Source organism: Malus sylvestris, chromosome 16 (assembly GCF_916048215.2).
Source record: "Malus sylvestris chromosome 16, drMalSylv7.2, whole genome shotgun sequence".
Lineage (NCBI taxonomy): Eukaryota > Viridiplantae > Streptophyta > Magnoliopsida > Rosales > Rosaceae > Malus > Malus sylvestris.
This window is the reverse complement of record NC_062275.1, coordinates 7765057-7905673: the sequence shown is the minus strand read 5'-3', so window position 1 is coordinate 7905673 and position 140617 is coordinate 7765057. Positions and strand designations below refer to the sequence as shown.

Below are 140617 nucleotides of genomic sequence, written 5' to 3'. Positions count from 1 at the left end.
ATGAACAAGGTGTGCTCATAAGGACACTTCTCAAAGCCTTCCCGACCAAAGTAAGTTTCTATTCGACTGTACCAAGCTCGAAAGGCTTGTTTGAGCCCATACAGCGTCTTCTTGAGTCGATATACCTTAGCTTCCTGTCCCTGTTATTCATAGCCCGGTGGTTGATCCACGAATACTTCCTCATCTATCTTTCCATACAGAAATGCAGATTTAACGTCTAGTTGGTAGATGTTCCAGCTCTTGCATGCAGTAAGTGAGATAACTGCTCGAATGGTATCCAAACGAGCTACTGGTGCAAACACCTCGGCATAATCCACTCCATACTTTTGACTATTCCCTTTCGCAACAAGTCGAGCCTTATATTTGTCCACTTCACCTTTTTCATTGAGCTTCGTTTTAAAAACCCATTTGACTCCGATCATTTTTACTCCAGGTGGAAGTTCAACAAGTTCCCATGTGTTATTCTTTATGATAGCCTTGATCTCTACATCCATGGCATATCTCCATTTGTCACTTTTTACTGCTTCCTCGTACGTCAAGGGATCATTGTCAGAAAATAGGGCTAGATGAGTCATATCGCCGTGTTCTTCATCAGATAGGCCCTGACCACTTACATAATCTTGCATCCACGTTGGTGGTCTTCAACTTCGTGTAGCATGAAAAGTGTTCCCATCAATTGAAGACTCTCCTTCTTCGAATGAGTCACCTTGAACTGACCCCATGTTTTCTTGTTCATCACTTTCTTCACCAAGACTTTCATTTGTACCTTGTTCTTTTTCTTCATCCCACTCCAGATCCGCCAAGATAGTTTCCTTGTGACTGTCATCCCAATTCCACCTTTGGTCTTCTTCAAACACCACTTATCGACTTACAATTATTTTTTTGGCAACGGGATCAAATAATCTATAGGCTTTAGATTCTTCACTTACTCCAAGTAGTATACATTTCAGACTTTTGGCATCAAGCTTGACTCTCTTGCTATCACATATATGGACCTGAGAGATGCATCCAAAAACCCTAAAGTGACTTACTGAAGGCTTGTGACCACTCCAGGCTTCTTCGGGAGTCTTGCTTCTTACGGCAAGTGTTAAACTTCTATTCAAAACTTGCACTGTCCAGTTTACTGTCTCAGGCCAGAATTTCTTTGGAATTTGTTTCTCTTACAGCATGTTGCGCACCATATTCATGATAGTGCGATTCTTTCTCTCCGCGCCCCCGTTCTGTTGAGGTGTATATGCAGCTGTTAATTGCCTTTGAATACCATTCTCATCACATAAGTGAGTGAATTCTTGTGAAGTAAACTCCCATCCACGATCAGTTCGAAGATTCCTTACGAATGTACCAATTTCTTTCTCGACCCTAGCTTTGTAGGACTTAAAGCTTGCAAATGCTTCTGATTTTTCAACCAAGAAATAAACCCAAGTTTTTTCTGCTAAAGTCATCGATAAAGGTTATGAGATACTTTTTTTGCTGTTCGATATTGGATTTATCGGCCCGCATATGTCTGCATGCACAAGCTGAAGCACTCCGGATGCCCTCCATACGCTTTCCTTTGGAAAAGGATCGCGATGTTGTTTTCCAATCAAGCAATCTTCACAAACATTCAAGGGAGCCTTCAACTGAGGCAGTCCATGCACCATATTCTTCTATTGAATCACCTTGAGACCAGTCCAACTAAGATGACCATAATGACGATGCCAGAATTGAGTTTGATTTGCAGTTATAGTGGAGAAACAGCTTTCCTCCTTTGATGGACGTCGACCAATGACGGCGAACATTCTATTACATGTCATCTCGGTCTCCATTAGTAAACCTCTTTCAGGATGGTAGATCTTGCATTTTTTTGTGTTGCATGACGACCGCAAGACCCTTTTCTTGAAACTGTCCGATGCTTAGTAGGTTGTTCTTCAACTCGGGTACAAAGAACACTTTAGTAATCGCCTGCACGATCCCATTCATCTCCATGCGAATGTTGCCCTTTCCTAGCACAGTAGGACTCGTATCATTACCCAGCTTCACTGTTTCTCTTAAGTTATTGTCAAACATTGAAAACAACTCTCTTTTCCCACACATGTGATTGCTACATCCCGAGTTAAGAAACCACAGGTAATCTCTTCCAGCATCAGTGTCGTCTACATACGCCATTAAAAGCATCTCTTCACTAGTCTCGACAAAGTTGGCCTTTGTAGCTCTTGCTCTTTTGGGACATTCCCACTGAAAATTGCCTAACTCATGACAATTGTAACATTCTAGGGTAGATTTATCAAACTTACCCCTTCCTCTCCTTCTTCCTCGGTACGAACTTTTTCCACCACTTCTTCCTCCTTGCTGAGGGCTGTGAGTGATCTGAAAGGCTTGTTCTTCCATAGTGTGGCGGCTGATCCATTGTTCATGCACCAAAAGACTACTTTGAAGCTCATCTATGGATAGGATATCCAAATCATTCGATTCCTCGATCGAACATACCACATAGTCGTACTTAGAAGTCATGGATCATAGGATCTTCTCAATAATCACCACATTTTCCATCCTTTCGCCATGAATTCTCATCTTATTGGCTGTGGTGAGAGTTCTCCCAAAGTAGTCATTCACCGATTCCCCTTCTTTCATGTGTAGCATTTCAAACTCTTTGCGAAGAGCTTGAAGTTGAGCACACTTGACTCGTGTTGTCCCTTGATATTTCTGCTTCAAGGAATCCCAAATATCCTTCGCTATATCCTTTTTCTGTATGGTCTCCAAAATGGAGCTATCAATGGCTTGGAGCAGATAGTTCTTGGCCTTCATATCCTTCAACTTTTGGTCCTCAATCACATTATTCTGTCCCTCAGTGAGATCCGTCCCTTCTGCTACTGCAGAGATCCCAATTTCTATCAAATTCCAATATTCCTTTGAACGCAAAAAGTTCTCCATAAGCATACTCTAGTGATCGTAATGGCCATCAAACCGTGGGATAGCCGGCTGCACAAAGCTACTCTCGCTTGTCATGTTACTCCTTCTTGCTGATTGTTATGGTACAAACTGTTGGTCAGGCTCCGTGATGGGGCTCTGATACCAGATGTTAAAACCATGTGTAATGGCAAAGAGCTTGACAAGAACAAAAGCATGACAACTTCAATATGCAGGGAGAATCTTTCTTATTGAATTAGAAAACAATCATCGCTATTAAATAGCCTTGAAAACAAATTGAATGGGAAATAACAACCACGACTTTACAGCCCTAGAATCGTGGAGAAAGACTAAGTCCAAAACAGAAGATAACATGTCCCTTAAGACTAGGGATTATTATGCATGGCTTCAAACCACTACGACCTAGAAACAAGGAAAACCTAACCCTATCAGCTAGGAGATCTTAACAACTTTAACATACCTATCAACTCACCAAACACCAAGATATATATATTCATAGATTTTTGCAGAGTTACAATTCATCCAACAAAAGGAAAAAAAAAATACTACTACTCAAATAGTAAGTGGACATTCTTGAATCTTTGGAAGCAGAACTCATTGTCATCAGTACGACGATCAACGTCTCTTCCTCTCACTACAGCTTAGGCTCCGCACCAGTTTAGGCAGACAGCAATATTGTGCAAACAGTGTAGCTTTTCTTGTCCTGCTGGGATTCGAATTCGTTTTCGGAACTGTCACACTTCTGAAAACTATGTCCGCTACAGACTCATACGATAAACTTTTATTTGCTGAATTTTGTGGGAGGTCGAAAATGGAAGGTTCGTCTTCTGATCCATCACTGTCGCTCTCATGGAACAATTCAATCAGCTGCTTTTTCGCATCAGTTTTTATTTCATGGATCGGAGTGTTGCTTGCAGATGGGGTAAGATCTGCATAAATTAAAATAAAAAATAAAAAAAAAACAAAGGTCGAACTCGACATAACATTTTCTGGGGAGATCGTAAAAATATTGGTGAATTTTACTTGATCTTAGTTCTTACCACCATTGACACTGAAGAAATCTTCACGATCAGATTCAAACTCTTTCCCACCTACAAAGTAACAAGTATATACTCAAAACAGTAAAATGCGATAAAATCGAAGTTTTCCGGCTACAAGTACATGATAGCCATGAATTTAGCAGGTCGAGTTGGTGTAGAAATACTTGGTTCTTGAAAACTGCTCGCGCGGGGGATTGCGGTACCAATGGAGTTTTCTCGAACAGGGAGTTCAATCAGGATGCATTCTGTCAGGGAATTGCTTGAACATTTGAGATTTGAAGCAGAGTCTTGGGTCTTATGAACTGGAACACAATTTCCCATCTCTTCAAGAAGATGTGGAGGGTTTGTTACATGGTTGGTTTTGTACATTAAGGAAGTGATGCAAGGTTTGTTTGGCGCAACTAGAATCTGGTGAACAAGTTTATTGGTCTTGAAAGCTAAGCATTGGCTTTTGCAGTCCTTGGGTCCGACCATGTAAAATCGTTAGCATTTGAGCAACGGTCACTTTCCAATCAACGAAAGCTTTTGTTTACTTGTAGGGCATCGATTGTGGGAGGTGCTAGGTAGTGCTTTCCGAAGGTTGAGTTCTTGTGTAGGGGGAGCTTTCATGCCACGTTAATTGCACGTCCGAGACACACACAAACGGATTCCTTGCATTCGAATCCCACAAGGCCTTATTTTGGGTGGATCCCAGTGCCAGAGCGTCTCTCTTACTTTTCACTTTTTTCTCAAAGTCCAATTTGGACCAGTTTTTGTGAACGATAGCGAGAGAAATATGTTTTCTCACTGAAATTTTTTTCGCTTAAAGTCCACTTTGTCATTGCTGTGTATATGAACCTGATTATTTCAGTTTCCAGGATCTTGGAATAGGATATACAACTTAGAAATCAAAGTTTTAAAGTCGTATTATAAATCTCGAGTGGATCGGAGCGTAACACATTGTTCGCAGGTCTTATGGATTGTTCTGAATCCATGGCGAGTTACAGCACAAATCGATTTAGTGGTTTGTGTTAACATGTTAACGATCGACCACAAAACTAGGACTGAATCGAGTAAAAATACTATATACAATTGGCATTTACAAGCCAAGTTTCTTTGGCCTCAAATATGTAGAAGATCCCTTGTGCAAACCTGGCATCGAGACTTGCTGCTGCTGCTTCGATCTCTTTTCCCTCTCCTTCCGCTTGCTTTCTTTCTCTTCCTCCGCTTGAGTCTTCCTCAGGTTCTCCATTTCCTCCTCCATCGCTGTTTTCTCCTCCTTTTGTCTCTTCTTATGCTCCAGCATCGATGTATCTGAATCCTTCACAGAAAAGAACATGGGCCCCAACTCGGCCAACCACTGCGGCTCCACCGCTGTGGCGCACTGCATGTACTCCTTTGCCGTCAAAATCAGTTCATGATAAACCACATAATCTGGAGTGCACCCCATACCGTAAAGAGCACTGCTCGGATGTAAATGGCATGGCATCCCGGTCCTGCAGTTCACATACTCCCCAACTCCCTTCAATCTTGCAGAATTGTGGAAGTACGAGGAGCATATAGCTTTTCTCACAAGATCAGTATCGGGCCAACAGGATGTTAGAGGAATTTTTAGCGTCTTCAGGATCTCCAGCAGTTGGGACCTCACCTCTCTAGCCTTTCGTAAGCCTTTAACATGCAAAAAATGATCTCCACACCAGTCCCCCCGATACTGATGTTGTTTCCACTGCTGGTACACATTATACAGCGTCAAGTGGTCAGATTCTGGAACAGAGAACTTCTCCCTTGCAGCATCGCTCTCCTCTGCCCTATCTTTAGGCCTAAAGAACACTGATGGCACCGAAAGCATAGACACAATTGTCAGAACCTCATCCAGGCATCCAAGCTGATCGCCCATCAATAACATCTTAGCAAGCGGGGGGTCCAATGGGAACTCCACCATCTTCCAGCCTAGTTCAGTTAAGCCTCCAACATTGTTCAGAGCACCTAAGACCCACAATTGGTACATAGAGTTGAGAATATTGTCCTGTGGAGGTGGGTCCATGAAATCAAAGTCTAACAAGTTCTCGACCTTAAGACTCTTGAGCAACAACACCACATTACCAAGGTTAGTCCTCTGAATCTCTGGCACAGGACTAGGCAGCAATTCATTTAGATATGCATTCTCCGTGTACAGCCGATAACATGTCCCAGGCCCAGTTCTACCAGCACGCCCAGCACGCTGGTCAGCAGCTGCACGACTAACAGGAAACACTTGAAGAGCATCCATACCCATTCGAGGATTGTATACCTTCATCTTACCATAGCCCGTATCGATCACGTAATATATTCCATCCACAGTCAAAGAAGTCTCAGCAATGTTGGTTGCTACAATGCATTTACGAGCTCCATCCTCAGCTTTTTGAAATATCTTTGCTTGCAAATCAGCAGGCAACTGTGAATATATAGGGAGTATCAAGAGTTTTGGAACTGCTTTTTTGGAGGACGAGATAAGTTGTTCCATCCGCTCGGCAAGCGCATAACAAGCTGCCTCAATCTCATCTTGGCCTGTCATGAAGATGAGGATATCACCGGGAGGGCTCGTGATGTGAATTGTCATGGCCTGCTTCACTGCACCTTCAACATAATCTTCACAAGGGGTTTTGCTGAACAAGATATTTACAGGAAACGTTCTCCCAGGAATGTGAAAAATTGGTACACTGCAACAAAATAAATAGTCATATTAAGCAAGCAGAGCAAGTTGATGTGAAAACGATGACAACAGTACAAATGAACTAAATTACCTCCCAAAGAAATTTGAAAATTTCTGAGCATTTAGAGTTGCAGATGTCACAATGAGCTTAAAATCACGACGTTGGGCCACCACTTTTTTCAAAATTCCAAACAGCACATCTGTGTTTAGTGACCTTTCATGGGCTTCGTCCATGACAACTACACTGCAAAAGCAAAAACCTTGGCAGTAAATAATTTTGTGCTGAATGTAAATTACCAGTTAAATTCAGAGATAAAGAGCCTTTCCAAAATTTGGAAATTTTCATACCGGTATTTGTCAAGATCAGAATCTCTGAGCGTTTCGCGCAGAAGTACTCCATCAGTCATGTACTGCAAAAGATTAAAAAGGCAAGATTTAATATAATGATGTAAAGGTTATGACCGTAGGTAAGCTGTACTTCTCTATAAAATATGGGCAAATATTGGTTTAAAAAGCAGACAAAAGAATTACCTTTATTATGGTATTTGGCCCCGTCACATCCTCAAAACGAATAGCATAGCCAACTTTATCACCAAGCTCAGTCTCCATCTCTTCACTTACTCTTTTTGCAACACTCATGGCTGCTACACGCCTTGGTTGGGTGCAACCCACTATACCATTTACTGTGTATCCATCTTCATAAAGATACTGTCAACATAATCAACATAATGAATGCCAGTTAATGGAGTACACCGTTCATATGCATCCACTCTCATAAATCCAAAAAAATGAGAGAGAATTTGATGATACGATATTAATAAAAGCAAACTTACCTGTGTCAATTGAGTTGTCTTTCCAGAACCAGTTTCTCCAACAACAACAATAACCTGATTTTCTCGAATTACCTATCCAATGGACATTAAATCAGGGTTAGAATATAATGTTTAAATACACGGCCTAATCAAGTGGAAGGGAGAGATCAGTAAACAAAACATCAGCATCACAGGTCACTGAAACTAATTAATAATGACAGTTCGAATTCTCAATGGAAGGGAGAGATCTGCTAGATATTATTTCTTTCCAAACCAAACAAAGTATTAGGCACAAACAGATAAACATTATACCTGCAATAACTCATCCCGCACAGAAAATATGGGCAAATATTGTCGTTGCTGTGAGAGTGTTTTTGACAATGCAAAATCACTCACAGCCTCCCCGCTCTTCATATGTTGTGCAAACTTCGCATCTTCTTTGAAATCAATTTCACCATCTTCACCTACTGCAGCAGTATCCGCATCAATCTAGCATTAAATAAAAATGAAATGCTTAGTCCCAAACCTTAATAGTGCAAGGCAAAAATCAGAACTTCCTCTCATAAGTTCAATATACCTGCTCCGCCGTTTTTTCAACACCAAGGATATCACCCAGTTTGGAACCTGCAAGCTCCCAGAAACGTTGACGTGATTTGTTCTGACTTTGCTTCTCATGGATTTCCCTAACCAGAGTAGACCCTTTGCGTGAAATTATGGCCATATCCGATGTGGGATCCTTTATAGGCATTATGGGCTCTGCTTGTTTGGTAAAAACAACCCTGCCATCCAGGAAAGGAGGCTTTGTATCTGGGATAACATCATAACAGTAGTAGATATTATAGCAAACAGAGATTTCCATCTTCTATTCATAAACAGAAAAGCAAATAGTTCATCAATAAAGTGATATGGCTAGTTATGCACTTATGCTATTTTCTTACCATGGACAAGAAGAATGACTCTCCGTTCTTCTTCATCATCAAACTCAGTCTGCACCTCGGTACCTCTAACAGCACCAGATCTTAAAAGTTGACGATCCTCCCACTGAGCATTATCAGCAGTGAGTTGAGACAACTTTTTGCTCTGAGCAAGAGACATCTTAGTTCCATCTTTTCGGACCTGAAAAGAAAAACAAAATATATAGTGACCATGACAGAAATACAAGCATAGCCAGTACACTTTGGCCAATATACAATCTGACTTAACATAATAAATGAATAAATTTAGCCACTAAACAAGTTAGACTGAGATAACAAATCAGACAGGTAACAATCAGAGAGATGACTGAAAATTTATTTAAAAGTACAACTGATGTGAGTATTTATCATATTTACAAATGTTACTAAATAATGTTAGAGCATCAACGATTGGTTATTTTCTATGACTTTACATCACTCTCGAGTTCACATTCTCATCCAAGAGGATAATCACTTACTAGCCTCCTCCACCTTAGGAAGCCATCATCATTAGAAGAATAAAGAAGATACTTCCAGTCCTTTAGTCCACTCTCTTTTTAAATAAAAAGCACTCTGTAATACTCATTCATCAACAAAAATATAGTTCAGATAAAACTCTGCAAATTAAAGGAAAAAAAACAATCAACATACCAGCCTTTTCGCCAACTCTGCTTCCTTCTTTTGAAAAGAAGCATCGTTTGCATAAAACAAGGACGAGTCATCAGTCGTATCAAACATTGTGTTTCCTTCTTCTCTATCATACCTGTATAACAAGTTTATATGAGTCAAATGAAGTTCAAAACTAAGCTGCCCTACTAAATCATAACATGAGGTCCACAAGGGAAATACAGTGCAGCAACAAAACATTATGTGTGTAGCTACTACTTAAAAGCTGAGACGAAATAGTAGGGTTGTTCTAATGATAACACTATTAAGATGTTTTACTGTTAAACAAAACAATTGTGAAAATTTGTACAAATGATGTGCAAAATTTAGCACAGTCAAGGCAAAATAATATTGACAGAATGGTGCTCTACAGGGGATCTCTTTTCCCAGGAAACGACCATCACATTTGATCATCCCCTAAACTTGCTTTTGAGGACATGATTTAAGGTTCATTGAGGAAAAAAAAAAACTTATCTGAATTAACTTACCATGCACGATCAGAATTGTATTCCATCTCTTGACGCATGCTTTCAGTAATCTCGTATGTGTGTTCTTCGGCCAAATTATCTTCTTCCCCATCCTGCAAACAGGACTATCACTGATCATTGACACAGCCAAAACAGGCGAAAAAACTCATTCAACAATCTACAAAAATTAACCACAAATTCACAAAGAAAACATACCTTGAATGATTGTGAACTTTCTGAAGAAAAAGTAAGTTGATGGGACCTCGCACCATATTTCGAACTTGAAGATTTGACTGAGTATCCAGAAGCACGTATTGGAGCTGGAGAGGGAGAGACATGATCCCAAGGAGAAGCAGCAGAACCTGTTGTAATTCTAAACGGGTTAAATCTAAAAATGAAGATAAAATGAAAACCAACCATCTCTATCATAAAGGAAAAATAAATCCAAATTTGTTCTTTTCCAATAAGGTTGATGTTTAAAGATCATACCAGGTGTATGGCCACCTAACCATGGGGAAACTAGTCGTGCATCAGGTGAGGCACCAAGCAGCATAGGTGCCGGTGATGGTTGATGTCGCCTACTGGTATTAGGGTAGTTATCACGTCGTGGTGACTCCTCCCATTCCCATCTCCCATCATCCCAGTCAGATCTGCCTGCAACATTTGCAAATATGGCATTAGAGACAGCAATATCCATGTAGTTACATAACTTAAGCTACATCTTATTATATAAGCTGCCTCCCACATGTACCTGTGACAAATAATTTAAATAAAAGAAGCATATGAGAACTCATTATTCTACGGTTTCCAATAATAAGTATAAGGAACCCAATTGTAAGCTCAAAGTATAGGTTCCTTGAAAGGAAAACCTACATAAAAGTTTCCGTACATAAGAGGGATACACTATTTCGATGTTTGTCCTCCTTTATTAAAAGAATCAAATAATTTAACAGAAGAAAAGAAGAAGACAGTGCATACCAGGTGTCCTCTTTGAATCTTCATATCTACTCCGCTTTCTTCCATATTCTCCACTATATTCTTGTTCATATCGGCTACCTTCCCTTCGACGATTATAATCGTTACCATTACTACTGTATCTTTGTCTTTCACTCCTACTACCATCCTGATACTCTCTTCTCTCACTACCACGGTCATCCCTGTCATATCGACCCTTGTAATCTCTTCTCTCATTTCCACGATCATCCCTGTCATACTTAGGGGTCCGAGACCTGACACTGTGGGAACTTCCACTAGGAGACGAAACCTTCAATTAAGAGGCACAATAAGAAGCATGTCAGAATTTATTTAAGAAAAGCAAACACAACAAAGGAAATAGCATGTCACAAGAGCAAACTTCTAACATAAACCTCCCAAGAAAACATCAGAGTGGAGCAGAAGATAGATAACTTACATAGAGCTCGTTTGAATGTGCTTTTAAAATGACTGAAAGCGCTTTTGGTGAAAATGTTTTTAGAACCAATCTTTAGTAAAGATACAAGTAAATCCTGAAAAAGCACTTAAAGTGCTTCCTAGAAGAAGCACATAACTGGTGCTTCTTGCAGAAAGCACTTTAAGTGCTTTTGGAACTCAAAAACATTTTCTCCAAAAGCGCCTTCAGTTTAAAAGCACATCCAACGAGACCATAATCAAATTGACCAATCAAAAGCACTTTGAGTTCTCATTTACAAATCCATGAATTTCCTCCTTCATAACATTCATATGAGCATAGAGTTAAATATCAGATGCTCTTGCCTCCTACATATCTCTCCTTCACAACAAACAACAATAAAGTCTTTTCCCACTAAGTGGGGTCGGCTATATGAAGCGCTTAGTTCTGTGTCATGTCCTCCGTTAGATCCAAGTACTCTAAATCTTTTCTTAGAGTCACTTCCAAGTACTCTAAATATTTAGTACTCTAAGTACTAAATAAACAATTTGGTAATGCCTTTGGACCCTAAAGGACAAATTCCTGGATAAACAATTTCTAGAACAAATATAAATATCACTTATGATCTAATTTCTAAACAATGACATTAAAACAGAAGACAAATAGAGCGCTAGAAGTATGCTTACATCTCCACGCAGATGTTCCCTAGAGTAGCGATTCTCGTGCATATCATCAATTTTTCCTTCTTCTGTTACAGTACTTTCTGCAACACAAGGATTACAAAGGGCCTTTTAAGTAAAGAAACATATACTTAGAGAAAAGCAGATGGGAAGGAGTAAGATACTATAAGAAAAGTGTACCTGTGCGTGGTGTCTCACTCCCAGATATTTCCCGATATCGCCTCCGAGAGTGACTTCGTATAGCAGTGGGTTCATCAGTACCTTTTTCATCTGAAATTACAGACTCTGATTTTTCGTCTTCCTCCATTGATGAGACAACATTAGCACCTCTTTCTCTTGGGGTCTTGAATCCACCGTTAACCTTAGACCCTTCCCGTTTGGCAATAGCAAGGACATCTAACCCTGTTCCATCATAAATCAAAATCAGAAGGAAGCCCCCTAACGACACTACCACTTGCATTGGAGGGAGGCAGGGCACTGATTCCACAAAATTTCATAAACATAACAAAACACATGAACAAGGATATAAACTCGAAAGTACGGAACATGTTAAAGATGAAATCTTACCCAGGAGAGATTTCCTCTCTGGAGGTCTAAAAACAACTCTATCCTTCCCAGGTACAAATAATCCCCCATCGCTATGCGCCTCAGGTTCCAACGTCGCCGTTGTCTTGTCCAGGTCAATAGGTTCAGTGTGACCTCGTTTCTACACATTAACATCACAAAAATTAGGGAATATAATTTTAGTAAATACAAAAATGACTCTACTTTCTTGCTAAATCCCACGAATCGGATACTAACCTCCATGATAATCACCCGAACAAACTCTAAAATCGAACCCGCCAAGCAATGAGGGCACCTGCACATACAGCAACAGTGAAATCAGAAGCAAATTTCAAGTCCTAAGGCACATAAAAACAAGATTTTGCAATTTCAAATCTCCGGAAAATTGTAAAACCAATGGCGAATGGTTCCAGAATGCGAACTGAACTGAATTCGAACAAAACCCTAGAAATTTCTAGCTTCGAATTCGGACGCCGTGAATCGAATCGTTCCCCAATTGAAATTTTGGAGAGGGGGAGAGAGAGAGAGCGACGTACGTACCTGTGGAAGAAGAGGCCTGCGAGAGTAGTGTTTCGTCGGAGTTTTTTGGAGGGGTTTCAATCTGTAGTTTTAAAGAAGAAGACAAATGGCGGCGACTCCACCGACTTTCGTTTCAGGTTCTACTCGTCCCGAACCTCCCTACGGTTTTTTCTTTTTTCTGGATAAATTCCATAGGAACTTCTTAGGTTTAAGGTCTATTACAATCTCATATTACATTTTTAAAGCATTTTATTTTCATACTTCAACTATTATTTTATTTCAATATAATACATTCGTTAGATTTTACATCTATTAATCCATTAAATGCTGATGTAGCTGACACATTTATGCCACGTGGTTGCTAAATGTGTGCCACGTAACAAAAAAATAATTTTTTATTTTTTTTTAAACTGAATCTTCAACCCAAAAAAAATAAATAAATAAAAACCCAAATCCATATCCTATCACCCCACAAAACGATTATCCCTTCCCCAAATCCCCCTCCCACCCCCAGTGATTATCCCTCCCCCAACTCCCCCTCTGCGACCAACCTCACTGTAGCGCCCCCCAATCCTGCGACCCACCTCACTCAAGCCCCCCCCTTCTCCCTCTGCTCATCTCTTCTTCCCCTTGCAACTCAGAAAAGAAAGGGAAGAAAAAAAAAACCCATATCGCATCTACACATCCATCGCTGGGTTCGTGAGATGGAATCGGGTGCGAGGATGGGTGCGGGTGCGAGGGAAGACGAACTGGGTTGTTTTTTTTTTTTTCCAAGTTGCAGGAAGGGGTTTCAGGGGAAGAAGATGAACATGAAGGAAGGAGAAAGGGGAGGTAGGGTGAGTGCGGATGCGAGGAGAAGACGAACTGGTTGCAGGAATGGGGATCTTGGGAGGAAGGGTCGCGGGTGCAGAGGAAGACGAACTGGGTTTTTTTTTTTTTTTTTTTGGGGTTGCAGGAAAAGGTTTCAGGGGAAGGAGAAGAGGGGAGGGAGGGTGAGTGTGGGTGCGGGGAGAAGACGAACTGGTTGCAGGAATGGGGATCTGGGAGGGAGGGTCACGGGTTGGGGGTGTTCTGGGTTTCTTGTTTTGGGGTGGGGTGGGGTGGGGTGGGGTGGGGGGGGGAGGGTATAGGGGTGGGGTTATGATTTCAGTTTTTTTTTTTTTTTTTAGAAGATTTAGGTTTTTTTTTTTAATTTAAAAAAAAATTGCCATGTGGCAACCACGTCATCACTTAACGGATTAATGGATGAAAAAACCAACGGACATATTATTTTGAAATAAAATGGTACGTGAGGTATGAAAATAAAATGTTTAAAAGATGTTGTATGGATTTGTGCAAGATCTCAAACCTGAGTGGTTACTGTGTAATTTACCCTCTTTTTTTTTTAACATGCGAGACAAAACGGGTGTCTATTTTTCGTTTATTTTTTATTTTTAAATTTATTTTTCATATTTTGTGAGATGTGGGTTTACGAAGTTAGTTTGGTTTTTAGTTTGTGAAAGGGATCCAATCTCCAGCCCGAAGTTTAAATACATGGGCCTCCAAAATGATTTGAGACTTTTTGTGACTTTTTTATGGTCAAGGGATTTTTTGTGACGTACAATTGGACCTGACTTTCAAATACTTCTTTCCGTAATTTAAATGATTTGTCAAAAAGTAGGGTAAATTACATAATATCTCCTCATGTTTGAGGTCTGTTGATGCATAAAACCGGAGGTCTTGGAACAACGTAAATCCGACCGTGAATCTGCAAGAAATGTAAATAACACAAGATGTATCGTGGTTAACCTCAAGGTTTGGGCTACGTCCACATTAATATTGTATTTATCTGAGGGAGAGAGAGAGAGAGCTCTGAGAGTGAAAGTTTTGAGAGGGGGTGAAAGGGCCTAGGAATTGGCCTCCGAGGGTGAGAATGAGGTTTTCCCTAATTGTGAGGGTGAGAGGTCCTTTTATAGAATAATGGTTCCTCACTTATTACATATTTGCTCCTTCCTTTATTACATAATTACATTTGAGTCCCCCGAGTATTTATACGAGATCTAAATACGGAGGCCCTAAGTATGGTATAAACAGTAGTCCCCCAAGTCTTTAGTCAAGAGAGTCTTTTTGCTAGAGACTTGAAATTCAGTCCATGTATGGGCCGAAGTAACTAGATGTCGTCTAGGACTGATACTCGATATGAGGCGGTGCTCAATCTGAAATAATACTCATCTAGAAGTAGCACATATTGCGAGGCTGCTATGCTTATGGCTTATGTTGCCTTGGATACCTCGGCTTGTGGCGTTGAAGTTGAATGAGTCCCTTTTATAGAATAAAGGTTTACTCCTCAATACATAAATGATGGGCTAAAGTTGATGCTCGCGGTGAAAAGGCTGCTCGGTAGGCGGTGATGCTCTCTAATGATGGTGAGGGAGTCCATTTTATAGAATAAGGGCTCGCTCCTCAATACATAAGTGATGGGTTAGGAGTGATGCTCGCGGTGAGGCGGTTGCTCAGCTGGCGGCGATGCTCTCTAATGAAAGTGAAGAAGTCATTTTTATAAAATAAGGGATCGCTCATCAGTACATGAGTAATGGTGCTCTCTAATGAAAGTGAGGGTCTCTTGTATAGAATAAGGGCTCGCTCCTTAATACATAAATGATGGGCTAAAGTCCCCCAAGTATTTTTCATGAGGCTCAGTTGAAGCCTAATATATGGTACATAATGTAGTCCCCCAAGTCTTCGGTCAATAGAGTCTGTTGGCTAGAGACTTCAAATTGAATCCATGTATGGGCCGAAGTGGCGGTTGTTCAAAGGCGGTATTTGTATACCCTGCACTGAAGCTTTGTAGGTGAAGCTTTGCAAGTGAAGCTTTGAAGCTAGAGCTCTGTAAATGAAGCTTTCGAAGCTAGAACTTTTGTAAATGAAGCTTTTGAAGATATAACTTTTGTAAATAAAGCTTTTGAAGCTAGAGCTTTGTAAATAAAACTTTTAAAGCTAGAGCTCTGTAAATGAAGCTTTTGAAGCTAGATTGACATGAGTGATGCTCATGAATGTTTATGTTGATTGACATGAGTGATGCTCATGGATGTTGTCATGAGTGATGCTCATGAATGTTAACATGAGTGATACTCATGAATGTTAACATGAATGATGACATGAATGATGCTCATGAATGTTTATGTATGATTGTCATGAGTGATGCTCATGAATGTTTATGTATGAATGACATGAGTAATGCTCATGTATAATTTGGAGTACTGGGCATACTTTTGATCACCTGGTTGGTGGCATGAAGAAGAGTACGGGTTGTACATTTCATCACCTGGTTGGTGGTAATAGCGGCAGGTTGCCGAATAATTTTGGAATACTGGGCGTACTTTTGGTCACCTGGTTAGTGATAATAGAGGCAGGTTGTTGAATAATTTTGGAGTATTGGGCGTACTTTTGGTCACCTGGTTGATGATAATAGAAGCAGGTTGCCGAATAATTTTGGAGTACTAGGGTACTTTTGATCACCTGGTTGGTGGTAATAGTGGTAGGTTGCCGAATAATTTTGGAGTACTAGGCGTACTTTTGATCACCTGGTTGGTGTTATTTTGGGCTTATGGGTCTTCACTCTCTACACAACATTCCAGCCCATTTATTTTGGGCTTTGCCAGTTTTTTATAATTTTTTATTAATTACCCTCTGATGGGCTTTATACGGATGTCTCCGAAAGATAAGAAAAATAAATCACATCATTCAAAAATAAATCCAACCCTCTGCTCAATAGGTCACACCCATAATTCCCTTTTCTGCATGCCATCACCATCATAATTATGCCTTTTTCTTTTTCTATTCTTTTCCTCCTCCTTTTTCTTTTTCTTTAACATTATGGTGTTGTCTGTAAAAAGTGGGAACATGATGAAAGTTGGTGGGCAACTTCTGTGCTATCATCGTGCCAAGTTGATTCCCTTAATCAACTTGGAGCTTGGGTTGCTGTGCATTAGTGGGTAGCCATGCTTTCTGCTTTTTTCTCTTTTGGCAGCATGGTCATTGCTTTTGCTTTTCTCTTATGGCGGATTCAGCAGTGCATCTCTCAACTCATTTGCATCAATGAAACCACTTCTGTCCCGGTCGAACCTCTCAAATACTCCCTTAATCAACTTGGAAGATTGTAGAATAGTGCAGTGAATTCCTTAGGCCAGATCTTCCTGGCATTGGAGGAACCTTCAACCTCTGTTTCGGGATCCTCTTCCTCATTTGAATCTGAACCACCTTGGGCCATTTCACGAACCGGGTTGGATTATTTTCACCATGTGCGCTTTCCTTTATCACCTTTAATCGATTTGGGAACATTTGGGATGGTAATCCCACCGGGAAGAACAATCTCGCGACCTCCATCGTGATCGATTTCAATCGATCGAGCAGTGTAAAACTCCCCTTTACAGTACTTGAGCCGTAAATCAGTGGACATATCGTATCCACGCCCAATGAATGCAATTGCAATCTCGGCAGCTTCCGGAGTTGGAGCCTTAAACGCCATCGCTCTGGTTCACCAAATCAAGATTGAATGGCAAAAATTGAATTGAATTTGTGAAAGTCAATGAGGATTCAATACACTTTTTTTAGGTGAAACAGAAAGGGAATCGAGCTGCACCATCGTTGGATTGTGCAAAAACTTGGCTCGAATAGTAGACTGATTGGGTTTTTGAATGAGAGAGAAACCAAGTGTACTTGGCTCGAATAGTGGACCTTCCCGTCCTCCCATATGTCCTTGAAACCACAGCATTTCTAGCGATGTAGAGAGGGCGGCCGGAGAAGATGAAGTGGTTCCTGACGAGCGTGAAGGAGTTGTTCCGGGTTAGGTGAGTTGGAACAGAGCCGAGTCCAACTGAGTTGAAGATTTCATCTTTACAGGGGAATGGGTCGAGGAAGATTAAGCCCAGGGTTTAAAACCAACACAGGAAAGTGGGATTAGGGACTCATTAGGAAAGCGTGGAAAGGTCAAGCAGATTTGTGAGGAAAAAATGGGCTCAGAGATAAAGGACGATAAAATTTCAGATTAAACCAAGAAGAGAAAGAAAACTGTTTCAGCTTAAAAAAGTGAGATTTGTAGACTGAAGAGAGAGAGATAGAGTATTTGGTTTCCTAGGTTTTTTTTTTTTTTTTGGGAAAGCTTTGGGTTGTTGGGTTTTTGCAGATTCACGGCGGAGGTGAAAAATTGAGAGAGAACCGACATAACTTTTTGTGTCGTTTCCCACAGACGGCGCCAAATGTTGATGCACAAAATCGAAGATCTTTGAACAACGTAAATTCGACCATGAATCTGCAAGAAATGTAAATAACACAAGATGTATCGTGGTTCACCCCAAGGTTTGGGCTACGTCCACACTGATATTGTATTTATCTGAGGGAGAGAGAGAGCTCTAAGAGTGAGAGCTTTGAGAGGGGGTGAGAAGGCCTAGGAATTGGCCTCCAAATGTGAGAATGAGGCTCTCCCTAATTGTGAGGGTGAGAGATCCTTTTATAGAATAAGGGTTCCTCACTTATTACTTATTTGCCCCTTCCTTTATTACATAATTACATTTGAGTCCCCCGAGTATTTATATGAGATCTAAATACGAAGACCCTAAATATGGTATAAACAGTGAAGAGCCCATCATTTATGTATTAAGGAGCGAACCCTTATTCTATAAAAAAGACTCCCTCACTTTCATTAAAGAGCACCCATTACTCATGTACTGAAGAGCGAACCCTTATTTTATAAAAAGGACTCCCTCACTTTCATTAGAGAGCATCGTCGCCAGCTGAGCAACCGCCTCGCCGCGAGCATCACTCATAACCCATCACTTATGTATTGAGGAGCGAACCTTTATTCTATAAAAGGGACTCCCTCACCATCATTACAGAGCATCGCCGCCTACTGAGCAACCTCATCGCCGCGAGCATCAACTCTAACCCATCATTTATGTATTAAGGAGCGAACTCTTATTCTATAAAAGGGACTCTCTCAACTTCAATGCCACAAGCCAAGCCAACCAAGGCAACATAAGCCACAAGCATAGCAGCCTCGCAATATGTGTTACTTCTAAATGAGTATCATTTCAGATTGAGTACCGCCTTATATCGAGTATCAGTCCTAGACGACATTTAGTTACTTCGGCTCACACATGGACTGAATTTCAAGTCTCCAGCCAAAAGACTCTCTTGATTGAAGACTTAGGGGACTACTGTTTATACCATACTTAGGGCCTCCGTATTTAGATCTCGTATATATACTCGGGGGACTCAAATGTAATTATGTAATAAAGGAATGGGCAAATATGTAATAAGTGAGGAGCCCTTATTCTATAAAATGACTTATCACCCTCACAATTAGGGAGAGCCTTATTCTCACCCTCGGAGGCTAATTCCTAGACCTTCTCTTCCCTTCTCAAAACTCTCACTCTCAGACCTCTCTCTCTCCCTCAGATAAATACAATATCAGTGTGGACGTAGCCCAAACCTTAGGGTGAACCATGATACATCTTGTGTTATTTACATTTTTGCAGATTCACGGTCGGATTTACGTTGTTCTAAGACCTCCGGTTTTGTGCATCAACAAGGTCTATTACAACTCTATACAACATCTTTAAAACATTTCATTTTCATACCTCACATACTATTTTATTTCAATATAGTACCTCTGTTACATTTTCCATCCATTGATCCGTTAAGAGCTGACGTGGCTGCCACCTGTGTGCCATATGGCAAAAAAAAAATTTATTTTTTTAAAACCTAAATCTTCTCAACAAAAAAAAAAATTGAAAAATGCAGAACCCACCCCCCTCACCTTCCCCGCAACCCCTCCCCACCTTTCTTCTCCCTCCCAAGCCGAGCCTCCCAACCACCTCCATCTTCTCCACTCTCTTCACTTAACCCCTCGTTATTGTGTCCGCATCCCAACGTAATTTTGATAATCGAGCCCGAGAGCTGGTTGTAGGTGGAAGATCTGGCCGGGTTGAAAACCGAGTCAAATTGCTGGTAGCAATCGGAGTAGGGGCCGCACTGGAGCCAGTTGACGTTTCTGCCGATGTCTAGCGCCATGTATAACAATTTCGCTAGAGTCCCGACGCCAATCCCAGAGAAGTACTCGTCGTTGCCCTGGCTAACGCTAGAGACGACGAGGGTGGAGAGGTCCTGGGGTTAGATCTCGGCGTGCATGGGCTCGAGATCCCTTATTTTTATCCCCTGGAGTGCCAATTGGAGCTTAGTGTATAGTGAGTTCACTCAAGCCGAGTCGCGGTCGAGTTTGGTGAGGGTGAGGGATTTATAGTCCTTGTGTTGGGAATTGAAGAGGGAGTCGCAATGGTGAAGCTGGAGGGAGAAGACGGAGGAGTTGAGGGGTTGGGATTCCTAGGATTTGGATTCCAATTGTTGGAGAGACTAAGGGTTGAATGAGGGGAGGTGAAGAAAGTGGAGGAGAATGAGATGGTTGCTCAAAAGGGAAGGAGAAGAGATGTTGCGGGGAAGGTGGGGTGGGTTCTGTGTTTTTCTTTTTCTTTTTTTGAAAAGATTCAAGTTTTTAAAAAAAAAAATTTGCCACGTGGTACAAATGTGGTAGCCACATTAGCTCTTAATGGATCAATGGATGAAAAATGTAACGGAGGTACTATATTGAAATAAAATAGTAGGTGAGGTATGAAAGTTAAATGTTTTAAAAATGTTGTATGTGGTTATAATAGACCTCAAACCTAATAAGGTATTATGTAATTTACCCCAAAAAGTACAACTTTCGTCCACTATATATGTCCATGTGACATGGATAAACTAGTGAATTGAAACATACTACTTAGTAGATTAGACACAAATTACTTAATTTTGACAAGCAACGGTCTAAACTTGAACATCTATATATAATATTATTAAGAAAACCCGCATTGTCAACTTTTCTCATTTTCCCTATTGTGCCCTCACTTTTGATACACACTATTGACAAAAGGAGGGCAAAATAGTAATTTTGTACTTTTTGACAAAATGACAATCATATCCCTATTTTAACCTATTTTTTTGATATAATGACAATCATATTTTTTCAATTTTACCCTCACTTTTGATACACAATATTTACAAAAGGAGGATAAAATAGTAATCATGTAATATTAAAAAAATATGCACTTATTAAAAGAAATTATTCACACACACACAAAGTGTGTGCTCTCTACTAGTAAGAAATTAAGGTTGATGCTTCTATGTAAATGGTGGTTATAAAGACTGGAGTTTGATCGAAATTATTTGCCAAACTGAGCTAAATGTGGCTTCTCCACCGGTGATGTATATAGGGGACTTACTAGTGCCTTCCACCAATCACAGGACCACTAAGAAGAGAAAGGCTCCCCACACAAATGATTGTGTCGAAGAAACGTGGTAGACCACATATTTGATATGCGCCTTCTATCAAGCATATAATTTATGATATTTACAGAAAACACTTTAAACGCTTTTGTAGTTCAAAAATATTTCATGTATAAACGTTTTCAGTTATTTTTAAAGCACTTCCGTACGAGTTTTTATTGTTTCATACACTTTGCAATAAGAAAGGGTGCCATGAATGATTTCTTGCAAACATCGACGAACTCACACCATTGAGCGCGTTCAAATCCTTCAAACACATTCTTCATCGTGTAAACCTTTCTCCGCAAGGCTAAAGATGCAGAACTGATCAGTAGTACTACTAGTACCTCTTCGTGGCCACGGTGCTTCAGCCATGGGGATTGAGGAGGCAACGCCAACGCCGCAGCTGCAGAGGTATATAACTTTGCAGGATGTACAAACTGCTTTAAAGCAATGGACATCGACGAAATTAGTTGAATCAAGGATTTTCAAGATCAACTCCGACAGTTCAGGTTGGAGCTCAGACCACTTAATACTGTTTGGTAGAGACGTTCTAGTATTACTAGTCGTCACGTTGGTGCAATGGTACTCGCTTGAAAACCCCCCTCCTTTTGGTGCAAGGATAAAGAGTTTTCTATCAGCCATTACTCCAACATATTATAGTCCACAGGTTTGGATTCAATCGGTTCAGTTTTTCACCAAAATAAAAAATCGAACCTTAAGTATTGTTTGGCTTGTTTTTTTTCAATGTTTGGTTCGGTTTTAATGTATTATGAAGCAAAATTCATTTGTACATTAAAACCATAATAAATTAGGAGTTCGAGTTTTTGTAGTTTCCGTATAGAATTTGGAGGAAGTTTGTACCCACAGTGGGTTGGAAGAGGATAACCTACCCTACGAGTAGGAAAATAGTTTGAACTCAAAACACAGTGAGCTGAAAAGAAAAATTCTGGCCACTAAGACAATTCACCGCTTGTTATCTCAATCTAATATTTTAGGTTGAATCAAATAATGTGGTGAACGAGGAAAAAAAATGACGATAGGAAAAATTGAATTAAGAATTTGTGAATGTACATTATGCAACGCATAAATTGAAGGGGGGGGGGGGAATGGAGAAAAGTTACATTATTATTACAAGCAAACTAGAAATTGGCAGAAACTAGACATTTCAAATTACAAAATGTAGCCAATTCTTAATTATCATTTTTACACAAAAAGAAAACAAAATAATGTGTAATAAAATTATGCTATGGGGATTTGCTTGACTTAAAAAAAAATAAATGGGGTTCTTCATCAACAAATTGATTCTTCAAAATAATCCTACCACAACCTATCAAAATCCACCATCTGACAAAACTAAATCTTCAAATTCATTAGGTGAACGTCGAACTTCGTGACTATATTCAGAGAAATGATTTCAGCACTCATGTTTTCACCCTCTGCATTCCTCTTGTTTTTGTCCTTTGATTATCCATTAACTTATATTAAAAAATATAAAAGCTCAAAAAATAGGGAGGAGTGCAGCGGAATGAAAAAGGATGTGCGGAAATTATTTCCCAACTGTGTATACGTATCGATCCTCACGTTCCAATCCTTTCAAGATTTTCAGAGACGGATTTCATCCTTGGCCTAACCTCAGGGTCCGGCTCAGTGCATGCAAGGGCTACATGGAAAGCTGCAAGTACCTCCTTTTTGGCATGCACTTCCTGTAGCAACACAGGGTCTACCATATCCGACAAAGGGTTTTCATCCTCAAATCCTTTCCTCACCCACCTCACCAGGTCTGGGACCTCGACCGAAGTTGACGTGGTCGGAGAGAGCTCCGGGGACTTCCCTGTGAGCAATTCAAGCAACACAACTCCGAATGAGTACACGTCCCATTTTTGGGTGAGTTTGCTTCCCGTGACACGGGCCTCCGGGGCACGGTAATTGTTTGATCGCTCTGTTGGTACTGGTTTCATGTAAGGCAAAGCCCCGCCCATGAAGCCACCCGAGGAGGGGTTGTTTCCTGTGATTTCGATAAGCCTGTTGAGTCCGAAATCTGAAATGTAGGCTTGAGATTCGTTGTCGAGAAGAATGTTGGAGGGTTTAATGTCACCGTGGACAAACTTTCTGGGGCTGCATTCGTGCAGGTAGGCGAGGCCTCGGGCTGTTCCCTTGGCGATCTTTAGCCTCGTTGTCCACGAGAGGCTTGATGATGACTGACCGTTTCTCCCTGCACATTTTTAATTCAAAATTTTCAGTTTCAATAGCTTTTAAGTAAAGGAATTGTATGACAATTGCAGAAAAGGGAAATGCAGAAGAATTGCATTAGAATCCACGTTATCCACTCGAATTATGACATGGTAGTTGTAGTGGTTCCATGCCACCAAGGAAACTTGAAAACAAAGGCTGAGGACAAAGGAATTAAAATCTACGCTTTACGTTTCCCCTGCACAAACAGAGGTTCACTTTTCTGCTTCCAAAGTTCCAATTTCATTAACATCGAACGAATATTTGATCAACCTAGGAAAATGGTTTTTGCACGTTCTTTTTTACTTTTTGTACACCCTGTCTTATTTCGGCCCTTGATTCTCTTTTGACGCTCAATTGAGTAGCTAGAACAGAAGAGTGTCCAGAAAGCTACAAATGGGTGCGGAAATCATTTCCCGTTGAAGTATACTTACAACTAGCGAGGCCATAAAGCTGTGATGGTGTGCACCAAATATGACATGATTATCCTGACCTACCATGTAGTGAATTGTGTTGAGCTCTCGGAAATGCGCAAGCCCCACATCACGAGAGATTTTTCAGTATGACCGACATACTAAGTGGTACATCACGTGTCATTATACAAATGGTGGAATATGTATGTTAAAAAGTTAATAACTTAAAAAATAAAATTTTCCACCACTTACATAAAAAAAAGTAGTGTATCACCCGTGTTCCCGTCACAATAAAAAAAATTTCCCTCATCACAGCCCGATCACAGTCAGAGTCATTTCCCAAACAACATAGGTACAACTATTTGCCCCACATATGAAAAACAATGTGATATCTAAGCATGTCATTTTCTTGCCAAGTTGGCAAATATCCCCACAATTTTCAACATATTTGCTCTTCCCAGAACCTCCGTCTTTATATAAAGAACGGATGTGCATCGAGAACATATGTTTTGCGATAATTTGTAACTGTAAAGAATGAATATCCGTTTCATAATTGAACAACAAATTTAATAAGAATCAGACGTCCGTTTCATAGTTGGATTACAAGTTTTAATGATAAGGGTGGACAAACATAATGCAAAATCATCATTTGTGTACCAGGCAGGATGATAATTTGCTGCCTAATAATTAAAGGGAACTTTAACGAAAAGCTTATGGTACTGTTCACTTCAACGAAAAACCACATTTTTACACTAAAAAGTCAATTATGGTATTATTCACTTTACTCTTTATTTTATCTTTATCGTTAAAACTCAAAAAATTTAAACACTTTTTATTAGTTTTCCTAAAATTTAAAACCTGCAACTTTTAAAGCCTAACCGGTCCAGGCCCCGTACCAATTAAATTAAAACTTCTAAACCACCCCTTAAGCTAATCGTGGCCCAGCTGCCTTGTATGTCCTTCACTACAACAAAGCAGAGCAAGCTTACTTGGCTTAAAGGCCAATTAAAAATAAAACATTTTTATTTTGTTCCAATTAATTATAAGGTAGTGCTATTTATACTTTCTTTTACTTCTTCCGCACTCTTACTAATTTTTATTCATTATTTATCTTTAATTCATTCGATCTGACGATAGAAAATTAAGAGGGTGTGTGAGAGTAAAAATGAGTGTGGGAATAACATCACCCTTAATTATATTGCTATATTTTGCCTAATTTCTTTCGTATGGCTTAAAGATCCCTCATATGATCAATTTCTAGTTCTGTCACTAACAACATCCAAATTATAGTATTTTTTTAAGAAACGATATTATCTACACTAAGGGAGATGAGTTGGACTTAATCTTACCAGGGCTATTAATAATGTGGTTCAAATTTACCTGTGACGATAATCGAATCTAAACTTTTCATTTGCAAGTAAAGAAAAATAACACTAATCAATGAAAAGGCGCAAACCAAAATATGACACATCCACACTCATAAAACGACATAATAACGTAATTCACAACTGCATATTAAAAAAACAAAAAACAAAAAAAAAGAAAAGGGGAAAAAAACTTACCGCGGAGTGCAGAGGCCAAGTTACCGTTAGAAATGAAGTCACTGATGAGAAGCTTCTCGTCGGCCGCCCAATAGTACGCCCTCAGCTTCACCACATTCGGATGCTTCACCCGCCCGATCGCCTGAATCTCCGCCGCGAACTCCTTATACCGCTGATCGCCGCCCTCCCCCAACCTCCTCACCGCCACCGGGATTCCATTCCCGAGCACCACTTTGTACACAATCCCCAACCCGCTCTTCCCCAGCACGTAAGCCGATGCTCTCAACAGCTCGTCGAGCTCGAACGTGAAACCCTTGTCGATCGCAACGAGATCCCCCTCCCCTTTCCCCCTCTCTCCCTTTTCCGGGTCGCCGGAATCCGAATCCTCGTTCCCGAACCCGCCATTGATGCAAGCGCAAGAACAGAGCTGGCAGAGATTACAGAGGTGGCGCTTCTCGTTGCCGCCAAAATTGCTCTTTCCCGTACAACTGCATCCATCCTCGTCGTCCTTCTTTTTCCAGTAAATGTAAACGACGACTAATCCGATAAACGCCACTCCGGCGGCGTCCGCCACCGAGATTAGGACAATCAGACCCGGACTCAATCCCTTTCCCGGATTTTTTTCCGAACCCGGTCCCGAATTCGGACTATCCGCGGAGCTCTGCCCCGGGTTTTTACAAGCTTTCTGAAGCGGAAACCCGCAGAGCAGAGGATTGTTCAGAAACGCGGTGGGACCCTGGTTCGAAAACGAACCCGTTTGAGGAATCTCGCCGCTGAAATTATTGTTTCGGAGATCAAAGCTCACCGTGGCAGGCAATTCGCCGAGGGATTTCGGAATCTTTCCCGATAAGTGATTGAACGATAAGTTGAGCGTGCCGGAGAGAGACTTCAACTTGCCGAAATCGTCCGGCACCGATCCGGTTAACTCGTTGGAGGAGAGGTCCAATTGGATTAGATTCTCCATGTCTGACCAAATTCCCGCCGGAATTTCGCCTTCGAATCGGTTTCTCGCGAGGATCAGCCGCTGCAATTGGCGGCAGTTCTTCAAGTAGTCCTTCTGGAGCGGACCGGAGAGGGAGTTGTTGGAGAGGTCGATGTTCTGGAGGCGCGGGGGGTTGCATATCGACGGCGGGAGAGGACCAGAGAGGTTGTTACCGTAGAGGAAGAGGCTGTGGAGTGAGGTGGCGTTGAAGAGTTGGGAAGGGATTGAGCCACGGAAGTTGTTGCTATGGAGGTTGAGGCGGCGAAGGTATACTAATGTTCCAAGCTCGGAGGGAATGTATCCGCGGAGGTTCTTGCCGGAGAGAGTGATTCCAACAACGCGGGGGTCGGAAAAGCCGGTGATGTTCATGCAGGAAATGCCGGTCCAGCGGCAGGGGGTGGGGTCGGTGTCGAGCCAGTCGGAGAAGGCGGAGCCGTCGGAGGACTGGTCGACGGCGGATTTGAGCGAGAGGAGGGAAAGGCCGTCGGGGGTGAGCGAGAGTGTGGTGTCGACGAGGAAGAGGAGGAAGATGAGGGCGGAGAACATGGAAGGTTCCATAATTTGGGCGGAGAAATGGGAGGAGATGGAGATTTGTGGGTTTAATTGAAGTTCATATTGTTGTTTTAGAGGGAGAGAGAGAGAGAGGAGAGAGAGGGTGGTTGGAGGTGTGGGTGAGGTGGTGCTGCGGGTATTTATGAGAAAGAGACCGGAGGAAGGAGGAGATTTGATTGGCGGGGTCCACTTCCCGCCAAAAGGAGAGAGGGAGGAGGAGGGGAGTAGAAGAGAAGCAAAGGAGAAGGGGGTGGTGGCATTTTACTGTGTTTTTATAATTTTAAGGCACATGATGGTGATGTTGTGGTGTAGGTAGGTCACGTCTAATACGCTTATCATTAACATTTCCTCATTTTCTCGACTCTTATTGTTAGTGATCAAAATGATGAATTACATCAATTTTAAAAATAATTTCAATTAGAAAGCCGAACTATTATTGTTTAGTACTGGTTTAATATTGAAGTGTTTTTATAAAAAGTGGATATCAGAAAAAACTGAGGATAAACACTTAAAAACAAATTATTTTAACAGTTTTGGGTATAAAAAAAAACTAGAAAAATGAAGCAGTAAAAATGAGCTTATTCTCACAGTACAACAAAAACAGTTTTTTATTAAAACATAACAATATCAAACCAGACCTGTCATTTGGGAAATGTAGTCCCATTCTTAATTATTTTTTATGGTTAACTTAATAGAGTAGGTGGTGTATTGTATGCTTAATTAGCACATTTGTTTTTGGGATGATCGTCTGCGAAGAATCGTTTGTTTATAAAATCCAATCACTTTGTTTTTTTGTATGAACAACCGAATCAAATCTGTTTGATCATATTTACTATACGTATGGAAATTATTGGAACTTAACTAAATGGATAAGTAAAAATAATATTGTCACACGCAGTCAGTCACAGTCACAGACTCACAGAGTCTTCTGTTGCGGTTTCATTGGTCAAAATACACAGCAAGAGGTAGCTTCAGCAAACAACAAATGAAGCAGGCAAAGGCAGTACTTGCTGATAAGGAAAGGATCTTCAACTCAATGTCTGGTTTATGTTTGACCCAAGAAGAAAAAATCTCGTAGCCCCCTTAAATTGTCGGTTTGTCCAACGTACTACTATGCGTCATTCCAACAGAAGTAGTGTTTGCATTGCCAAAATTACGTGGCGGATATGAGTTCCGAGAATGGTTAAAGTAATGTGCTCGCTCGTGAAATAATGTTTAGCAAAAATTCGTGACTCGAATTATAATGAATTAAGGGTAATCAAACATATGCGTTGACCACTTTTAAAAGAATCTCCTTTGCATTTCTCTTGATCAAATTAATGAACGAAATTAATCACTTCGTATATTTGAACCCTTTTAGATCAACTCCAATGGTGGGCTAAAAGCCAAATTATTCCCCAAAATTTTCCCCCAAACCCACTCCAACCCAAGGGGAAATTTTGGGCTAAATGCTAAATGCTCAACCAAGGTCAGATTCCCCTCGAAATTTAGCCAAGAAATCGGAATTTAAAATTTTCAATATTTATCGGAATTTAATTTTTTTTATATTAAAATGTTCATAAAATTATTTTACGATAGTCTACATATTTATTTTTTTAATTTAATTTAACAAAAAAAAACAGCCTAAGTTCATTCTTTAATAATCTTGGGCTAAAATTTTAGACTAGAGCAGTTGGAGCAGAAAAGCTATTTCTCGGTTAAAAACTAAATTTTCCGGACTAAAATATTTGGTTTTTAGCCCAACCATTGGAGATGGTTTTAAGAGTAAGTACGGAGGGAGCAAATTGAATTGGTAATTGGTGAAAAGTAAAAGTAAAATTTAATTATTATTTAGTGGAATTTGCACAATGATATCTCACTAGCAATCATCAAAACATGCTTAGAAGCTAACAAAACAGAGAGAGAGAGAGCGTCCGTCCTGTCTTGGGTGGAAATTGAAATAATAATTGTATTTTTTTATGGGAATAATGATGTATTTATCATATGAATCATTTTACTTTGTTTGAAATGAACAATTAATATACTTATCCACTAATTTATTGGCTATTAAAATGGTAGGATTCTTTATGAAGTTTTGAGAAAAAAATACAATATTTTACTAATTGAACACACGGAGTACTTACAAATTAAATTTAAGTTGTCGCAATAATTATGATAATTCAAGACAATAACTAGAATTCAAAAATTTCGTTGAAAGCCGAGCTCACTAACAACCACAACATTACATACAAGGATGTAAAATCTCTTGTCAAGTCATGACTCAAAGCATCTCTAACGGGAGATGCAAAAATGCAATTGGATATACATTGTATATTTCTTTTCAGAAAGTAAATGAAATTTCAAATTTCATTTTTCGCATTAGAATAATACTCCTATTTATTTATTTTTCTAAAATCTAAAATGAGATGTGTTTATACCATATTTAGGGCCTCGTATTTAGACCTCGTATAAATACTCGAGTGACTTAAATGTGATTATGTAATAAAGGAATGGGCAAATATGTAATTAGGGAAGGAGCCCTTATTCTATAAAAGGGCATCCTCACCCTCACGCCTCCTCACATCCCCTAAGCTCTCTCCCCCTCTTCAACAGAGAAATATAATACAATCAGTGTGGACGTAGCCCAAACCTTGGGGTGAACCACGATAACTCTTGTGTCATTTACATTTTATGCAGATTCACGATCGGATTTACGTTGTACCAAGACCATCCGGTTTTGTGCATCAACATTTAGCGCCGTCTGTGGGAATCGACACAAAAAACTATGTCGGTTCTCTTTCATTTTTTCACCTCCGTCGTGGATCTGCAAAATCTGCAAAAAAAATCCAACAACCCAGAGCTTTCCCAGAAATCTAGACACCCGCAGAAACCAATTTCTCTCTCTCTGTGACAACTGACCCGTGAGGCCACTCCTATTAAACATCTCTGAACTCTGTCTGATTCCCAATACGAAAAGCTACAATATAAATAGCACGCAGAGAGAAATAACAGAGATAACGAGAGACTTCTGCAGGTCATAAAGTTTCATTTTTTATCGAAGAAAAGAGAAAAACGAGAGGAATTATAAGCATTCATATTGGGCAGGCTGGAATTCAGGTGGGCAATTCATGCTGGGAGCTCTACTGCCTCAAGCATGGAATTCAACCTGATGGGCAGTTGCCCAGAAACTGAGGGTTCCATATCAGGCGAGGAGGCTCTTCTCTATGTCCGCGTCGCCATGGAGATCCAGCCACCTCTCCCCTCCAGGCCACCCACTGCAAATCCACCATCTCCTCCTCTCCAGCTTCAGAGGCCTGGGCTGCGCCGCCTCCGCCTCGCAGCAAGTCTCTGTGCTGGAGGAGATTCCCCCATTAGGCTTCAGAGGGAATCCACATCAGGAATTACAACAGCTCGCGCCCTGAGACTTCACCACCACTGACCACCTCTCTCTCTCTATCCAACGCTCTCGCCTCTCGGAATGGCTACCATAAGCCTTGGGTTATTTCTGGTGCTGGTTTTTGCGATTGCGATCTGCCATACTGTTGCTTCTGTCTTCCAACCGATCTCCGACTCTCACCGATCTGCGGCTTCGGAGCTGTTCGCACCTGCCGATGGATCGTACGGGTCAGAAACCCTGGCTTTGAAGAGGCTCCCCACAGGTTATTCAATTCTTCCCATGGTGTACTCCTCCCTCTAAAACGACTAGATGCGACATCCCCGCTCCCTAGCTAGATCATTGAGTCCCTCAAGGCCATAAAGTTCATCGACGCAAAACACTAAGGCGCAGTCGAGCTTGTTGCGAGGAGAGAAAGTGCCATAGCCCAGGTTCTTAGAACCGTTTCCAACAAGCTCTACAGCCTTTCATTCACTGTCGGTGATGCAAGAAACGGCTACCATGGATCAATGATGGTTGAAGCATTTGCTGGCAAGGAAACGCTCAAAGTTCCCTTCACATTCAAAGGAAAAGACGGGTTCAAGATGGCCAGTTTCAGGTTCAAAGCGGTTTCAATCAGGACCAGAATCACGTTCTTCAGCTCTTTTTACCACACCAAGGACTATGGAGCTCTTTGTGGCCCTATCTGACAACAGATTGGTTTGGAGATTTACAAGAGGTTGGCATACTCAATCAGCCTCCAGTTCATTATCACCAACTCCTCATTTGAGTCCGCTCTCTCTGCAACCAAATCAAACTGTCGGTGGTGAGATCGGACTGCGATGAAAAATGCCCAACAGGAGCACATAGGGGACAACAGAAAAGCAAAAAGAAAGAGGAAAAAGATAAGTGAGAATGGATGGGCACGACCAAAGCAAGTGGGGGAAAAAGAGAAGTGAGAATGGATGGGCACGACCAAAGCAAGTGGGTTTGCAAGCAAAAAATACCTTACAAAACAAGGTGGACAAAGAATGAGCGGGGAGATCAAGAAAAGCATAAAAAAAAAAAACAAAAGCAGAAAAGGAAAAGGGAAAAGAAGAAAAACAAAAGATCTTATTATTATGATTCCTTATGTCTGCCAAATAAAGAGACAGAGAGAGTGCAATAGAAAAACACTGCAAAAGCAAGGAATAAACACCCCACCAGAATGATGTAATTTGTTATCTTTCGAAGACATCTGTATAAACCCCATCAGAGGGTAAAAAAAAAAAAAGAAAAAAAAAACGGCAAAACCCAAAATAAATGGGTTGGAATGTTGTGTAGAGGGCGAATGCCCATAAGCCCAAAATAGCTCCAACCAGGCGATCAACAGTACGCCCAGTACTCCACAATTATTCGACAACTTGCCGATATTACCATTAATAAGGTGAACAAAAGTACGTCCAGTACTCCAACATTATTCAGGCAACTTGGCGCTATTACCACCAACCAGGTGATGAAATGTACAACTCGTACTCTAATATCATTTGGCAACTAGTCATTCATGCCACCAACCCGGTGATGAAATGTACAACTCGTACTCTAATATCATTTGGCAACTAGCCATTCATGCCACCAACCCGGTGATGAAATGTACAGCTCGTACTCTAATATCATTTGGCAACTAGCCATGTATGCCACCAACTCGGTGATGAAATGTACAACTCGTACTCTAATATCATTTGGCAATTAGCCATTCATGCCACCAACCAGGTGATGAAATGTACAACCCGTACTCTAATATCATTTGGCAACTAGCCATTCATGCCACCAATCTGGTGATGAAATGTACAACCCGTACTCTAATATCCTTTGGCACCTTGCCACTCATACCACCAACCAGGTGAAGAAGGAACTTATCTTCATGAGCATGAGCACTACTCATGTCAATCATACATAAACATTCATGAGCATCACTCATATCAATCATACATAAACATTTATGAGCATCACTCATGTCAACATTCATGAGCATCACTCATGACAACATCCATGAGCATCACTCATGATAACATCCATGAGCATCACTCATGTCAATCAACATAAACATTCATGAGCATCACTCATGTCAATCAGCTTCAAAAGCTTCATTTACAGAGCTCCAGCTTCAAAGTTTCACTTGCAAAGCTTCACCTACAAAGCTTCAGTGCAGGGTATACAAATACCACATCCGAACAACCGCCACTTCGGCCCATACATGGATTCAATTTGAAGTCTCTAGCCAACAGACTCTATTGACCGAAGACTTGGGGGACTACATTATGTACCATATATTGGGCCTCAACTGGGCCTCATAAAAAATACTTGGGGGACTTAACCCATTACTTATGTATTGAGGAGCGAGCCCTTATTCTATAAAAGGGACTCCCTCATTTTCATTAGAGAGCACCCATTATTCATGTACTGAGGAGCGAACCCTTATTTTATAAAAGGAACTCCCTCACCATCATTAAAGAGCAACGCCGTCAGCTGAGCAACCGTCTCGCCGCGAGCATCATTCCTAACCCATCATTCATGTACTGAGGAGCGAACCCTTATTTTATAAAAGGGACTCCCTCACCATCATTAAAGAGCAACGCCGCCAGCTGAGCAACTGTCTCGCCGCGAGCATCACTCCTAACCCATCATTTATGTACTGAGGAGCGAACCCTTATTTTATAAAAGGGACTCCCTCACCATCATTAGAGAGCAGCGCCGCCAGCTGAGCAACCGTCTCGCCGCGAACATCACTCCTAACCCATCATTTATGTATTAAAGAGCGAGCCCTTATTCTATAAAATGGATTCCCTCACCTTCAAACGCCGCAAGCCGAGCCAACCAAGGCAACATAAGCCACGAGCCGAGCAGCCTCACAGCGTGTGCTACTTCTAGTTGAGCGTCATTTCAGATTGAGCACTGCCTCATATCGAGCATCAGTTCAAGATAGCATCTACTTACTTCGGCCCACACATGGACTGAATTTCAAGTCTCCAGCCAAAAGACTCTCTTGACTGAAGACTTGGGGGACTACTGTTTATACCATATTTAGGGCCTCGTATTTAGACCTCGTATAAATACTCGAGGGACTTAAATGTGATTATGTAATAAAGGAATGGGCAAATATGTAATTAGGGAAGGAGCCCTTATTCTATAAAAGGGCATCCTCACCCTCACAAACCCTAAGCCTCCTCACATCCCCTAAGCTCTCTCTCCCTCTTCAACGGAGAAATATAATACAATCAGTGTGGACGTAGCCCAAACCTTAGGGTGAACCACGATAACTCTTGTGTCATTTACATTTTATGCAGATTCACGGTCGGATTTACGTTGTACCAAGACCATCCGGTTTTGTGCATCAACAAGATGTAAAAAGATGCTCAAAACCCAAAACAATAATTAACTTTACATACAAAGAAAAGAAAGCATACATTTTGTATTCGCCTTTTTCTTACTTGGATTCAGATTAGTGATGACATCGTGCAACATTAAAATATACATCTACCTACCACTTAATACTACGGTCTAGAAGTATTCATTTTCACCTGCAAGTGAGAAGTCTTAAGTTCAATTTTCACAAAAAACCAATTTAAATCCCATTATTGCTAACATATTATGAGACTAATCATATCCCCCTCCCCCTTAGGGCGCTTTTACTAATCCGTAATCAAATTGAGAGGAATTGAATTGATGAGGAATTAGATTAAGGAGGAATTGAAATGAGGTGGAATTAGAATCAGATTCCTGTTGAAGTTGTTTACTAAAACTGTCTGGAATCAGAGTATGAATGATGTTGAGTCCATATAAGTTGTTTATTAATTCACTTCAATCGGAATGAAAACTCGATTGATTACTATATTGCCCTTACACAAATAAATTATTTCCATACAAATTAATTAAATTAAATTCTTAATTAAATTTATATAATAAAATTCATCTATATAAAAATATATAAATAAGTTTTATTTATTTATTAAAATATGGCAAGAATGATGTTGAATCCATATAAATTGTTTACTAATTCACTTCAATTGGATTGAAAACTAGGTTGATTACTAAATTGCCCTTACATAAATAAATTATTTTCATACTAATTAATTGAATTAAATTTATATAATATAAAATTCATCTATATAAAAATATATAAATAGGTTTTATTTATTTATTAGAAGATGGCATAATGAGTGTCAAATGAAGGGCAATGTTGGGATAATAAGAAACAAGAAAGGGCATAATTGGTAAATAAACTCCATTCCGGATTCCTCAAGTCACAAGGAATTGAAATACTTACCTTATGTAGGGAGTCCAATTCCGCCAAAATTAGGAGTTGGATTCCTTAATGCGTGTGGACCCCACATATATTTCGATTCCCCAAGATTACGTAAACAAAGGTGTATCCCATAATCGGAATCCAATTGCGTGAATTGATTCCGATTACAAGTACTTAAACGTGCCATTAGTATAGATAATATCGTTTGTTAAAAAAAAATTTATAAATATATATATATACATACATCCACCCATAGGCAACAACTAAATATATATTCATAATTATTATACTTGCATGCTTTGGGCTTAAGGGATCAGATTGATTCGGCATGAAATGATAAACGTCGGTTGTTCAACATGTTCACGAGAATGGTGAGGGCCCAATCCCCGCAAATAAAATTTGTTCTCGTTGATGCGGGAGAAATTATAGAGTGATACCGTATCACCGGGTCAGGGTTTACTTGAATCCGAAACTTTAAGCATCAGTAACAGCAGATAAAATGAAAATGGAAGGAAATATATCACAAAGTTTCATCAATGGGCAGCTACTTCGACCATCTCCTGCTCCACAGCCCCTGCGACCACAGGGTAGTACGAGTAGTGAAGCTCCCCTACGTCATCTCCCGAAAGCTTCTTCCATCCATTTGCTCCCACATGATATACTGATTAATAAAAATAATTTCATAAAAAATACAAGTCATGTATGTGCAGAAAATAAAACCCGAGAGAGAGAGAGAGAGAGAGAGAGAGAGAGATTTTTACCACTCGCAACACCGCCGCTGGCTCCATCACGGAATGTTGCATGATATATTGCTCTTCTAGCCAACTCAGCAGCTTCTTCTACAGACATATCATATCGGTACCTAACATAAGCAACTTTAGTTAGTAGAATGACGGGTGCAGAAAAAACTGTACAGTAAGATGATGCTTGCATACAAATAAAACTCCGCTACACTGAGTAGCTAGAACTCAGTATACATAATGTAAGATAATGATTGTGATTCTTATGTGTAACCAAATCCTATGCATTGTTACTCTCGTGTTCAATCAATAAAGACAACTAGAGAAGACATTGCAGAAACAATGGTTCAACATTATTGCAACGATAGACGAAAAAAAACTAGAGGAGGGAAAGTACGCACCCATCATCCAGAACACCATAAGCATAAGGCGAGCCCGAACCAACAGAAAACCTCATTCCTTTCAAACGGCCTCCCTCACTGTCAACATAATACAGTCCAGGACCCTGCACTCAAACGAGGATACACATTACATGAGTATAAATGACATCAAAAATTAATGGGACAGGATTTGTATCTCATTTACCGTTTCGTCCCAGCCTGCGATCATGGTCCCAACTGAGAGACCCATACCACGATAAGAGTAAAGAATGTTTGCCAGCAGCTTTGATGCTCCTGTAACTGAAATCCTCCGCTTATTTGCCAACTCATGCAACCGACACTGAGCCATAACAAAAGATTGGTTGTTGGTAACCAATAACCATATACTAAGTCAAAATAAATAGCACAATTGTCATTGTGAACGTCAATATGGCACCACTCCTATAAAATTTCGTCAGGATAAAGATTCTTAAGCATATTTGTCATCCAAGTATACAGCACCAAAAAATTATAAATCCAGCCCTTCAATTTGAATCATAGCTGACAAGTCTAAAGTTTTTAAACTGCAAATTAACAAAATAGAATAGATGCACTACCTTAATCCCCAGATTCCTATGCCAAAACTGGCAGTCAGCAGCTCCTCCAGCCATTGTACCAAGCATGTAAGGATTGATTTCAATAATCTTCTTCACAGATTGTGATGCTGAAAAGATAAGAAACAAGATGGTAAATGTGAACCCATGTTCTGTATAGAACGAAAGTAACATCAGTATGCACATAGCAGATACTCTCTAGGACACCTAAACTATTATGATTAAGAATATGTCAATTCGATGAATAGTGCACTTAATGAAAATCACTCTAAAAAGTGAACAATGTAAACCGGTATGCAGACATAACTGACACGAGGCAGGAAACCTAAACTAATAGAATATGCCAATCCAAATAATACTTAATCAAAATCACTCTACAATGTGAACAATGTATACCAGTATGCAGCCATAACAGACGCTCTAGGACACCTAAACTAACACGATAAGGAAATGTGAATGCGGTGAACAGAGCACTTAATCAAAACAACGCTAAACTGTGAACAATGTACACCGGTATGTGGACGTAAGAGATACTCTCTAGCACTCCTAAACTAATAGAATATGCCAATATGCCAATACGATTAATGGAGCACTTAATCAAAATCATTCGGAAACGTAAAATAGATACATTTTCACAAAGACTAAATAGTTTAAAGCATCATTACAAATTACCCCTACAAACTTCATGGCATAAAGCATACAACTATCTCATATATGCAAGCAATAGGAAAAAAGTAACAAAACATCTTACAGATATATCCGCCCATGCTGGCCCGAGAATCAGCAGCAACCATGACTCCATCCTTGAAGATGAACGCAAGTGTGGTTGTCCCCTTAGCCGGCTTCACCATCTGAATAGCTTCCTTCTGAAATCCATCAAACTGAAACAGCAGCAAAAAAACATAAAACCATATATTCAGCCAAATTCTACCACACAGAGACTAAAAACTACGGAAAGAGAGAGTAAAATGAACATCTAAGTACCCCATAGCCATACTTAGATCCATCTCGTACTGCAAATTAACCACAAATTTAGATAGATAGACATGTGAGTACAAACATAACTTAACCACAGAGAGTAAGAAGAGGGCCTGAAAATCGAAGTATACAGCGTGAAAAAGAGGCAATAACTATGAACCAGGAAGTTCTAAAAATATATTCAGCAACTAATCAACTAATCAAATACAAAAACAGTATAACTTCGATCATTGAACAACAAAAAAACAATAACATCATCGAAAGAAAACGACGGCAGCAAGAAAATGTCCACCACCCACCCAGCACAGTCGTAGAGATCATCATATCGAGTAAATTACCCTTGTCATAAAATTTGGTGAGAAATCATAAATCAAAACCTCCACCAGAAATACCATAATCCACTTCACAAATCAAAAGATCAATTAATTAAATATCAGACACCCCAGTAAATCATAATTAACAAAACAGAAGAAATTTGAACACCCAGTTCATGAAATCAGAGCAAGAAAATAAAATTCCAGACAATCAGGAGAAAAACAGGAAACTAGACAACACCCACTTTGCAAATCTCTCATAAAAAACTCACATCATTCGTCGTCGGAACCTCGAACGACGGAGGAGCCGAAACGCCGTCAAGAAACCCACTGCTCTCGCCGAACAGAGGCGCGTGTGACTCAAGACCGCTAGTGTCAAGCCTCATAGCTCTTAAAATCCTCTGAGACGCACAACATTAGACGAAAAATTAAAATCGCACATAAACCCTAGAAATCGAAAAATGGTGCAATCTGTGTCAAATTTCGAACATTCGGTAATGAACATCGAAAAAAAATTGGGAGAAATTAGGGATTGTGAAAGTACCTTGAGAGGTTGATGATCGTGCAGACGAAGACCAAAGAGGAAGAAGGGATAGTGAGATCGAGCTAAAAAGATACTGGTAGGAATGCTGCCTATTTGTATTGGGTTTTGGTTTTCTTGTGCAGGAGGAAAAGAAAACTAACGATTTGGGGTCGATGATGGGCTTTAAGTTGGGCCGATAAAATAGGCCCATGTCGAATTATTCGTCTCGCGTGACCACCTCAATAAGATTCCTCTTTTTTTTTCTTTCTTCATTTTTTACAGCCACTTAAATTATAACATCTCCAATTTATTAAGACAAAAGAAAAACGTTGAACCTGTAACCTACCATTGCCCTTCACTTATCATATTTATTTTAAATTATAAAAAAAATCTGTAAACGGGTCGAATTCGAATTAGATTAGCCTTGACCTATATCTGGCTTCGTTTATAATTGAATTAACATATTCGATACTTATCTAAATTATCGAATTTGACTTATCAATCTAGATCCAGTTAGCATCAAATTCAGATAGCCTCGTTCATTTATTTTTTTTCTATCTTTAATTAAGAAATTCATATTAAATCATAAGAAAAAAGAATACAAGTGTATTTTTATTGCATGAAGAATTAATCTACCAGCACACAAGTATAAATACTTAAAAAGTTAAATAATATATTAAATTTGGTGAAGCCCGAAAACGTATTTTAGATTAAGTTCGTAACAAGTATTTTAGATCATATGCAACAATTGAAAATGAATCTGAATCGTTTGCTTGTATTAAATAATTTAGAACATTCTAGCCAACACCTTTGTGTCCTTCATGTTGGGCTTTAATTTGGAAAGAAAGTAGAGCCACGTGTTGGGCTTTAATTTGGGTCCAAACGGTAGGCCCAATTGGTTTTTATATAATTAAATTGGGCTTTTTCTAACAAAAAAAAAGGGGATTAAAATAGGATATATCAAGAAAAAAAATTTAAAAATTAAACTTTTTTGCTGGCTATGGGGTTCGAACCCATGCGCACTTATGTGCAGAAGATCTTAAGTCTTCCCCCTTAACCTCTCGGGCAAACCAGCAGATGGGAAGTTTTGTGCACTTTTAAATATATCATTGACTTATTTTTTATGATTTTTGTTTTTCTATATGCTTGTCTAGTAGTTTTCATGCATTGAACGTGGAGAGTACCAACACTTTGAAGATCACATGTAATCTATGACCCACCAATACAACCCCATAAATACAAGTTAGTTCCATATCTAATCGAATCTAATCTAATTGACACAACCAAATGATCAAAAGAAAAATGAACAATACTTAGGTCTTCGTCAATGATATATAGATGATATACAAAGTAATATTCTCTTGTTTGTAAGCCTTAAGAAGAGTCTTTTTACGTGTTTAGTAGATGAAAACTCGAGTTTTAAAAACGCGACAACATTTGTTAAATTATTGTTGGTTCATGTCATTGAATCGTAATATGAAATCCTAAACGATTAAAACCAAGTAAATATATTCTCCTAGAAGTACATAAAAGAAGATTTGGTGCATTTTATTTAGACCTCGATAAAATCTTGTAAGAGATTTCAACATAATCGAAGAGAAACGAGTGTCCCCCACTAATTACATATCAAAAGTATACTCTAATAGAGGGTCAACTATTACATCAGAAGGTTGTTCAACGCAGACTAAATCTTCCTCAACTATATATTGAATCAATTTTTGATGAAGTAGCTCGAAAGTGCAGCACGGAGAGAAACAATATTATCCAACTCCATGGACCAAATTAATTAATGTGAGTAGTCATTTCTTATGCATGCATGTTCAAAGTTCAAGCCCGAAGATAGTCAGATTTTTTAATTAATTTGTACTAAAATAATTAATGGCAAAAATGGAAGTTCAAAACAAAAAGAAAGTGACCGAACGTGGTCAACCCGAGACAGCCAAAAATATGGTTTTAGTTAGGACCACCCCCAATGATGATGTACTACAGATATGCATCGTTGTGATGATTAATTATAATTCGGCTCTTCGTTATTGTAACCTGCATGTCATGCTTCTCAAGTGGCATTTGCCGACAGGCGACATGCATTTTCTCACTTTTCGTTTTTCCTTTTTACCTCTCAAGGTAAAACAACTTCATTTTTTTTCAAAGTTGAACAAGTTGCTCGAAATGCTATTTCAACGATAGCAACCATTCTATCTTGTTAAGTAGAGTTAGCCGTATGAATTTTAAAACGTTACTGTGCTCGATTTTTAAATCAGATTTTTCGTTAACTCTAAGTACTTCGTGTATCTAAGTACTTCGTGTATCTCCAACGTCAAAAATTGATAAGGAATTCTCTATTCAACTTTTTAAGGGAAAAAGTTTACACGTTTTTTTTTTCTTTATGAGCACCATTATTTATTTAAGTTTGTTAATTTTTTTTTTAATTTGTTCAATGAAAATGATGTTCATGTATTATTTTCCTTTCTTTTAAGTGTTGTTTGTTATCATTAGCAATGGTTTCAGGCTTCCAATTTCGGTCATAGCTCAACAGTTTTTGGTCCCACCATTTGATCTTTCTAAATCTCCCCCATACTCTTTGGTCCAATTTGCCTCAGCCTTGTGCATTATTTGACTATTATTTCAATCATTCCTCGAGTATTTTCCTCCTTTTTTTGGTTCTTTATATGATTTAATTATTAGTACAGTATTAATCACTCTACCAAAATAGTCTACATTCTTGTTTTTTTGCTCACAAGTTTGATATTCTTGTTATTATTGGACAATTTTATGGTACCTTATGGTACGTAAGTATGGGGTATCCATTTTCTATTTTAATAAAGACCGCCAATAAGAAAATATCAACAAATGGCAAATAAATCCTAGCTTAATTAATTGCTGCTTTGAAGTTCTGTAGTGTGACAATCGTGTTGTTACTTATTCGTTTGTATTAAAACAAGACGGGTACTTCATTATATTCTATTAGTATTAGTTTACGTATATTATGATATGTGCAGACACTGTCGCCAATATTAATTTATATATGAAGGATGTAGGCTATAAATAGTAGTAAATAATGTGAGATGTTTAATAAGAGTGACTCGCTTGGCATGTACGTGATGATCACATTGAAAAACCTATCAACAAATAGTTTACTTTACAACTATATATTTTTGGATAATCCCTATAAAAATGACTCCTTAAACCTCTTAAACATATATGAGGTGGCTATGATATGCCTCGTGATATCGTAAGTTCTGGATTTATAATCGTATAATCTATCTTTTTTATATAGCAATTAGAATGTTCAAACCTAACTGTTTATATTTTAGACAAAACATGTATGTATGTGTATTAATTATATGGCTTCATTAATTATTTAGTTGATCTTTTAAGTGACTACATGCAATTATACAAGAAATGTGAAAACAAAGGGCTTTGAGAACTCTAACGTACTAGTCATGGCATATTTATTCTATATATGTAACCGTGTATTTACTATTTGCTACTCCAAAAAAGCATTATCTAGTTTGGTAATCCAAAATTGTGTTTCATCAATAATAATGTACAGGGGTCTCCAAGTTCATTGACTCTGACGTTGGATCTGCATTCAAATAGACAATAAAAACATGCACATGCAATCGTTTCAAATCTAAACATAATAAAACAAATACATATTTAATATAAGCAAACGCTAAAGAGACTCTCTCAAAGGTGAGACTCTTTTTGAATTTTCTGCCACTTCACAGTTTCATATCAATTCTCATGCCAACATTATGTACTGTGAAGTCTACTTTTAAGTTATTTGGTTTTCCTTGTCAATAGTTATAAATACTACCACATATGCTCTTAAATTGTCTCTGGTTTTTACAACTCAAGTATGGGTTCATCTTGCTGGATATTATGTCCGAAGGCTTTGGTCGAAGACAATTTGTCATCACAAAAGGTTTGATCATTCATATACATTCCATGCATAAACACGAGTTCCTTCTGTCTAGTCTTGTTGTTTAGTCAGAAAGTCACTGTTGTCCAACTGTCTGGACACGTTTTTTAAGTCAACCCACATGGGCTTTCTGATAGCTTTGTTCTACGTTGAAATCTCAACCTTAGATTTGCTTAGATTGAGCTCTGCAATGACAAATGTCTTTTGTCTTTGTTTGGACAAAAATTATGGCAGTTCCCATGTTAAAACCCTAGCTGCCTTCCTTGTCTCTTTGGCTATAACATTTTACAATCTTCAAAAAGTGAGTTTGAGCTTTGTGCCTTCTCGTCTAGTTGCCCAGCCACAAAATTATTCTTATGTATTTAACCTCAATGATGTATTTAACCTCAAGATCATTGTGCATCTAGGTTGCATTAGTTCTTTAGTTTTGTGTTGTGTTCTTGATCTAGTTTGTGAATTGATTTCTCAATCAGATCAAGTTTAGATTATAGTTGGTTCTTCCTTCAAATGTTTGATTGGAGAATCTGATTGGTTTTTAAATCCATCATTATCATATCATTTGCATTAATCGAGTTGGTTGTTAGTGTCACAAGATGATGAGCTCAGGAGGAGATACCACTTCTTGAAGACCAAATGAGTTTATCTCATGTAAGGCAAGGTTGCATAAATGTAAAGCTGCTCCATAGATAGGGATCTAGGAGTTGAGCTTGTATGGTCTTTGTATGAACTTTTGTTTACACTAGTGGATTGGACACAGCGGTGAGTCCTTGATTTTTTTAACTCAAAGGTGGGTTTTTCCGACCAAAAATATCTTGTGTTGATTATTGTGTTTTTGGGTCTTATACTTCAATAATTGTATATGATATGCTATCACCATAACCTGCCCTTGCAACTAAGTTAATCAACGTTTGAATATGTACTGGAGTATATCTAAGTTAGCTGAGATCTTTTTCAGTAATTCAAGTCCTTAAATTGATTATTTCCGTTATTGTTAATCTAATCATTTCATCTTAGTTGACTGGTGTTGCTGACTAGTCAGACAAACACACATACATAATTTTTAAGTGCAGGCTAATCCATCTGGTATCAATTTCATGTACATTTTGTAAAAATGAGCCTTGGAAAGTCCTACTTTTGAAAAAGTTCTCTTAGCATTTTCGCTTAATATAAAGCCATAATTTTGGCTTTACATGTTCAGGAATCATGCATGCATGGACGGAGTCACAACTTGAGCCCAAAGGGGGTGGATGCCCCCACTCAAAATTTTGGCTTCACACGTTCAGGAATCGTGCATGCATCCAACTACTTCGTGTATTTTCTTAAATTTGTTTCCAAGTCTTTATAGTTCTTCATCTACCCTTGTACTGAGTCTTTGTCTTTGTGGTGTGCCATTTCATAACAACAACAAAAAAAACACTTAGGTATATTGTTTAAACGTTGGAAATTTTCTTCGAACCTCTTGCTTCTTCAAATTGTTTTTAACATTGAAATTGTTTTGTTTCAATGATATTATAACCACTATTTTTTTTTCTGGACCAAATTAGTGGTGAAGCCACGACAGTCCATTCTTTCGAGGCTAGAAGCCTAGAAAGACTCACCGAGACATTTTAGTCTTCCATAACCACCATCGTGTAATTCTTTAACGTCAAGAATTGATAAGGAATTCTCTATTCAACTTTTTAAGGGAAAAAAATTTAAACCTTTTTTTTTTTCTTTATGAGCACCATTATTTATTTAAGTTTGTTAATTTTTTTTTTTAATTTGTTCAATGAAAATGATGTTCATGTATTATTTTCCTTTTTAATTGTTGTTCGTTATCATTAGCAATGGTTTCAGGCTTCCAATTTCGGTCATAGCTCAACAGTTTTTGGTCCCACCATTTGATCTTTCTAAATCTCCCCCATATCCTTTGGTCCAATTTGCCTCAACCTTGTGAAATTATTTGACTATTATTTCAATCATTCCTCTAGTATTTTCCTCCATTTTTTGTTCTTTATATGATTTAATTATTTCTATAATATTAAGCACTCTACCAAAATAGTCTACATTCTTGTTTTTTTGCTCACAAGTTTGATATTCTTGTTATTATTGGACAATTTTATAGTACCCTATGGTACGTTAAGTATGGGGTATCCATTTTCTATTTTAATAAAGACCGCCAATAAGAAAATATCAACAAATGGCAAATAAATCCTAACTTAATTGCTGCATTGAAATTCTGTAGTGTGAGATTGTCATGTTGTCGCTTATTCATTTGTATTAAAACAAGACGGGTACTTCATTATATTCTATTAGTATTAGTTTATGTATATTATGATATGCGCAGATGTTGTCGCCAATGTCAATTTATATAGGAAAGACGTAGACAATAATAATAATAAATAGTATGTGTGATGTTTAAGAAGAGTGAATTGCTTGACGTGATGGTCACATTGAAAAACTTATCAACAAATAGTTTACTTTACAACTATATATTTTTGGATAATCCCTATAAAAATGACTCCTTAAACCTCTTAAACATATATGGTGTGGCTATGATGTGCCTCGTGATATTATAAGTTATGGATTTATAAACGTATAATCTATCTTTTTTTATAGCAATTAGAATGGTCAAACCAAACTGTTTATATTTTAGACAAAACATGTATGTAAGTGTATTAATTATATAGCTTCATTAATTTAGTTGATCTTTTAGGTGAATACATGGAATTATACAAGAAATGTGAAAACAAAGGGCTTTGAGAACCCTAACGTACTAGTAATGGCATACTTATTCTATATATGTAACCGTGTACTTACTAATTAGCTAACTCAATAAAATCCTTTATTAGCTAGTCCAAAAAAGCATTATCTAATTTGGTAATCCAAAAATGTGTTTCATCAATTATGTATAGGGGTCTCCAAGTTCATTGACTCTGACGTTGGATCTGCATTCAAATCGACAATAGAAACATGCACATGCAATCATTTCAAATCCAAACATGACAAAACTGACCATAAATACATATTTCATATAAGCGAACGCTAAAGGAACTCTCTCAAAAGTGAGACTCTTTTTTAATTCTCTGCCACTTCACAGTTTCACATCAATTGCCATGCCAACGTTATGTACTGTGAAGTCTAGTTTTAAGTTATTTAACTTTCCTTGTCAAAAGTTGCTACCACGCATGCTCTTAGATTGTCTATGGTTTTTACAACTCAAGTATGGGTTCATCTTGTTGGATATTATGTCCGAAGGCTTTGGTCAAAGACAATTTGTGATCACAAAAGGTTTGATCATTCATATACATTTCATGCATAAACCTGAGTTCCTTCTGTCTAGCCTTGTTGTCTAGTCAGAAAGTCATTAATGTCCAACTGTCTGGACACGCTTTTTAAGTCAGCCTACATGGGCTTTCTGATAGCTTTGTTCTAGGTTGAAATCTCAGCCTTATATTTGCTCAGATTGAGCTCTGCATTGATAAGTGTCTTTTGTCTCTATTTGGACAGAAAATATGGCATTTCCCATGTTAAAACCCTAGCTGCCTTCCTTGTCTCTTTGGCCAGAACATTTTACAATCTTCAAAAAGTGAGTTTGAACTTTGTGCCTTCTCGTCTAGTTGCCCAGCCACAAAATTGTTCTTATGTATTTAACCTCAAGATCATTGTGCATCTAGGTTGCATTTCTTCAGTTTTGTGTTGTGTTCTTGATCTAGTTTGTGAATTGATTTCTCGATCAGATCAAGTTTAGATTATAGTCGATTCGTCCTTCAAATGTTTGATTGGAGAATCTGACTGGTTTTTAAATCCATCATTATCATATTATTTTGCATAAATCGAGTTGGTTGTCGGTGCCACAAGGTGATGAGCTCAGGAGGAGCTACCATTTTCGTGAAGATTGAAGAAGTTCATCTCATGTAAGGTAAGGTTGCACAAAGGTAAAGATGCTCCATAGATAGAGATCTAAGAGTTGAGCTTGCATGACCTTTGTATGAACTTTTGTTTACACTAGTGGATTGGACACAACGGTGAGTCCTTGATTTTTTTAACTCAGATGTGGGTTTTTCTGGCAAAAAACATCTTGTGTTGATTATTGTGTTTTTGAATTTTATACTTCAATAATTGTATATAATATGCTATCACCATAACCTGCCCTTGCAACTAAGTTAATCAGCGTTTGAATCTGTACTGAAGTAGATCTAAGTTAGCTAGGATATTTTTAGTAATTCAAGTCCTTAAATTGATTGTTTTCCGCTATTGTCAATCTAATCATTTCATCTTAGTTGACTGGTGTTGTTGACTAGTCAGACAAGCACACATACATAATTTTTAAGTGCAGGTTTATCCACCTAGTATCAATTTCATGTAAATTATGTAACAAAAATGAGTCTTGGAGAGTCATACTTTTGAAAGAGTTCTCTTAGCATTTTCGCTTAATACAAAGCCATAATTTTAGCTTTACACGTTCAAGAATCATGCATGCATAGACAGAGCCACCTTGAGCCAGAGGGGGCGGATGCCCCTCACTCAATTTTTGTTTTCCATAGTAATCTTACATGATAGAGCCTTTTCAGCTATGATTTTTTTAACACTCAATCGAGAAATTAGGTTATATAGATCAATAGATGCATAATAACATGGTTATTTTCATAGAGAGATATATTTGATAGTATTGGTAATTAAGAAAATACGTTGAGTGATATTGTAATATATTGTATGAAAAACCTTATGAATTAATTTATCAATATTTTAGTAAATTCTTGAGCTTTTTAATTTGTAACTTTGTTTGAGGACACTTCCTTTCATATTGATATCTGGCTTCGTCCTTGCATGCATGCCCAAGTGACTTGGCCGGATTTGGACAAAGTTTTGCGTCGACCGTCCAAAAGATTGAAAAAAAAAACCTTGGATTTTAGCTCAAAAAAAATCAAACCATGGGACCATCATTGACATAAAGCATAATAGCAAGAGTGTCTAGCAAATTGTCACTACGTGTAAGTCGCATAAACCATTGAGATACACCTGTTTAGTACTTCTCACGACTCCGTCGATGAAATAAAAAGTAACTGTGAAAAAAAAAACAATCTAACCCCAATAAACAATCTTACCCAGTATTGAAATTTCTTAAGATGGTTGATATTTTCGTATGATTATTGTAACAATGGTCCCTCAACTTTAATCAAAATTTTGAGCAAAGAACCCTCAACTAAAAATCTATGGCCAATGGCCCTTAACTCCTCAAAACGTGTTGATGTGGTCATTTTCGTCAACTCCGTCAGAACTTTCGTCAAAACGAGTCGTATTGGAAGAATTATTGCTACAATTGGGTTAAAGTTGATGGACCATTGCTCCAATTAGGTTGAAGTTGAGGGACATTGCTCCAATGAGATTAAAGTTGAGTGACAATTCCTTCAATTTTTTCATTTAGTTTCCCATATTTTCCCCTTGATTGTGACCTCAGGTGCGTGGCATGAGATTCATTTTGACGGAAGTTTTAATATAGTTAATGAAAATGACCATAACTACACATTTTCATGAGTTAAGAGACCAATTATCATGGATTTTTAGTTGAGGAACAAATGCTCTAATTAAATTAAAGTTGTGGGATAATTGCGATAATGTTTTCTAAATATAAATATAATAATCTACTAATTAATACATATTTCTTGTTTTGGAGGGTAGTTTCGTCAGACTCGAACTGATTCCATTGGCAGCGGATGTCTCGACTCTCCAGGCAGGAGTACGGGAACTGAAATCCTCAAATCCAAGTGTTATTATTAAAGTGTGAGCTGAGCATTTGTCCACGTGGTAGTGCTCTTCACCACCAATTGTGACAGTCTCTCCACGCTGTTAACTCCTCTGGTAAATCCGTAATTCACGGATTTGTCTGTTGTCTTTCCCCAGTAAATGATTAAAAAGGTTAAAAGTATTTCCTAACTTTGATCATATGATTCACGTGCATTGCACACATTTACTGTCATATTTTTTTTTTCTAGGATAGAGGGGATGGAAATTTGGGCAAAAATGTGAAAATTTAAAATAAACTTTATAAAATATAATATGGTATTTTGTAGATATTTAATTGATGAGTTGGAAATATAAATAAAATTTGTTAATATTAATTGAAATTTAAGAACTTTTTCAATATAACGTGACGTTTGAACATCACTTTTTATATATCTTTTTCTAATTTTTTTGATAATCATACGAAAATATCAACCACCTCAAGAAATTTCAATACTGGGTAAGATTGTTTTTTTTTTTCACAGTTACTTTTTTTTTCACCGACGGAGTCGTGAGAAGTACTAAACAAGTGTATCTCAATGGTTTATGATAGTTACACGTAGTGACAATTTGCTAGACACTCCTAGTGTACTTTTATTTCTAATTATAGAAAACTTGGAATGCAAATGAGATTTTTGGTGGGTCAATAACAATTTCATAAAAATTAAAATATACTACATAAATTTAAATAAAAAACACATCGAGTAAAAAAAAAACTAATATGTAATATAACCCGAATTTCTAGTTAGATTTCAATTTTCTTCAGCCCATCTCATTGCTAAAAACTAAAAACATTCTCCAGCCTGGAAGCCTCATTGACGAAAGAAATTAGAAGTTTGAATAATCAATCACTTGAAGTATAGAAAGAAAAGATTATCACTTGCATATGACTACACGAAATTTCATTTTGAACTCTTTATCTCAAAGCCGTGGCCGTTTTGTTTGTTTGCACTAGTTGATGCCTGTGTCTCCGCTAAATCTTAATGTTATCCATATCACCTATGTATTATTGGTCTAAAAAATTAGGTATTGCATGTGTAGGTATATATTTGGTTGAATTGAAGTATTGGATATGATTAAGCATTACATTAGATTAGATTATAAAGTGTAACTAACTTTGGTTACGAATATATGCCTAATAATCTAGATTAGATTAGATTAATAAAGTGCAACTAAATTTGATTACGAATATATGCATAATAATCTAGTAACTGGAATATCACATAAACGCATTAGGGTAGTAGGAACCAATAGTTCCAACTCGGTGTGGCATCAGTGACTCAAGTCCCTCCCCTTTCTATTTGGCCACCAATATTTTCAACTGACCAGGCAATTTGGTCATTCCCCCACATTTACTTATGACAGATCCGAAAACCGACAAACGAGGAGGTCGGCACTGTCGGCCGGTGAACAAGGGAGGCAATGCGGCAAATTGGTAACATTAAAAGCTTATATATTAATATAAAGTTCACACAAATATTTTAAGCTTGTTTGAGAAGTACTTTTAGAATAACTAAAAGTGTTTTTAAACGAAAATAATTTTGATTTTTAAAAACACTTAAAATGTTTCGTGCAAAAAACATTAGTTATGTGTTTATAGCACAAAATACTTTTTCATTTTTCCAGCATTTCACTTGCTTTTTTACTAACAATTGATTCAATAAATATTTTTACCAAAAACACTTTTAGTCATTTTAAAAGAACTTCTAAACAAGTTGTTAACCTCTTAAGTATTTTCTTATTTCAAGCATAATTAAATTGAATAAACTAAATAGTTTATAACATCTTTCACTAGGTTTGACAATTTTTTGCAAGAACCGCTAACTTAACACGAAATAACAACCTATTAAGGAGTCGGTTTTTTGCAAGAAACGCTTACCTGACACAAAATAAAACCTATTAATAAGTCAGTTTGTTATCGAGTCACCATTAAAAACTCAGTAAGATATTTTTGCTAGATTTGGATATTAGAGATAATTTCTTGGACCCGTTAATGTGCTACGCTATTACACGACCTGTTTACAAAATAAAGTTGTTGTCTTGTTACATGTTAAAGACTCTTTAAAATAAATCTTTAACATGATACAACTATTAAAGTAAAATTTATAACAGAAAAAAAGTACGCGAACATAACAAACACAACTTCGTTTACCATGCCAATCTCCCGCTCCCAAATCTCCACTTATTTTACTTATCCCCTAATAAAACTCCAATTAATTTTTCAAACAATTTATAATTAATTCTTATTTTAAAGTAAATATCTAATTTCTTATAGTATTAGGGAATATCATATTACCCCCGCTCAGAATAACCAAAAAAATCCAAGGAATTCGCTCCTCTATTTTTGAATCTTACAGACCTAAACTAATGAAATGGGAATGTACATATCGTCGACGAAACCCTAATTTCCCATTCGGTTGCTGCAATTTTCCCAAATGCTCGTTTATGAAGCCTCCATAGTTCCTCTCCGCTTTGTTTTTCCGGTACTCAGCTCCCTCCCACAGACCCTAGCTGCTCGAAAAGATTTCCAATTTTTCGATTCTGTCAGCGGCATTGAGCTGTAAATTCCCAATTTGGTATCCTAAATCCCGCCTTTTGGGTGCTTCTGTTCCGCATCTGAATCGTAAGCAATTGGCGCGTTGTGGTTGTAAACTCTTCAAATTTAGTGCACGGAGCTTCTATAATTGCGGGGTTCTCCTCCATTTCTCATCTCTCTCTCTGCGCATCCAAGTTTGGAGTTTTGGGATTGGCCATGGTTGTTTCTGAGAAGGTCGTTCTTCGATTCATTTCTTTATTCGGGGTCTGAAAAGAAATGGAATTTTTGGAGAAATTGGTGAAATGTCCCAATAGATTTGTGTGTTTTTACTAATCGACGTTCGTGTCTGAGATTCTGTGTCTTTTGCCATTGGATGAAATGTCCAAATCAATTCGTTTTTCTTTTGTTTTTGTTCTTCAGAGGAAGATTTATTGTCTGAACCAACTGTGAATTTTTATTTGGCTATTTGATTCTTTTTTTTTTCCCGGGGTGTGTTGATTTTCGAATGCTCTGTTTGGTTTCCGAGAAAATAAGTGTTTCGAATACGGGTTCATTTGACAAGTATTCCAATGCCAAGGAATGAATGAGTGGGCATGATGTTATGATTGGATTTTCAGTGGAATCATTGGAAACATGGATGTTATATTCATGTGCTTATTTTTGTTTATGCTTAATCCTCAGTTTACAAAGAAAACCCAACAGTGCACAAACTATTTAGTCTATATTTCTGTTTTAAGGCTCTAGATGTTTAATTGTGAGGCTTCCTTTATGCCTTGGCTAATTCTGGTTTACTATCTTTTTTAACAATGCAGATGTTTAAAGTTGCACCATAGTTTTTCAACTGAGTTTGAATCATGGATATTACTGAGGTTGAAGAAAGCTTATTTGCGGCCAGCGATGCCAAGGTATGAATGAAATATGGGCAGCAATCAATACAATTATATTTGCTAACAAACTAGAATTGTATGTTTGCATTATTTTTGAAGTTATCTCTATTTGGATAACTGCCACCAATGGGTCCTCTGAATATCACCTTTAGATTTTGTCTTATGGTTTATCATCGTAGATCATTGGTTGACTGTCTTTGTTTTCTTCTGCAGTTGCATGGAGAGTTGTGCAAGGCACTCTCTGGAATTTATTGCAAAATAATGTCAATATTTCCTTCTTTGGAAGCAGCGCGACCTAGGAGCAAGTCTGGTATCCAAGCTTTATGTTCATTACATGTAGCACTTGAAAAATCTAAGAATGTTCTTCAGCATTGCGCAGAATGTAGTAAACTTTACTTGGTAGGTATTCCCTCAATATTGCATTTGTAGTTTATGTAGTTATTGCCACTCCAACATGTCGACTAAACAATTATTTACCCCCTTCTACTATAGAGGAATAGATTTCTCTTTTGGTGTTTAAATTTGTTTCATTCGTGGTGAGGTTGTGTGTAAATTGTGTTCTTTGTATAATGGCCAAATTGTTTTTATCATTCAGGCTATAACTGGGGATTCTGTGCTCTCAAAATTTGAAAAGGCAAGATGTGCTCTCATGGATAGTCTTAGGCGTGTTGAAGACATTGTTCCACAATCTATTGGTTGTCAGGTAATTATCCTTCAAGGCCCTTTTGCAGTATCTTTTCCTGGTTGGTGGAAATTGCATTCCTTGCCTCCTTGGTCATGATGTTTCCTGTACATCACTTAGATGTGTTCTCAACACAGTTTATTGTTGAACTTGTTTCAGATTGAAGACATTGTTAGTGAACTTGAGGGTACTGTGTTGTCACTTGATCCCTTAGAGAAGCAAGTCGGTGATGAAATAATTGCGCTACTCCAGCAAGGGAAAAAGTTCGACAACTGTAATGACAATAATGAGCTGGAATCTTTTCATCAGGCTGCCACCAAACTTGGTATTACCTCTTCCAGGGCAGCTCTTACTGAGAGAAGAGCTTTAAAGAAAATCATCCAAAGAGCCCGTGCTGAGGAAGATAAGCGGAAAGAGTCAATTGTAGCTTATATATTACATCTTATGCGAAAATATTCCAAGCTGTTTAGAAGTGAAATCTCAGATGACAATGATTCACAAGGTTCTGCACCTTGTTCTCCCACTGTACAGGGTTCTATTGAGGATGCTGGGCCCGGTGGCAATGGTCAAGCATTTGATCGACAAATGTCAAATTTTAGTTCTTTTAATTTCAAAAGTTCTTTTAGTTCCAAGCCAAACAATCGGAAATCAGGTCAGATGCCTCTTCCACCTGAAGAATTGAGGTGTCCGATATCATTGCAACTTATGTATGATCCGGTCATCATCGCTTCTGGTCAGACATATGAAAGGATTTGCATTGAGAAATGGTTCAGTGATGGGCACAATACATGCCCAAAGACTCAACAGAAGCTGTCTCATCTTTCTTTAACCCCCAATTATTGTGTAAAAGGTCTCATTGCTAATTGGTGTGAACAGAATGGAATTTCTGTTCCAGATGGTCCCCCAGAGTCTCTGGACCTCAACTATTGGAGGCTTGCATTTGAGTCTGAGTCCACTGATTCAAAATATATGGGTAGTATTGGCTCTTGCAAGTTGAAGGGTGTCAAGGTGGTTCCTTTAGAGGAGAGTCATACTATAAAGGAGGATGTTGGAAATGAAACAGAAGATGTGTCTCCATTAGAGGAAGAGTCTGAGCTTGATGTTTTTGAAAGTTATCAGGATCTTTTAACCGCCTTGAATGAAGAGGAAGACTTCAGGAAGAGGTGCAAGGTAGTGGAGCAAATAAGGCTCTTGCTGAAGAATGATGAGGAAGCCAGAATGTATATGGGTGCTAATGGATTTGTTGAAGCACTTCTACATTTTCTGAGCTCAGCTTTGCGTGAAGCAAGTTCTTTGGCTCAGGAAAGTGGAGCCATGGCTCTCTTCAATCTTGCTGTCAACAATAACAGGTATAGCTTAACAGATTTTAGAAGAATCAAATGTGATGACTAGTTTTTTGATAATATTTTATTCATTTTAAACTGAAAGTTCAGAGGTTTAAACTGAAAAGTTCAGAGGTCTATTAGTCATCAATGTGTGGCGTCTTTTATAATAAAAAAGCGCCTGGGAAAGGGTGAAGTGTATAATTGTTTACAATGTGTTGATATTCCCTTGAGTCATGGGCGTAGAGAATGATGCATTGGCTTTGAACTCTTATTCCTTGGACTAGTATTCTTCATAACATCCTTCACCAGACACAAGTTTTCTTTCTTTCATATAATCTTCTGTTGGCTGAATATAGTTATAGATTCATATAGTAGCCTGAATGCTTCTTTTATTGCGTTGAGCGTAGCAACTGGCTTGAAGGATTTAAATACAATCAGTTTAATGGTTAGTTTTTTATTTATTGGCAATAGTGAGAAGATTTAAGTCAGGGTTAGCAGTATCTGCTTAGATTTCTTTGTGGAAGAGCGAAAAATTGTAGATTTGTCCCTGCAGTAATGGGGTGCTTGGACTTTTTATTGAGATCAGGGAGATATTGGATGACTTATAATGATATGTGTTAGATGTTGATTCTTCATTTATCACTTGGAATGTGTTGAATGTTCTGCGTCTTCTGTGCCACATTTCTGAGTAACATGTCACAATTTTTGGTTCTCTTTTATGCTTCTCTAAACCTTGGAAACTTAAGAATAATTTCTATTTCGTTGATTTTTCTTTTCCAGAAACAAGGAAACGATGTTAACATCAGGGGTAATTTCGTTGCTGGAGGAAATGATCTCCAATCCCAGTTCTCAAGGACCTGCGGCAGCCCTGTATCTGAATCTCTCCTGCCTTGAAGAAGCCAAGCCTATTATTGGAACAAGTCCGGCTGTCTCTTTCTTAACCCAGCTCCTTCGAGCTGATGTTGAAACCCAATGTAAGCTTGATGCCCTCCACGCCCTGTACAATCTATCGGGTGTCCAGTCAAATATACCGAAACTTATTTCAGCTGGTATTATCAGTGGTCTTCAATCCCTTCTTGCGGACTCTGGTGACCAAATGTGGACAGAAAAATGTATAGCTGTTTTGATAAATTTGGGATCAAGTAGTTCTGCCAGAGATGAAATGATGTCGAATTCAAGTCTTATCAGTGCACTAGCAACAATTTTGGAGGCTGAACAACCCATTGAGCAGGAGCAAGCTGTCTCATGTCTGTATATGTTGTGTAACGGGAGCGAGAAATGCAGTCAGATGGTCCTCAAGGAAGGGGTGATTCCGTCATTGGTGTCTATTTCCGTCAATGGCACATCAAGAGGAAAAGAGAAGGCTCAGAAGCTGTTAATGCTGTTCCGTGAGCAGAGACAAAGAGACCAAGCACCCCCTGAGCCGGAGGTGCATCTGTCGGTCGAAAATAGTGACAAGCCCATGTCTGTTCCGGAAAGCAAGCCGCTATGCAAATCCTTCTCAAGAAGAAAGATGAGCAAACCTTTTAGGTTTTTATGGAAGAGCAAAAGCTATTCTGTTTACCAGTGTTAACTCCCACGGTGCTGTAAATTTCAGTGTTGTATCGTCGTTTTATTCTTTTTGTTTTATTACTTTTGAAAGAGCGGAATGTACAGGCCCTGTAATTTATGGATTTTGGTTTCGAATTTACCTTTGAGGTAGGAAATATATGTCTTATGAATATGATTAATTCAAGTGGTTAACTCCCGCATATACTTGTTAATTTTTGTTAATTAATGTTTTATAACTCATTCGATTCGACGGTCAGAGATTAAGAGAGTCTGTGAATAATACCACTCTTTTTTATTGCATGCTATAAAGCAAGATTGCTCGCTAATTGAACTCAAAATTTGGCCTTGCACCGGTTAAATAACAATTACAATATATACCATGTAATAATACCACAATTATATATCATGTTAGGTGGCATTTGATGTGGCTGTCCACATCATTTCAATTAATCAGAACTTGTATTCAATTAAAATCAGTTTAAAAAACCAATAATTAAAAAAAAAAAAAAACTGCTTAAATTATGACTGGAGTTTACGATGAGTTTGGTTCCACGACTCCTCTGGGTTTTACGAGGAGTTTGCTTTCAATTCTTCATCACCACAATTGAAATCAACTTGGTTTTTAAAATGATGGAAAATTTCATGTGTAATTTTTCCAGTTGCCTGCACCTCTGAAATTCAACACCAAAACTCTCAGAATTGGTCTGAAAGTTGTAACTTACTACAATCTCTAATATAACAAAATTCCACTTTGTTTCCAATTTTATATTACAATTTGACCGAATATAAGCATGGGTACACTCATATTTTAGAACTTGGGTAATGATAGCAGAAGCTAATTAAAGTAAAGTTACAGTCTTTAAAGTGAAAGATTCATGATTTTTGTGCACAAAACAATTTCAGTAGATGCAGTGCAAATAACAAAATTCTCGCACATTGCAATCGAGGACGTAGAAATTAAATCGAAATTGCTTAATTCTTTCTAGCTAAACAACACTATGCAATTAAATGAACAAAAATATGAGAGAGAGAGAGAGAGAGACTGATGGAGTTTCTCGGGGCTTCTCAGGTGGATCACAAACTGAACGGAGGAGGACGAGAGGTTCAAAGATCGGAGGAGAAGCACAACCCAGATAGCCCATCGGTTGGAGCTCCAAGGAGTTTGCTTTCAAGTCTGATCCTTCCTTCCCCTTCTCTTTCACTTCCTTCCTTCTCCTTCTCTTTGATTGTTTTTTTAAATTAATCATTTAATTTTTAGTTTTTTAAATTGATTTTAATTGAATAAACTGATTAATTTAAATGATGTGAATGTCCACGATGTCACTCAATAATTAAGAAAGTTGATGTTTCAATTCAAAATTAATTGACCATAAGGGAAATAATATAATCTTTTTAAGCACATATAAAGTCATTTAATTTTTTAATATAAAAAAACACATAACATTTTCACACACCAATTTACGTGATTGGAAACATATCCTTACTTGGTAAATACTTATAAACGATTGTAATTGCTTTTAGAAAAAATATCTAAAAGAAAAATAAAAGTTTAATATCTGAAAGAAAAGTCGAAGTTTTACCCGATGTCGGACAAAACTCCACCATCTGTATTACAAATAATTGTCTGTACCCCTCACCGGCCATCAAGGGCGATAACTCTCACATCTCGAACATGGTAGAAGGCAAGTACAGATACAGCATCCACTTGTTCAATAATACATGCAAATCGGTCAGTTGGCACCCGTCCATTTCTCCATTTCATAAGGAAAGAAACGCGTCTTCTACTATACTTCGATGTACGACATGTATCGAAGTAATAGAGCATTAATATATATTTTTTAATTTTTTTTAGTCAACTGTTCAAACTCTTATACATATCATGTACATAATCTAACAGAAAAACTCAAAATAAATGTGTCTTCATATTCATTATCCTATTCCTAAAATGTGTCTACGTGACTGATAATGTTATAGACATGTTTTAGGCCGGAACCTCAAACTTATTCCTTTTGGTGGCGGGATGAGAATATGTCCTGGGTTGCCATTGGCAATGCGGATGTTAAATTTGATGTTTGGGTCACTTATCAACTCATCTGATTGGAAGCTTGAAGATGAAGTTATACCAGAGACCATGAACATGGAGGAGAAGTTTGGGCTCACGTTACAGATGGCTCAACCTCTCAGAGCATCAGACCGTTGAATTTTCCAGTGATTGAAGCAAAAGGAAGAAAAAGTCATTGGCCTTTCTGGTGCGCATGAGCGCTGACATCGCCCATCACCGGCAGGCTCAAGGCTTGAAAAACGTTGGCTGGGTAGTCTAAGACCATCTCCAACCGAACGGTCTAGAGGGCCAGAGGATCGAAAATGGCCCTAAAACCGTCTCCAACCGAGGGCAGGCCAGAGGGCTCGGGAATCTGGGAGGGCCAGAGGGAAAGTTATTTGAGCAAGTGATACGATATCTTGAGTTGGTGGTCTGTCATTTCTTACATGTAGTTGTTAACTGTATATGATCTACATTATAAACTGACATTTGGTTTAAATTTTAAAAGAGGAAAGCATTGCTCCAATAGCTTTGAGGTGATGCAATGCTTTTGGGTAAAAATATGGTGTATGTGAAAGTTTTCCAATTGTCAAATAAGAAATGGTTGCTTGCAACCATGACAGTTTTTTGTGTTTGAAATGACCTAGTTGTTGCAAATTGCAGGGAGTACCTGCACTTCATAATTATTTTGCATAAAAATTGTGTTGATGCCGTTTAATTTGCTATGTTTTTTTTCTACAGTTGAGTTTGTAAATTGTCTTTGGAAGACATTACTGAAATTAGTCTTTTGAATATTTTTAAGCTGTTAAGTTTTTACGAATAATTTTTTTTTTTGGGGTCAAAGGTGAATAAATATTTGGAACAAACAACATGGCAATTTTTATTCCTAAAGAATGTTAAACACGACCCGTAAATAAAAAAAGTTAATTGCAGATCTATGGCAGTTATGGTCTAGTGAATGGTTATTTTGTTCTAGCAAATGTGGGTCGCCAGCTTTGGAGCAAATGCTAAAATAAATTATCAAATTGGGAATAAAATTTGTCATGATATGAGTTTTCAATTGGTGGAATGACTGCAACCGTTTCACGAAAAAAAAAAAGTTGAAAATGAATTAGTTTTTGTTTTATTTGACTTTTGGGCTCGATGGTAATTTCATAAATAATATGAAGTTATATTAACAGATTTTGGTTAACATCTGTCAAGGGCAAAGCTGGAAGAAAATTTTGATGTCGCATGTTGGGCTTTGCTTCAGCCCGTGGGACTTTTGTTTTTTTGGGCATGTTGTATGTTCCTTGTGTCATTTTCATTAAATGTCAAGCTCTTTTCATTAAATAAAAGTTGTTAATGGTTTTTTTGTTAAGAAAAAGTTACCTCAAATCTTTTTCATTAAAACTTCCTATTTTTAAACTATTGAAATTGCTTTTTGAAAAATATCTAAAAGAAAAGTTAAAGTTTAATATCTAAAAGGAAAGTCAAAGTTTTACACGAAGTCGGAGAAAACTCAAGCAAAGTCAAAGTATGACAAATAATTGTCTGTACCCCTCACAGGCCATCGGATTTGGATTGTCTGCCCTCTTAGTTATGGTGCCTTTCCATGCCTTCCTATTTTGTGTGGTCACGGTTAAACCACGTCAATATTTTATATTAATTTTTTAATAAGATAATAAAACAAAAAATAATAAAAATATAAAATATTAACGTGGCTTAACCGTGACCGCATAAAATAGGAGGGCATAGAAATGCACCATAGGAGGGCAGAGGCCATCAAGGCAATCACTATCGCATTTCGAATATCGTAGAAGGCAAGTACAAAGATACAGCATCCACTTGTTCAATAAAGTATGCAAATTGATCACTTTTGCTTCTTCGATCTGTCAATTGGCACCTGTCCATATCTCCATATTACAAGAAAAGAGACGCACCTTGTATTGTACTTTGGTGTATAATATGTATTGAAATAATAAAACGTTAATATAAATGTTTGACAATGCATGGGCCATAGTACCTTAGCATTTGGGACAGCCTCAACTCATTTGAGCCGGAGAGGTTTTTGGAGTCGAAAATTGATGTTTTAGGCCAGAACCTCAAGCTTATTCCTTTTGGTGGCGGGAGGAGAATATATCCTGGTTTGCCATTGGCAATGCGGATGTTAAATTTGATGTTGGGGTCACTTATCAACTCATTTGATTGAAAGCTTGAAGATGAAGTTATACCAGAGACTATGAACATGGAGGAGAAGTTTGGGCTCACGTTACAGATGACTTAACCTCTCAGAGCATCATACCATTGAATTTTCCAACGGCTGAAGCAAAAGGAAGAAAAAGTCATTGGCCTCTCTGGTGCGCATGAGCGCTGACATAGCCCATAACCAGCAGGCTCAAGGCTTGAAAAACGTCGGCTGGGTAGTCCAACGGGCTTGGTAAAGCCCACAAATCGACCCTAAAAACAGTGAGCCGCTAGAGCAACTTTTTTGAGTTTTGATCAATTTGTCAGCCACCAACCACCGACCTCACCTCTCTTATCTGCAGTTGCTGTTTCTAGACTATTGTACCACATGATCTCCATGTCCTTTATCTTTTGTCTACAATTATTTATTGGAGAACATTAAGGATTTAAACTATTTTGTTTATATGCATTATTTTGTTAAATGACTTCGTTTTCTAGACGACACAGAATTTATCTCTATATAAAGGAGAACGTAAATTTTAATAAATCTTTCATCTGGTAAAAAATGCTTCTCACTTCTTATAACTTTTAAAAAGAAAAAAAATTAATTAAATAAGTGCAAAATAATAAAATAATTTTCAAATAAAATTCAAAAGAAACAACCTCACCTATGTAAAGAAGTTAGTAGGCTTTTTTTTATGAATTTATTACAAATTAAAAATAGTAAATAAAATTTTACTGGCGAATTAAAAAATAAAAAATAAATAAAAATACATAAAGTGGTCAGAATAATGAAGTCCACATGCGCCCCATCACAGTATCACTTCCCAATTTGGATATATACGCAAACATTCATCATCTCTTTCAACAATTGCACCAGAGTTAAAGGTTTAGGAGAACGAGTAGACAGAGCTCAGAGATGGACATCTTGAGTTGCATACTACTAGGTCTAATGGTTGCATGGATCTCAATTTATACCCTCTATTATTCACTTGGAAGAAGATCATCAGTTACCACAAGGCTCCCACCTGGACCAAACCGACTTCCCTTCATTGGCAATCTCTTAGAGCTTGGCAACAAACCCCATCTCTCTCTCACCAAGCTTTCACAACGCTACGGCCCCATAATGGCCTTGCAACTCGGCCAAATAACGACGGTGGTAATTTCTTCATCAACCTTCGCCAAAGAAGTCCTCCGAACCCACGACCAACTCTTCTGCAACCGAACCGTCCCAGATGCGCTCCGAGCTTGTCAACATTCCAAGTACGGCATGGCTTGGATACCGGTTTCACCTGCTTGGAGAAACCTTCGCAAAACATGTAACACGCAATTGTTCGCCACCAAAATTCTCGATGCCAACCAAGCCAACCGTCACCTAAAAGTGCAAGAGCTCATATCTGACGTCAATGAAAGCGCTGTAAACAGTGAGGTGGTTGATATCGGAAGGGCTGCTTTCAAAACTTCGCTCAATTTGCTGTCGCGTACAGTCTTCTCTGTGGATTTAGCGGACCCACACAGTGCGATGGCGAGAGAGTTCAAGGACTTGGTGTGGGGTATCTTTGAAGAGGCCGGGAAACCTAACTTGGCTGACTATTTTCCTGTGCTCAAAAAGATCGATCCCCTGGGAATTCGACGCCGTTTGACTGGTCACTTCCGAAAGATGCTTGACCTCTTTGACCGCTTGATGATGCAACGGTTCGAGTCAAGAAAAGTGCTTGATTATATCATGACTAATGATATGTTAGATACCCTGATAAACATTAGTGAGGAGAAAAATGAGGATATGGACATCGATGAAATTCAACATCTGCTCCTGGTTAGTTGTCTACTCTCTACCTTCATTGTTTTTGATCTTGATGAACCGATTCTTTGAATTTGATAATATGTTTATGCTCAAAATTGCTTAGAGGTAATTGATAATTACTCGCGAGTTGTTACTAGGTAATTATTAGGGTGAACAGAATGGAATTTATGTTCCAGATGTCCCCAGAGTTTTTGGACCTCAACTATTGGAGGCTTGCATTTTGAGTCTGAGTCTACTAATTCAAAATATATGGGTAGTATTGGCTCTTGCAAGTTGAAGGGTGTCAAGGTGGTTCCTTTAGAGGAGAGTCGTACTATAAAGGAGGATGGTGGAAATGAAATAGAAGATGTGTCTCCATTAGAGGAAGAGTCTGAGATGTTTTCGAAAGTTATCAGAATCTTTTAACCGTCTTGAATAAACAAAAATTAACAAGAATATACGGAAGTTAACCACTTAAATTAATCATATTCATAAGACATATGTATTTCGTACCTCAAAGGTAAATTCGAAACCAAAATCCATAATCAACATCATCTAATAACTTTCGAAAACAACATCTTCTGATAACTTTCGAAAAGTCAAAGTCAAATTAAGTTGCTTTTTAAAAAAATATCTAAAAGAAAAGTCAAATTAAGTTTAGTATCTGAAGGAAAGGTCAAAGTTTTACACGATGTCGGACAATACTCCACCGTCCGTGTGACAAATAATTGTCTGTACTCCTCAAGGGCCATCGAGTGCAAACACTATCACATTTCGAACATGGTAGAACGCAAGTACAAAGATACAGAATCCACTTGTTCAATAATATATGCAAATTGATCACCCTTGTCTTTTGGATCAGCCAGTTGGCACCTGTCCATATCTTCTATTTCACAAGAAAACAAACGCATGTTATACTATACTTCGATGTATGACATATACTAAAATAATAGAGCGTTAATATATTTTCTTTATTTTTTTAATGAACTGTCTAAACTCTTATACATACTATGCATCAAAATCTAATAGAAAAACTCAAAATAAAATGTGTCCTCATATTCATTATCCTATTCCTAAAATGTGTCTACGTAACCGATAATGTCATTGACATGTATAGCACCACTCCAACCGGACTATATTAGTCCCATCCTTGCACTTTACGCAAACACCCACACACAGAGAGAGATGGATTTCTATTGTATGGGACTATGTCTTCTCTCTTTCTTCTGGATCACAATCCAAGCTTTCAATTCATTAGCTAAAAGAAGCAAATCCAATCCCAATTCCACAAGGCCTGTTCTTCCACCGGGGCCGAAGCCATTTCCCATCATTGGAAATCTCTTAGAGCTTGGAAACAAACCCCATCTCTCTCTCACTAAGCTCTCCCAAATCTATGGCCCCGTAATCACTTTGCAACTCGGCCAAGTAACAACCGTGGTCGTTTCTTCATCAACCGCGGCGAAAGAAGTTCTACGAACGCACGACCAACTCTTCTGCAACCGAACCGTCCCAGATGCGATCCGAGCTTGTCAACATTCCAAGTACGGCATGGCTTGGATGCCGGTTTCACCTGCTTGGAGAAACCTTCGCAAAACATGTAACACGCAATTGTTCGCCACCAAAATTCTCGATGCCAACCAAGCCAACCGTCACCTAAAAGTGCAAGAGCTCATATCTTACGTCAATGAAAGCGCTGTAAACGGTGAGGTGGTTGATATCGGAAAGGCTGCTTTCAAAACTTCACTCAATTTGCTGTCGCGTACAGTCTTCTCTGTGGATTTAGCGGACCCACACAGTGCGATGGCGAGAGAATTCAAGGACTTGGTGTGGGGTATCTTTGAAGAGGCCGGGAAACCTAACTTGGCTGACTATTTTCCTGTGCTGAAAAAGATCGATCCCCTGGGAATTCGACGCCGTTTGACTGGTCACATCCGAAAGATGCTTGACCTCTTTGACCGCTTGATGATGCAACGGTTCGAGTCAAGAAAAGCGCTTGATTATATCATGACTAATGATATGTTAGTGTTTGGGCCCAAAATAACAGTTTGGGCCGAGAGAGGAATCACTTTCGGCCCGGGAAGACGTACGGCGAGAGGGTCATGGGGCGTTCAGCTCATGGGCTTCTAAGCCTAGGTCGGTTAAATCAGAGTGCAAGTCGAGTCCTAATACAATAGGGACCCTCGACGAGATCAGTAAAACTAGAAGGCGAATCCGGCTCAGTTAAGGACTAGATTCGTAGTCCTAGCAGAGATAGGACTGATCGAGGTAATGTTAATCCGGAGAGGGAAACCTAGTTCGAATAGGATTGGAACTCGGGCTCGGTGTTCTGCTACTATAAATACAAGACATTCATCAATGGAAAAGGCCCACAAAAATCAATACAAAATTGCCCTGCGCAAACTCTCACAACTTGAGATCTTTTTCTTTTCCTTTTTCGCTGACACATCTTCCATTGGCATCAACAGCACTGTGGAAGCAACCGGTGGTATCTTAAGTCGGCATAGATAGCTCTGTCACCGTAGAGTCGGTCGGTCTCGCAGTATCTTCCGTTGGCATCAACAACACTGCGGTGAGAACGGTCGGTTACCTATCCAAGTCTCGGTCGAGAAGGGTTTTCGAATCCTTGGTGGTCGAGGTCATCTCATTAGCCTTCTCGGCGAGGTGAGGTGTCACAGTTATTACATTCGGCACATTGCAAGCCGAATTCGGTTCGTGAACTTTGTAAGAAATAGCAGCCTTGTCTTCAGGCTCGAGAACCCAAGAGGCCGAGACGTGTTCCTTTCTCGGCCGCAATCGCAAGACGCAGAAGTCAGTAGCGCGACTTAACACAGCATCATCAAATTTACTCCTCGGCCGAGCCTCGGCCGACGAGTTGGCACGCCCCGCAATCACCGAAGGACGTAGTTAGCTTAGAATATACTCGGCCTGCGCGCCACGTAGGCTTTGTAGTTTCTAGGGTCAACATTTTGGCACGCCCGGTGGGACCTAGTGCTAAACTACGAAGTTCATGCCAATTGAAACACGATCGGTAAAAAAGAAAACCACTATGGGAAAGTCGATAGCTGATTTGCCGAATCAAAGCACGGGACAAAGTGTGCCACAGACGCAGAATCCCTATAGCGCCGTGACACCTGAGTCCACGAGTGCGACCCGCCGAGAGAGAGAAGTTAATCTCGGCAGTCAACTCCGCGGTCCAGAAATCCCCAACAGGAACACCTGTGTTCTCACTAAAGGGATAGTGGAAGAGTGTGACGAGGATGGTGGTGAAGGATCTGATCCACCAACAAGGTCGTTTCTTCGAAAGCGATTGGACGAGCAGTCTCGGTCAGTCGAGCAGACGTTTAGTCGAGGCATTGACAAGCTGCATGATGCGATACTCAGTTCCAATGATCGACAAACCAGGATGCTTGAAATGCTGGTTAGTCAAGTTGGTGGTAGCAGGCATTTCGAGCTTCGCCAACATTGTTTACCAGGAAACAACCCGGTACCGATTGTACCGGCCGAGCCTATTCCTGCCCCGCTCAAAACAATTAACTTGGAGAAGGGAGGAGGGTCGAACAGTAGGTCAGACGGGACCGACCAAAGGGTCGAAGCAGCATCTGTTGATATGACCGAAGTTCAGCGGATGATCGACTCGGCTATGAAGAAAGGGCCGAAGTTTCCCAAGTTTATTCATCCGTACCCAGCTTACGTGGAGACGTTTGGATACCCGAAGGGCTTCAAGATCCCAGATTTTAGTCTTTTTGCTGGTGAATCGTCCCTGTCTTCGTTGGAGCACATGGCTCGTTTCACCGCGCAATGTGGAGATGTGAATAGTGATTTCCACAAGTTACGGCTGTTCAATTTTTCATTGACCGGCTCGGCATTTGCCTGGTACATCAATCTCCCGCCTAATTCCGTCCAAAACTGGGAGGAGTTGGTCGAGAAGTTCCACGAGCAGTTTTATCGGCCGGGGATGGAGATGTCAGTTTCTTCATTAGCACGGATGGCTCAAGCATCTGATGAGTCACCAATGGATTATCTGACTAGGTTTAAATCGGCTAGGAATTGGTGCCGAGTGCCCTTACCCGAAGTCGAATTTGTCAGGCTTGCTTTGAATGGTCTTGACGTCGAATACAAAAAGAAATTCTTGGGGGCAAATTTTCGGGATATGTACGAATTGGCCCAGCATGTCGAGCAGTACGATTATTTGCTCCGCGAGGAAAAGACTTCGAAGACTCCAACTCGGGGAACGATTTACAAGAACCCTACTGTCAATTATGCATCAACCGAGGATGAATGTGTTAGTGTGGATGCGGCTGAGATAGTAATAGATAAACCATACATTTGCAAGGCATTGACTCAGGTTGATTCTAGAGAAGCCAAAAGTCGCTCGGCCACTGAAGGAACATCGAAACCGTCAAAGGTTTATACTTTTGATATTACCAAGGCTGACGCAATTTTTGACCAACTGTTATCAGCAAGAATCATTAAGCTTCGGCCCGGTCATAACATTCCTAAGGCCGAAAAGCTTAAAGGAAAGGTGTATTGCAAATACCACAATTCGAGCAAACACACGACAAACAATTGCGTCGTATTTCGTGATAACGTCCAAAGCTGGATTGATAATGGCAAACTGAAGTTCCCCGAGAAGAGGATGAGTGTTGATACTGATCCGTTCCCCACGGCAACAGTAAATATGGTCGACGCGTACCTACCCAAGGACAAAGGGAAAGGCAAGGCTGAAGTGGTTGAGACACAACGCCCGCGGAATCAGAATGTTCGGCCACGGTTCATGGCCGATTCGCGTTCAAATAAACCATCTGCGGCCTTAACGGGGCCCGCTATTGTCAAATCTATGACGGAGTGTAGCGTCGATGAAGATAGTGGGACGGCGGTTCTGTGCAGGAAATGTAAAGCGAAGGTCGACAGTGAACCAGAAGAGAAACCTTCTTCGCAACCCGTGGCCGTAACTCGGCAAAAGATAGCCAATGAAGACCAACATCATGGGGTTTTTGGGAGGCTCGGTCCTAAAGTACGGATGGAAGAGACACCCCCGGTCAGGCGGCGCCTCGATTTTGATGCTTCATTTTATGACGATGATTACTATAAGCGTAATTCTAGCAGTTCAGGATAATCACGGAGTCAAAAGACCTTCAAGCCTCCTGAGCCTAGAGATCAACGTTGGTATACATACCATTCTTCGAAGGGCGTCTATACCGCGTTGTCCAAATCTCAGAAACGCCGGCATCAACGGATAGATTGCATGGCTCGCTGACAAGCAGCCCAAGAAACTTCGGCCCCTAAGTGGCGGCCGAAGGATACAGTTGCCAATGATGAGGAGCGACCACCTCCAGCAATTATGACAGAGTTGGCTCAGGGGAAACGGCTGGTCGATCAAGACGTCGAGACCATGTTTGAAGAAGCTGATAAACGGATCAAACTTCTTATTCGACCAGGGGAAATGAAGGCACGCCTTGAACATTTCAGGCAAGAGGCCGAAAGCAAATTATCCCCGCTAGTTATACAAGAGCCTTTGGTCAAAATTAGACGGAATTTGCATCCCCCGTTCCTTGGGGAGTCTTTAGAGTATATGCGAGAATTTCATAAGAGTCATTCGGCCAACGATCTGTATGGTTTGCCGAAGGCATGCCAGGACACCATTGATCTGATCCTGACTTGTCCGGATGCCGAGCGGATCATCCAGAAGACCTCAGACCCCGGATTGAAAGCAAGGTTCCAGCACATACGAGAAGCTCGTGTTTTTGGGTTTGAAGTCGACCCGTACATCGATATCAATGCAGCCGACCTTCCTTTCTCGCTGGAGGACCTTCAGTATTTACGGTATCACTTTGAAGTATTTTCGGCGGTTTCTCTCTTCGGCCTTACGACCGATGAAATCGCACGTATTGCCCGTCTGGATGCTTATCTTGACACTAGGGATGCTCGGCTACACTACCAGGAGCAGGTTCAGGTTTTGACCCCAAGTTCATCGTCAATCTCGACCTTACCTGAGGCGGTCACGCAGAACCAACAAGTGGCCGAAGCGGCTCCGCCGAGTGACATTATTGAAGAAGGGACGGAAGAATCTCATTGTCCGACTCTGACGATAACTGAATACGTAGTCGCTGACCAACCGAACGAGGAAGGTCTTGACCAGTTGGGCCCGTCAGTCTTGGATAATATGGAAATCAGTATGGTTCATGTGTTACCTGCTGATTTTCAATCAAGCACGGCTCAACCAAATTTCCTCGATGGAGATGTGGTTGCTGAGGAACCCGGCCATGTGGATTTTGTATCAATTGCTGAAGGCGAGCCAACAAAAGATGATAGTCTAAAGGCTGCTTTGGCCGAATTATTCCCTCGTTTATCATCTGCCAAGCTTCACCATTTAAAGCCATTGTATGTAACGGCACACATCGAGGGATATCCGGTTTCTAAAGTTTTTGTCGATTGTGGAGCTACTGTCAATATCATGCCCCTGAACATCATGAAGGCCTTACGCCGTTCAAATGACGAACTTATTACGTCAGGGATCACAATGAGCAGTTTTGTCGGCGACAAGTCCCACACCAAATGTGTGCTTCCGTTAACTGTGAATATTGCCGGTCGCACCCATATGACCGCCTTTTTCGTGGTTGATTCCAAAACCGAGTATAATGCACTGCTCGGCCGAGATTGGATTCATCAAACCAGCTGTATTCCTTCCTCATTGTACCAAGTGCTTGTATTTTGGGACGGCAAATCGGTCACTGTTCATCCGGCCGATAGCCAGCCCTTCGAAGCCAACATGATTCAAGCACGGTATTATGACGATCACGTCGGCTATATTACGTTGCAAGGCTTCAATGAAGAGGGACGGTCGACTCGGATTTCCGTTCAGAAAGCTATCGAGGTTGGCGCCGAGACTGTCCAGCAGGATTCGGCGAGACTCGGATTAGCTAACTTTCTCCCCGAAACCGATGTTTGACGCCGATCGGGAAGCACGTAGGGCCGCGGTTTCATCTACTATGGAACGACTGCTGGCCCATTGGTATACGATATCTAAACAACCAAATTCGGGCGTCAACCTCGTCGAGTTCCTTGCTGAGGGAGATAATGGGCCTGTATTATCTTTTGATAAAATTCGAGCCGCCCCGGCCGAGCTCGAAGATCATCGGCCCTTTGTTAAGGACCCGTTGGAAGAGATTAATGTTGGGACGGCCGATGACCCACGACTTTTGTTTATTAGTGCGTTACTTCCTCAACAAATGAAGGACGAGTTGCGGGCCTTGCTTACGGAATTCAAAGATTGTTTTGCTTGGAGTTATCATGAAATGCCCGGCTTAGATCGTGCTTTAGTCGAGCATGAATTACGTATTAAGCCCGGATTCAAGCCTTTTCGTCAGCCACCTCGTCGATTCTCGACTGAAGTACAACTCAGTGTCAAGGACGAACTAGTTCGGCTTTTGAAAGCCGGGTTCATTCGGACAGCTCGATATGTCGAATGGTTGGCGAATATTGTTCCTGTATTAAAGAAAAGTGGTGCACTGCGCATCTGCATCGATTTTCGAAATCTGAATCTGGCAACGCCCAAAGATGAGTATACAATGCCGATTTCAGATCTGTTAATCGATGCCGCGGCGAATCATGCGATCTTATCCTTTATGGATGGACATGCCGGATACAACCAGATATTTATTGCCGAAGCCGATGTGCACAAAACTGCTTTCCGTTGCCCGGGGGCACTCGACACTTACGAATGGGTTGTCATGCCATTCGGCCTCAAGAATGCCGACGCCACGTACCAACAGGCGATGAACACCATCTTCCATGATTTAATTGGCACCATCGTCGAAGTTTATATCGACGATGTTGTCGTCAAATCTAAACGCCGACAGACACATCTGGACGATCTCCGACAGGCTTTCCTCCGTATGCGTCAGCACAACCTCAAGATGAATCTTGCCAAGTGTGCCTTCGGTGTATCGGCCGGGAATTTTCTTGGTTTCCTCGTACATCATCGTGGGATTGAAGTCGATGAGAATAAGGCACGCGCAATCATCACCGCCCCACCCCCAACAACGAAGAAACAATTACAGTCCTTACTCGGCCAGATCAATTTTTTACGCCGATTTATTGCTAATTCGGCAGGTAAAATGAAAGCATTTTCCACACTTTTGAAGCTCAAGGACTCAGATAAGTTCATGTGGAATGAGGAGCACCAGGCGGCGTTCACGCAGATCAAGGTTTCCCTTACAAACCCACCTGTCCTGGTCCCTCCTCAGCGCGGTAAGCCTCTCAAGCTGTACATTTCGGCGGCCGACGAGTCCATCGGTTGCCTCCTCGCGCAAGACAACGATGCCGGACGGGAACAGGCTATCTTCTACCTCAGCCGTAATCTGAGTCCTCCGGAGATCAATTATTCCGCCGTTGAGAAGCTCTGTCTCGCCGTGTTCTTCGCTGCATCCAAGCTTCGGCATTACATGCTCCCGTCGGTCACCCAAGTCATTGCCCAGACCGACGTTATCCGGTACATGCTTACCCGGCCAATTGTGAAGGGCCGAATTGGGAAATGGACGATGGCGTTGTCCGAGTTTAGTTTGCAGTACGTGCCGCAAAAAGCTGTGAAAGGACAGGCGTTGGCCGATTTCCTTGTCCAGCACCCTTCGCCTTACGATTTCGGGGGTGCTGATGTCGAGATTGGCATGGTGGTGACCCGCGACAACTATTGGACGATGTATTTCGATGGTTCCAGTACTTCGTCCTCGGCCGGCGCAGGCATCGTCATTCAATCTCCTCACAACGATCGTTGGTATTTTTCGCTCAAATTGGATTTCGACTGCACCAATAATCAGGCCGAATACGAGGCTCTGGTCATTGGTCTAGGCCTCCTTCTTGACCTACATGCCACTCGTGTCCTCGTCCTCGGGGATTCTGAACTAGTGATTAACCAAATTAATGGGTCTTTTCGCTGCATGAGTTGTACTCTGGCGCCTTACCACATGGTCGCCAGCTATTTGGCCGAGTCCTTTGACGGTATTACATTCGAGCATGTTTCTCGGGTTCATAATACCGACGCAGACGAGTTGGCTCAAATCGCCTCCGGTGCACAACTCCTGGGGGGCAAGCTAGGCCGGGAGATACCAATATTACAACAATTATACCCGGCCTTGGTTGATCAGCAAATCCTCCGTCGAGACAATGTGATACGCACCAGGGTCATGTCTTTGCCTTCGTTGTTAGATCGGCAGGACTCTATAGAAATTTGCGCGGCCGAGGCAGTACCAGATGATTGGAGAAAGCCCATTATGCAGTACCTTGACAATCCTAACGGAAAACATAGTCGCAGGACACGGGCTCATGCCACGAACTATGTCACGTACCAGAACGAGTTGTACCGAAAGGGCGAAGATGGTTTGTTATTGCTATGCCTCGGCCCCCAAGAGAGTGCTCGAGCGATCGCAGAGGTTCATGAAGGGGTATGCGGAGCTCACCAGTCTGGACGGAAAATGCGATGGCTACTCCGACGACACGGTTATTTTTGGCCGAGAATACTGAAAGATTGTATCGAGTTTGCACGAGGATGCGTGCAGTGCCAAATCCATGGGCCTATACAAAGGGTCCCGGCCGAATCGCTACATTCGGTCATTAAGCCGTGGCCGTTTAGAGGATGGGCCATGGACGTAATCGGCAAAATCACGCCGACTTCTGGAGCTGCTAAGCATGCATGGATAATAGTCGCAACTGATTACTTTACTAAGTGGGTCGAAGCAAAATCATATGCCGAGTTAACATCTAAAGAAGTTTGCGATTTCGTGGAGGAACACATTGTGACCCGGTTCGGTGTGCCAGAAACGATCATAACCGACAATGGAACAATCTTCACAGCCGAAAGGTTTAAGGAATACACGGCCAATTTGAAAATTCGGCTGGAACAGTCCACACCGTATTATCCACAGGCGAATGGGCAGGTCGAGGCAAGTAATAAAGTGTTGATTGGCATCCTCGAAAAAATAATAAAAGAAAGGCCTGGCATGTGGCATTTGAAGTTGAACGAGGCGTTATGGGCATACCGAACGTCGCCCCGATCGGCGACTGCAACAACCCCATACGCATTGACTTATGGACACGATGCGGTGCTACCAGTCGAGTTGAGCATAAATTCGTTGCGATTAATTGAACAAAGTAGTTTGTTTAGCGCCGAATATAATCAGTCCATGAGACAGGAACTAGAAGATTTGGAAGAGGCGCGACTTGACGCTTATAACTTACTGGTGGCACAGAAACAGATTGCCGAGCGAGCCTATAATCAAAAGGTACGACAGAAAACGTTCGGCGAGGGTGAATTGGTGTGGCAAACGGTGTTGCCCGTAGGAATAAAAGATCCTAGGTTCGGCAAATGGTCGCCGAATTGGGAAGGGCCGTTCATTGTGCATAAGGTATACGGCAAATGGGCGAATCATCTTAAAGACCGGACTGGAGTAGTTCACAAATTACCGATTAATGGGAAGTTCTTGAAGAAATACTATCCGGTCACATGGGAAATGCGTGAATAAAAAATTTGTTGTAGAAAAAATCATTCCATTAAAATTGATAGGTATTACAAAAATGAGTAGGTCGAATACATTCAAGGAGACGAGGGAAGAAGAGTGCTGAGCAGAGCTTTCAACTCCAACCACCGCACGTCGGCCATGATGAGTTCGACTTGCCGATTCTTTTTGTCTAGCCTCAGGCGCTCGACCCGTTTTTTGGCCGCCGCATACTCAGTTAGGCGATCCTTCCCGCCTGACTCGAAGTCCCTCGCAAGCTCAGAAGCAATGACCGACCGGCGTTTTGCTAGTTCGGCCATCTGACGGTCGAGCTCGGCTAACGCTTCTCCTTTTGCCCGTAGATCGTCAATCTTCGGACGGAGGGTGTCTTGAACGGCCGTGGCGGCTTGCAGGTCCTGTTCGGCCTTCAGAGCAGTCTGGAAGATGCTAAATGTCTCCCGAACGCGCTCCAAGGTAGACGATGCCCGAACAATGGCATCTCCGCTTAGGCGACCGTCGGCTCCAAGGTCGTTCAGACACACGCCGAGCAGATCAAGACCTTTGCGCTCAAGTACTTGCGATGGTGAGAGTGACAGGACTTCTCGTAACTGGGCTAGGGCGCTTGGATCGGCAACCTCAGTCGGAGCGGCCGAAGGGCCGGACTCTGCAGTCATGCTGGAGATGAGAGCTTTGAATTCAACCTCCCATGAAGCCTGCACGAATAGACAAGGTTAAGCTTAAAGGAAGTCATGACAAGAATAGCAAGAAGGTGTCGTTTTTAACCTGCCGAGAGGAGACCTCGGCCATGTCCCCAGGGTCGTTGCTCGAACCTAAAGAACTCAATGGCCGAGCCCAGTGTCTCAGATTGCTTCTCACTTCACGCGGCCGATGGAGGTTATCTACGTTTGATGGCCACTGAGGCGGCCAGGAAATATAGATAACGCCATTCGGCGCATAGAATTGACGGTGAAAAGAATGTACAGGCACCTGACATTTAGTTTTTCCTTGTTTAGAATTCTAAAGCAGAAAAGCAATCAGGAGGAAAATTGAAGGTACTTACAAAAGCCGAGGTAACCTCCTGTGGAGGAATGTGGAAGCCTTGGTCTTGAGGATGGACCGGCGATTCCGCCGTGGCCTCGGGTTCCTCGAGCAGCCGTTTGCCACGGTCGGCTGCCGATGGGCCGACTGGCGCAGCTGCTTCAGTGGAGGCAGGGACGTCCTGGTCCTGAGAAGGAACGAGAGGTTCGGCCACCGGGGTCGGTTCCTCGACCGTGCGCTTGCCACGATTAGCCGAGGAGGGGCCGGTTTGAACCGCCATCTCGGATACTGGAGGAGGTTGTTGACGAGTATGAGGACGACGCGCCAGCGGGACCTCGTCGCTCCCCTCACTCTCTTCCAACACGAAGACCGTGGGCTTTGGATTCTTGGGAGAGGTTCCCTCGGTCGTAGGAACCGCCTGTTGTGAGACAGGTGCCTTCTCGACAGAGGGAGGTACAACTGATTCGCCGGCCACAGAGGCAGGCCGTGCTGGGGCCGTCTCTATAGCCGAAGCCGGCTATTTCTTGACCCCAGAATGGCCGGCGGCGGGAGAAGGGGAAGCACTGGGAGTCGTCGTGTGGCTGGAGATAACGTGGATCTCCCGTGCACCTTTCTTCGCCAGTTGTTTGACCCGCTTGGCAGGCGGGGAAGGCTCGATAGCCGGCCCGGCCTCTTGGCGAGGCCGTTTGATCAGCACGGCCCTACCAGCGGGTTTGTCCTTTTGGGCCACGACCGATTTTTTCCCGGCCGTAGCAGCGGCAACTACCTCCGTCTTTCTCAAAGGCCGACTACCTAAAAAAGATAAAGACAATTCAGTGAGGCAAATCAATATGCAAGGTTGATGGAAAGGAGGAAAATGGAACAGGTACCTTGAGTATGAGGGGCCGAGGCCTTCTTAGGTCGGTCGCCGAAGAGTCTGCTCACCACATCTTCGACCGGCGCACTAAAGAACTCTTGGGTGTAATTTTCCCACCACTCACCGAAGGTGTCGGTGCAATGAGTTTCTGGGGTGGCTGGTCGAAGCCGGAATTTTTGGCAGTGCTCTTGGAATTCCCTCACGGTGGTTCTACACTCCTTCTCAGAGGAACGAGGTTCGCGTCCACGGCTTAGGACCGTTCGGGAGGAGAGAAGGGGGATAGGGCAGCCCTGAAGGTAGCCGAGCTGTCGGGCAAGGAAGTTCGGATGATATACTTCCCAACCTGACCGTTTCCCATCACAGCCGAGAGGGAGGTCGCGAGCAAGCACAAACGACCCCCAGGTCTGACGAAGATCGGCGTCCTCCTCCGCGCTCCATGGGGAGGTAGGCAGCCTGATGGAGGAAGGATAGTCTCGACGACGACATATTAGGAACTCGTCATTGGAGAAGTCGTCGAGAGCGAAGAGGTACCGAAATACCTCTTCGGCTTGATGGGGAGGTGTCGGTCGAGAGGCCAGTTGAGGTCCAAGCGCCTCTGTTGGTGAGAATTCAGCTATGGCCGGCCGAAGGGAGGCGAAGTATACCTGCAACCAGAGTTGGAAGACCCAGAAAGGACCATTCTGGTGTGGGTCGACCTTGTGGAGGGTCGCCTCGGCCAGGCAGCGGAAAAGTTGGGCGAGAATATTGGAACTCAGTGCCAAGACGTGACCACTAGCCAGGGCTTCGGCTACCGGCATGTTCTCGACCAAACACTTGTTTGACTTGGTACAACAAACGTATTTGTTGTACCAGTAGAAGAGGAAGGCTTCATGCTCTCCCTTTCGCAGGTCCTCTTCTCCTCGGCCGGCGAAGTGAAGATAGAGGGTGTTGTAATTGCAGAAGTTCTTGTGGAGCTTCTGAATATCTTCCTTCGACGGGATATGACCGTCACGGTTCAAGGTCTCGAAGGCCCGACGGTCGAAGAGCGTTTTCAGGTCGATATTCGACGGATGCCCAGAGAGGGTCGCGTCGACAGGGATCCCGGTAGCCGAAGTCCCCAGAATGACAGTGATATCCAGGACGGTGGGACCAATGAGACCCAGAGGAAGGACCATCGTGTTGGTGGCCGAGCACCAGAAGCACAGAGCGGCTTGGAGAAGCTCCTTGTCGGGGACGATTTCCATAGACGAAAGGAGAATGGCGTCGTAGAGGCCAAGGGCCTTCCATTGCTCGCCGAAGAGTCGTTCCATTCGAACGACCCAGGCTGCCCAGGATGTGGTCGTCGAGGGCCAGGAGCCCTGGGGTTTAGCCGCATCCCATCGCGACCATTCAAACCCTTGAAGCAAGGGTGTTAGGCAGTGCTCCTGGAGAAGGCCGATGATAGTCGGCGGTATTGTAGCCTTGAATAGAGGACCCAGGATTTGGTACTGGGTGCTCATGTCGTTTTCAAACCGGATGGTCTTGATCGAGCTCCGATCAACAATCTTCTGGTGTTGGTCACATTCCCTGGAAAGCTTGGAGATGAAGGACGCCATTGTGAGAAAGAGGCACGGAGTAAAAGGGTTGTCTGGGTTGGGGATTTAAAGACGAAGACTTGGAATAGGAGAAATGCACTAGAAATCAATGGCAGAGGATTTCAGGAAGTTTGAGAGCGTAAAAGTACAAATGAGGGAATTTCGGTATTTATAGAGTTATGGGGGGGAAGAACAATCGTTCGAAATTCAAAACAAAGGGCAAAATCGACCGGAGGAATCGTTGATCATGATGAACATTTGGGAAATGCGGTTGAGAAGACCGACGGTTTTAGGTTTTGGGGGCGCACGATCGCGTGTGACGGCGAAGTTAATGACGAAAGACGGTTCGACGCCTGCACGATGACAGGTGGGCTCACGGACTGATGTAATGGCTCGCGGATTGAGATAGTGGTCATAATGGCAAGACGGTTCGGGCAGGCGCACGCTTCAGACGTCATTATCGGGGATTGGCCATGTTGGAGGATGCCACGTGGCGAGTGGTTTAGCAGGATCAAGATCGTGCGATCGTGTTCAATAAATGCGCCTTGGAACTCGGGTATTGGGATCCTGAGTGGTAGATTCGCTTCTTCAAGGCCGAAACTCGGCCGAAGGTTTCAGGCCGAGGACCTCAGAAGCGAGGGGGCAATGTTTGGGCCCAAAATAACAGTTTGGGCCGAGAGAGGAATCACTTTCGGCCCGGGAAGACGTACGGCGAGAGGGTCATGGGGCGTTCAGCTCATGGGCTTCTAAGCCTAGGTCGGTTAAATCAGAGTGCAAGTCGAGTCCTAATACAATAGGGACCCTCGACGAGATCAGTAAAACTAGAAGGCGAATCCGGCTCAGTTAAGGACTAGATTCGTAGTCCTAGCAGAGATAGGACTGATCGAGGTAATGTTAATCCGGAGAGGGAAACCTAGTTCGAATAGGATTGGAACTCGGGCTCGGTGTTCTGCTACTATAAATACAAGACATTCAGCAATGGAAAAGGCCCACAAAAATCAATACAAAATTGCCCTGCGCAAACTCTCACAACTTGAGATCTTTTTCTTTTCCTTTTTCGCTGACACATCTTCCGTTGGCATCAACAGCACTGTGGAAGCAACCGGTGGTATCTTAAGTCGGCATAGATAGCTCTGTCACTGTAGAGTCGGTCGGTCTCGCAGTATCTTCCGTTGGCATCAACAGCACTGCGGCGAGAACGGTCGGTTACCTATCCAAGTCTCGGTCGAGAAGGGTTTTCGAATCCTTGGTGGTCGAGGTCATCTCATTAGCCTTCTCGGCGAGGTGAGGTGTCACAGTTATTACATTCGGCACATTGCAAGCTGAATTCGGTTCGTGAACTTTGTAAGAAATAGCAGCCTTGTCTTCAGGCTCGAGAACCCAAGAGGCCGAGACGTGTTCCTTTCTCGGCCGCAATCGCAAGACGCAGAAGTCAGTAGCGCGACTTAACACAGCATCATCAAATTTACTCCTCGGCCGAGCCTCGGCCGACGAGTTGGCACGCCCCGCAATCACCGAAGGACGTAGTTAGCTTAGAATATACTCGGCCTGCGCGCCACGTAGGCTTTGTAGTTTCTAGGGTCAACAGTTAGATACCCTAATAAACATTAGTGAGGAGAAAAATGAGGATATGGACATCGATGAAATTCAACATCTGCTCCTGGTTAGTTGTCTACTCTCTACCTTCATTGTTCTGGATCTTGATGAACTGATTCTTTGAATTTGATAATATGTTTATGCTCAAAATTGCTTAGAGGTAATTGATAATTACTCGCGAGTTGTTACTAGGTAATTATTAGGGTTTTGCATAGTCTGAAATTGGTCATCTAGTGTATTAGATAGACCAACTTTTTAAATTAAATTTGCAAACGGTATGATATGCTACCAATAGGAAATAAACGCGTTAACCAACACATAAATAATAGTCCAATCCTCAATAACCACATTATATGATTTATAAAATTTAGTTTAAAAAATTGGTATTCCTAACATTAACCTTTCTCTAATAGACACACGAATTTCATCAAGAAAGATACAGGTGAGCTGATATAAGTAGTTTTTTTTAAATTTTTTTAACTTGTCTGTCGTCAACACTAGTGTATTAGATAGACCAACTTTTTAAATTAAATTTGCAAACGGTATGATATGCTACCAATAGGAAATAAACGCGTTAACCAACACATAAATAATAGTCAATGTTGTATTATAACTTTATCATTAATGCAAAAAAATAATTTAATTTTAAAGATCTAGAATTTTAAAGATTTGAGTTTTATATATGCCTAGACAAAAGCTTAAGTTTTTCTTTTTCAGTGGCCAAATCTCATTATTAAAAAAATATATATATAAAATGACTTGGTTTTCTTGCGTGCAAAGCTGCAAATCAGCAACAAAAGAGTTGAACACAACATGTCCTACCCAAAGTTCATCGAGCATTTCATCAAGCAGTTGGAGGACAATGTCTTAATGGCAACTCTAAGCTTTAAAGCGGTAACACTTAGGACTTCGACAGCGATTTGTCATAGTTAAGAGGGTCTAACCCCCTCTGCCCCTTAATGGATCCACCCTGATGGAGATCTTGTGAATATCTCTATGTGCTGATCATACTGTGTACAATGTCATGATTTTGATTTTGTTACATACAAATTAAGTGATCTTTAGGCTTGTAACTTGTCACATACTCGTTTTTCTTGTAGTGCTTCTTCAATATGTATGTGGGACAAATGACGTTCCACTTCTCTTTAATCGTTCATTACAGGAATTATTTGCTGCCGGAACAGATACAACATCATCCACACTGGAATGGGCAATGGCTGAGCTACTCCGCAACCCGGAAAAACTGTCAAAAGCTCAAGCGGAGCTGAAGCAGATCATCGGAAAAGGAAAACTGGTTGAGGAATCTGACGTTGCTCGACTTCCTTACTTACAAGCAATAATAAAAGAGACATTCCGTCTGTACCCAGCAGCGCCTTTACTACTTCCCCGAAAAGCCGAAACAGACGTTGAAATCGGCGGGTACGTTATACCAAAGGGTGCACAAGTGTTTGTCAATGCATGGGCCATAGGAAGAGATCCTGGAATTTGGGACAACCCGGACTCGTTCGTGCCAGAGAGGTTTCTAGGATCGGAAATTGATGTAACCGGCCAGAACTTTGAGCTTATTCCTTTTGGTGGTGGGAGGAGAATGTGTCCTGGCTGGCCATTGGCAATGAGAATGGTGAACTTGATGTTGGGTTCGCTTATTAACTGCTTCGATAAATGGAAGCTTGAAGATGGAGTTACACCAAAGACCATGAACATGGATCAGAAGTTTGGCCTCACTTTACAAAAAGCTCAACATCTCAGAGTTGTTCCTATGTTATAGAAATATAGAAGAACCCAGCTTGATATCTACTTTCATGTTTCTACCATATAAGTTTTGGGGCGAACTGCAAATTTCGTCCCTAATTTATCACGTCAATGAAAGTTAAGTGCCTAAACTATTTCAAAAAATTAGTCCTTGAATTATAAAAATCTGCCAACTACATCCTCATATTAGATTCAAAGTTATTATATTCAAATTTCAGGCATTTGATTGACAAATGTCAAATTTTAGTTCTTGTAACTTCAAAAGTTCTTTTAGTTCCAAGCCAAACAATCGGAAATCAGGTCAGATGCCTCTTCCACCTGAAGAATTGAGGTGTCCGATATCGTTGCAACTATTAACCATAGTCATTAGTGATGACATGGTTACTTAGTAATGAAGAATATAGTTAGTTGAAATGTGTTGGTAAGTTCTCATAAGGATAATATTGGTTAGTATAGTTAGAAGGGTATTATTGTAATTAGGTTATATAGCTATATAAGGGATTGTGTAGCTATCATTTCCTTAAGTTCTTTTGTATACATTTTCTCCATTTTTAATCAATACAATCTTTCTGGTTTTTCTCTCTATCATCTTCATCTTCCTTTTACCAATTCTCCATCTTTTACAATGTAGTTAATATGCTATCAGAGCTACCAGGCTCACGCCATGAATTCTGGTGGTTCCGCTTCTCAGTTGTTTTCATTTTTTTTTCCCAGTTTAGCTTTCCTTCAAATTTTCATTAGATATTTCGATAAGTTTTTCGGTGGGCATTCTCCTCGTTGTTGTGTTCTTGGACGGCGAAGCGAGCGAGGTCTTCAACTTGGGCGCTGTTCTGGGTGCCGCGGGATTCTTGGATTCCACCGAGTGTGGTCATTAGAAGTTGCCATTGAAGACAACAAAGCTGAAATCTTGAAGAATGGAAGTGGGTTGTTTGGATTTCTGGGAAACAGGGTTTCTGCAGGCTCTGTTCAATTTGTACAACGAGCTTCTGAGATGGGTTTTGGTCTTAAACGCCGCAAGAGAGCCGCAAGCGGAGAACCAATCGAAGTGCAAACATTTTCCGGGAAATTTGGTGGTCTTCTCAGATCACTTTCTGAATTCTTTGGTGGTGTTTGATTGTTCAAGATTGCAAATCTTGGAAGTTCTTCAGTTTTTGATTCTCCCTCTGTTCTTTGGTATGGAAGAAAGGTCAGACATGGGTGCAGTCCAGGTGTTTGTTGAATTACCCAACTCAAAAGTTTCATGTGAAGAGTATCGCGTTCGAAATTTGGTCTGGGTCGATGCCAAGTTTTGGAATTTTGGTGTTTTTTTCACTCGATTGGAGCTTCTTCCTCTTTGATCTTCGTGTTATTCACCCTAATGGACGACCAGGAGGTGTTCTGGGTGCAAATACGGGCGTCGTCGGTGTTGCTTATTACTGTCATAATCGGATCTGCGTTTGGTTTCTCAGTCAAACATTCTCTTTCCTATCATTTGGAATCTTTGTTCATCTGTATGGTTGCCAAGAAATTACGGACAAGAAAAGATCAGTTGTTGTTGCTTGTGAAAGATTCGATTTTTTTTCTTTGTTAGGATTGGATTTTTTTTTTCAAATCGAAGTTGTTCGAGATGGTGGTGTTTGTCGGTGCTGGAGATTCTTTCCTCTTTGCTGGTTAACTCAGTCTCCATGAACCAATATGCCCTCGCTCGATGCAAGGTTAACAGCACACATGAATAGCCCAGATGTTGTCGATTGTGGTGTGCACTCATCGCTGCCCAACCTTTCAGCAACCATAGCAGACAATCGTGAAATCAGGTCATTTCCAGTCTCTTTAGTTGTTGAAAAGTGTTGAAGTGTTTGGAATATTTTTGAGATACAAAGCCATATGTGTTTCTTGCCTATGCAAATTGTTGATATGTGGAGTCGTTCAGTTGATATGGAGTGTCATTCTCCTTGGTTAATTTTGGTGTTCGGAAGATTTTAGGAGTGTCATTCTCCTTGGTTAATTTTGGTGTTCGGAAGATCTTGGAGTGTCATTCTCCTTCGTAGATTTCGTTTCTTGGAGTGTCATTCTTCTTGGTAGATTTAGTTTCTTGGAGTGTCATTCTCCTTGGTAGATTTAATTTCTTGGCAGTGTCAACTATGGCTTCAGTTCACAGTCGGCAGTGTTAACTATGGCTTCTCAGTTCACAGTCGAAAAGTTGGGTATGTTCAGACCAAGACCACGTAGCACATCTCCCTATTTGTGGTACCATTAAGTGGCGTTTGAGTAACAAGAGTGCAAAGGTCAGACAGCAAGCTGCAGATCTTATTTCAAGAATTGATGTTGTCATGAAGCAGTGCCAAGAGGAGCAACTAATGGGTCATCTTGGTGTTGTCTTGTATGAGTATTTGGGAGAAGAGTATCCAGAAGTTTTGGGATCAATTCTGGGAGTGCTGAAGGCAATTGTGAATGTTATTGGTATGACAAAGCTGACTCCTCCTATAAAGGATTTGCTTCCCAGGTTGACTCAAATTTTGAAGAATAGGCACGAGACAGTCCAGGAGAACTGGATTGACCTTGTTGGTCGTATTGCTGATCGCGGTGCTGAGTTTGTTCCAGCAAGGGATTGGATGAGGATTTGTTTTAAGCTTCTTGCGATGCTCAAGGCTCATAATCTTCCACCACAACATGGCCTGAGGGGAAAGGCAGTAATTGGCACCTGATGGTATTCATTTGTTTGGGGTTGTCTGCAGTGTTCTTGAAGCATTGCAAACATCTTGGTCTTGCAGTTCCAGATCAGTTTCAGCGTTCTAGCTCATTCAACCTTCACTTGGCTACACTAAGTTCAGTTTGAGGGGGGAGTGTTAACCATAGTCATTAGTGATGACATGGTTACTTAGTAATGAAGAATATAGTTAGTTGAAATGTGTTGGTAAGTTGTCATAAGGATAATATTGGTTAGTAAAGTTAGAAGGGTATTATTGTAATTAGGTTATATAGCTATACAAGGGATTGTGTAGCTATCATTTCCTTAAGTTCTTTTGTATACATTTTCTCCATTTTTAATCAATACAATCTTTTTGGTTTTTCTCTCTATCATCTTCATCTTCCTTTTACCAATTCTCCATCTTTTGCAATGTAGTTAATAGCAACTTATGTATGATCCGGTCATCATCGCTTCTGGTAAGACATATGAAAGGATTTGCATTGAGAAATGGTTCGGTGATGGGCACAATACCTGCCCAAAGACTCAACAGAAGATGTCTCATTATTGTTTAACCCCCAATTATTCTGTAAAATGTCTCATTGCTAATTAGTGTGAACAGAATGGAATTTATGTTCCAGATGTCCCCAGAGTTTTTGGACCTCAACTATTGGAGGCTTGCATTTTGAGTCTGAGTCTACTAATTCAAAATATATGGGTAGTATTGGCTCTTGCAAGTTGAAGGGTGTCAAGGTGGTTCCTTTAGAGGAGAGTTGGACTATAAAGGAGGATGGTGGAAATGAAACAGAAGATGTGTCTCCATTAACGGAAGAGTCTGAGATGTTTTCGAAAGTTATCAGAATCTTTTAACCGTCTTGAATAAACAAAAATTAACAAGAATATGCGGAAGTTAACCACTTAAATTAATCATATTCATAAGACATATATTTCGTACCTCAAAGGTAAATTCGAAACCAAAATCTATAATCAACATCATCTAATAACTTTCGAAAACAACATCTTCTGATAACTTTCGAAAAGTCAAAATCAAATTAAGTTGCTTTTTAAAAAAATATCTAAAAGAAAAGTCAAATTAAGTTTAGTATCTGAAGGAAAGGTCAAAGTTTTACACGATGTCGGACAATACTCCACCGTCCGTGTGACAAATAATTGTCTGTACTCCTCAAGGGCCATCAAGTGCAAACACTATCACATTTCGAACATGGTAGAACGCAAGTACAAAGATACAGAATCCACTTGTTCAATAATATATGCAAATTGATCACCCTTGTCTTTTGGATCAGCCAGTTGGCACCTATCCATATCTTCTATTTCACAAGAAAATAAACGCATGTTGTACTATATTTCGATGTATAACATATACTGAAATAATAGAGCGTTAATATATTTTCTTTATTTTTTTAATGAACTGTCTAAACTCTTATACATACTATGCATCAAAATCTAATAGAAAAACTCAAAATAAAATGTGTCCTCATATTCATTATCCTATTCCTAAAATGTGTCTACGTAACCGATAATGTCATTGACATGTATAGCACCACTCCAACCGGACTATATTAGTCCCATCCTTGCACTTTACGCAAACACCCACACAGAGAGAGAGAGATGGATTTCTATTGTATGGGACTATGTCTTCTCTCTTTCTTCTGGATCACAATCCAAGCTTTCAATTCATTAGCTAAAAGAAGCAAATCCAATCCCAATTCCACAAGGCCTGTTCTTCCACCGGGGCCGAAGCCATTTCCCATCATTGGAAATCTCTTAGAGCTTGGAAACAAACCCCATCTCTCTCTCACTAAGCTCTCCCAAATCTATGGCCCCGTAATCACTTTGCAACTCGGCCAAGTAACAACCGTGGTCGTTTCTTCATCAACCGCGGCGAAAGAAGTTCTACGAACGCACGACCAATTCTTATGCAATCGAACGGTCCCCAGTGCAGTCCGAGCCTGCGACATGGGAGAGCACAGCTTGCCCTGGATACCGGCTTCAGCCAAATGGAGAAGCCTCCGAAAAATATTCAACTCCCAATTGTTCGCAGTAAAAGTTCTCGACGCAAGCAAAGCCATCCGGCACAAAAAAGTCCAGGAGCTCATAGCTGATGTCAATGCAAGTAAGGTAAAGGGCAATGCAATAGAGATTGGCAGGGCTGCTTTTAGTACGACACTGAATTTGTTATCGCGTACGATGTTCTCTATGGATTTAGCAGATCCGAAGAGTGAGACAACTAAAGAGTTTAAGGAGACTGTGTGGGGTTTGATGGAGGAGGCCGGGAAGCCAAATTTGGGGGACTACTTTCCTGTGCTTGGAAAACTTGACCCCCAAGGCATTCAGCGGCGGATGACTAATCACTTCCTCAAGATGGAACAACTCTTCGACCAAATCATTGCACAAAGGTTGGAATCGAGGAAAGCTCATGATTATATCACAAGGGATGACATGTTGGATGCCCTTTTAAGCATCAGTGAAGTGAATTGTGAGGAAATGGACAAGAACAAAATGGAACACCTGTTTCTGGTTAGTCCCCCTCCCTAGCTGCTCTATATTATTTACCGTAAAATGTTTTCTACTAGTGTAGTTTCTTTCATTTATTCAACATCACAACAATATTTTCGTTCATGAAATTTGAACTCAGAACCATCTAATCTCACAAAATAGCTAGCTAGCACGCACTACCAAGTGTTCCAAGCCAACCCTCACTGACTAACGAGTGTCACTAGACCAAATGGTTATTGACGTTGTGAAGGAGAGTTCATTATGACTAGTGGCATGTAAATTACGCTAGTAACCATTTGTTTTTGGTTGTTCATTACAATGATGTGTAGCTATAACTTGTGAAAATATAGGTTATATTTGCTGCGGGCACAGATACAACTTCATCTACACTGGAATGGGCAATGGCTGAGCTACTACGCAACCCAAAAAAACTATTGAAAGCTCAAGAAGAGCTGGATCAAGTCATTGGCAAAGGAAAACTTGTGGAAGAATCAGGCATTGCTGGACTCCCTTACTTGCAAGCAATAATCAAAGAAACCTTTCGGTTGCACCCACCAGTGCCGTTACTACTTCCTCGGAAGGCCGAAGAAGACGTAGAGATCTGCGGGTACATTGTACCAAAGGGTGCACAAGTGTTTGTCAATGCATGGGCCATAGGCAGAGACCCCAGCATTTGGGACAATCCCAAATCATTTGAGCCGGAGAGGTTCTTGGGGTCGGAAATTGATGTTTTAGGCCGGAACCTCGAGCTTATTCCTTTTGGTGGCGGGAGGAGAATATGTCCCGGGCTGCCGTTGGCAATGCGGATGTTACACCTGATGTTGGGGTCACTTATTAACTTATTTGATTGGAAGCTTGAAGATGAAGTTGTACCAGAGACCATGAACATGGAGGAAAAGTTTGGGCTGACCTTGCAGATGGCTCAGCCTCTAAGAGCTGTTCCCAACTAAGTGATTAGTATTGTTGAAACTTATAGATATAAGTCTCACATCGAGGAAGAGTGGGTTTGTTTGTTTGTTTTTTTTTTTTTTTTGGGGGGGGGGGGTGTTTATATAATTGAAACGTGTGGGATCCTACAAATAATTACCTTGATGGGCTGAATGAACGATCAAGAAGGCTCATGGCCTAGGTTAGTGACCTCCATTGCACACTAGGACGGGTGCTCACCTAAGGCCTGCCCCAGTGGTAATGTCCTAATAACGACATTGGATTGTAACGTGAGAAAATTGAGGCATCCTGTTCTTCTAGTGTCATTTGTTTCTAACATGTGTTCATTTTTTTTTCTTAACAAACGATACTATCTACATGAAGGGGAGATGGTGGGTTTTGCCTCATGATGGACTAGCAATAATGAGATTCAAACTTGCCTTTGGAGAGAATCGAATCTAAGATCTCTAACTTATAAGTGAAGAGGAATACCACTAGACCGTAAATGGCTTTAACATGTGTTCGTTAAAGTCATAAAAATATGATTTCTTTCGACCTAAACCAAAAACATAGAAGTCTCTATTTTCATTTTTTGGGCTCCAGATAGCTCTATTTTCATAATAAATAAAAAGTGAAAGAGGTTCAAGTTTGAATTTTCTTTTTCTTTGTTAACACAAAAGTATTTTGCTAGTTTTACATATCTTACTTATATATAGTCTATGTATTAGCCTATTCTATAAGGGATATAATATAATCTTTACAAGCACATATAAAATCACTTAATTTTTTTTATGTCGGAAAACACTTAACATTCTCACATGCCAATTAACGTGACCGGGAATACATGCTCGTTTGACAAGTGTTTTTAAATGACTGAAAGTGATTTTTGGGAAAATATCTGAAAGAAAAATCAAAGTTTAATATCTGGAAGAAAAGTTAAAGTTTTACCCTAAATATAAATATCCCGGAGTCGGACAACACTCCACCAATAGTTGTATGTACCCCTCGCGGGCCATCAAGTTTTCTCCTCATTACGGTTGGCGCCAGCTGGGGCAATAACTCTCATATTTCGAACATGGTAGAAGGCAATTCCAAAGATACAGCATCCACTTAATAATATATGCAAATTGATCACTGTAAGTAAGATAAAATGGGTGGCCCTTGCCTCTTGGATTGGTCAGTTGGCACTGTCCATATCTCCACTTCACAAGAAAAGAAATGCATCTTGTATTATACTTCAATGTATGACATTGACATGTACTGAAACAATAGAGCGTTAAAATAATTTTTTTTTGAAACAATAGAGCGTCGAGATATTTTTTTTGAGACAATAAAGCATCGAGATATTTTCTTTCTTTCTTCAATCAACCGTCTAAACTCTGATACATGTATCAGAATCTAATATAGAGACTCAAAAATAAAATGTGACCTCATATTCATTATCTTATTCCTAAAATGTCACTACAAGACATCAACTTATCCACCACAACAATTTTACCACGGACTTTATAAGCTCGTTATAAAAAGTACAAAGTTACCACAAGTATAATAAGCATGTGGTGAATAACATTTTTTACCACGAACAAATCTTAGTCCGTTATAAATTAAAAGTAAATGACCACGTGCAAAGTTCCACGTTGTTAATATAATAAGCCACCACAGGCAAAGCTCGTGGTCATTATTGTTAATATCCATATCGTAATTAAAATAAAATTGGAGGGACACCAAAATGTTTCAAAATTTCAAACATATATGCAATTTGGAATTTTCACAGCACTACTCAAAATCTGTAAATATTAGTTGAAAAAAAAATCTGTAAATATTATTAATGAAACACTACTTATCAACTAAAATCCCATAAATTTACGGTTATAACTCTCTACAAATAACAAATAAAAATATAAATTATTAAACCCCGGATAAACATGTCAAACACTAAAAAGTGAAAAACACAAATTTAAAAAAAGAAAAAAAAAAGAAAGAAAAGATAAACACAAAAAAGTTGAAAAACACAAATTAAAAAAAAAAGAAAGAAAGAAAAGATAAACACAAACCCACGTTTATCCTCTTAATATTCTCTTTGCAGTAGACGTGGGATTCAAATTCAAACCTAAAATCTACACGTTTCTACGGTGTTTTCCCTCGCCTAGTAACTTCCCACTCAATAAACCCAAGTCAGTTGTGATTATTTGCATATGAAAAAGAAAACTAAAATCTCCAAGCTCCAACCATTCCAAAAGTTAAAAAAGTCGACAATATGAAGTGAAGAACCGAGGTGATTTTTTCTCTAATTTCTTTTCATTTTATTGATGAATGTTCTGTATGAATTTTTTTGCGCTTTGTTGTTTTTTTTTTTTTATCACTAACTTCCAGCTTTTCCTCTGCACCGGTTATGGTGATCCTCTAACTGGTGTTCAGGTAATTTATGTTCTTAAATTTATTCTGAAAAAAAATAAAATTGTAGACGTCATGAAAAAGAAAGAAGGCTTACATGTTTATATGAATTTGCACTATCATAATTTTGTGTATATTTGAGTGTATCCACTTGGTTTGTACCACATGATTATCTTTTCTTTTCGTATTTACTTCTCTTACTTGAGATCAAATTAGTATATTCCCACCCAAGAAGTACAAGATTTTATTTTATTTTTCTTTGTGCTTATGTCTATGCAGATAGAAGTAGACATATAGACGATGTAGTTAGTGAGGTTCGAGCATTAAGGGCAGGATGTCACTCGTGAAGGACTTTTTTTTGGAGGTGTTCAAGGAAAAGTAAACTTCTAAGCTGACTATTTCCCAGTAAATGGAGGTGTACTTCATACTTGATACATAGTTTCGTGTTTCTTTTTTTCTTTCTTTTTTTGTCAAAATAGTTTCATATTTCTTACTATAGGACATTGGCTTTATACCTGATTTTGTTGTAGTTTAGTGTACTGCTTGTAATTTTTTTTAATAATTGATTAATTAAGAAATTATTGTATTACAGTAAATTTGCAATTGTGTGATTATATATTTATTTTTTATTTTTTTAATTAAATAATTTTTATTTTATTTTTTGAAAATCTTATTACAACAGGCATTGATCGTGGTCAATTACAATGGTCATAGCGCGTGATGCTAGATTCCAATTTACCACGGGTTAGATATGTGATTATTATTTAATTGATAACGCACTTTGACCGTGGTAGAAGTTCAAACTTTCCATCATGTCCAGATTACTAACGGACACAATGTCCGTAGTAATTGCAATCAACCACGGACATTTACCGTGATAGATGTGGGTTTTTCTTCTAGTGTGTGTCCACATGGCGGACTGTTATCGCATACGATGTTCTCTATGGATTTAGCAGATCCGAGGAGTGAGACAGCTAAAGAATTTAAGGACATTGTGTTGGGTTTGATGGAGGAGGCCGGGAAGCCGAATATGGGGGACTACTTTCCTGGGCTTGGAAGACTTGACCCCCAAGGCATTCAGCGGCGGATGATTAATCATTTCCTCAAGATGGAACAACTCTTCGACCAAATCATTGCATAAAGGTTGGAATCGAGGAAAGCTCATGATTATGTCAAAGGGGATGACATGTTGGATGTTGGAGCAATATTAGAAAATATGAAAAATATAAAAGAATTCCAATGATAATAATCATAAAGAAATTCACAACATCAATTATATATGAGATTAATATAAATAACTAGGGAGAAAGTTAGAAATACTAACAAACTTGGAGATTGAGGCTTGCATAAATGCAATGTCCTAAAGATAGAATTTCGCCCCTACTCTTGTGCTTGTAGTTCGGTAGGCGTCCATCTCCCAGGATTCAACAATCTATAATCCGAAGTCAAAGCACTTCAATCTTCGGACTCTGGCGAACTTCATATATTCCGTACTCTCAAGACACGACTCGGAATTTGACACACGGAGCATGAGAGAAACAAAGTGGGGAAACCCTATTTATCAAAAGTAAAAATTAACTCTAATTTTCTATATTTAATACCAATGGTTTCATGGGTTTATATAGAATCCAACTTCTACTTATTAAAGAGATGTAACTTTTCATCTATAAGTATACATCACTTATCAAGGGAATGTCACCTAAACAACATAACCTTTCTAAGAAATTGGTTAACACAATTTTTCATTCAATTATTAAAATTATATATTACAATATTTCATATTATAATATATAATTTCCAACATTGGATACCCTTTTAATTAAGCATCAGTGAAGTGAGTTGTGAGGAAATGGACAAGAACAAAATGGAACACCTGTTTCTGGTTAGTCCCCATCCCTAGCTACTCTATATTATATACCGTAAAATGTTCTCTAATAGTGTAGATTCTTTCATTTATTCAACATCACAACAATATTTTTGTTCATGAAATTTAAACTCAGAACTTTCTAATCTCACAAAATAGACTAAGTATTCCGAGCCAACGCTCGCTGACTTACGAATGTCACTGGAGCAAATGGTTATTGACGTCGTGTAGGAGAGTTCATTATGACTAATGGCATCCAAACTACGCCAATAAGCATTTGTGTTTGGTTGTTCATTACAATGGTGTGTTGCTACAACTTGTGAATATATAGGTTGTATTTGCTGCGCGCAGACACATATACAACTGCAGCTATACTGGAATGGGCAATCTCTGAGCTACTACGCAACCCAAAAAAAACTATCGAAAGTTCAAGAAGAGCTGGATCAAGTCATTGGCAAAGGAAAACCAGTTGAACAATCAGACATTGTTGGACTCCCTTACTTACAAGCAATAATCAAAGAAACCTTTCGGTTGCACCCAGCAATGCAGTTACTACTTCCTCGAAAGGCCGAAGAAGACATAGAGATCTGCGGGTACATTGTACCAAAGGGTGCACAAGTGTTTGTCAATGCATGGGCCATAGGCAGAGACCCTAGCATTTGGGACAGTCCCAACTCATTTGAGCTAGAGAGGTTCTTGGGGGTCGGAAATTGATGTTTTAGGCTTGAACCTCGAGCTTATTCCTTTTGGTGGCGGGAGGAGAATATGTCCCGGGCTGCCGTTGGCAATGCAGATGTTACACTTGATGTTGGAGTCACTTATCAACACTTTTGATTGGAAGCTTGAAGATGAAGTTGTTCCCAACTAAGTGATTCATATTGTTGAAACGTGTGTATTACAAATGAGATGTTTTATATTTGTATTTAGATATAATTCCCACATTGGAAAAGAGTAAGAAGGGGCATGTTTCAGTAAGTTATATAGTTCAGACATGTGGGCCCTTACAATATTGTTCAGACATGTAGGAAATTTTATTTTTTAAATTTTAATACACACAACTTATTATTTGTATAATGACATGCGATGTTCGGTTACTCTGTGAAAAATCTCTCATGCCTCTGTGGTATAATCTACATCATAATTTGATCCTTTGAGGGCTTTCGTTCGCGCTGCCCTTGTCCAAATAATAATTCGAAAATGTAACTTTCTAATAAATTTAGAAGACAATTAAAAACTTTACCAAACTTTTGTGTTAACTTTTAGTGCGCTTCTTCTTGTTAATTGTTATTGTTTTCTACTACATTATTTTTAACGACAGAAAATGAGAGAAATGTGAAAAGTAAAGTATGTGTTTATCACTCCCATGTTTGAACTTAAATGTTGTAACACTAAGTTTATGTTTAAACCTAAATGATGTCAAACAGATTTTGAGTACTGCACCAAATGTTTAGCCTAACAAAAATGTAAAACTGATCAAATGTCCTAATAACGACATTGAATTGTAAAGTGAGAAAATTGAGGTATCCTTAATTCTTCTCGTTAAAAAACAAATGTTATGACCCTTGATAGTTGGGTATTTATAGAAAAAAAAAATTAATTTTTTACCATTGGATTAATCATGACCCTTGATTTTCACATTTAGCAATCAACTGCACTAGGTTGTGCCAGGTTGTGCCAGTGGCACAACGGTCAAAGTTCATATTTTTTTACTGTTGCAAAACCAATAGTCGAGAGCATCAAACTGCAACAGCTGAAGCACGAGGAAAAAAAGTCATTGGGCTCAGTGGTGCGCATGGGGCTCCCTCCGTCTGCTCAGTGATGCCAGCGCTGACATCGCCCATATCGGCAGGCTCAAGGCCTGAAAAACGTTTGCTGGGTAGTCTAACGGGCTTGGTAAAGCCCACAAATTGGCCCTCAAAAAATGAGCTGCAACTTTCTAAAGTTTTGATCAATTTGTCGGTCCTCGCCTCTGCCTCTGCCAACTCTTATTAGCCACCACCGACCACACCTCTCTTATCTGCAATTGCCGTTTCTAGACTTTTGTGCCACATGATCTCCATGTCCTTTATCTTTTGTCCACAATTATTTAAGGGGATAAAAATATTTCATTTATATGCGTCCTTTTGTTAAATGGCTTTGTTTTCTAGACAATGCACAATTTTTATCTATACTAAAACTCGGTTTCCCCGGTACTGTTTTTCACTGTTCGTAAACAGTGTTTGGTCGGAAATGCCCTCTGTTTTTTCATGGCTCAAAGCATTGATTCCTTTTTTGTGCAGTGGAAAGTCTCTTTTGCCCATGTTGGCCACGCGTCTTTCATCGTTGATCTATTCGCTTCGAGAGTATTCTACTCAGCTTCCGCCTTTTTTTTCTTTTGGTGGTTTTCTGATCTGGGCATTTCCCTTTCGTCTTCTTTTCTCCTCTCTCTCCGTCTGTGTTTGCCTTTGTTTAGATCTCTCTATCTCTTTCGTTTCGATTCCGATCTGATCGTTTGCAGATGGGTTTTGTGTTTATGTTTTTTTTTTGTGATTCTATTTGTAGGCTTAGATCCTCCTCTTATTCTTCACCCAAACCAGCTGCCCCACCTTCGATTGTTATCGACGGAAACACCACGAATTGAGGCGCCACACCAATACTATAATATTTATAAGAAAAGAGCTCCAAACCCGCAAAGGTACTGTTTTTTTTTTTTTTTGTTCTCGGCCTTTAGCTATTTGGGTACTGAAAGCTTTTCATTTTTTTAAGTGAATGTCCCGCGCATGCTTTTGCTTCAAGGAATACTCTGTAAACATTCTGATTTTTTGGTTTCATGATTTCGGCTGACTCTTTTTTTCAGGATTCGTTAGATATCAAATGGTTCGAGACGCATATGATGGTAAGATTTGTCACAAATAACTTTATGTTGTTGTGCCATTAGATACAGTTTTCATCCCCCTGCAACTGTTGGATGACTTCATATGTTATCTGGGTTAAGTTGGTTGGAGTATAAAGTGTTTTCATTCCGTGGTATACATGTAGAGTTTTTGGAAGGTGATGTGTTAAAATGTTGCTGATTGGGATAAACTCACTAAAGAGTTGACAACTAGGCAGTGATTTCAATTGAGCATCACTTATTTGCACCCCCTTTCCCTTCTTACATAATTGAAGTGCTTTTGACTCTCTGTGGTTATGAGTTACAAGTTCAAATTGTGGAATTTTTTCTTCCATTTGTGTTTTCTTTTTCAAAAATAAAGATAGAAAGGGAATGCTATGATAATTGGAGGTTTTTGTTTTGATATTCATATGTGTACTTTAGTAGGTACATAAAAAAGGAGATTCAGCGTTGAAGGGTCAAAATTTGGTAATTATACTAAAATTATTCAACTATTTTATTTGTTGTAGGCGTGTGAAATTAACTAGACAAAGAATGGGAAACTTACTACTCGAGAAACCAAGTGTTAAATAGACTATGAAGTCCTAATAAAAATATAGCATTTGAACATTTTGACTCTTTGAATCCCACTTTTGGAGCTTTTGGTACATAGTTTTGGAAATTTTTATTTAGCTAGAGAAAGGGGAAGAATATAGGAAGAGGAGAATTACATGCTTTAATAGAAATGCTACATTCTTATTTGTGTAACTGGTTACAGGGTTGCAAAAACAGTTGAGTGCTGTTGTTTGTCTCTTCATGGTTTCGTCAAGCTCTAAAAAACACTGAAAAGAAATCAAACTTATGGAGGTAAAGCAAATACAATTTTGACAAAAAATGCGACTGTTTATAAACGTTGGGTTTTAGATTGTATATGCTTTGAAAAAAAAAGTTTAATCTTTTTTACAATTATGCTTTTTTCAGTTATGCATTGCTTTGAATGGAAAGAAAAATACTTTACTTTTACTGTTTTGTGTGTGTTTAATTTGTAATTTCACTTTTTGTTGCAGATTGGTATGGAAGCACTTTATATGAGCTGCAAAGTGCTCTTGGTCAAATTGAGAAAAAAAAGGGAAAAGGTGAGTCGGGCTGTTAAATAGTGCAAAATTTTTAATTTACAAATGTTTGTTAGTTGTGTTAATAATTGCTTTTACATGTGTATGCTGATATTTGTATCATTCCTTTTCCATATATATTTGTGTCAATTTCAATCCGAAAAATTTGTTTCTACCCTTTTTCAATTCTATTTGAATCCATTATTATCCACGTAACCTAATGTCTTATGGTTAGCATTCCAACTATGTCAATATACTTGGCTTTTTTTAGTGGTTTATGCATAGCTACAATTGGAAAACCTTTTGTTATATTTCTCTGCTTCAAAGATTTCTCTGACTTATCTTTGAAATTTTATTTTTTTGCAATTAATTGTTTTAAATATGCTTACTTTATATGAAAATATTTACATAATACACTCTATATAAACTTTTTCTGGCCTAGATTAACATTTTTACAGTGTTTTTTTAGCTTTGTACACAATGAACAACATGTCATTTACAAGGGCCAAAAGGAGATCCAGTATCTTCCATATACCAAACACAGGTTATCTTGATTTCTATTACTTTTTTTAGTTTATTTCAATAAAAATTTCATAAATTTGAATCCACTTTGATAATTTCTTGGAGATTCTTCAATGACTAATTTTCTTAATCCAGATGATACCTATCACTGCTATTTAATTGTCAAATAACATAACTATTTTAACTATAGTGAGGACTAAAACCTGTTTGTTTTGTCCCTCCACTTTTTTAATGTTTGGTTGAGAGTGTGATATTGACCTCTGTCAAAATTTTTGGTAAAAAATTACAATTCATGGAATTTCAGAAAGATCAGTCATATTCTAATGAATGAAGTTTGTATGATTGGTGTCTACGTATGGAATAAGATGTTACAAGCTTTGTCTAACAATTACACACTAAAAAAAGAGAGAAGAAATCACAAAGTCAACAACCAAGCTGCAGCTTCAACAAATAGGTTTCGCAAGGATCCAATGGTATGTGAAATTTTTTAGATTTTCTTGGTTTTCTTTCGTTGGCATTTTGCGTTTAAATTCAATGTTTGCTATTGTTTCTCTTTGGGGGAGTTAACTACTACCAATATATGTACACACACACACACACACACACACATGCATACTATCCTATTTTCACCTGGTCTCAATACATGGCTAATTGCTTGCCTGCACACTAAGGGGTTAAGTTGGACATCCAAAAGTATGACTATAGATGTCCCCACCAGAGATATACCCTCTCCACAATCTTTAATTAAGCCAAAGAACACCTTAGTAATGGTGGAATTGTTAAATCTATCCATAAACCATTCCCATCACTCATTAATTAGATTTAATGGTACCCCTACTCCTAACGTGTTATTTGGCTAAAGCATGTGGAGAGGGTGCATCTTTGTTTATACTTTTGGATGTCCATCTTAAACCACTCAGTGTATCGTCAAGTGATTAATCATGCATTTAGAATAGGTCAAAAGAAGAAAGTCTGTGTATAAGTTAGTAACAGTTGAAAGATGGAAGTGATGTTATTCCTCCAAATGATGAAGACTGAAATAACTTGGAAAATTACCAAACCAACAAATCTGATCCATCTTTTTACACCCTTATATTTAATTTTTACAATGAAAATGCTAAGAAGTTAACTACTAATCAGTAATGTTAATTGTTTAGATTACTTTTCCATGCTCCTTACAGTCTCACGGTAATTTTCCTTGCATGATCATTCAGTTATAAGATAGTATATTCAATTTCTAATCCCACACAATTGTACTACACATAAATACAAACTTAATACTTATTTAAAGCATATTCTCATCTTTTTAATCCACTTTGAATGTTAGTATTCAATTTGCTCTAGTTGGGCTCATCAAATTTGATTATAATGTTAACTCTCTATCATACTTATTTAAAATGAGCGTACAATTTAGGTTGCTGATAGGTTTCCTCATTTCTTCATTGGTAATCTGTATTTTTGCTTATTTTTCATTCTTGGGAGTTTTGTGAAGACTTAATGTGTTCAACTTCTTTTTTTTTTCAATTTCTATCAACTTCTTTTTTTTTTCAATTTCTATCAACTTCTTTTTTTTTTCAATTTCTATTCGTTGTGGTTTTCTATCATGTGATTCGAGTGTCATGTAATTACAGGTTCTAATATAATTTTTCCAGTGCCTTAACAACAAATTATGTCACTGTTGATATTGCAGATGATCAACTTGCACAAATTACAAGGTTTGCCACCACTTCCCTTAATCTGCATATGTAAAATGTAGGTAATTTTAACCCATGTTGTGCTAAAAAATTAACCTGTTTTGTTTCATCATTCTGTTACAGTATTATATGTCATCACACATTTTAAAAAAACAAAATATGTCTATTGTCTGCTAAAAAAAAAGGAAAAATGTGGGCAGACAGATCACTTACATAAACAAATTAGCATAGTTAATCCTAAAGCTATATAAGTGAGGTTATTGATTTGTTACCACATTTCATCGTTGGTGATTTTCCATTCTTGGCTAATACATTTTTGTGAACAGTAGTTGTGTTTTGTGTCATGTGATTGAAGAGTCGTGTGATTACAAGTTTTAACTTAGTTTTTCCGATGTCTTAAGAAAAAATTATGTCACTATTGATATTCCATGTGTCCAGCTTGCACAAATTCTTTGTACATCTCATTCAAATTGGTAACAGTTGTAAATAGATTTGAACATCTACAATTTTAAACCCGCAGCATCGCGTGGGCACCGTTGCTAGTTATCTCTATATAAAGGAGGAGAACGTAAATTTTAATAATCTTTCATATTGTAAAAAATGCTTCTCACTTCTTATAACTTTTAAAAAGAAAAAAAAATTAATTAAATAAGTGCAAAATAGTAAAATAATTTTCAAATAAAAAAAAAAAAAAAACAACCTCACCCATGTAAAGAAGTTAGTGGGTTTTTTTTTTATGAATTTATTACAAATTAAAAATAGTATATAAAATTTACTTGCGAATTAAAAATAAATAAATAAACAAAAATACAAAAGGTGGTAAGAATAATGAAGTCCACATGCGCTTTGACAAAAAAAAAAAAGAAAAAGAAAAAAGAAGTCCGCATGCGCCCTATCACTTTTCGATTTGGATATATACGCAACTTTTATCGTCTCTTTCAACAATTGCAACAAAGTTAAAGGTTTAGGAGAACAGAGCTCAGAGATGGACATCTTGAGTTGCATACTACTAGGTCTAATGGTTGCATGGATCTCGATTTATACCTTCTATTATTCACTTGGAAGAAGATCATCAGTTACCACAAGGCTCCCACCTGGACCAAACCCACTTCCTTTCATTGGCAATCTCCTAGAGCTTGGCAACAAACCCCATCTCTCTCTCACCAAGCTTTCACAACGCTACGGCTGCATAATGGCCTTGCAATTCGGCCAAATAACGACGGTGGTAATTTCTTCATCAATCGTCGCCAAAGAAGTCCTCCGAAACCACGACCAACTCTTCTGCAACCGAACCGTCCCAGATGCGCTCCAAGCTTGTCAACATTCCAAGTACGGCATGGGTTGGATACCGGTTTCACCAGCTTGGAGAAACCTTCGCAAAACATGTAACACGCAATTGTTCGCCACCAAAATTCTCGATGCAAACCATGCCAACCGTCACCTAAAAGTGCAAGAGCTCATATCTGACGTCAATGTAAGCGCTGTAAACGGTGAGGTGGTTGATATCGGAAGGGCTGCTTTCAAAACTTCGCTCAATTTGCTATCGCGTACAGTCTTCTCTATGGATTTAGCGGACCCACACAGTGCGAGGGCGAGAGAGTTCAAGGACTTGGTGTGGAGTATCTGTGAAGAGGCCGGGAAACATAACTTGGCTTACTATTTTCCTGTGCCCAAAAAGATTGATCCCCTGGGGATACGACGCCGTTTGACGGGTCACTTCCGAAAGATCCTTGACCTCTTTGACCGCTTGATGATGCAACGGTTTGAGTCAAGAAAAGTGCTTGATTATATCATGACTAATGATATGTTAGATACCCTGATTAACATTAGTGAGGAGAAAAATGAGGATATGGACATGGATGAAATTCAACATCTGCTTCTGTTTTGTCTACTCTCTACCTTCATTGTTCTTGATCTTGATGAACTGATTCTTTGAATTGATAATATGTTTATATTCAAAATTGCTTAGAGGTAATTGATAATTACTCGCGAGTTGTTACTAGGTAATTATTAGGGCTGTGCAGCATCTAAAATTGGTCATCGAGTAATTAGAGAGATCAATTTTTTAAATTAAATTTGCAAATTGTATGATATGTCATCAATAGGAAATAAACGCGTTAACTAGCACATAAGTAATAGTCAAATCCTCAATAATCACATTATATGATTTATAAAATTAGTTTAAAAAATTGGTCTTCCTAACATTAATCTTTCTCTAATAGACACGAATTTCATCAAGATGATACAAGTAGTTTTTTATTTTTTAACTTGTCCATCGTCAACACTACTATTCATCACATCAATTTCAGCTGAGATCAAGGGCAGATTCAAGAAAAATTGTTTGGCGGGTCACCTGTAAAAATTTACAAATACTTCTTTGGAAAATAAATAGCTTTAACAATTAAATTATAAGTTCATCATTAATAATTCATGAAATAAATAACATTACAAACTACAATTATTCATTACAAGTGATAATCGTTCACGATGCAATTCATATTTAAAAATGTTGTATTATAAGTCTATCATCAATACAAAAAAAGAAAAATTGAAATTTTAAAGATCTAGAATTTTAAAGATTTGAGTTTTATATATACCTAGACTAAAAGCTTAAGTTTTTCTTTTTCAGTGGCCAAATCTTATTAGTAAAAAATATATATAAAATGACTTGGTTTTCTTGCGTGAAAAGCTGCGAATCAGCAACAAAAGAGTTAAGCACAACATGTTCTACTCAAAGTTCATCGAGCATTTCCTCAAGCAGTTGGAGGACAATGTCTCAATGGCAGCTCTAAGCTTTAAAAGGATAGCACTTAGGGCTTCAACGGCGATTTGTCATATATGTTAAGAGGGTCTAACACCCTATGCTCCTTAGTGGATCCACTCTGATGGAGATCTTGTGAATATCTCTACGTGCTAATCATACCGTGTACAATGTCACGATTTTGATTTTGTTACATACAAATTAAGTGATCTTTAGGCTTGTCACTTGTCACATGCTTGTTTTTCTTGTAGTGCTTCTTCAATATGTATGTGGGACAAATGACTTTCCACTTCTCTTTAATCGTTCATTACAGGAATCATTTACTGCCGGAACAGATACAACATCATCCACATTGGAATGGGCAATGGCTGAGTTACTCCGCAACCTGGAAAAACTGTCAAAAGCTCAAGCGGAGCTGAAGCAGATCATCGGAAAAGGAAAATCGGTTGAGGAATCCTACGTTGCTCGACTTCCGTACTTACAAGCAATAATAAAAGAGACATTCCGTCTGTACCCAGCAGCACCTTTATTACTTCCCCGAAAAGCTGAAACAGACGTTGAAATCGACGGGTACAACGTACCAAAGGGTGCACAAGTGTTTGTCAATGCATGGGCCATAGGAAGAGATCCTGGAATTTGGGACAACCCTGATTCATTCGTGCTAGAGAGATTTCTAGGATCGAAAATTGATGTAACCGGCCAGAACTTTGAGCTTATTCCGTTTGGTGGTGGGAGGAGAATGTGTCCTGGCTGGCCATTGGCAATGAGAATGGTGAACTTGATGTTAGGTTCGCTTATTAACTGCTTCGATAAATGGAAGCTTGAAGATGGATTACACCAAAGACCATGAACATGGATCAGAAGTTTGGCCTCACTTTACAGAAAGCTCAACCTCTCAGAGTTGTTCCCATGTTATAGAAATATTAAAGAACCCAGCTTGATATCTACTTTCATGTTTCTACCATATAATTTTGGGGTTTATTGCCAATTTAGTCCCTGATTTATCTCATGAGTAAAATTTGGTCCCTAAATTATTTTTTCAGAAAAATTAGTCCTTGAATTATAAAAATATGCCAACTACATCCCTCATATTAGATTCAAAGCTACTATATTCAAATTTCCGTCAATTTAAGTCATGTTACTTGCATGTGATACAAATTGGAAGGTAGATTGGTAATTTTTCATAAAGAAATAGTGTATGGAGTTAACTTTAGAGGGTAAATTAGATGTTAGATTCGCAACCTATATAAAATGTCAGGCAAGAAAATGACGGTATTACCCTCTACGGTGAGTCAATAAGTGACTTAAGTTTACGAAAAATTAGATAAAATATCTTTGAATACAATAGTAGGGATGAAATTAGCAATTTTTAATGAATCATGCTTGTAGAGACATGGGTGTAGTTAAATTGGTTACATAAATTTAGAATAGAGATCTTGATATTTTGCAATCAAATGATCATTTTTTAGGTATTTCTCAAAGATTATCTCTACCAAAAATCAACAAAATCCGATAATTTGACCCTTAGATTAAATAATAGTCATATTAGTGTTTCTTTGAAAAACTGTATTCATCTCTTTTCTTCATTACAATTGAATGTCTTAATAAATTTTTATTTGTCTAATTCTATGCAAAGATGATCTTTGAAAAGGAAATATATATGTATGTATGTATGTATGTATATAACCATGCTTGTGTGCTTCAACATTGATATTTTGTAAAAAAAATTTGTATGTATGTGCTCAAACACCCTACTTGTATACACCCTTGTTGTATAGGACAAGGCGCGCCGTATGCACTGTAGCCCTAGGATTCCAACCGGAGTTTAAAGCCTAGTCCACAAAAGCGATTCCTACAGGTAAGTTGACTGGCAGCTCAACAACTCCTTTAATTTGTTGACTGAAGCCTTGCCTTCCCTTCTATTTCTAGTTTCTACTTAATGAGAGACTGGACATTCAGGTTTTCAACAAAAAAAACAGACAAAGTAAAAAGTTTGGTGATGGATGTTCACAGTAATTTAAATTATCTCTTTATAAAGAAAAACAAAAATTTCTCTCTTTGTCCACATTTATGACTTTTAAATGTTTTTAAAAGAATGAGGAGGTCACATTCTTATACCATGTAATTTGCTTGATGTGGCTATGAAAGAACAACGTTTTACCAGTTTGTAAATTATATGATATGTTATTAATAATAAAAAATAAACACATTAATTAATATTTAAGTAATAATTAAATCATTAATAATTACGTTATATATAATTTATTAAATATGATCTAAAGTGATGATCATCTTTACATTAACAGCATAATAATAGTTAACATGTTTGACTTCTTAAACTATATCTTGAAGGAAATATACCAAGCAGATTTTGCGTGGGACAATCACATGAGTGCATGTGTAACTAGCGTAAATCGGGGGGACACTGCTAGGTTTATATGCACACACATCTATATTTATTTATTTTATTTTATTGGTCAACAATCGTAACAAATTAAGATCAAGGGTTTGGAGAATAAAGAGAGAGTAAGATCAAATGGACTTTTTGAGTTGCATGGGATTGTCCCTCGTAATCATCTGGATCTCGGTTCATACTATCTATTATTCGTTTGCGGGAAGAAGATCAAGTCCCACTAGGCTTCCACCAGGACCAAACCCACTTCCCTTCATTGGCAATCTTTTGGAGCTTGGTAGCAAACCCCACATCGCTCTCACTAACCTCTCACAACGCCATGGCCCCATTTTGTCTTTACGACTTGGACATGTTACAACGGTTGTAGTTTCTTCATCAATCGTAGCTAAAGAAGTCCTCCGGACCCGTGATCAGTTCTTTTGCAACCGGACCATACCAGATGCCATCCAGGCCTGTGACCATGCTAAGTACGGCATGCCCTGGATACCGGTTTCAGCGGCATGGAGAAACCTTCGAAAAATATGCAACTCGCATTTGTTTGCCACCAAAGTTCTCGACGCCAACCAAGCCAACCGTCACCTAAAAGTTCAAGAGCTCGTATCCGAGGTCAACGAAAGCGTTTTAAAAGGTGAAGCCGTTGATGTTGGAAGTGCAGCTTTCAAAACTACGCTCAACTTGATGTCGCGTACCGTATTCTCTGTGGATTTGGCGGACACGAATAGTGAGACGGCTAGTGAGTATAAGGAGTTGGTGTGGGGTATTATGGAAGAGATTGGGAAGCCAAACTTGGCTGACTATTTTCCTGTACTTAAGAAGATCGATCCCATGGGAATACGGCGTCGTCTGGCCAAACACTTCCAGAAGATGATCGGCCTCTTTGACCGCATGATCACACAAAGGTTGGAGTCAAGAAAATCACGCGATTATGTCACAACTAAAGATATGTTGGATACACTTATAAACTTCAGTGAAGAGAAAAGCGAGGACATGGACATGGCTGAAACTGAGCATTTGTTTCTGGTTAGTTCCTACTATATATTTTTCTTGATTTGATGAATTAAAAAGTAACTAGGTTTTCTTCGATCATTTAATTTTTGTGTTAATTATGAGTAGTGTCGCCATATGTACCTTCTAAACTGGCCATCATGTACATCACTTGAGGTGTACATAAACAATTGACGCTTCACGAAGGCTATCAATTATTGCCTACAATTCTTGAGGGGGTGAAGAACTATACGCTTTGTTGGGGCCTTTCGTATTCAAGGATTATTGGGAGCACTAAAATTTAGTGAATGAATTATATCTTTCAATATTATAATATGACAACTTGGGAGCAGCCTCTCCATAAATGAGGGTAAGGCTAGCCGACATTCACCTTTCCCAGACCCTGCGTAAAGCGGAAGCCTTGTGCACTGGGTACGACATTTTTAATATTATAATATGACAAGTGGATCTTTTTATAGGATAACACCGTCCTTGAACCGGAAACTTTATTTTTTTTCACAATTGTGCCCTCATTGACTTTGGCTTATCCGGATTTGTAAAGGTCCATGTCAAAGATAATCTAATAAAAATGGGGAAGGTGGAGGGGATTATTTTTGCTCATTACTATTTAGTGTAGTAGTGTATGCTCACCATTTTATTTATTACCGTTAGATGAGTTTAAATTTCGAGATTCGTGTAATGGATATAAACAAATATCAAAATTCAAACTCATCTAACGGTGATAAATAGGGTAGTGAACATACACCACACTAAATGATGGTAAACAAAAATACACTCAAAGGTGGAGGGTGGGTGTTTAAGGGCCCCAATAAATCATATGGTCACATGAGTTAGTATAAGTAGTTTTTTTCATTCATTATATTAGCTTCATTTATTTTTTTATGGAATATAATAATGATTAAAATTGCCTTCATGTCCCGTTTGTTTCAAGATTAGATCTTTATGACTACACCTACGGTAACCTTGTGGGAATGAAGTCTTGACAAAATGTAGTCCTTTTGCTATGTAGCGTCTTATCAAATTTTTAAAATTTTCCTTTCTTTTAGTGAATAGAATAAGAATAATACTTTTTATGTAATGATATATTTATACTATGAGAAATGAGGAATAAATTAGTAATGAATTCGCTATTTCTAAAATTTAAACTTAAGATCTCTCATTTACAAATGAAGAGAATGTTACTACTAATTAATGGTGAATAAAATAATAGTTTATAATCAGTTTTTCTCCTATTCTCGTCATTTTGATATATTAAAATTTCAGACTAATTAGCCATTTGGTCTTTTAAATAGGATCTGTTTAGTGCAGCCACAGATACAACTTCAGGCACATTGGAATGGGCAGTGGCTGAGCTACTCCGCAATCCGGAAAAACTATCACAAGCACAAGCAGAGCTGAAGCAAATCATCGGCAAAGGAAAGCCAGTTGAGGAGTCACACATTGCTCGACTCCCTTACTTACAAGCCATAATCAAAGAAACCTTCAGATTGCACCCAGTCGTTCCATTTTTACTTCCCCGAAAAGCCGAAATAGATGTTGAAATCTGCGGGTATATTGTACCAAAAGGTGCACAAGTATTGGTCAATGCATGGGCCATAGGGAGAGACCCCAACATTTGGGACGATCCAAACTCGTTTATGCCGGAGAGGTTTTTGGATTCGGAAATTGATGTTTTAGGAGGAAACTTTGAGCTTATTCCGTTTGGTGGTGGGAGGAGAATATGTCCTGGATTGCCATTGGCAATGAGAATGTTGAAATGTTGGGCTCGCTTATTAACTCGTTTGACGATTGGAAACTTGAAGATGGAGTTGTACCAGAGACCTTGAACATGGAAGAGAAGTTTGGCATTACCTTAGCAAAAGCTCAGCCTCTCATAGCTGTGCCCATGCTATACAAAAACCTAGCATGATTTCTACTTTTCTATAATATTGTTTTAGAAACATAAATTAATATAAGATGAAGTGCCGATTTAATTTCTGAATTATTACTTTAGTTTCATACATTTACTTATAATTTTATTTTAACTTCATACATGCATTAAAATTTTCGTTAAGTAAACTGTTAAGTGATAACGTGGTACATATGAGATTCACATTTGTGTTGTGGCCGTCAAATTTGTGCCACGTGACAAAATAATTAATTTTTTATGCATTCAAAATATAATAAGTTACCTATTTTTAAAATATTAAAAAAAAATTAAAAAAAATCTGAAACCTATCTTCCACGACCCACCTTCTCCCTCTCCTCCACCCTCTTCACCTCCCCTCCCATCCAAAAAACACACACGCAACCGACCCCTTCCCCTTCCCCGCAACCCAAACCCCACCCCCCCAACCCTGCATCTTCTCGAGCAACCTCGCCACCTTTCTTTCTCCAAACTCGTTTTCCTCCTCCTCTTCATCCATTAACAACTTCAAAAGCTCCAAATTGATGAAATTGTGTTCATTGTATGAATTCCTTTGATTTGCAAATTTAAAAAATTGAAAAGATTTTGAAAATTTCATTTCAACTCCTTTAAAATTGACGAAATAGGATCTGGACTTGAAGCCCCATTTCACTACTAAAATAGAAAATAAATGAGGATTTGGCTTGAGACAAGCGCTAGATGGTGGTAGTGGATGCAGGTGCAGTACAAATATGGTAAGGGTACCGGCTTTTTGGTCACATATGCTCGAGGCAAGCAGGTCGGGCTTGTGGATGCAAGGGTCTGGGCGCGGTGGTTCAAACAAATTGCAGCAGAGGTCATCGCGATAATCAAATGGCAGGTCTTTGTGGTTCATCGGGTCTAATATCGTGGCGGTGGTTCAGAACAGATTCGTGGTTCAGAATCGATCAGGTGCGGCGGTGGTTTGGGCTTCAATCAGATATATGGTCTGGGTTTCAGTAGCGGGTCGAGATCTGGTTGCAGGTCCTTGCGTGAAGGGATGAAGGCATGTGCGAACGATCCTTGAAATTTTCCCATGGCTGATCGTAGATGGGGCTATGCCGATAGAGAGATGGAAGCTGTGCGCGTTTCTCTTTACGACTAGGGTTTCGTAGGTGGGTCGGTGCTGGTGCTGGTGCTGGTGCTGGAAGAGGGTGATTGACCTCGCAAGAGAGTGATTGCCCAGATCTCCTTTTCAATTTTTGTTTTGTTTTTAATTATAATATAAATTTATTTTTTATTAAATAATCCATTTTTTATTATTTTTTATTCACTTGATGCAAAGTTGACAACCATGACAGCATAAATATGAACCTTATATTTGTCACGTCATCGTTTAACGATTAACTTAATAGATTTTTTAATGAATGTATAAAACTGAAAAGAAAATATAACTAAATGTATGAAATTAAAATGTTTTAAAGATGTACGAGGTTGTAATTGATTTCATACTTGATGGGATAAAATGTAATTTACTAATTATTTTTTCAGCAAAATAAGTCTTTAAATTCATTAAAAATTACTAATTTCATCCATACTTTTATATTCAAAGCTATTTATCCAATTTTTCAACAACTTAAGTCAATTAACACACTTTGTGGTGTAATACCATCATATTCTCGCTATAAGCCTTTAACATTTCATGCCTAATTTACCCTTCAAAGTTAACTCCATATACAATATTTCTTTTTGAAAAATTACCAATCTAGCCTCTAATATGTATCACATGCGAGTAACGTGACTTAAATTGACGGAAAATTAAATATTGTAGCTTTGAATTTAATATTAGGAATGTAATTGGCAGATTCTTATAAATTAATGACTGATTTTTTTTAAATAATAGTCTAGTGATCTAAATTTCACTCAAGTAGTAATTCAAGAACTAAATTAGCAATTCACACATTAATATATAGTCTTCACCCGGTTGGAGGAGATCTGTAAATCAAATCTCACCTAAACGAGTATTTGATTTGTTGTCCGTATGGGAGTGGGCCTATAGGAGAACCAGACGTAGTTATGGCTTCTACAAAAAATGACTGTTGTGAACTCTAATAAATTAAAGAGTGCGTTTGTTGCACTGGACTAGTTTCAAAAATTAAGGTGGACTAGCTTAGACTATATTAAATTGGACTAACTCAATAAAGTGTTTGGTGTATTTTCGGACTAAAAAACTGGACAATAACAAATTCTATTATTGTTTTTTTTTTAATTCACATTTAATTAATATTTTATATTATTTAATCCATATTTTGTAATATTTTATTACTACCACTGTCTTTTTTTTTTTCATTCTAGAAACCATCCATCTCCATTCCTATTTCTTTTCCTCTAATCTTCATTTTTCTTCCTAATTTTGCTCCGTCCCTCTTCCTCAGGTTCTTTGTAATTTTTCTTCATCTCTCTCCATCTTTTTTCTTCGACCCTCTTCCTTTTCATCCCCATCCTTTTGTTCCTATTTCTCTCCGTTCATCTCTCTATTTTCTTCCTAATTTGTCTAGGACCCAATTGGCAAATCAAAGTCTGGGTCATCTGGGTATTCATGGGTTTGCTTCTTAAGCGTCAATGGAGAAGGTTTGCGATCAGCGAGTCTAGACTAGGCGTGGTGTGATTAGAGCGACTGTTGTGCGTTTCAAACGCACATCGATTTTTTATTATTTTTTTTATTTTGCTTTTTTGTTTATAATTTTTTTTTTGGATCTAGTTTTGAAAATGAAAATATTGCAGAATTTTTTGCCTCTTTGTTTCGAATTTTGCGGGATCTGGGTTTGAAAATGGTAGATGAGAGGGGCGAAGCAGAGCAGAGTTTGTGTATGGAACCTGGGTTTCGAATCTTGCGAGGAACAAGTTGATGGCAGGGCAAAGCGAGGAGGGACGAAGCAGGGAGGAGTTGGGCTTTGCAGTCCGACCAATTTCAGGGGGTCTTGCTAAGACCTTTAGGGTGCGTTTGTTGCACCGGACTGTCTTAGACTGGACTAGCTTCAGGGACTAAGCTGGACTGGCTTAGACTAGACTAAGCTGGATTAGCTTAGTGAAGCGTTTGGTGCAGTGTCGGACTAAGAAGCTGGACTAACAATAAATTATTATTATTATTATTATATTTTAATTTATTTTTTAAAAATATCAAAATGAATATATGGAAAAATAAATTTTGTCTCAGTTCCTTACCGTCAATGAATTTTGCACCGTCCTTTCGGTTGTAGGATAAAATGTAGTTTCCTTCGGATTACAGGTTACGCCTTTTGAATGCTAAGAAATCCGGTGTTTCTTTCCAAAAAAAAAAAAAAAAAAAAAGAAATCTGGTGTTTTGTTGTACATTATTGTAATCTACGCGAATACACATTCCGCTTCGCTCACAAACTGCAGGTATAAATTCATTGTTTCTGCGAGCTGCTTCTCCAAAATCTTATGAAGGTAAAAGAAAATTTTGCACATAGAGCACTCATTTATAACATTAATGGAAATCGAAAACAAAATTCCTCCTGTGCAGTAGCATCAAGGATAACACGTCATGTTTACAAAAAGTATGCCTAGGAAACAATCAGCACATAGCCGTTTGTGCAGTTCCACAACATCAATCGTCATCGTAACTATCTCCAGCCACCCTTACAGTGTCATCTTCCACAACGGTGTCCTGTATGCAAATTACAGCAATGTGTCACCAGAATACATAATAGCAACTAGAAGTGCATTGTGTATGCGCGCACGTGTTTAAGTGAGAGCACGCGAGTGTCCTTGACAAGTGAAACACTTAACAAGATGTGATTAAAGATCCTTACCGGCATCTTATCCCAGTTTTTCAATTTGGGATTTGTGAGAATGTAATTATCTCTTAAGAGAGCCCAGGCTGGCCCTTCACCATCCACTGCACCTTTAGACGTATGAGCCTGCATATTAAATCATCCTCACATATAAAACTCACAAAAAACATAATTAAGAAGATATACGTTGGCAATTTGGCACTACCAACAATATTATAGAACCAGGTGGTAGGAAGATAACTATCTTTCAGAAAAGACCTTCTACATCAGATATCGATCCTCCAAACAAATTTTGGAGCAATGGTAATATATGATTGTTCAAATCTTTGAAAATAAGAAACAAGAATGTCTACAACCATTCCTTCCACCAGTAAGGAACATCAAGATGGTAAAAATGATGTGGGAGAATGCAAGGAACTAATAAAGGAAAAAGTAAGTAACCTTCGAAGATGTTTTGCCCAACTCTGAAAAGAATGCTTCTTTCCTCCGTTTTTTTATCACTGGAAACATTTAGACAATGATATAGGGAGATTAAACACACAATCAGAACAGAGGTTTCCACATTTATGCAAAGATACCAAGTTCATAAGCCATTGACTTCACTATCTAACATGTTCCATATCCATGATTCAAGCAAATGACCTGAAAAGATGTTTGGTTTTACTTTCATAAATTCACACATTGACCTGCAAAACACTAGTGTTCTAATGTGAAGAACAACCCAAATAGGCAGAGCACTGAAGCATACAGGCAACGCTGCATACATTACACACATAGTATGCAACTGGTGCCTCAAAACAAAAGAGTTTAATTACGGAATCTGAACTAATATTAACCATTAATCCATCAATTGATAAACTCTAACACGTAAACCTTAACTAAATCGCATTATACCACCAATTGAACACACAACTTGCGTACATCAACACACACACAGATTATACACACACCCAAAATCAACATACATCAATACACACACACCCCACAATTGATGAGGTCGAAATCCCCACCCAAGGTTCTTCACCAACCGGCATTTCTTTCAAACTTCACAGTCAAATCAACACAAAGAAATAAAGGAGAGAAATAAAAAAGATGGGAAAAGATGTAGGCTCTAATCATTATTTACCATCGTCACAGGGAGAAGAAGGTAGAAAGGGGAAAAAGAGGTTCTGTGTCCCACTTTATTTGGAGAACCAACATGATGACCTGCGGTGGGTCGACCTTTACAGCACACACACATAACTTGCATACATCAACACACACACACACAACTTGCATACATCAACACACACAAAGATTACACACGCACACACAGATTATACACGCACCCAAAATCAGCATACATCGACACACACACACACCCAAAATCAGCATACCCATATGGAAGGACACACCCACACACACAGAGTACATACATACAGACACATACAATCATAGACTACATACATAAAAATTATTAGATGAAATTCAACAATGGCAGAACAAATATTAGATGAAATTCATATATATCTCAAATCCACTCCAGTAAAAGCTCTGAGAACTAGAAGATGAAATTTACATCAAATTCACTTTATGACAAATATTAGAAATCAGGAGGTGTCAATCATATGAAGAAACAATAGTGACACAATCTCAATTTAAGTCATAGACTCATAAGAGACACAATCTCAGTTTAAGTTGATGCAAAGAAATGCTATGTTCATTTATAATTGGAGATGGGGATGCAAGTTTAAGTCATAGACTCATAGAGACACAATCTCAGTTCAAATTCAGAGTTAAGCAACTGCAGAAAAACCACGATGGAAAAGTAAACATTTTGTATGATTTCCATAAGTTATAACTAAGTAAATAGGCAATGTCAACTCATAAACTAACAAATAAGATTATCATTTCAACACCAGATTAAAATACACAACAATCAAAATTCTCCAGATGACTCAATATTGATAGCCATACTTGCCCGGATCTATTGAATCCCACCGCAAAGCCTGTCATTCGCCTGGAGCATGTTATCCCGAATCATTCTGCTGCTTTCTTACTTCTCTTGGCCTTCTTTAGGTTTGCTTCTGTGCTCTTCAACTTTTCATCTTCACTCTTCCTCTTCTCCTTCTTTCCAACAGACTCTTTACTCTTTCTCTTCTCTTTCTTTCCAATAGACTCTTCTCCTCGAGCCGACGAATCATCTGCTTTCTTCCTTGTACCATCTTTTTTCTTCTCTTTCAAGGACAACCCATCTTTCTTATGATTGACAGTGGCACCATCTTCTTCTCCTGCCTTCGACGACCTTTTCAACTTCTTCTCACCAACAACCTTTTCCCCATTTAACTCAGCATCATCTTTCGCCTTAGCTGATTTCTTCAACCTTTTCTCACCCTTCAACTCACCAGCAACTTTTTCTTTCTTCCTCTTCTTCTTCCTCAATTCGCCACTGCCCGGTTCATCATTCTCGCTTTGCTTACCTTCCCCAATGTCCACATCACCAACAATAACGAAATCATCATCATCAAGCACCTCGCTGACATCCCCCCAAATTTGAAGGAAATTCACTGAAATTGAACACGAAAACACGGAATGGAAGATATCACGAAAACCCAACTACAATTAGAGTTGTAAATTTCAAATCAAGCAAAATCAAAATTACACAAATTAAGATGGCAATCCAATCCACTAACCCAGCAACTAAACATTTAAGAAATCAAACATCACAGAGAAATCAAAACAAAATTAAACCATTCAAATTCAGATCAACGAAAAACACAAAAAAAAAAGTGAAGAAATTGAGTTGACCTCTGAAATTCCCATTTGAATCCTCATCAGCTCACCTACCGTCATAGCCCCTTTAGGCTTCCCAGACCCGGCTGACCCACTCTTCTTGGAGCTGGAGCCTGGTGATTTGAACCCCTACCTTCTTCATCTTGTGGGCAGCCGTGGAAACAGACGAGCGAAGTCTTAGCAATCCTGATGTTTTCGGGGGCCCTCGCTAAGACCACCTATTCCGGGTGTTAGTCGAGGCGAGTCCACCCTAGTCCCATTAAACGTAGTCCCCGTGTAAAACAAACATGGGATTACACTAGAGATTAATCCAGTCCAATCCAAGGAGACTTAGTGATGCCAAACAAACGGGCCCTTAGTGAAGTGCTTAGTCTCGTTTAGTCAGAGTGAATCTCATTAAAACTTGTCTCAGTTTGTATCAATCGCGGGACCAAACTGCCACTTAGTCCAGTAGTGACTGCAAACAAAGGCACCCTGAGTGTCTTAGAGATAAGTGTTTGAAAGATCAGAGCAAAGCATTTCAATTACATATATATATATATATGCATGAGAATTTAAAAAAAAAAATTGGTGGGACTCTTTTTTCCTTTTTACTAATGATATAATCCAGACTAAACAAACAAAATGAAGAGTCAAGTAATATGTTTTAAAAAATATTGCTTGACATAAGCCAGAGTTTTTTCATTTCGGGCATATTAATGCTATGAAATTATGCAGCAGTTGATTACTTAATTGATTATAAATAATTTATGTAAAGAAAGATGATCTCTCTAGCTGAAGTCTTTTGTTTTTCCATTCCAAAGAGGATCTCAATTTATACCCTCTATTATTCACTAGGTCTAATGGTTGCATGGACATCTTGAGTCACAACTAAAGATATGTTGGATACACTTATAAACTTCAATGAAGAGAAAAGCGAGGACATGGACATGGCTGAAACTGAGCATTTGTTTCTGGTTGGTTCCTACTATTTATTGTTCTTGATTTGATGAATTAAAAAGTAGCTAGGTTTTCTTCGATCATTATTTTTTTTTGTTGCTGGTCTTTTACTTGTTTGTTAATTATGAGTTGTGTCGCTATATGTACCTTCTAAACTGGCCATCATGTGCATCACTTGAGGTGTACATAAACAATTGACACTTCACGAGGGCTCTCTGTTATTGCCTATTATTCTTGAGAGGGTGAAGGACTTTATAAAACGCTTTGTTGGGAACCTTTCGTATTTAAAAGGAAGGATAATTGAGAGCACTAAAATTTAATGAATGAATTATATCTTTCAATATTATAATAGTTATATAACAAGTGAAGTTTTTCTAGGATAACCCTATCCTTGAGCTCGGGATTTTAATTTTTTCGCAATTGTTTAAATTTTTAACAATTGTGCCCTCGTTGACTTTGGCTTTAGCCAGATTTGTAATGATTCATGTCAAAGATAATCTAATAAAAGGGGGGCAGGTGGAGGGTGGGTGTTTAAGGGCCCCAATAATCATATGGTCACTTGAGTTAGTATAAGTAGTTTTTTTTCATTCATCATATTAGCTTCGTTTAATTTTTTGTTGGAGTATAATAATGATTAAAATTGCTTTCATGTCCCTTTGTAGCGTCTTATCAAAATTTTTAAAAACTCCTTTCTTTTAGTCAGTGGAATAAGAAAATATTTTTATGCAATCATATATTTATACTATGCAAAAGAAGGAATAAATTGGTAACAAATTCGCTATTTTTGAGATTTAAACTTAAGACATTTCACTTACAAGTGAAGAAGAACGTCACTACTAATTAGTGGTGAATAAGAATAATAGTTTGTAATCAACTTTTCTTCTACTCTTGTCATTTTGATATATTAAAATTTCAGACTAATTAGTCATTTGGTCTTTTAAATAGGATATGTTTAGTGCAGCCACAAATACAACTTCAGGCACATTGGAATGGGCAATGGCTGAGCTACTCCGCAATCCGGAAAAACTATCACAAGCACAAGCAGAGCTGAAGCAAATCATCGGCAAAGGAAAGCCAGTTGAGGAATCACACATTGCTTGACTCCCTTACTTACAAGCTGTAATCAAAGAAACCTTCAGATTGCACCCAGTGGTTCCATTTCTACTTCCTCGAAAAGCTGAAATCGATGTTGAAATCTGCAGGTACATTGTACCAAAGGATGCACAAGTATTGGTCAATGCATGGGCCATAGGGAGAGACCCCAACATTTGGGACGATCCAAACTCGTTTATGCCGGACAGGTTTTTGGATTCGGAAATTGATGTTTTAGGGAAAAATTTTGAGCTTATGCCGTTTGGTGGTGGGAGGATAATATGTCCTGGATTGCCATTGGCAATGAGAATGTTGAATTTGATGTTGGGCTCGCTTATTAAGTCGTTTGATGATTGGAAGCTTGAAAATGGAATTGTTCCAGAGACCTTGAATATGGAAGAGAAGTTTGGCATCACCTTAGAGAAAGCTCACCCTCTCATAGCTGGGCCCATGCTATATAAAAACCTAGCATGATTTTTACGTTATAAAATTTTGCATGTATGGGAGTGCGCCTATAGAACCGTACGTAGTTATGGTTTCTACACAAATGGCTATGTTGTGAACTTTAATCAATTGAAGACCCTGAGTGTCTTAGTGATAGTGTTTGAAAGATCTCAAAGCAAGCATTTTAATTACAAAAAAAAAAAAATGCATGAGAAATTAAAAAAAAATGTTGGACTCTTTTTCCCTTTTTACTAATGATATAATCCAGACTAAATAAACGAAAAAGAGGAGTCTAGCAATATTTTTTAAAGAATGTTGCTTGACATAAGCCAGGGTTTTTTTCATTTCGGGCATATTAATGCTGTGAAATTATGCAGCGTTTGATCACTTGATTATGAATAATTTATGTAAAAGAAAGATCATCTCTCAAGCTGACGTCTTTTTTTACATTCCAAGGAGTGACAAGCAACATGCATGATCTTTTAAACAGTCACTTCCAAAAGCATTGCTCCAAGTACCTCAACAGCACGCTTAAGCCACTCCTCGCAGTTAGAGAGCCGATTAGAGCCGTTTTCATTCGCAAAAATAAAACTCCAACCTTGCTCGTTGTTGATATGTAACCCCTGTTTGTCGCGTCTGACAAAATTGATATCGTTTGAGAGTGAAGAAACGATAAGTACTAATGAGAATGATGCAAGAGAAAGTTTTGCTTCGCAAATTTTGAGAGCACACTCGGTGGATTTTGTAAATTCCACAAACCACAAACAATATAACATTTTATTTACAGCCATTGCATTTCTTGATGATGCCAAAACTGAAGTACAGAACCAACTGATGCTCGGTTCTCTATCATAACACAAAGAATCCTACTCGCTCCCAAGGTTTATGGAATTGGACAGCCAAGTAACACTGTCATTTTTGTATCTACATATATTGACCAAGTTCTAAAACTTCAAAAATTACCTTAATGTTTCATATTAACAAAACTAGCTAAATATATAACCTTATCTCAAGAATAGCCTTCTTTTTGCACAATTTTTTGTTATTCGTGAAAAGAGTGGTTAAAACCGTGCTACTTTTGTCAAAAAATGAATGAAACCGAACGTGGCGCGTATTTTCCCTTATTTTTTCCGGGCGATGTCATAAGCCACGCTGATTCAAACAATTCAAGGAGGTCATCATCTTTAGAGTTGGTTTCACTATCATCATCAGCAACACTACTCTCCACTTCTTCCTTGTTATTAACCTTGTTCTCTTCTTTTTTTCCAATCCCTCCATTATTTGTTCCCTTCTGCAGAAGCACTTCCTTGTAAGTAACACCTCTACGAGGAGAAGAATAGGTATTACCCTTATTAATCTGATCACCACTTGCTGCAGCATTATTCTTATTACCATGTGGGGTAGACCAGTCAGCTTCATGAACCGAACACGGTCCACGGTTGCGATCAATATTGCTGCTTGTTTCAACCTTAATCTCCTTCTCCCTTGTACCGTTTGACATTCTCCAATAGTTCAATGTAGCCGCAACAAAATTCAGCAGCGAAATGGCACGCACCAACGTCCAATCCAAAAACGAAACGTGATGGAAATGTGCCGGGATTTTGCCTACGGCATTGTCAAATTTTCCAGGAAGGGATTCGGTGACTTGGACAAGGTCGTCAATCTTGTCGAACACAAAGTGTGAAGGAGGGTAAAATCTCTCGATCATGTCTTCAAGGGCTAAAATTCGACCATCGATGAATGAGAGGATTGCCAGTGTGAGCCATTGGTATTGCAAGGCATAAGCCAAGGTTCCGGCCAACGTGACTAGTCTGGCTGCAATTTTTATTATGAACCCTAGTGGTCCATTGAGACCTTGGGCTATGGTGAAGCCTCTATGAGCTACCAGTAAAATTGAAACCGCACAAGTGTGCAACGGGCGTTTTCTGGGACTGATCATGTTGATTTGGGTTGTTGATTCCTGGGAAATTCCAAATTTAATCAGACATGCACATTAAATATGGTACTTCATATAACAATGTGAAAGCAAATGTGACTTATATGAAAATAATAGTTCAGCTCTGGAACAGACTATCTACATGTTATTGATAATGTGTCAATATCATTTATCGCCATAAAACAACCGCCATGTAACCAGTATATTTTCAACGTTGTTGATACAATAACAATGCATGTTCCTTTTTTAATAAAGAACATATATTTTCCGAAGAGAATGTAAATGAAAATGAACATAAAATTAGATTCCTACTTAAATCATGGAGTTTTGAGATTGGAAAGAGATGTTGTTACCTGGGACGCCAAGGATGCCCGGGAATCCATATCATGAAAATTGGTTAAGGATTTTGGCCTTTTATTTATTCCAAAGTGAAGTCTTCTACCCTATATTTGAAAGCAACTGTAAATAGTAAAAAAAAAAAAAACCAAAATCAATTGTTTGGAAGGGCGAAGTTTCATTTTTGGCGCCCAGCCAGTTGGATACGAGCGGGTCCTATTGATTTTAGCGGGGGAGTTCTATGTGTTATTGACACGTGTTACATGCATGAATACACCTTACGTCGTCGTTTGAGTGAGCTTGGAAAAGGACGCACGTAACGGATCCTAGCCGTTGGTAGTTGGTTGAAACTTGAGAGTTTGAAAAGCAAAATTAAAAGCATCGAATTCGATTCTTTGAAAGCAAAAAGCTGTGAAATGTGGAGGAGCTCAGCTGTCGTCTCATCAGTCGATGTCGAGCTCATTCAACGGCTGAGATTCAATTGCAGTTTTGCACATCGAAATCAAGAAGCAAAAAGATGAAGATTCAACATTCATATAAGTTGGCATTTTTACTGATTTTTTTGTTTGTTTTGCCAACTGCTTAATCTGAATTCAACCGATGCCGAAACGGGAAAATCTTCTCGGTAACAAAAGTTTCATTTGTTAACTTTGTTTTTGGTTATGAAAGTTTTGATTTTTTCTTCTTATTTTTTATTTTCTTGAATGCAGGTTAATTTGTTATTCCTAACTTCAGTAATTAGACGAATTGCTTGTGCTTTTCGTATAAGTGCTTTTCTTCATATATCTGGTGTGCTTTCGTATAAGTGCTTTTCTTCATGTATCTGGTGTTATAATAGATTCGTTTCCTGAATCCATGCACTTTGCCTGCCATTTGGTTACTAAAATTTCCTCCCAATTTGTTCTCCTTAATTAGGGAATTTTGGTAAATTGTTATGGATCAAGGTATTGGTTTGTTTTTTTTTTTTTTTTTTCGCTTTATTTTATTTTTACAATTTATTTTCATGTTTTAAATACTCAATGCAAATGTGTTTTGCGATCATCGACTGTTAATTTATGTATGTTTCGTGCAGGCATACGTGGAGACGGAAGATGTTTGTTCCGGTCTGTGGTTCACGGCGCTTCTCTAAGGGCAGGGAAACCATCTCCAAGTGACAGCCTTCAGAGAGAACTTGCCGACGAGCTCAGATCAAAGGTACACGGTGAACTCAAATTTACTGAATTCAGAAGGATACTGATGCTATTTTGTCATACGATTTCCTACGTAAAATGGTGATATGATTTGGACAGGTGGTCGATGAATTCATCAGACGGAGGTCAGACACCGAATGGTAAATTTCGCAAAGATCTCACCAACCGATCACTTCTGCCTCGATGCAGATTTAAACTGCTTTGAAAATCATTTTCAATCGCTTGTCGAAATTTGTTTTGAATTTATTTGCAGGTTTCTTGAAGATGATTTTGAAACGTACGTTGTACAGATGCGACAGCCCCACATTTGGGGAGGAGAACCTGAGTTGCTTATGTCCTCACATGTCCTACGGTAAGTCCTATATACTCCTATGCTAAGAAAGTTTCTATATACTTCAGAAGGTACATAGGTTCGTCGATCTTACAGTTAATGATACAATTTCATTCCTAGGATGCCGATTACAGTTTATATGCGGGACAAGGATTCCGGTGACCTCAAGATCATAGCCGAATATGGTCAAGAGTACGGAAGGGACAACCCTATCCGCGTACTTTATCATGGTTATGGACACTACGACGCACTGCCTGCTGCAACTACTGGTACACAGTCCAAGTTGTAAGATTTCTTCATTCGCTACTCATCTGTTTCGTGGAAAAACTATATGCACCAGAAGGCGCAATAGGCTGTGGTTGTTTGCTTGGTTTCCTTGGGTTTTGGCTTATATCTTTCATAATTTTTTGTCTCTGCCGCTCGAATCAGCCAGTGGTTCATGAATTTTCGTCGTGGGTGTTTGCAGGTGCAAACAAAGATAGCCAGAGATGCGTGGTACTGTAGCCTGTATTCATTCAAAATCTTGAACTGTATTCCTGCTGTTATGTTTATAAGTATTTGATTCGAGAAATGGGTACTTTCTCATACAACATCCTCGAATTTCAGTTCAAATGAATCGTTCAACAGTTCAACATTTGCATAACTCAATTTCATAGACAAGTATCGGCTAACGCCTGCCTGCTCCCGTAGTTCAAGTCCATCGACAACGAGACAAGGAAACCGAGATTAAGCTTTAGGTATATGTATAAACTTATTCTACATGATATCATTATTCAAAAAAATAATAGGCTTCCATGAAAGCTTAGATTACAGCCGCTAACCGGATAACCACTGCTGTGGAACAAACTGCCTCAATATTCATATGGTTGTAACGTTGTATAAATACTCATCTATGTACAAGCGAGAAGTAAGGGGAGCCCCCAAATTGAACAACCTGCCCCGGGTATATCAGATACATACATGAAAGGGAAGATCAGTCGCTATCCTTCCAAACTTCACGGAGGAGTTGATACCTGACAGAATTCCGACCACCCTTCCACTTCGGTGTTGAGTTGGCTGCCAATGGACTGGGAGAAAAGGGGGAATTGTCTATGATGATTGATGTCATCGGTGAATCCAACTCATCGAGCTCATCATCACTTGTATACGATTTCTTAAGCACTGATGACCCACTCCTCGAGAGAGTTAGACTTCCTACCTCTCCTATAATGCTTAATAGCGAAGCAGCTGGAGGTGGGGAATAGATTGTAGGATTTGCGTTGCATGGGAAACTTCCAGCAGAGTCAGTTTTAGCTTCTGAATTCTCCTAAATAAACAAAAAAAAAACAAAATGGATAACAAATCAGTCCTACACCATTCGAACAGGAATGAAGTTCAGTAAATAAGCTGAATTGTTACGTGCGGAGATTATTAGAGGGCCTCTTAGGTACCTCATAATCAAGAGCCTCAAAAACTGCTGTGGGAATTGGGTCTGGGCAAAACTCATCTGGAACAAAATTGTATATAACCCTCTTGATCAATGATGCACCAAATGTAGGGCATACCTTCAGAAATCAATACAGTGATTATTACAAAAAGGCAGGGAATTATTATAAACTCGGTGTTCTTTTATTAAGTGTGGGGCATGGACACAAACCCGGTCTTTACCTCTTTCCGGGTGGATTTATCTGCCAGCATATCAAATGGAAGCATCATAAGGTCACTCAAAGCATTAAGAAGACGGAAAGCTTTAAAGGATGTTGGGCACTCTTGTCCCTTGTGATCACTGAGTTCAGTATTATCATCAGGGGCATCAGTATCATCGATGCCAAATAGATCAGTAAGCCATCTAGACCAGCTTCCAATCTGCGGTCATGAAGACAAGCACAATCCTTCCATCAATGAAATGCAAGACTATTTTTTTTTCAAAAATAAAAGATTTTGTGACTTTTCACCGGCAACCGAAAAAACAATGTGACTAATAACCTCACACGATGAGGTCCACACTCACCGCATTTTTTAGCTGTGCACCAGCCCCAAAGCTCGACTTTCCAGCTGGAATAGGGAGAACCTTAGAATCACTTATGGGGTCGGACACAGGATCTGTGGGCATCTCTTCAGCATTTTCACGAAGAATAGCATTGAACATAGCCACATCCAATCTATCCACTAATTGCTCCATTACCTGAAAAACCATAAATTAGCATTCTGTAAGTCTGCATAAATTTTGAGGACAGTAGAAAAACCATGTGACGGATCTTTAAATGACTTTTGGAAACACACCGCAATAGTAAAAGCTCACTATAACGAAGTCATGGAATTATATTGAGAGTTTGATACATAAATAAAACAACAATAACAACAACAAAGCCTTTTCCCACTAAGTGGGGTCGGCTATAAGAATCCTAGAACGCCATTGCGCTCGGTTCTGTGTCATGTCCTCCATTAGATCCAAATACTCTAAGTCTTTTTTTAGAGTCTCTTCCAAAGTTTTCCTAGGTCTTCATCTACCCCTTCGGCCTTGGACCTCTATCCCGTAGTCACATCTTCTAACTGGAGCATCAGTAAGCCTTCTTTGCACATGTCCAAACCATCGTAACCGATTTTCTCTCATCTTTCCTTCAATTTTGGCTACTCCTACTTTACCTCGGATATCCTCATTCCTAATATTATCCTTTCTTGTGTGCCCACACATCCAATGAAGTATCCTCATCTCCGCTACACCCATTTTATGTACGTGTTGATGCTTCACCGCCCAACATTCCGTGCCATACAGCATCGCCGGCCTTATTGCCGTCCTATAAAATTTTCCCTTGAGCTTCAGTGGTATACGGCAGTCACACAACACGCCGGATGCACTTTTCCACTTCATCCATCCAGCTTGTATTCTATGGTTGAGGTCTCCATCTAATTCCCCGTTCTTTTGCAAGATAGATCCTAGGTAGTGAAAGTGGTCGCTCTTTGGTACTTCCTGATCTCTGATCCTCACCCCTAACTCATTTTGGCCTCCATTTGCATTGAACTTGCACTCCATATATTCTGTCTTTGATCGGCTTAGGCGAAGACCTTTAGATTCCAACACGTACATAAATAAAACATTAGATATATTTTCATTTAAACATTGGTTGTGTAGCTCTGGCTACCTATAGCATTTGCACCAAGTTTTCAACTATATTCATACACAGTGTTCTATGATAACCTTTAGGAGTTCCCAGGTGCAGTGAAAAGTTCAACGTACACATTGAGGAAGGGATTATGATGCATAAACCTACCAAACGAGCCAGCAGAGGCAAGCAGCCACACTCATGTCCAACAGCTCTTGCAGGACAGAGCCTTTCACAGGCATCTTTGAAAGCCTTCTTCCACAGCTCCATAGAAAAGTTACCTTGCTCATGACCACCCAAACCATGCTTCCTTCCATTGGCTTTCCTTGAGCTTGAGCCCTTCGCAACCGCTGACTGCATATATGGAGTCATATTCTGAGGAGGGAAAACAAGATACGTATCCGTCATGAATAGCAAGGGCTTTCAGATCTAGGCTAAATTCTTGTAGGTGAAAGAATAAAAAGAGGTGATGATGCCAATAATGAAGAAAACTGAAAATAATATGGGTTTTACCTGCCACCATACAGACTCAACAATTCGGGAGAAGATCCAACCTTCAAACTTTTCCAAAGCAGCCATAAATATCTGCGGATCCTCCCAATCATCAAAACTTTCAAGAGTGCAATTGTTCTCTTCCTTGTGAGGAAGAAACCCATTCTTTGCTTTTAAAACCCCCTCAGCGCCAACTTTTCTGCAGGGCAAGGACTGGCTGATAATAGCTCTCAACACAATTGAATTCGACAACCAGAATGTCAACCTTGTTCATTGGCAACAAAACATACAGTGTCAAACTAAAAGATAATTATCTTCGCATTCTGGAAGATGTTTAGAACTCAAAGCATCAAATGATTAGGACCGTCAAGAGAAAAAAAGAAAAGAAAACAAAAATACATATGAATTCATCTTGGACATCATTTCTTTTACCGATAAGGCATTGCCAGTAAATTAAAATGGTGAGTTCAGTTTCCATTTATTTAGCTCTAATACCTTGCAACATCATTTCCGCATGCTTTAGAAACCAAGATTAGTCCAGTGATAGCAGCTCGTGCTGCATTTGCCTTCTTAGCTCCAAAGCTTGTTTTGCAAGCATGAAAATAGAATCTAGAAAGTCGCCGAGCAGGAGCATGAATCTTATTTGTGTGGCTCCCATGCTCAGCGGCAACAGAGTAAAGGCCAATCTCCACAGCAGCAGCTTCTCTCAGTTCTTCCTTAAGCAATTCAATTGTAGACTCCAAGTCAACTTTGCCATCAGAAAAGCTGACTGTTTTTTGTTCTCTTTCACTTGTCGCGCTAATTCGACCATGAACATAAGCATCTTGAGTTTCAGCTTCCTTTGACTTTTCGAGAAGCTCATTATTGCTTGACTGTCTATTGTTCTGAGCTGATACTAAAGGTAACTGCACAGACTTTACATGTTTTAGTTCATTACTTTTAACCTTACTTTCCTGCGCTCCAACAACTCTCCTGCTGGGTGTAAAAGTTTCACTCTTTAACCTGACTTGTTTTCTGGTAGCATCTTGTGAAAATCGAGAAGCTAATTTGTCATCAAAAGTATACTGATTGGCCTTTAAGAGATGACCATCCTCTCGAAAGGCTTGTGAATCTGCATTGCTTGCAAATGTGGAGTTTGTGTCCTCCTGAATAGACATGCTTGAGGATGAACCTTCAGCAGCATGGTTACGGACAATATTGTCTTTGATAAGATCTTGAGCATTTTCATGCACTCTGGCACTTCTGTTAGAACGAGTTATGTGAATTCTGTTGTCCTTAAAATTATGGTAACCAGATTCCTGATGGCTGTCTTGATAGCCAAAGGGTGAAGACGCTGAATGAACAGAGTGGGTGATTGATTTTTTCAGGATTGGCATTGAAGCACTCTCCTTTGAACTGTTAGGCAAAGAAGCACGATCATTTGCAGAATTCAGCAGAATGGAGGAAGAGCCTATTGACGACAGTGGAGATGAACTTCCATTTTGGTGCTCTAATGCTTTAACCACTGGAGTCACCCCTGTGCTTGCAGGTGCTGCTATTGACTGTGCAGCAGGCTCCCCATAAGTCCTCCTAGTGCCATTGGCTGTTGATTCTAATACATTCTGAAATTAATTATATATGGAGGTTAAACAAGCTGACAATACACAAATGAATTGAATCAGATAAAGAGAAGCAACCATCAGGACGAACACTATCAGGGAAGTTATGGTCCACTATTTGATTGGTGCAAAAGTAACTGACAAACAAAAGTAAATCGGAATTCTTTGGACATACACATGAGAATGATTATGAAAGGGATGGTGGTGCTGGTACTTATGTCACACTATTTGGGTTCTCAGAATTTGTATTTGAAGACCTTAATATCAGCGATGCGGTTATTCATTTTACAACCATGGATCTGAAACTAAGTTAAATTCCATAAACCTAATTCTACATATATTTTAGATGCAACTGGAGATATCATATTTTTAAATTATAAGAGCAGCTAAGCAAAGAAACTGATCTGAAGGGGAGAACTTTTAAAAATGACTTCACATACCTTTTCACCGCTAGGTGATGAACTGACTGTTGTCTCAACAGCCGAGGAGTTTACAGTGTGTGATGGATGCGAGGAAACATCATCATCAACGTCATCATCGGTAAAAGAGGCAATCTCGTCAGTGCCATCATTCACAGACCCTGGAACAGATTCAGTTCCCTCATTTTCCAGAGACTCTTCTCTGGACAAGCTGCTCTTTGGTGTCAAGCTGGAGCTCGGTTTACCACACGGCTGAATACTAACAGAAAGAACAGTTTGCGCTGAACTCTTAAAACTCTTCTTCCAGTTCAGCGGAGTGCTCACATTTCTGGTTTCCACAACGATCCCATAGTCTGCAAGATTGATCTCAGCCGACCCCAAGAGTTGACCTTTCACTCCCTTGTCCTTTCGAGGTTCATACAAGTAAAACTCCAAGTTGTTCTTCTGGTAAGTGTCGCGAACTGCGTTTTTTCTTGATTTCTCCTTGTATAAAGTGACTGGAAGCGTGAAAGACTCGCCAAATTCGATCTTTCCATCACCAACATTGCAAATACACGATCCAGAAACCTGATCACCGTTTTCCCACTGAAGCATAACGGACTGAACGGATCTCAAAGCCTGAGACGAGGGCCATGGCTTTAGTTCCTGCACATGGATGAGGTAATCAACCTCAACGGCCGCGCTCTTCCTGCTCTTTGATCTTATCCCAAGAACCATTGTCACGAAAAGCGCCCGGATAGCTCCTGATGGGTAGAACCAGTTACAAACTTACAATGCTTCTACATCCATCAAACCTCCTTACATATAAAAATACATCACAAAATCAGATACGAACAAATGGGATGTAAAAAATATCCAAGCTCCCGACTTTTGAATGTAATTTAATACCAGCAATCTAAGATGCAATTCAACCCTCATGAATTTCAATAGAAAAAAATAATGGGCAGTTTAAGCTTTGACCATCAAAGACAAAACAAGTACGAACGCGGAGAGGGGTTTAATTTAATAAACTTTGGGTATCACCCACCCCACTCATCCAGCTTAATTTTCATATTTTTATATAAAAAATGGTGTCAAAATCTCTGTCCTCCCTCCGCGTTACATAAAAATGCGAATGAAATTAGCAAAATTTGAAACAGGCAGACAGGGGTGATGAGAATAGCAGCAGTGAATCAATTAACAACAAACAAAAACAAAACAAAAAATTGACTTCTAATCCAAGCATTGATGCGTAGAAATGCTACTTCGTACTACTACATCGGAAGAACAGTAAAATTGAGAGGGCAATCGGAAGTAAAGTTGGGAATTGCAGAGAGTTTGATGGAGATGGGAGCTTTGAACAAATGAAGGAGATGTGAGTGAACTTACAATGCAGAAGAAACTGAAGAAAAGCGAGCTGCTTCTCTGTTTTCTCTCTTCTTCTCTTCTTTCTGTGAGTGCGTGGGTGGATATTTACAGAATGTGGAAGAATGAATTGGAAGGGAAAGGGTGGGTGAGAATACGGAAGAGGAAGGAAAAGGTCGTTGGATAAAAAGGAACAAGAGGAAGGAAGCAACCGTCTCTCTCCTGTCGCTCTCTGGCCCTCGCCTGATCCGATCGATCTGGGCTCATACGATCAGTTCATTGGGCTCTCTATCTTCTTAAACAAAAAGTTGGACCATTTCCTACCTTTCTTTCACATATTTCGTCATCTCAATCAAGAGGAACTAAAGCAAGCTCAGTCTACAATTACAGTCCTACCAAAAATTACTTTTAAATAAACAGTATCATGCCATACTCATCTATTATCTTTAACTAAATGGGTTTAACATAGCCAATTGATATTTTATTAGTTTTTTTTTTTGTGTTGAATTTTTTTGTTAGTTTTAGGTTTATACTTTAAATTTATTTGTTAATTTAATTAAACTACTAAAGTTTTCAAATCTAGACGTTGAATTTAAATCAATTATTGCAATTGAGGAGTTGGATCCAAAAAATAAGCTAAGAGGCCGGCTATATTTGGCCACCTGATGCCTCATTGACCAAATAATAACATTAGTTGTAGATGAGTTTTTAAGCAAATTAGACCATTTTTTGCTATTAGACATTTAGCCAACCTTAATTAGAGATGGCCTTAGCAGTTAGAGTTGGTTGGATAATTATTTCGTTTTTATTTTTATTTTTTTATGATAAACTAGAGAGAGAAAGAAAAATTATTTGAAACGTCAGGAGAAATGTAAAAGAAATGCATATTAAATTATACAAAATTTGAAAAACAATTGTACTAAAAGGACATGGATCCTCTCCGGATCTATTGGTCTTAATTCATTAAGTCTCATCATTCGAGCAATTGAAATTTAATTAAACGGCTATAAATAGAGATCTACTTTAAAAGTTATAATAACTTTAGTCGTTGAATGAAATTTCAATTACCTGGATGATAGCACTTGATGAATTAAGACCAATGTATCCGGAAAGGATCCGTTCCGTACTAAAAATGATTATAATAAACAGAATTATGCAAAAAGAGAATGAGACTGTTAAATTCACTTCCAAAATAAAATGGTTATTAGACAATTATTCTCGCTTAAATTTGTTAGTAGAAGGGCTGGTTTGGTATTGCTGTGCTTTGAAAAAAAACTGCTATGAGAATAAGCGGCTGTGCTGTGAAAATAAGTGGCTTTGAAATAAATCAGCAGAGTGTTTGGTAAACTTTTTTGTAAAAATGCTTTTGGAAAAAAAAGCAGTCTAATAGTGGGTCTTTTCATTAAAGAAGCACTGTAACTCCGTGTGCTTTGAAAAAAAACCAGTTTTCCAAAGCTGCAAATAGCAGCTTCAGCTTTTTCCTTTGATTTCAGCTTATTCTCACAGCAGCTTCCAAAATAAGCCCTTTTTTTTCAGTTTACCAAATACCTAAAACCCTCACAGCTTTTTTTCATGGATGTTTTTTTTTTAAGCACCTCACTCCCAAACTAGTTCGAAGTCGGTGATTTGATGGGGGTCCAGCAATTCTGTCCCTTGGTCGTGACACAAAGCTAATAATTAATAATTATTTGGATGGCTTTAAGCGATGTTGGTCGACGAGAGAGGTTGAAACATCCACGTCAAGTTTTTCTTTCTTTATCAAACGGTGGGAAACCATCCCCTTCAACTTTATTGAAATGGAAGTTGGTATAGATGCCAGAGATTCTTGCCAATGGAGATTGGATGCTTTATGTATTCAATTAAACCATAATTAAGGGATTTGATCCAGTAGGGTTTATTTGGTTTTTCAACTTAGTTTGATTTATTTGATGAAGATTTCATATGTTACACTTTTCACTCTCAATAATTTATCCGGCTTTGATGAGTTACATGTAATGTATGCAATCTGGCAAGTCTCATGATGTGTACCACATAAGTCATTGCCATACCAAGTACCAAGGGATCAAGGCTACATTAGTAACAAATGCTCTCCGATCCATTATATAGATGGATTTAAAATTACTAGAACGCCCTAACAAGGATTTCTAAAAATTATTTGTTTAGCGCCTCTGTAATGCCCATGAAGTGCATTTTTGACCCCTCGGTTGAATATTTCGTAGTGCATTTCTTACCAACGCACAGCATAGATCCCTTGGAGTTTAGGAACTTGGTAATCTCTTAGTTTTGAGATTTAAAGTTGAATTCGTGAAGGATATCTATCAAAGCAGGGAAGCGAAAAACGAAAATTTATTAACAAAACTCCGACTGTGTAAGGGAAAACAAGATCCGGAAACACAACACAAATATCCTGCCCAGACGCATCCACAATGAATCAGATTGTCTCTGGGACAGTGAGGTCATATAGTCGAGATACAGTTTAAAAACAAACAATAGCAGCTGGACCACCAGCTGCCTCCCGATTCACATATCCTCCCGAAATCTGGGGCAACTTCATTTTATTCCATGATTTCCACTAATACAAGCATAACCTACACAGCAGAAGAACCCTCTATTAGACCAAGCGACAATTTTTTTAGCCCATTGATGTCTAGATTCAGCCAACCGGACCAGGCCACCTGTTGCGTGGCCTTACAACAAGACAACAACAAACACATTCCAATGCGTACCCAAGTTCAAGTTACTAGTACTGTTTTTCTCCCTTATTTACTTCTTTTTAGAAGTCGAATGAAGAAATGAATGCAGAATAGATACAAGAAGCAACCTGAGAGAAGCACTTAAGCAGCTGCCTCCAGCAGTTCCCTCTCTGCACGCTCCCTGATCCTCCTCTCAAGCTCTGGCCTGAAATGCCTTATTAGACCTTGCACGGGCCAAGCAGCAGCATCACCCAACGCACAGATTGTGTGCCCCTCAATCTGCTTGGTCACCTCCTGAAGCATGTCAATCTCTTCCAGCTTTGCGTTCCCAACTTTCATTCTTTCCATGATCATCCATAGCCATCCTGTCCCCTCCCTACACGGTGTGCACTGCCCACAACTCTCATGCTTGTAGAAGTAAGAAAGCCTTGCAATTGCATCGACAATGTCCGTTGATTTATCCATCACAATAACAGCTGCAGTTCCCAATCCTGACTGCACAGCCTTCAGTGCATCAAAATCCATCAAAACATCATTGCATATATCCTTGGTAAGCAATGGAACAGATGAACCACCTGGAATTACTGCAAGTAAGTTGTCCCATCCGCCCCTCACACCTCCACAGTGCCTCTCTAGTAACTCTTTCAAGGGTATGCTCATTTCCTCTTCAACAGTGCAAGGCTTGTTCACATGTCCCGAGATACAAAACAATTTTGTCCCTGAATTGTTCTTTCTCCCAAAACTGGCAAACCACTCTGGTCCACGCCTTAATATGGTGGGAGAAACAGCCACCGTTTCCACATTTGTAACAGTGGTGGGACAGCCATATAATCCTGCATTAGCAGGGAAAGGAGGCTTCAATCTTGGCTTCCCCTGTTTCCCTTCAAGGCTCTCCAGAAGTGCTGTTTCTTCACCACAAATATAGGCACCAGCACCAAAGTGGATATGAACATCAAAATCATAACCAGATCCACAAGCATTTTTCCCCAGTAATCCAGCTGCATAAGCTTCATTTCTAGCTTTTACAAGGTTTAACCGTTCATTTACATATTCACCTCTTATATAGATGTAAGCAGCACTGGCCCTCATCCCAACACCAGCAATCAAGCAACCCTCTAAAAGTTTGTGTGGGTCATGGCGCATAATTTCCCTGTCCTTACAGGTTCCAGGTTCACTTTCATCAGCATTGACGACAAGATAGGAAGGACGGCCATCGGATACTTTTGGCATAAAAGACCATTTGAGACCAGATGGGAAACCAGCACCACCACGTCCACGTAGGCCAGACTTCTTCATTTCATTGACAATCCAATCAGCACCTTTAATAACTAGATCTTTGGTTCGGTACCAGTCACCTCGTTTCATGGCACCCTTGAGAAATGGGTCGTGCAACCCATATAAGTTAGTGAAAATCCGGTCTTCATCTTTCAAACCACCAAAATGAGTTTTCTCGGGAGGTGGTGGAGGTGGAGGTTGAGCAGTAGTAGAGGGTGCTGCTCCCTGAGTGCTGAATGATCTAAACGCTAGGCCCCACTTTGCACCATGATGACGAGCTAAAGCTGCTCTCTGCAGAGAAAGTATACCCTTGATGGGTGCCTACAAATTAACAAGAAGTCAGACGCAGTTTATTTCTCCAAAGTGACCTATGCCTATAACATCTACTCTTCAGAGCTAACAAGAAAAACAAAATACAGTTGACATGAAACAACTTCACAGAAACATGCATGAAAAATCCAACATCAAATTACACAACCAGAACCATGGTGTAACATTGGTACTCTAACAAAGCTGTGGCATATCCGCAACATTCATTTCTTAAAGATTCTACATTTCATGAAGAAGCCAATACGAGTACATGTGTTATAAGATTGAAATGCAGCTTGTACAACCTCAATTCATCATTCCTAGAACATCTTAACCATATATGTGTTCCCTTTTAATTTGCCTACACCAAGCTACACGTGTTTGACCTGGAGGATAGTCTCACACAAAATTGAACCTTGACCCACATTGAATTAACCCAATAAACCTAAGAGGACTCCCCGATAGTCCCCACGCGGCTTTTATCCGAACAAAAATGTTAACGATGGAGGTGGTAAATAATGTAGACCGAAATACTCGCAATCCATTTGAAGCCTAAAGTCAGAACCTTTCTCCAATCAAGCCTAAGAAAAGACGGGCTTAGCGAATGATAACTCCAATACGTAAGCTAGCTCTGCGTATCATTGGCATTGGGCAGGTGAACCTGGCTTCTGTCTGAGGGCATCCGGAATTGTCTGTTTCGGTGAAAACCTAACTAGCTATTCAAAATTCGATTTTCTATCCCTTTCCAGCTATCTTCCTCAATTTTTCCACCAAACAAACAGATAACAGAAACAGAACATGCAGAAAGCCCCATATCAGATCTACTAAAACCAAACATTTCAGAGAAAATTAACATACAAAACGATCACGGACTGACACAACATGAAAGCGAAGTTAAATCGGAGTTAAACCTAGGGAGGTGAATAATAAGCCTGAAAAAAAAAATCATCAAAAAATGTGGACGAATTGAGATGTCGGTTGCGTACCATGGTGGAGCCGCGGCGGACGAAACGCGATGCGTCGCCGAATCAGGTAATCGACGAGAACGAGATTGGGGGAGAAGAAGCGAGAATGCTCAGGTGGGAAATGGAGAGCTCCAGTAAGCGGACCTCATCTCATATGCTGAGAAGGGTAAAATGGACCATCCAGTTAATAATGATCGAGATGATTTAATGAGGTCTGTGATGAACGGTTGAGATTGAGCGAGTGCTTGTGTTGGATCTTATATCACACATATGCTATGCTGTTTCTATTTGGTCCATGGATCAACGCTTGCGATGCGGACCTAGTTCTACATCTTTTTCATATCTTGGAATTTTTGGTTAAATTGGGTTGGGCTTTTAATTTTATATGAATCATGGGTTTATTCGTGGGCTTTAGGTTGAACGCTTGGGGTTTTATAAAGAATGTTATTATGTCCACTCGCTTGTTTAATTTTCCACCTCAGTTTAATTTTTTGACTTGAGATTCACATTCTCAAGTTTCAACACGTTTTTCACATGTGACATCGTTTAGCCTACCATGTGAATAACACATATTAAGTGATATGGAAGTACGTGTAGTTGAGCTCAAGACTCAGGTTTAATCTCTCATACCAAAAAATAAGTTAAGGTTCCGAAGCAAATTTACATCCTTATAAGTACATTTAAGGTCCCTTTAAGTTCCATGTGCAATTCACACTCTCAACACTATAACGAAAGTTTTAATGAAAATGGCTTGGACTAAGACTATTTTAACCAAAAACTATTCTATACTTTTTTTAACTAAAATCACCTCAAAATCAACCGTAAGGACAGAGACTCCTAATTTTACAGAGCCCAACATGGACAAAAATAAATTTCCAAAATTATCCCAATAGAAAGAAAACCTAGCCCATATTGAATTAAATGGAGGATTAACAACCCTCGAGGTTTGAGCCCGCTGTCAAATGTATGTGAGCTTTGAGCTTTGAGTCAATCCAGCCCGAGCTTCGATATACCCCAAACCTTTTTCTAGTATTCCAATATACCCCTGAAAGTTGTGATATTTACTACTGCGTTTTAGTATTACATGATGCCCTTTTGTTTGGCACTTTCCAAATCACAAGGAATTATTTGAGCTCCCCTTCCCTGCCACCTCTCCAGCTTCATCCCATATCGATTAACAGAATTTCAGCATTAATATGTTGACTGATTCCTTTGTTTGTTATTTTGTTATTTTCTATTTGGAATGTATAATTCTCTTGTGATACGTTAAAACTGTTGTCTTGCTAGTGCTGTCATATTAATGCTTTTTTTATTCCTTATCGAAAAGATTAGATCACTTCTATTATTTGTTGGAAATTATATATTAAACTAATCATGTGTTTAGTGTTTCCAGTACTAATAAACATTTGTTTTTGCAGTATTTTCAGTATACTCGTGTTATAGTAGGTGGTTCGTTTATTAAGACTACCATAAGTTTGCAACACATTGGGATTGACTATATCATCCATAGTATTGTAATTAAATTAGTGGTAATCTATAGTATTCTGGTTCAATTTTAGAAATACTGTGTTAGTTTGCTATAATTTTATGAATAGTGTGTATTATTTTGGTTCAGTTTCAGAAATAGTGTGGGTTAATTTGATGTAGTGCCATAAATAATGTAGGTTATTTTGGTTAAGTTTCAGAAATATTGTAGGTTATTTAGCTATAGTTTCAGAAATAGGGTGGGTTATTTTGCTATAGTTTCATAAATAATGTGGGTTATTTTGGTTCACTTTCATAAATAATGTGGTTATTTTGCTATCGTTTCAGAAATAGTGTGGGTTATAACTTATTTTGTTGTAGTTCCAGAAATAGTATGGGTTATTTGGTTCAGTTCCAGAAATAGTGAGTTATTTTGCTATAGTTCCAGAAATAATGTGTGTTATTTTGGTTAATTTTTAGAAATAGTGTGGGTTATTTTGTTGTAGTTCCAGAAATAATGTGTATTCTTTTGGTTCAATTTCAAAAATAGTTGGGTTATTTTGCTGTAGTTTAAAAAATAGTGTGAGTTATTTTACTGTAGTTCCAGAAATAGCTTCGGTTATTTTGGTTTAGTCTCAGAAATATGATGGGTTATTTTGGTTTAGCTGTTCAGGTTCGTAATTTCCTTTTCCTCAATTGTGTTTGGTTACCGAGAAATAAATGCGATGTATATTATGTAAGCCATTGTTCAAACACAAAAATCATTTATTTTTATTTGATTAGAAATGATTTGGTTGGTCCATAGTTACTAGATATGGAGTACAGTTCAAGTTCGCAGTTCGGTTTGGTTACGGGATTCGCTAGTAACTTATGGTATCATTCGCAAGAGAGGAGACATAGATAGTACGATATTTGATTCGTTCTAAATTTGTTAAAGAATGTAAATTGATTTGTATATAAAAATGTTTATAATTATACATTTAAAATTCATTTAATGTTATTTTAACATTTTTAAAATTTATTTAATGTTTAGTTTTTTCAATTTTGCTGGTTTAGCTTTTTAATCATTATTTTATTTAATATTCTTATTAATAAAATAATTAATTCACTTATGGACATTTTATTTCCTTCGGTAAATGCATTCCATGTTCTCTCTTTCACCCTTTTCTTTCTCTCTCTCCCTTTTCTCGCTTTCCCCAACCTCTCATTTCCTCTCCTTCATGAAGCTCTTCTCAAAGTGAGCGAGTAAGTCACCTCTGCTCTTGCAAAGATAATCGTACTTGTAAGTCTCTCTGTAATTTGGTAGTTGAGAAAGTATCCCCAACAACCACAAGGACAACATCAATGAATTTTATAGTGACCCGTGTGCGTTTTTCATTTCTTTCTTCAACTTTTGTGTAATCAGATTAGAGATGCACCTAACTCACCACAGAATCGCCTGATTTCGTGAAATCATTGATTTTCCAAAATTTATTGCATTGTAAGAGCAACTCCAGCGTGGGAGTCCTCCCCCCAGGTTATTCACTATTCAATCCACCCCGTGAACAGTAACTGCCATTAATAAACAGTAACTACCTTTTGCATCTCTACCCCTACACTAAATAGCCCTGGTAATTGACAATAAAGTATTAGTATTTTTTTATTTATAAAATAATACAAAATAAATTTTAATTTTTTTCCTTTTTCCTTGTTCCTACTCTTCCTTTTCAATTTTTTTTCCAGAACACACACACTCTCTCTCCCTCTCTCTCTCTCTCTCTCTCTCTCTCTCTCTCTCTCTCTCCAACCCAGAGAGCCGTTGAAAAGATGAAATCCGAGAATCCCACATCGGCCAGCAACGAAAAGGTCCGACCTTTCAACAAAAACAGAACTCCAAAAAGTCATCTAGATCACTGCATGCATCTTTCTCCCTCTCCCCCTCCTCAAAACCCACTCTCTACATGCTTTGTTCTCTCTTTCTCTTCCGTTTCTGCAAAGCAGAACAATTCCTTCTGTGATTTTACACATGGGTTCTGAATTTTTGCAAATTTACAGAGGAAAGAGAAGCTTGGAGAACGAATCACAGCGCTGCAGTAGCTCATTTCACCATACGGCAAGGTGAAATTGCAAAACCCCAAATCAACCAACCCCAGTTACATTTTTTTCAACCATATTTTTGGAAAATTCACCCAAAAAATCTGATTTTTTTTTTGGGTGTTCTTCTGGGGTTTTGCAGACAGACACGGCATCGGTGCTTCAAGAAGTGATGGGATACATTAGATTTATGCAGGAGCAAGTTCAGGTGATGTGCTCGCCTTACCTTCAACGCATGCCTCCGAGTTGAAACCCTTGGGTTTAGTCTCTGCCATTTGTCTTTGGGTGTATCATCAACATCGGCGACGAACTCCGGCGAGAGCCGTTGAGTTCGAAGCTTGGGTTTTCATTTTTTTTCATTTATTTATTTTTTTTATTAATATTTTTATTATTATTAATTTATATTGTGGCTGACGTCGTCCTGACGTCAGCCCACATCACATTCCCTTCGAGCTCTCGAGCTGGCAATCCCTGCCGAGCCTGTTGCTCGGGCCTGGCATGTCCCTCGAGCTGGCATACGCTGTACCTTATCCCCCAGCCTATTTGGCCCTATTCCATCCCCAATCCACCGGGTAATACACCACGGTGGAACTGCTCTAAGAGTGAGGATTCACGAAGAAATGGGGAAGACAGAGTGGAAGAGAGAAGGAAGAAAGATATTAAATGGAAAAGGTAGGGGCAAAATTGAAAAATTAGTGTTTGGACCATTTTAATTGGATTGGTTTAGTGTTGGGTTTTGTCCTAACCATTAAATAAAGTTAGTACCTAGTTTTTGGTTAACATTCAAACTTTTCAAACTTTTTTCATTAGTTTTCTTTACTACTAGTCTCTCTGCAAACGCTCACGCGCATGAGAGGCCTTTTTTAATCATGGGTGCTACGCACCCCTTAAATGTGTTGTGGTAGTTGTTTTCCTTCTTATATGGCGTCCTAAAAATAAAATACATACAATTACAAATAAAAGTTATTGGAATATAATTAAGTTGATTAAGTTGGGTGTAAAATGCGTGATAAAATAAAGGCTCCTTGTACGCGCTGAAGCACATTCAAAGAGATTAGGAAAAAATAAAGGTAAAAATACTTCAAGGAATCAAATAATAATGTAAGAGAATAAATTAAACAATCAATCTATGGCATTAAGTTGAAGAGTAAGAATTCATATATATATATATATATATATATATATATTTATTTTTTTTCCTTACAGTACCACGAAGTACACTGACTTTTATTACATTTGTTTGAACAATTTATCTTATTAAAAATTGCTAAAGATGGAGTTGATAGGGTTTCTGGCTTCATAGTATGTTATCTATTATTTCTTGATATATATCTTACCCTTTCCCATTCCGCTTGCAAACTGCTTTGTCAATTTTATGCTACCACAATTGTAAGAACTCAATATAAAAACAAACTCCATTTGAATGAAGCCACATATTAAGAAATCAAATATTATTCTGATACACATAAACTATGGACTAATTAACTGGGAGCGAAGATTATCAGGTTTATCCATCAATAGCTCAATCTTCTCACCGCGATCAAGAACCTGCAAAACATATGAATGTCGATGACTAAAAATCGATCCATATTTACGTACATGTAATCAGAATGGAAAATGAATATGAATAGTAAAAAGGAATTAGAATGAGAAAAGTCAGAATGACTATTCTCCAAATGAAACAGGCATCAAGTTCAACAATAATCGTTCCATAGATTTCCCTATAAGAAGAAGGAGAGGGAGAAATAAACCATTCAATAATTGAAAAGCATATTACGAACTTAAATGAAAACCCTAAATACTCTATAGCCATTCTACCAATGAAAACTCACTGCTCTTATCTTGTCTTCTCCCACGTTCAAAACTCTATAGCCATTCTACCAAATTAAAAATAAAAATTAAAAAATAAAAAATAAAAACTCTATACCCATGTTTTTATCTTTTTATCCCTCTACGTGGTAGTTTTGTTTTGCTAGAAGACTACAAATTGAAATATTTTTTTCTTAAAAATCTGAATCAAATAAGAGTATTTTTGGATTGAGGTCCTTTTAAAGTTTTTGTCTTCTGGATTTTTTTATATATAGAAGAAGAAAATATAATAATAGTAAATAATATTATAAAAAAATCTAGGCAAAGAACTATTGCATACCAAGAAATTGAAAGAAAGCTGGATAAAGAGGGAGATCGAGAGAGTTGGCCTTAATTTATCAAAAGCTTGGAACTGCAAGAAAAATAATAATCAATTTAAATGGTTGTTATAAGCACATGAATAAGAATGCAGAGATTGTAAATAATTGATAGAATCTCACACAAAAAGGATAAAACAATAAAGAATTAAAGCCAGAGAGATTTAGTGAAATCGTTACTATTTGTAATCCTATCATACGGTTACAAACTACAAATATATAAAAAATGCTAATATACAAACTAATGAAGTGAAACACCTCTTCCTTATGGATTTTCAACATTTGAAGTAAGGGGAGAATTAAAAATTACCATCTTCCGATCCCTCATCAAAACCAAATCCTTACCAAATGGCAAGAACCTCCACGTTGTCGCCTTCACCGCCCCTTTCTATGTACTGCGGTAAAATGCCCCAAGCGCATCATATTTTTTATGGGATTTTACTTAAAAACTTGTTGGGATTTTACTGAAAAACTTGTTCCTGTGGAATTTCATAATCAAGGAATATGCCTGTAATGGATATATGTTTAAGTCTCTGGTTTTGTACCGTGAAATACTTAGTTTTGGACAGAAAGCAGACAATTTTACGTACCCTTTTGTTCTCAAGGTGTGCGGTGAGATGTTGGTTGTAGAAATTGGGAGGAATGTTTCAGTTCATCATAAGTTATTTGCAAACCGAGTTGCTCCATCGCAGAGATTATTCAATTTAAGTCGGAGTCGCATGCTCAACTCCACCAAATAAGGTTGTTGCTGCTCCGAAAATCGGGGTTTCACTGCCCACTGCAGCATGCTTCTGATCTAACCTCGATCGCTGCCGTTTTAGAGTCGAGCCTGAATCCACCAATGGATTCCTTCCAGATTTTCTCCTCTATAATTTAGCCGTAATTTAGACTTCAAATTCATTCTTGATAAGACATGATGGAGAAAGAAATCAACGCCAAAAAGAGCAAGCGAAGAGAAGAAGAGAAGAAAATAAAGAAAAATACCTGAGAGATTGAGACGATTGAGTTTTTGCATGGTGGATGGTGGAAGAAAGAGAGAAACCGAACGCAACTGCTCATAGCAGTTCCTAACCAAACCACGTTCATCTTCTCTCCTGTGTAGTAATACTGGTTTTACCATTTTATCCTCATTTTCTAAACTTGTTTGGATTTTGATTGTGAAGGAAACAAAGGACAATATTGAGTTTATTGAATGTTTCACCTATTTGGCCTTCTCACTTTATCTCACTTTATATCTCACTTTATATATAGATAAACTGTTTACATAATTATTGAATTTGTACATCAATTAACATGGAACAAGATGATTCCACATATTGAGGTTGCAATTGGTTCGTGTGTTTTCACGTTTAAACGTGGTCCACCATTTGTCCTAATTTTTATTTAATGAACAAGAAAATAATATACTTATTTGAATAAGGTAAAATGTAAGGTATACATTTTTTATCAGTTTTTAGTATTGGTTTTCAGTTTTTTTTTTTTTAAGCTAAAATCTTTTTTGTCAGTTTTCAAAAAAATGAAAATTAAAAACCAAAAAGTGAAAATTCAATGCCATATTTTAAAAACTCAAGAATGGTTGAGTTTTGGTTTTTAGTTTTATTTTTGTTAAAGATGAAAACTAAAAGTAGTTACCAAATAAGATTTCAATTTTTAGGTTTTCATAAACTAAACGAAATAATTATCAAACGACCCATTAAAAAAAAGGAGATACTTTGGGCTCCCATTGAAGTTGAGTTTTGTGAGCTAAAGTAGTCCACCATTTGTTTGAATCTTTTGTAAGTTCAAAAAGTCTATTGAGTTGGCAAGGCTCAAGAATGTTCTTATGAGTCGTTTGATAACCATTTCATTTTCAGTTTTTAGTAGGGGTGTGCACGATTCGGCTCGGTGCGATTTTGAGTGAAACTGCAACTGAAATCAAAACTTTTGGCGGTGCGGTTTTGAAGCCAAAATCAAAATGAAACCAAATCGTTTGGTTTGGTTTGGTGCGGTTTCAAACGGTTTTGATTTGGTTTTGAGAAGAAAAAAAAAAAGTACAGTTTAAAATTTACACCTATCTACACATAAGATGGTCTCATTTTCCAAACAATACATGTTTATACCTATCTAATGCAAGTGTTAATTTATGCTGAAAATTAATAAAATAGGATTGTCTGCATGTTTTTGCCACGAGGGAGATTTGTATTTTGCAACAGAGGCTAATTAGCATAATAAAGCCTACATTGAACATATAAATGAGGAGGATGGGATAATTGTTTATAAGTCAACACACTATATTTGCTTGTAACAGTTGACATATATTCCAACTCCATATATATATAGACACACACACACACACACACACACACACACACACACACACACACACTTGTTTTTGCACCTTTAAATGTTAATTACTAACATGGTAAAATACCAAAAACGTTGTATGTAAATTTGCACCAATAAAATTACATGTTAATTCTAATGCAAGTGTTAATTTGCACCATCTACTAATAAGCCTATGGTTATCAAATCTAGGAACATGGTTTGTTATGGAGAAGTTGGGGATGATTTTGTTAATCTACTATTTAGTTTCCTAAAGAAATGCAAGATAGCTCTTCCTCTTTGAAGGGCTGCATTGATAAGTGATAATTGTCGAATTGAATAAGGGTGGAAAGGAATGACATTCTAGTGTGGTTGAGTCCAATACTAACTATATGGACTCTAACAAACAACCATATAAGATTTCGGTGCGGTTTTCAAAAGCCAAAACTAAAACCAAACCGTTTCCTACTTTGCGGTTCGATTTCAAAACCGCAAAACCTAATCGTTTGATGCGATTCGATTTGATTCGTGTTTCAGTTTCGGTTTTTAGTTTCAAGTGCCCATCCCTAGTTTTTAGTTCAATTTAAAAAAAAAAAAACTGAAATCTTATTTGGTAAGTATTTTCAATTTTCAATTTTCATTTAAAAGCTGAAAATTTGAAGGAAATTACCAAATAAGATTTGAAGTATAAAAACTAAAAGTTGAAAACGAAATAGTTATCAGACATCCTCTTAAAAAATTTATTAGAGGGAGGGTAAAATGATGATATAAATATGGGGTAAGTGTAGTATTATTCTTTAATAAGACACAAGGACGTTTAAGTGTGAGGGGATTAGTGTTATGATTTTTGATGATTTTTTTATACAACAATATTTCTATATTTAATGAGAGGAGGGATAATCGACAATAACACAAATATTCAATAAACATTACACTTACACAAATATTAAAAACCAAATTACACACTTGACCGAATAAATATAGCAGCTCATATATAGAGATCCAAAATATTAAAATTACACACCACAGAATAAATATGGGCTTGTCTGAAAGTACAATTAAAATGACTAGAAATTCTTTTAGTGAAAATATTTTTGAATTCTAGAAGCACTTAAAGTGCTTCATGGAAGAAGCACTTAATTGGGTGCTTCTTACATGAAGTACTTTAATACTTTTCTAGGATTCACTTGCATTTTTATTAAGGATCTGTTAAAAAAAAAAACATTTTCATCAAAAGCTCTTTTAGCTATTTTCAAAGTACTTCGAAACGAGTTCTATAACAAGTCTTACATGAAGAGATCCAAAATATTCTAAAATTACATACCACCGAATAAATATAACAAGTATCTTTCATGGAGAGATCCAAATATTAAAAACTTAGCTAGTAGGAAAAGACAACTATTACATTCAAAAGAAGAGGAATGGACAGGGAATTTTGCTGATAATTGGCTCTCTCTCCATCTTTCTTCTGATCTGAAAATAACATTGGAAATAATTAAAAAATAATATAAGTAAGATACTCATACAAAAACAAAAGAAAGAAGTAACGTAACAAACATTGTTTGCCTGTAGCTTGTCTAATTTTTTGTTCCCAATTAAAGCATTTGTAATTTTTCAGTGTATTTTGTATTTGAGCGACATCAACAACTCATATATTATATATACACAAATCATAGTTTGTAAAATATGAAACATGTGTGGTGTACATGTATTATTCGAGAGTATTTTTTTTTAAATGTGTATACATGTAAAATATGTATACGTATTTTAGGTTTTAAACTAAGTCAATCAAATTCTAATGATTGGGTAAAATAAGGTTTAGCTTAAAACCTAAAATTTGGATAATTTAAAAAACATTAAATATAACAGCTGAGATAGAATACGATCAATCTAAAGGTTAAAAAAATCTAACGGTTAAAACAATTAAAAAATATTTAAATTAAAATTCACCTAAAAACTATATAATACATGTTTCATAAGGTCCGTTTAGTGAATTTTTAACTTTTCTCGGAATTTAAATATTTTTAGGTTAAAATGTTTATAAAAATAAATTATGATAATCTACATAAATTTTATTTTGAAAAAAGTTATTGAATTAAAAGTACTGTAAATTCATCATTTAATAATCTCGGCTTAAAATTTGTACTCAAAATCATTAGAACAAAAAAATTGTTTATGGGTGAAAATTTAAATTTTTTGGGTTAAAAATTTAAAATTTTAACTTAAAAATTGAAGATGACTTTAAAATAGTTTTTCATAAAAATGTTAACATGTCACACACACATAAATCAAGAAACGGTAATTTCGAAAAAAAAATTATAAAGAAAAAAGCAAAAAAGTATGAACAGACTTTAAATACCCAAATATTAGAAGTTTCCTGTGACATAGTTCCAAAACAGAACATAGATGTTAGCTATGATATGGATCGAGCGGTCCCAGTTATCAGATATGAAATGGATCACGCAGTCCCAGTTGTCAGATATGACATGGATCACGTTGTTCCAGTTGTCAGATAGGACATGCATCGCACGTTTCGAGACCTTTTGAAATCTTAGGTGAAGCAACAATAGGACTGCCATAACAGGATTGAAGGAATAAAGCATAGGATTATAAAACTGGGGTGGAAGGCTGCAAATCACCGCGAGCCAGTAGGTAGCCCACACTAAGCCAAGCCCTACCCAGATAACGAAGCGGTATTCAAATCGGGCAGAGAGGATAAAAAGTCCAAGCCAAACAACAGACATCGCGGCCGTGGCAACGACAAAGAAAATGTAGAAGGGAGGAAGGCATGAACAGTTCTTCAGGTTGCATTCGCAACTAGCCGCATCGGCGGAGACAAAGTCAAACTGGCTCACCATGACGACAAACAGAATGGTACCTAAGGCCAAGAGGATGCTCAGAGTCTCGGTTAGACGTGGTTGCGGATTTGAAGGAGGGTTTTGATTTTCAACGTCTGCCATAATGGTGGTCAAAAGAGGCAGCTAGGAGCAGAAGGAGAGAATGAGAAATGAGAGTTGAGAGTTGAGGTGGCGGTGGCGGTGAGGAGGGGTTGATTGGTGTAGGGGCCGGGGGCTGTTTTATACTACTGGGAAGAAAGTGTGTGGAAGCTTTTGTACTATGGTATGGTCTGTTTTATACCACTGGGTAGTGGGGTTGTTTTATTTATTTTATTATTGGGTCAGAAGCAAGGTGGGTTGGGGTGGTGTAATCATCCTGAGAGTTGAAATTTGATATTAATACTTTACTAATATATATCACTTACTATGTGATGATGATGATAGAAAAAAAAAAAAAAAATTTAACGAAAAGCTCCTGCTATTTATTTTAATGAAAAATCATATTTTGACATTAAAAAGTCAATTTTGATACTATTCACTTTACCATTTATTTTGTCATCATCGTTAAAACTCAAAGTTTTCAGGTCATTTTCATTAGTTTTCCTAAAAAAAAACCCTTAACATCAAGAGTAAGTCTAACATATATCAAATCTAATATTAATACTAAAATTTTAAACCAAATTTACAAACTAAATAATATACTGTCAATAAAAAATAAATACGTTAATCAATAGTTAAGTAATAATTTAATAATTAACAACCACATATTTAGTTTACAAAAATTAATTTAAAATTTTAATCCCTAACATTAAACCTTCTCTTTTAAAACTAAAAGAAAATTTAGTTGCAAACGGTCATTTACTATAGTGGTGGAAAGATGTTGTGCCCTTGCATGATGGCATGGATTCGAACTCCGTTGATGGCTAATCTAACATTTAACTTACTAACGCTATCGTTTCACTCAAAAAAAAAAAGAAAAAAAAGAAAAAAAAAGTCTACCTTGATTTTTTTCTTTCACGTGCTGCATGTTTAAAAGAAAAAAGTCTACCTTGATTTTCTCTTTCACATAGCAGGAATTCAGAATGGACTTAGATTGTCTACCCTCCCATTTCGGTGTCCTCCTCGTGCTCTCCTGTTTTGTGTGGTCACGGTTAAGCCACGTCAACATTTTATATTATTTTTTTATAAAAATAATAAAACAAAAAGAAATAGTAATATAAAATGTTGACGTGGCTTAATCGTGACCACACAAACAAGAAGGCACGAGAATGACATCGAAATGGGAGGGCAGACAATCCAAGTCCATTCAGAATTGTTGTATTATTGACTGATAAGTGGAATTCAGAATTGTTGTATAATTGACTGATAAGTACAACTTCCTGATGTGATGCCCCCCACTGATTTTAATATTTTATTATATAATCACTTACCATGTAATAAATAAAACCTTAAACATTAAACCTTCACATGAAAGTATATCCAGAATAGTTAGAGCATCCCCAATAGGAACTTTATTCTCAATGAGGCTACCTATTTCTAGCCTTAGCGAAAAATTTTATCTTCAATGAGCCGAAAAATGGGGCTAGATTTACTACTAGGGCTAACAACTTTCTTTATTAGGTAGCATAAAATCGGACTACATCTAGTTCCAAAAAACAGTGGGTCCCACAAAAAAGTAGCAACTCATGTGAGCAAAATTCTATCACTCTCCCTCCACTTGCGAATACACTTATACTCTCCTTTTATTCTTTTTTAATTCTTTTTTTCTTACTTATTTTTTTTGCAATTTGGCTAATTAATTATTGTTTTAAATTCCATAAGAATTAAAATTTCAAATTGATTTAACGTTTATGGGCATTGATGGGTGAAATTTTCAAATATTTTTTTTTCAAAATTGTATGATACTAATACAACGAACGATTTATAAGTGATGCAATCTAACTTTGCCACAATTTGAACTTTTTAGGTTAAAGGGTTCACAAAAAAATTTAAGATAACACGTTAAAAAATTAACTTAAGAAAAGCTAACAAAAAAATAATCATCACTTAATCAAATTACTACATAAATAAATACATATAGCCCCATATAGAGTCTGAAAGATATAGCTCCTCATTGAGAGAGATTCTTTTATAAAGCTCCAACGATTTCTCGGAGCTCTAAAATGGACTATATCTACCACTTTTCCAGCCCCATATAGAACCCCTCATTGGGGATGCATATAGTATTGACCAGTAAGACAACTTTCATATATGAATACATCACCAAAAACTAATTTCACGTGAAAGTATGTTTTTCTTT

General features: G+C 38.6%; 13 protein-coding genes, 2 long non-coding RNA genes, 1 other non-coding gene and 3 pseudogenes across 24 annotated transcripts; 8 read left to right on the top strand and 11 right to left on the bottom strand.

Moving 5' to 3' along the window:
* Positions 1–1702: 1702 nt before the first annotated feature.
* LOC126607375 (uncharacterized) lies at positions 1703–3227 on the bottom strand. The gene has a single exon (XM_050274931.1). It carries the CDS (start codon positions 2914–2916, stop codon positions 2494–2496), a length of 423 nt encoding a protein of 140 aa, XP_050130888.1. The 5' UTR covers positions 2917–3227; the 3' UTR covers positions 1703–2493.
* A 143-nt stretch (positions 3228–3370) lies between these two features.
* Positions 3371–4485, bottom strand: LOC126607374 (uncharacterized). 2 transcript variants are annotated; one of them, XM_050274930.1, is made up of 3 exons: positions 4151–4485; positions 3948–3998; positions 3371–3836 (listed from the first exon to the last, which is right to left on the bottom strand). In XM_050274930.1, exons 1-3 carry the CDS (start codon positions 4419–4421, stop codon positions 3523–3525), a joined length of 636 nt encoding a protein of 211 aa, XP_050130887.1. In that variant the 5' UTR covers positions 4422–4485; the 3' UTR covers positions 3371–3522. The 2 variants fall into 2 exon arrangements, with proteins under 2 accessions (XP_050130887.1, XP_050130886.1); XM_050274929.1 differs by having other exon boundaries at positions 4112–4480.
* A 342-nt stretch (positions 4486–4827) lies between these two features.
* LOC126607372 (pre-mRNA-splicing factor ATP-dependent RNA helicase DEAH7) lies at positions 4828–12855 on the bottom strand. Its single transcript, XM_050274928.1, has 18 exons — positions 12688–12855; positions 12385–12442; positions 12151–12289; positions 11764–11985; positions 11590–11666; positions 10495–10780; positions 10006–10170; positions 9733–9878; positions 9538–9629; positions 9035–9146; positions 8369–8546; positions 8008–8237; positions 7743–7919; positions 7452–7523; positions 7150–7326; positions 6967–7028; positions 6710–6862; positions 4828–6625 (listed from the first exon to the last, which is right to left on the bottom strand). The coding sequence occupies exons 2-18, from the start codon at positions 12388–12390 to the stop codon at positions 5026–5028; spliced, it is 3894 nt and encodes a 1297-aa protein (XP_050130885.1). The 5' UTR covers positions 12391–12442; positions 12688–12855; the 3' UTR covers positions 4828–5025.
* Positions 12856–22113: 9258 nt separating this feature from the next.
* LOC126608265 (receptor protein kinase-like protein ZAR1) lies at positions 22114–26968 on the bottom strand. The gene is made up of 2 exons (XM_050276127.1): positions 25211–26968; positions 22114–23218 (listed from the first exon to the last, which is right to left on the bottom strand). Exons 1-2 carry the CDS (start codon positions 26727–26729, stop codon positions 22584–22586), a joined length of 2154 nt encoding a protein of 717 aa, XP_050132084.1. The 5' UTR covers positions 26730–26968; the 3' UTR covers positions 22114–22583.
* Positions 26969–34729: 7761 nt separating this feature from the next.
* On the bottom strand, positions 34730–38052 carry LOC126608271 (proteasome subunit beta type-5-like). 2 transcript variants are annotated; one of them, XM_050276132.1, is made up of 8 exons: positions 37910–38052; positions 37638–37766; positions 36825–36954; positions 36077–36183; positions 35686–35820; positions 35502–35605; positions 35122–35222; positions 34730–35021 (listed from the first exon to the last, which is right to left on the bottom strand). In XM_050276132.1, exons 2-8 carry the CDS (start codon positions 37749–37751, stop codon positions 34894–34896), a joined length of 819 nt encoding a protein of 272 aa, XP_050132089.1. In that variant the 5' UTR covers positions 37752–37766; positions 37910–38052; the 3' UTR covers positions 34730–34893. The 2 variants fall into 2 exon arrangements, with proteins under 2 accessions (XP_050132089.1, XP_050132090.1); XM_050276133.1 differs by lacking the exon at positions 37910–38052 and having other exon boundaries at positions 37638–37789.
* An 828-nt stretch (positions 38053–38880) lies between these two features.
* TRNAL-UAA (transfer RNA leucine (anticodon UAA)) lies at positions 38881–38963 on the bottom strand. The gene has a single exon. It is a non-coding gene; the product is annotated as a tRNA-Leu (tRNA).
* Positions 38964–49869: 10906 nt separating this feature from the next.
* On the top strand, positions 49870–54757 carry LOC126608264 (U-box domain-containing protein 6-like). Its single transcript, XM_050276126.1, has 6 exons — positions 49870–50346; positions 50925–51017; positions 51213–51398; positions 51595–51702; positions 51841–53030; positions 53787–54757. The coding sequence occupies exons 2-6, from the start codon at positions 50967–50969 to the stop codon at positions 54577–54579; spliced, it is 2328 nt and encodes a 775-aa protein (XP_050132083.1). The 5' UTR covers positions 49870–50346; positions 50925–50966; the 3' UTR covers positions 54580–54757.
* Positions 54758–55223: 466 nt separating this feature from the next.
* On the top strand, positions 55224–57386 carry LOC126608273 (geraniol 8-hydroxylase-like). Its single transcript, XM_050276138.1, has 2 exons — positions 55224–55729; positions 56543–57386. The coding sequence occupies exons 1-2, from the start codon at positions 55603–55605 to the stop codon at positions 56755–56757; spliced, it is 342 nt and encodes a 113-aa protein (XP_050132095.1). The 5' UTR covers positions 55224–55602; the 3' UTR covers positions 56758–57386.
* Positions 57387–59611: 2225 nt separating this feature from the next.
* On the top strand, positions 59612–78088 carry LOC126608266 (geraniol 8-hydroxylase-like). Of its 2 annotated transcripts, XM_050276128.1 has the most exons (3): positions 60642–62570; positions 76077–76147; positions 77243–78088. In XM_050276128.1, exons 1-3 carry the CDS (start codon positions 61646–61648, stop codon positions 77846–77848), a joined length of 1602 nt encoding a protein of 533 aa, XP_050132085.1. In that variant the 5' UTR covers positions 60642–61645; the 3' UTR covers positions 77849–78088. The 2 variants fall into 2 exon arrangements, with proteins under 2 accessions (XP_050132086.1, XP_050132085.1); XM_050276129.1 differs by lacking the exons at positions 60642–62570; positions 76077–76147 and adding an exon at positions 59612–60580.
* Positions 78089–81904: 3816 nt separating this feature from the next.
* Positions 81905–84261, top strand: LOC126608267 (geraniol 8-hydroxylase-like; annotated as a pseudogene).
* Positions 84262–84446: 185 nt separating this feature from the next.
* On the top strand, positions 84447–89067 carry LOC126607879 (geraniol 8-hydroxylase-like; annotated as a pseudogene).
* Positions 89068–90302: 1235 nt separating this feature from the next.
* LOC126608274 (geraniol 8-hydroxylase-like) lies at positions 90303–98157 on the top strand (annotated as a pseudogene).
* Positions 98158–99613: 1456 nt separating this feature from the next.
* On the top strand, positions 99614–111530 carry LOC126608268 (geraniol 8-hydroxylase-like). The gene is made up of 3 exons (XM_050276130.1): positions 99614–100572; positions 101850–102106; positions 111153–111530. The coding sequence occupies exons 1-3, from the start codon at positions 99676–99678 to the stop codon at positions 111514–111516; spliced, it is 1518 nt and encodes a 505-aa protein (XP_050132087.1). The 5' UTR covers positions 99614–99675; the 3' UTR covers positions 111517–111530.
* Positions 105917–106884, bottom strand: LOC126608275 (uncharacterized). The gene is made up of 3 exons (XR_007617811.1): positions 106681–106884; positions 106258–106349; positions 105917–106112 (listed from the first exon to the last, which is right to left on the bottom strand). It is a non-coding gene; the product is annotated as an uncharacterized LOC126608275 (long non-coding RNA).
* Positions 108000–109063, bottom strand: LOC126608276 (uncharacterized). Its single transcript, XR_007617812.1, has 2 exons — positions 109027–109063; positions 108000–108785 (listed from the first exon to the last, which is right to left on the bottom strand). It is a non-coding gene; the product is annotated as an uncharacterized LOC126608276 (long non-coding RNA).
* Positions 111531–112226: 696 nt separating the features above from the next.
* On the bottom strand, positions 112227–113878 carry LOC126608270 (uncharacterized). The gene is made up of 2 exons (XM_050276131.1): positions 113776–113878; positions 112227–113446 (listed from the first exon to the last, which is right to left on the bottom strand). Exons 1-2 carry the CDS (start codon positions 113803–113805, stop codon positions 112568–112570), a joined length of 909 nt encoding a protein of 302 aa, XP_050132088.1. The 5' UTR covers positions 113806–113878; the 3' UTR covers positions 112227–112567.
* Positions 113879–114158: 280 nt separating this feature from the next.
* LOC126608272 (OVARIAN TUMOR DOMAIN-containing deubiquitinating enzyme 4-like) lies at positions 114159–115913 on the top strand. 3 transcript variants are annotated; one of them, XM_050276137.1, is made up of 8 exons: positions 114159–114383; positions 114469–114547; positions 114674–114702; positions 114831–114952; positions 115048–115088; positions 115202–115300; positions 115400–115564; positions 115746–115913. In XM_050276137.1, the coding sequence occupies exons 3-8, from the start codon at positions 114693–114695 to the stop codon at positions 115759–115761; spliced, it is 453 nt and encodes a 150-aa protein (XP_050132094.1). In that variant the 5' UTR covers positions 114159–114383; positions 114469–114547; positions 114674–114692; the 3' UTR covers positions 115762–115913. The 3 variants fall into 3 exon arrangements, with proteins under 3 accessions (XP_050132094.1, XP_050132093.1, XP_050132091.1); XM_050276136.1 differs by having other exon boundaries at positions 114160–114383; positions 114469–114702; XM_050276134.1 differs by lacking the exons at positions 114469–114547; positions 114674–114702 and having other exon boundaries at positions 114160–114383.
* A 106-nt stretch (positions 115914–116019) lies between these two features.
* On the bottom strand, positions 116020–122548 carry LOC126608263 (uncharacterized). 3 transcript variants are annotated; one of them, XM_050276122.1, is made up of 9 exons: positions 122240–122548; positions 120893–121668; positions 119350–120455; positions 118876–119119; positions 118531–118737; positions 117270–117443; positions 116927–117124; positions 116710–116823; positions 116020–116585 (listed from the first exon to the last, which is right to left on the bottom strand). In XM_050276122.1, the coding sequence occupies exons 2-9, from the start codon at positions 121586–121588 to the stop codon at positions 116253–116255; spliced, it is 3072 nt and encodes a 1023-aa protein (XP_050132079.1). In that variant the 5' UTR covers positions 121589–121668; positions 122240–122548; the 3' UTR covers positions 116020–116252. The 3 variants fall into 3 exon arrangements, with proteins under 3 accessions (XP_050132079.1, XP_050132080.1, XP_050132082.1); XM_050276123.1 differs by having other exon boundaries at positions 120893–121665; XM_050276125.1 differs by having other exon boundaries at positions 120893–121650.
* Positions 122549–124545: 1997 nt separating this feature from the next.
* LOC126608761 (NADH dehydrogenase [ubiquinone] flavoprotein 1, mitochondrial-like) lies at positions 124546–127571 on the bottom strand. Of its 2 annotated transcripts, XM_050276765.1 has the most exons (3): positions 127479–127571; positions 125037–126504; positions 124546–124803 (listed from the first exon to the last, which is right to left on the bottom strand). In XM_050276765.1, the coding sequence occupies exons 1-2, from the start codon at positions 127479–127481 to the stop codon at positions 125050–125052; spliced, it is 1458 nt and encodes a 485-aa protein (XP_050132722.1). In that variant the 5' UTR covers positions 127482–127571; the 3' UTR covers positions 124546–124803; positions 125037–125049. The 2 variants fall into 2 exon arrangements, with proteins under 2 accessions (XP_050132722.1, XP_050132721.1); XM_050276764.1 differs by having other exon boundaries at positions 124546–126504.
* Between the last annotated feature and the right edge of the window lie 13046 nt (positions 127572–140617).

Excerpts from the sequence above, each read along its gene's own strand:
- LOC126608272 (XM_050276134.1), top strand. The coding sequence starts at position 114,359 with ATGCCGAAACGGGAAAATCTTCTCG. Across the intron at positions 114,384-114,830 it reads GAAACGGGAAAATCTTCTCG|GCATACGTGGAGACGGAAGA; the intron begins GTAACAAAAGTT and ends TGTTTCGTGCAG. Across the intron at positions 115,089-115,201 it reads CGGAGGTCAGACACCGAATG|GTTTCTTGAAGATGATTTTG; the intron begins GTAAATTTCGCA and ends ATTTATTTGCAG.
- LOC126608264 (XM_050276126.1), top strand. The coding sequence starts at position 50,967 with ATGGATATTACTGAGGTTGAAGAAAGCTTATTTGCGGCCAGCGATGCC. Across the intron at positions 51,018-51,212 it reads TTGCGGCCAGCGATGCCAAG|TTGCATGGAGAGTTGTGCAA; the intron begins GTATGAATGAAA and ends TTTCTTCTGCAG. Across the intron at positions 51,399-51,594 it reads AATGTAGTAAACTTTACTTG|GCTATAACTGGGGATTCTGT; the intron begins GTAGGTATTCCC and ends TTTATCATTCAG.
- LOC126607375 (XM_050274931.1), bottom strand. The coding sequence starts at position 2,916 with ATGCTTATGGAGAACTTTTTGCGTTCAAAGGAATATTGGAATTTGATA.
- LOC126608263 (XM_050276122.1), bottom strand. The coding sequence starts at position 121,588 with ATGGTTCTTGGGATAAGATCAAAGAGCAGGAAGAGCGCGGCCGTTGAG. Across the intron at positions 117,444-118,530 it reads TGCCTCTGCTGGCTCGTTTG|GTAATGGAGCAATTAGTGGA; the intron begins GTAGGTTTATGC and ends ATGGTTTTTCAG. Across the intron at positions 116,586-116,709 it reads TTGAGGCTCTTGATTATGAG|GAGAATTCAGAAGCTAAAAC; the intron begins GTACCTAAGAGG and ends TTGTTTATTTAG.
- LOC126608265 (XM_050276127.1), bottom strand. The coding sequence starts at position 26,729 with ATGGAACCTTCCATGTTCTCCGCCCTCATCTTCCTCCTCTTCCTCGTC. Across the intron at positions 23,219-25,210 it reads CTTGGCCTCTGCACTCCGCG|GGAGAAACGGTCAGTCATCA; the intron begins GTAAGTTTTTTT and ends AAAAATGTGCAG.
- LOC126608266 (XM_050276128.1), top strand. The coding sequence starts at position 61,646 with ATGTCATTGACATGTATAGCACCACTCCAACCGGACTATATTAGTCCC. Across the intron at positions 62,571-76,076 it reads CATGACTAATGATATGTTAG|ATACCCTAATAAACATTAGT; the intron begins TGTTTGGGCCCA and ends GTCAACAGTTAG. Across the intron at positions 76,148-77,242 it reads AAATTCAACATCTGCTCCTG|GAATTATTTGCTGCCGGAAC; the intron begins GTTAGTTGTCTA and ends CGTTCATTACAG.
- LOC126608271 (XM_050276132.1), bottom strand. The coding sequence starts at position 37,751 with ATGAGGCTTGACACTAGCGGTCTTGAGTCACACGCGCCTCTGTTCGGC. Across the intron at positions 36,955-37,637 it reads AGGTTCCGACGACGAATGAT|TTTGATGGATTTCAGAAGGA; the intron begins GTGAGTTTTTTA and ends CTGCTGTTTCAG. Across the intron at positions 35,223-35,501 it reads TATGGTGTTCTGGATGATGG|GTACCGATATGATATGTCTG; the intron begins GTGCGTACTTTC and ends TGCTTATGTTAG.
- LOC126608270 (XM_050276131.1), bottom strand. The coding sequence starts at position 113,805 with ATGGATTCCCGGGCATCCTTGGCGTCCCAG. Across the intron at positions 113,447-113,775 it reads GGGCATCCTTGGCGTCCCAG|GAATCAACAACCCAAATCAA; the intron begins GTAACAACATCT and ends GGAATTTCCCAG.
- LOC126608268 (XM_050276130.1), top strand. The coding sequence starts at position 99,676 with ATGGACTTTTTGAGTTGCATGGGATTGTCCCTCGTAATCATCTGGATC. Across the intron at positions 100,573-101,849 it reads AAACTGAGCATTTGTTTCTG|GATCTGTTTAGTGCAGCCAC; the intron begins GTTAGTTCCTAC and ends TCTTTTAAATAG. Across the intron at positions 102,107-111,152 it reads ATAGATGTTGAAATCTGCGG|GTACATTGTACCAAAGGATG; the intron begins GTATATTGTACC and ends TGAAATCTGCAG.
- LOC126607374 (XM_050274929.1), bottom strand. The coding sequence starts at position 4,421 with ATGGTCGGACCCAAGGACTGCAAAAGCCAATGCTTAGCTTTCAAGACC. Across the intron at positions 3,999-4,111 it reads GAGCAGTTTTCAAGAACCAA|GTGGGAAAGAGTTTGAATCT; the intron begins GTATTTCTACAC and ends GTTACTTTGTAG. Across the intron at positions 3,837-3,947 it reads TTTCTTCAGTGTCAATGGTG|ATCTTACCCCATCTGCAAGC; the intron begins GTAAGAACTAAG and ends TAATTTATGCAG.
- LOC126608273 (XM_050276138.1), top strand. The coding sequence starts at position 55,603 with ATGGAGTTTCTCGGGGCTTCTCAGGTGGATCACAAACTGAACGGAGGA. Across the intron at positions 55,730-56,542 it reads TCCAAGGAGTTTGCTTTCAA|GCCGGAACCTCAAACTTATT; the intron begins GTCTGATCCTTC and ends GACATGTTTTAG.
- LOC126607372 (XM_050274928.1), bottom strand. Across the intron at positions 11,667-11,763 it reads GAGTGAGACACCACGCACAG|AAAGTACTGTAACAGAAGAA; the intron begins GTACACTTTTCT and ends CTTGTGTTGCAG. Across the intron at positions 6,863-6,966 it reads TCTGATCTTGACAAATACCG|TGTAGTTGTCATGGACGAAG; the intron begins GTATGAAAATTT and ends TTGCTTTTGCAG.